This window comes from Chenopodium album, chromosome 3, assembly GCF_948465745.1.
Source record: "Chenopodium album chromosome 3, dcCheAlbu1.1, whole genome shotgun sequence".
Lineage (NCBI taxonomy): Eukaryota > Viridiplantae > Streptophyta > Magnoliopsida > Caryophyllales > Amaranthaceae > Chenopodium > Chenopodium album.
The window spans coordinates 84,687,920-84,821,752 of NC_137836.1; the positions used below are offsets into that span (position 1 = coordinate 84,687,920).

At 34.8% G+C, this 133,833-nt stretch overlaps 15 protein-coding genes and 1 long non-coding RNA gene across 20 annotated transcripts; 7 read left to right on the forward strand and 9 right to left on the reverse strand.

The window, feature by feature from the left end:
- The first annotated feature begins 639 nt into the window (after positions 1–639).
- On the forward strand, positions 640–8,035 carry LOC145624680 (molybdopterin biosynthesis protein CNX1-like). The gene is made up of 13 exons (XM_081677768.1): positions 640–889; positions 1,237–1,363; positions 1,783–1,913; positions 2,121–2,222; positions 2,317–2,400; positions 3,221–3,448; positions 3,694–3,884; positions 4,023–4,127; positions 4,373–4,654; positions 6,011–6,168; positions 6,654–6,760; positions 7,030–7,086; positions 7,657–8,035. The coding sequence occupies exons 1-13, from the start codon at positions 737–739 to the stop codon at positions 7,885–7,887; spliced, it is 1,956 nt and encodes a 651-aa protein (XP_081533894.1). The 5' UTR covers positions 640–736; the 3' UTR covers positions 7,888–8,035.
- Positions 8,036–8,667: 632 nt separating this feature from the next.
- On the reverse strand, positions 8,668–10,419 carry LOC145624682 (putative pectate lyase 4). The gene is made up of 4 exons (XM_081677770.1): positions 9,988–10,419; positions 9,298–9,653; positions 9,073–9,208; positions 8,668–8,955 (listed from the first exon to the last, which is right to left on the reverse strand). Exons 1-4 carry the CDS (start codon positions 10,417–10,419, stop codon positions 8,731–8,733), a joined length of 1,149 nt encoding a protein of 382 aa, XP_081533896.1. The 3' UTR covers positions 8,668–8,730.
- Positions 10,420–16,431: 6,012 nt separating this feature from the next.
- LOC145625554 (uncharacterized) lies at positions 16,432–17,118 on the forward strand. Its single transcript, XM_081678562.1, has one exon. The coding sequence runs from the start codon at positions 16,432–16,434 to the stop codon at positions 17,116–17,118; it is 687 nt and encodes a 228-aa protein (XP_081534688.1).
- On the reverse strand, positions 16,998–22,134 carry LOC145621032 (serine carboxypeptidase 1-like). The gene is made up of 8 exons (XM_081675770.1): positions 21,697–22,134; positions 19,837–19,944; positions 19,451–19,731; positions 19,024–19,278; positions 18,461–18,567; positions 18,229–18,315; positions 17,853–17,961; positions 16,998–17,438 (listed from the first exon to the last, which is right to left on the reverse strand). Exons 1-8 carry the CDS (start codon positions 22,085–22,087, stop codon positions 17,283–17,285), a joined length of 1,494 nt encoding a protein of 497 aa, XP_081531896.1. The 5' UTR covers positions 22,088–22,134; the 3' UTR covers positions 16,998–17,282.
- A 647-nt stretch (positions 22,135–22,781) lies between these two features.
- Positions 22,782–27,361, reverse strand: LOC145624683 (serine carboxypeptidase 1-like). The gene is made up of 8 exons (XM_081677771.1): positions 26,892–27,361; positions 25,592–25,699; positions 25,051–25,325; positions 24,605–24,856; positions 24,016–24,122; positions 23,803–23,889; positions 23,486–23,594; positions 22,782–23,154 (listed from the first exon to the last, which is right to left on the reverse strand). Exons 1-8 carry the CDS (start codon positions 27,286–27,288, stop codon positions 23,008–23,010), a joined length of 1,482 nt encoding a protein of 493 aa, XP_081533897.1. The 5' UTR covers positions 27,289–27,361; the 3' UTR covers positions 22,782–23,007.
- A 4,108-nt stretch (positions 27,362–31,469) lies between these two features.
- On the forward strand, positions 31,470–36,118 carry LOC145624684 (5-methyltetrahydropteroyltriglutamate--homocysteine methyltransferase-like). Its single transcript, XM_081677772.1, has 12 exons — positions 31,470–31,722; positions 32,281–32,640; positions 32,739–32,826; positions 33,056–33,183; positions 33,273–33,664; positions 33,739–33,902; positions 34,156–34,236; positions 34,321–34,487; positions 34,572–34,677; positions 34,761–35,011; positions 35,135–35,336; positions 35,498–36,118. The coding sequence occupies exons 1-12, from the start codon at positions 31,574–31,576 to the stop codon at positions 35,864–35,866; spliced, it is 2,457 nt and encodes an 818-aa protein (XP_081533898.1). The 5' UTR covers positions 31,470–31,573; the 3' UTR covers positions 35,867–36,118.
- Positions 36,119–37,344: 1,226 nt separating this feature from the next.
- On the forward strand, positions 37,345–38,632 carry LOC145621043 (uncharacterized). The gene is made up of 3 exons (XM_081675780.1): positions 37,345–37,501; positions 37,614–37,713; positions 38,280–38,632. Exons 1-3 carry the CDS (start codon positions 37,346–37,348, stop codon positions 38,489–38,491), a joined length of 468 nt encoding a protein of 155 aa, XP_081531906.1. The 5' UTR covers position 37,345; the 3' UTR covers positions 38,492–38,632.
- A 268-nt stretch (positions 38,633–38,900) lies between these two features.
- LOC145621052 (uncharacterized) lies at positions 38,901–40,063 on the reverse strand. Its single transcript, XM_081675790.1, has 2 exons — positions 39,889–40,063; positions 38,901–39,679 (listed from the first exon to the last, which is right to left on the reverse strand). Exons 1-2 carry the CDS (start codon positions 39,986–39,988, stop codon positions 39,096–39,098), a joined length of 684 nt encoding a protein of 227 aa, XP_081531916.1. The 5' UTR covers positions 39,989–40,063; the 3' UTR covers positions 38,901–39,095.
- Positions 40,064–44,606: 4,543 nt separating this feature from the next.
- Positions 44,607–45,452, reverse strand: LOC145621063 (uncharacterized). The gene is made up of 2 exons (XR_014108347.1): positions 45,285–45,452; positions 44,607–44,844 (listed from the first exon to the last, which is right to left on the reverse strand). It is a non-coding gene; the product is annotated as an uncharacterized LOC145621063 (long non-coding RNA).
- Positions 45,453–49,602: 4,150 nt separating this feature from the next.
- On the reverse strand, positions 49,603–50,822 carry LOC145621070 (uncharacterized). The gene is made up of 2 exons (XM_081675808.1): positions 50,601–50,822; positions 49,603–50,510 (listed from the first exon to the last, which is right to left on the reverse strand). Exons 1-2 carry the CDS (start codon positions 50,701–50,703, stop codon positions 49,780–49,782), a joined length of 834 nt encoding a protein of 277 aa, XP_081531934.1. The 5' UTR covers positions 50,704–50,822; the 3' UTR covers positions 49,603–49,779.
- A 402-nt stretch (positions 50,823–51,224) lies between these two features.
- LOC145621080 (uncharacterized) lies at positions 51,225–62,957 on the reverse strand. Of its 2 annotated transcripts, XM_081675819.1 has the most exons (14): positions 62,590–62,957; positions 61,448–62,158; positions 60,669–60,875; positions 60,122–60,430; positions 58,354–58,481; positions 56,680–57,738; positions 56,284–56,425; positions 55,996–56,155; positions 55,697–55,860; positions 55,038–55,117; positions 53,801–53,900; positions 53,030–53,091; positions 52,105–52,264; positions 51,225–51,735 (listed from the first exon to the last, which is right to left on the reverse strand). In XM_081675819.1, the coding sequence occupies exons 1-14, from the start codon at positions 62,761–62,763 to the stop codon at positions 51,562–51,564; spliced, it is 3,630 nt and encodes a 1,209-aa protein (XP_081531945.1). In that variant the 5' UTR covers positions 62,764–62,957; the 3' UTR covers positions 51,225–51,561. The 2 variants fall into 2 exon arrangements, with proteins under 2 accessions (XP_081531945.1, XP_081531953.1); XM_081675827.1 differs by lacking the exons at positions 51,225–51,735; positions 52,105–52,264 and having other exon boundaries at positions 53,052–53,091; positions 53,775–53,900.
- Positions 62,958–66,409: 3,452 nt separating this feature from the next.
- Positions 66,410–75,315, forward strand: LOC145624685 (abscisic-aldehyde oxidase-like). 2 transcript variants are annotated; one of them, XM_081677773.1, is made up of 10 exons: positions 66,410–66,980; positions 67,765–69,432; positions 70,949–71,208; positions 71,317–71,526; positions 71,667–71,885; positions 72,345–73,310; positions 73,642–73,737; positions 73,938–74,036; positions 74,363–74,552; positions 74,636–75,315. In XM_081677773.1, exons 1-10 carry the CDS (start codon positions 66,830–66,832, stop codon positions 74,863–74,865), a joined length of 4,089 nt encoding a protein of 1,362 aa, XP_081533899.1. In that variant the 5' UTR covers positions 66,410–66,829; the 3' UTR covers positions 74,866–75,315. The 2 variants fall into 2 exon arrangements, with proteins under 2 accessions (XP_081533899.1, XP_081533900.1); XM_081677774.1 differs by lacking the exon at positions 66,410–66,980 and having other exon boundaries at positions 67,938–68,069; positions 68,158–69,432.
- Positions 75,316–76,596: 1,281 nt separating this feature from the next.
- LOC145624688 (uncharacterized) lies at positions 76,597–80,744 on the forward strand. The gene is made up of 9 exons (XM_081677776.1): positions 76,597–76,705; positions 76,859–77,098; positions 77,326–77,530; positions 77,863–78,102; positions 78,943–79,186; positions 79,285–79,389; positions 79,474–79,656; positions 79,745–79,949; positions 80,063–80,744. The coding sequence occupies exons 2-9, from the start codon at positions 76,879–76,881 to the stop codon at positions 80,548–80,550; spliced, it is 1,890 nt and encodes a 629-aa protein (XP_081533902.1). The 5' UTR covers positions 76,597–76,705; positions 76,859–76,878; the 3' UTR covers positions 80,551–80,744.
- A 380-nt stretch (positions 80,745–81,124) lies between these two features.
- LOC145624687 (structural maintenance of chromosomes protein 3-like) lies at positions 81,125–96,055 on the reverse strand. The gene is made up of 30 exons (XM_081677775.1): positions 95,906–96,055; positions 95,671–95,715; positions 95,436–95,511; positions 94,121–94,159; positions 93,955–94,022; positions 93,240–93,311; positions 92,882–92,961; positions 92,683–92,761; positions 92,447–92,564; positions 91,471–91,646; positions 90,883–91,128; positions 90,633–90,754; positions 90,318–90,462; positions 88,804–88,976; positions 88,580–88,679; positions 87,777–87,913; positions 87,477–87,678; positions 86,793–86,880; positions 86,559–86,712; positions 85,734–85,881; positions 85,466–85,657; positions 85,178–85,361; positions 85,027–85,097; positions 84,795–84,946; positions 83,939–84,107; positions 83,617–83,763; positions 82,653–82,748; positions 81,887–82,061; positions 81,537–81,731; positions 81,125–81,439 (listed from the first exon to the last, which is right to left on the reverse strand). The coding sequence occupies exons 2-29, from the start codon at positions 95,683–95,685 to the stop codon at positions 81,538–81,540; spliced, it is 3,618 nt and encodes a 1,205-aa protein (XP_081533901.1). The 5' UTR covers positions 95,686–95,715; positions 95,906–96,055; the 3' UTR covers positions 81,125–81,439; position 81,537.
- Positions 96,056–111,411: 15,356 nt separating this feature from the next.
- LOC145624689 (serine/threonine-protein kinase TOUSLED-like) lies at positions 111,412–123,316 on the reverse strand. 3 transcript variants are annotated; one of them, XM_081677777.1, is made up of 17 exons: positions 122,582–123,316; positions 120,940–121,026; positions 120,472–120,507; positions 119,891–120,097; positions 119,631–119,681; positions 119,217–119,324; positions 119,086–119,130; positions 118,836–118,948; positions 115,864–115,930; positions 115,679–115,745; positions 114,485–114,582; positions 114,232–114,411; positions 113,847–114,057; positions 113,478–113,742; positions 112,619–112,673; positions 112,218–112,379; positions 111,412–111,772 (listed from the first exon to the last, which is right to left on the reverse strand). In XM_081677777.1, the coding sequence occupies exons 1-17, from the start codon at positions 122,819–122,821 to the stop codon at positions 111,677–111,679; spliced, it is 2,088 nt and encodes a 695-aa protein (XP_081533903.1). In that variant the 5' UTR covers positions 122,822–123,316; the 3' UTR covers positions 111,412–111,676. The 3 variants fall into 3 exon arrangements, with proteins under 3 accessions (XP_081533903.1, XP_081533905.1, XP_081533906.1); XM_081677779.1 differs by lacking the exon at positions 120,472–120,507; XM_081677780.1 differs by lacking the exon at positions 120,472–120,507 and having other exon boundaries at positions 119,891–120,089; positions 122,582–122,618.
- A 6,435-nt stretch (positions 123,317–129,751) lies between these two features.
- On the forward strand, positions 129,752–132,679 carry LOC145621097 (uncharacterized). Its single transcript, XM_081675834.1, has 4 exons — positions 129,752–129,818; positions 130,102–131,177; positions 131,267–131,301; positions 131,661–132,679. The coding sequence occupies exons 2-4, from the start codon at positions 130,104–130,106 to the stop codon at positions 132,451–132,453; spliced, it is 1,902 nt and encodes a 633-aa protein (XP_081531960.1). The 5' UTR covers positions 129,752–129,818; positions 130,102–130,103; the 3' UTR covers positions 132,454–132,679.
- Positions 132,680–133,833: the final 1,154 nt, after the last annotated feature.

Consider the following 133,833-nt stretch of genomic DNA (forward strand, 5'->3'; position numbering starts at 1 on the left):
ACCGGACCCAAACCCGACCCGTTTACTCGAATTGATGGCTCTAACCCCAACTACACGATATAATACATAGTACAATACATCAAATACTCCGTATACTAATACACTCGAATATACAAACTCAGTTTTGACGGTTCAGTACTCAACAAGTCAGCAGCAACAATGATTCTCATCAGAGACAGTAGTGGGGCAGTTTTAGGAGCTAGCGCTTTCAATCTCAACACCACCAAGGTTTTCATAACAGAGGCCATGGCTCTTCATAAAGGCATTCTTCTAGCTCTTGAGTGTGGGATCAAAAATATCATAATTGAAGGTGATAATCTTTTAGTCATCAACTCCGTAATGACATCTGGTCAACACCATGGCAAATTAATCATATTATTAAAGAAATTTGTTTACTTCTTAGCAATTTCGATAATTGGAGCATGCGTCACATCTTTCAAGAGGCAAATCAAGCAGCGGACTGGATAGCAAATGTTGGTCATTTAGTTAGTGATAGTATGTAATATGTATATAGTTCCTTGTAATAATTCTTCTTTATTTCTCATTCTTTTTTCCGACGCATTAGGAATTCCCCTTGTGAGGAGGGTTTTCTAATATTTATGGAGTATTTTTTTTTCTTACCATTATGGCATGGAATTGGGACATCCAAAATAATACGCATCACTTTGCTCAGCCTCTCTCTCACTAAAAACAAAACAAGACGAAGAGAAGACTAGTTTGGGGAGAAGAAGTGAAGATGATAACCGTTGAAGAAGCACTGAAAATCGTACTTGGAGTTGCTCAACGTCTTCAACCAGTGACGGTCCCACTTCACCAAGCTCTCGGTAAAACCTTGGCCCAAGACATTCAAGCTCCTGATCCTCTTCCTCCTTACCCTGCCTCCATTAAGGTATTTTTCATCTCATTAATTTCTTTTTATTTTTTTATTTTGATTTGATTTCGTTTTTTAGCAGTACCCGTTTGTAATTTAATTGATTTTAGTTTTAGGGTTTTGCTAATTTTTTAATGGGTTGCTTGATTATCATCAAGTTTGTGTAATTATTGACCAAGTTCAATTAAATGTTTATATATTACTAAATGGGGTGTTCTTTAATTGGGATATTTTTATTTAATCTAATATATTGGGTTTGGGTTATAGGGTTGTTTTAGTGTTCTTCAATTAGATGGGTATTTGATTAATGCCTTTTTTTTTTTTGGGAAGATTTTATGGATTTCAAGCGGTTGTAATGTTGACAGGATGGTTATGCAGTGGTTGCTGCGGATGGTCCTGGAGTGTATCCTGTTATTACTGAATCTCGGGCCGGAAGCGATGCTGTTGGTGTGACTGTGACTCCTGGAACTGTTGCATATGTGACTACTGGAGGTAAGAATGTAAGATGAATATGATTCTGCTATCTAAATAGGAACTGTTTATATAAAGAATTAGAAGAGTAGAGTTGCATAAAAGCTTCCATGGAATTTGGACCAGGAAGTAAATGCAGAATGTCATGATAATGGTTTGGCTGACATCTTTGTAATCATATTGTAGGCTTTGTAGCCAAGTCTTTTATTACCTTTATTTTTACTTTTCTGTGTGAGTAATATTTTATAGTGGCTGGATATAGATTACCCATTCAGATCTCTTACGATTGCACTTAGTTAGACCTCCATTTCGTTCATTAACTTCATTTAGCTTATCTTATTTGCTTGCTTTGTGAAAGACAAATATTGAACATTGTGTTTCTCAGACATTGATGGAACTTTAGCAGAAATTTGCTGATTGTTTCTTCTGATGTCGAGCAGGGCCTATCCCTGATGGAGCTGATGCGGTTGTTCAAGTGGAGGACACTGAACGAATTGAAAGTGATCCTAGTCAGCCTAAGCGAGTAAGAATATTGGTGCAAACAAGGCCAGGTGTTGATGTTCGCCCAGTGGTAAATCTTTCCTCGTCAAGATCACACTTTCCTTCTTCCATAAAAAAAAAAAAAAAGATCACACTTTTCTTTGTAAATATCTTTATATATTCTGTTCATTGACATCTTTTAAGATGGCAATTTGTGGAGGTCCTAGTACTTGATAAGCTTTTCCTAGGGTTGATTGATACTCTCTCACTATTTACATCTAACAATCTTTTTCTCAAGGGCTGTGACATTGAGAAAGATGCTGTGGTGTTGAAGTCTGGTCATCTTGTCGGTGCCTCTGAAATTGGACTGCTTGCCACTGTTGGCGTGACAATGGTGAAGGTATATTAGTGACTGCTCCATGCTCATGTCCTTTTGTTTATTAACTTCCTTTTCTTTGAGTTGCAAAAAGTAGATTACATGGTCTTCCTTGCAGGTTTATCGTACTCCTACAATAGGTGTGCTTTCAACTGGAGATGAACTAGTGGAGCCAACAACCAAAAATCTAGGCTGTGGTCAGGTACTTCACGAGGATGGATTGTAGTATATATGTACTTTGGTACCAAAATCTTTATTGTTCCACTTGATTCTAAGTTGCTTGCTATTGTCAGAACTCAATAGTAGTTGCCAGTTTCTTGCTTTCTTTACCTCCCTCTTGGTAGATACATGGATCTTTTCCATCTTTCCTTTGTATTTTAAGTTTTGCCTCTCTGTTTTATGTATTTAAAGATTATATCTAATCAGAGCTTGGGGATTGGGCCTGACTTCGATAGTTAGTTTATACATAGGGTATGCTTGTAAAATAAATAGGTATCATAACTTGACTGTGCTGTTGATCTCTAGATGTGAATGGAATGCCAGAAACTTTATATTAATCTTTGAAGTCTAACTTATAAATATCATTAGTATGCCTTTTAAAGTTTGTTTGTTTTTATTTATTTATTTATTTATTTTATTTTTTTGGAGGGGTGGTGTCCGAATTAGATATTTCATCACATGCAATCAAGCTTCTTCGAATATCTAGGTAGGTGGTTGCGCCTAGGCTTCTAGAGATCTGCATGAACAAACTGAATGTAAAACATTTCTCTTTTCGCATGCTTTCCTTGTCCATGCCTTATTGTCTTATTTTTTTTTTCCCTTTCATGTAGTTCAGCTTATCTTAATGTTCCTTTTTGCTAGAATTAGGATGGTTTTGGAGGGCTGATGGTGTGCTTTGAGCATAAAATAGGTGGGGTGTAACGAGTTCAGTTTACTTGGAATGCCTCCAGGTGTCGTTCATTTGACATATTCTCCTGATCGAATGACTTTTCCACTAAAATATATACTATGTCTCATTGTAGATTAGGGACTCCAACCGTGCTATGCTGCTAGCAGCTGCTGTACAACAGAGTTGCAGTATTGTAGACCTTGGAATTGCTCGTGATGATGAAGTGGAGCTTGAGAAAATCATGGACAAGGCCTTTTCTGATGGAGTGGACATAATTTTAACATCTGGTGGTGTTTCTATGGGAGACCGAGATTATGTGAAACCATTGCTTGAGAAGAAGGGAATAGTGCATTTCAGCAAGGTAAGTAGGTGACTATAGTTGCCTTTGAATCGTATATTCTAAGGTTAATTACTTGTTTTAAGATCCATGAGCTCATGATAAAATGATAAAACAAGTTGCTCTAATGCTGTGTGAATTATGATATATTTATGTTTTTGCACTTCTATCCTGAATAGTAGATTAAAGATCACAGAACATGCTGGCATTTATTAATGTATTTTTGTTTTATTCATACTGATTTTGTAGTATAGCTTTGGATGCTTTAGGTTCTTATGAAGCCAGGGAAGCCATTGACATTTGCTGAGATCAATTTGAAGCCAACTCAAAATGTGAATGTTAATAAAGTTCTGGCCTTTGGTTTGCCTGGAAATCCTGTTAGCTGTTTAGTCTGTTTCCACCTCTTTGTGGTGCCTACCATACGTTTTCTCTCTGGACAGACTAACTCTGATGTTCTGAGGTTACTAATACTCTTTGTTTCTAAATTTGATTTTGCCTTTCTTTATTCTATATCATGTTTTATTTAATCCTTCTTGATATTTTTTTGGGATCACTTGAATGCGCCTCAAGCCATCTGCATGCTTTGTTTCATGTATAGGGTTCATGCCCGCCTTGTGCAGCCCATCAAAACAGACCCTGCCCGTCCTGAATTTCACCGTGCGATTGTTACTTGGAAGGAAAATGATGGATCAGGGAAGCCTGGGTAATATTCGGTCCCTCCCTTAAAGATGATTCCTCTTTCCAATTTACTTTTTTTTTTTTTTTTTTTAATTATTATTATTATTCTTTCCCTTTAGCTACTTCCTTTATTCTCCTTCCCTAAGTTACTGCTCTCCATTTCAAGCCTTTAAAAGTTACAAATGAGAGTCTGTTCATAAAATTGCATTCAGTTTATAGCTTAAGAAATTTCTTAAAAGTTTAATAATGTGTTCTTTCTGTGAATTTTAGTTTTGTTGCTGAGAGCACTGGTCGACAGATGAGCAGTCGTCTTTTAAGTATGAAGTCAGCAAATGCGCTGCTGGAGCTTCCAGTTGGAGGCACCTTGCTTCCTGCTGGAACATCCGTATCTGCAATTGTTATTTCAGAACTGAGCTCTACTATGAAAAAAGATTCATCAGTACAGAGTTCACCTATTGAAACAACTATGAGCAACTCCCCAAATGATGATGTTCGAGTTGCTATTCTGACAGTTAGTGATACAGTCGCATCAGGGGCTGGGCCTGATCGTAGGTAAGCAAGATAAAGGCTCTGTTTCAATTTTGATTTACAAAGGTATTTTGAGTGGAACATTTCCTTGAAAAAAAGGAAGGACAATATGGGTAACCATTGAATGAAAGAGACAATCAATGACTTTAATTTCTAACTACACTCAACTAGAATAGAGTACATGCTTACATACAAGCCTTAGTGAGGTTCTCTTTCAGCCAATTGAATTGGATAGAGTAATTCACAATTCATATGCATGCAAGGTTAGCTAAACATTTAATGCAGGTGGCACTCTTTCAGTCACATTATACATTTCTTCTCATTTTTTTTGGCTCATCCAATGCCTTTAACAGTTGACTCTTGATATGATTGGTGTTACACCATGTTTATTTATTGTACTGGGCCGTAAGAAAGAGCACATATAAATAAAAAAATGAACTTTTATCTCAAAACGTATTGCAATCGGCAGAGTAAATGCTTCCTTGAAAATGAGCATTTTTAGTTTCCATGGTGGAATTGTTGGATGACCTCAGGAAAACATGTTCATGATATGAATATGCTCATAAACTATCTTTTTGTGAAAATGTGGATAAACTATCGTTTATATTCCTTTTTTTTTTTATATTTTATTTTCCAACAGCTACCTTGATATTTTATTACTTGTTTAAACAATTACCTTACAATACTATTTATTTGATTAATGCTACCATTTGACAGCTCTAGTGAGTTTCAAATGTTAATTTTGACCCTCAAACCATGCCAATGAAGATATATAGCTGTTGCATCTGGATACGCCTTCTTGAATCATCATTTCAAAATAGGTCACGTCATTGATGCTACAGAAAGAAAGCAAAAATGATGTTGCTCCTTGTCTGAGTGGGACATGGTAGCACACCTGTTTTGCTACATTGTTTGGGTTTTTGGCACCTATGTAGTACGTACTTGTCTTATAAGGCATTTAGTATGTTAAAGTATAAACTCTGGATACCATTACCTTTGTCCACATGTAATTAAGCCAAATGCTTAATAACTTAATAATAACAACTATTCTAAATATGTAACTGATGACATGGGCACTTCTTATCTATCGAGAAGCAGATGATCATTCTATTATTACCATCTGGATCAAGAGCAAGGATGTGTATTTCCCAGCCTTCTTTACTTCTTACCTTGCCTTGAACAAAAACCTCTTAGGGGCATTGAGGGTAATGTTGAAGTGTTGATGCCCATGTTGTGGAGATATGAATAAGGCCATCAACCCCCTTTATTGGCTTTAGATCATATCCAGTGCTCCCTGATATTATTTTGTTTTGCTTTTCAAATCATAATTACTTATTCTCTTATATGAAGTATCAATGCTCTATTCTCATGTATTTGCAGTGGCCCAAGGGCTATTTCTGTTATTAATTCTTCATCGGAGAGGCTAGGAGGGGCCAAGGTAGTTTCAACTGCTGTTGTTCCAGATGATGTACCCAAGATTAAGGATGCTTTAAAGAGATGGAGTGATGTAGATAAAGTAGACCTCATCATCACACTAGGTAAATGAATTGGTGTCTATAGCTCCGTTTCTTTTAACAAATCTACTAATGCAAAGTCTACCCTGAATTAAACTTGCTGGTGAGTTGGGGCTATGCTTCTTACAAGTGACCAGGCATGCACTGTGGAAGACACACAGAGCACTGTTATTTTTGTCACCTTCGACAATATGAAAGTTAAAGAGTTAACACCTAAACTTGAATGGCGTGAAAAATGTTTCAATTTGTTTCTCTGACTCCAATGATTACTAAAACAATTTCATGCTGCACTACGGTCCTAGGGGTGAGTGGATCAATGATTTTATGTTCAACCTCCAAAAAACTAATGCTAAACTATAACTTGGGTCAGAAACAATGTTGCTGAAAACATTTGTGCTCTCACTGCTCTATGAACTAGCCCGATTTTGTTCTAGAAATCAAATCTTTTGGTGTCTTTGTTTCAAGTTCTTTCTATGTGTTAATATCTTGGTTTAAAACTTGTGATGTAGGTGGCACCGGTTTCACCCCTAGGGATGTTACTCCAGAAGCAACAAAAGATGTAGTGGAAAAGGAAACTCCAGGACTTCTATATGTCATGATGCAAGAGAGTCTCAAGGTAATTCTCTCTCATAATTTGTTTTATAATTCCTACTTCATTCAAAATTGAAGATATCAACGACTAGAGGTGGACAAGAAGTTCAACATATCAATTATCTTGTGTTTATTTATTTATTTATTTATTAGTTTTTAGTCATGTTACTCGAGTATTATTCATAAAAATGATCTTTTACAGAGAACGGTAACTTGGTCTCTGTTTTATTGTTCTTTCTATTGCTACATTTCCAAGTCATAAAGATGTATGCTATTCTGTTTTCCTCCTCATAGGTGACGCCATTTGCCATGCTGTCGCGTTCAGCTGCAGGAATAAGAGGATCTACACTGGTATGTCCAAACTTAATTTTGCATTCCTAAGGAAAAAAGTATTTGCAATATAACAAATTGAATTAAAGCAGTTCTTGGATTAATTTTCTTGACTAAGCTTGTGCTTTTCCTGTCAAGTATGACAACTTCAAATATTGTATAAATAAAGTGAGTGTACCCCTTGTCAAGCTATGTTGTACAAAGGGCACATCTGTGATTGCTTCTCTAGTACCGTTTCTTGCCTATGCTATGCTGAAAGCATTAAACTTAGCTTTAATACAAAGTATAATCTAGTCTAGTACCTTCGTAAACATGTAATACCTTAAAAGTTAGAGATTGCTGCATTTACTCGGTTGGTAATCTATCCACATAAACAATTAAAATTATGATTTACTTAGCTAAGTTGGAAATTGAAATTCACCAATATTTACTTTTGAATAAAATGTTTGATTATCATATTTTATGCCACATCATATGGGTAATCTAACCATATACAGGGTAGACATTTGTCCTGTATAAGTGTATTCTAATATTTCTAAGTTATCACTGCGTAGTTAACAATTTTGCATCTTCATGATTTCACTGAGACAGATTATCAACATGCCGGGCAATCCAAATGCTGTGGCTGAATGTATGGAAGCACTGTTGCCTGCGCTCAAACATGGTTTGAAGCAAATAAAAGGAGACAAGAGAGAGAAACACCCTCGTCATGTTCCGCACTCCCAGGCTGCACCTGTGGATACCTGGGAACAGAGTTACAGAACAGCCACTACCACCTCTGCCAGTATCGAAGAGGAGCATGGCTGTTCGTGTTCACACTGAGATAATGATCAGGCATGTAAACTAGACAGCATGTATCATCTTGAAAAAAAATTATTTTTATTGCTTTCCAATTGTCTCTCTGTTGTACATTTTTTGTTGAGTAATATTTACACTGATTCATAATAGAGAACTACAAGCATTTCGTTTATTTTTGAAGGCCATTATGTTTTTGAATTTAAATCCATTGCAATTACTTTTATGATATGGTCTATAAAAATGTCAGCCATTTTAATATAATGAAGTTTACTAACTGCAGATTATTAATTTACTTTGATAAAAACTTACATTTTTTTTTTGTATTACCTCCATTTCATATTATTTGCAACAATTTGACATAAAGTGGAGAGGAAAAATGTCTAATCGTTGCAAATAATATGAAACGGAGGTAGTAGTATCTACGGAAGTATTTATTAAACAAACACCTTTAAATTATTGATTCACATGATTTTGTAGTATTTTGGTGTACAAGCTTTTTTAGTCTGTCACAGTTTCACTCATTTTGTAAAGCTTTGTTAGAGGACTTCAGGGAACTAGGAAAGACTCTAGTAAGTAGTAACCACAAACTTCTGTTAGCCGGGTTCGGGCTAAGGCCGGTGACGCATTTGTGGATCCGGCCCTTTTACTACCCACCGGGTATCTGTTATTCTTAATTAGAGAAAATATTATGGGATCAAAATTTTATTGATTGAATTAATATTTGATATCTCATACATGTATTGAACACCCATGTTAACATACATTGATAATAAACACCCTCGTATGAATGATTCACATGATTTTGTAGTGAAACTTAAAAGATCTTCATGATCATATAACAAAAATTACATAATCAAGTGAATCCATTTAGCAGATTGATCCTCCTTGGCAACGTAGAGCCCCAGCTGATCTTGTAAGTTGCCTTACAATCCTACCACTTTCGACGGGAAATCTTTCTTCATTGTTGTAGTTTGGTTTTACAAAACCCGAACCGGTTTCGTTGAAAGAAGCTCCATTTTCTAAGACATCTCCCACCGATTTAAAGTTCCATATCCCTTTTCCAGTACTCTTGTCATTCATGTTCATTAAAACCTTTAACCAAAAAAAAAAAAAAAGGTTCTATTGCTTAGGTAATATGTCTAAATTTAATAGCACAATTGATTTTGTATGTCTAAATATAAACTATTCTAATAGAGCAAAAGAGTTTACCTGTTTCGTTCCAGAGTTAGGCGCGACAAAGAGGTTAGACTCGCTCTTGATGCTAGGGCTCATGCTTCCCCCTATGGCGTAAACTTCCCATCCTAGATATAAGTTGTTAGCTACATGAGCATAACCATGACGAACTCTGCAAAACCATACCACAATCTTTTAGAATGTACCTTGAAAGTAACACAATTGCAATGATCACCAAAGAAGAATAAGAATTAACTAGACCTTGGCATACGCTGGTGGCAGTTAGGGCCAAATCGGTTGTAGACAACCGTGACCTTCATGTTCTTGTCGTCCTTGAAATCATCATCATGGCCTAGTAGCATGACCTTGTTGTGGTCGCGAAACCAGTTGTTGGAGATGGTAATGTTGGTTGAGCCAAGGGTTACATCAATGAGGCCATCTTCGCTCCTGTAGAGGGTATTGTGGTCTATCCACACCTTTGTCGAGCCAAGCATTCTTATGGCATCACCGTCCATTTTGCTCATTGGCAACAACTTTGCACCAGGTCCCATAACCGAGCCTGCTGGTTGGGATCGACAATGGTGAATTCGCAACCCGTGGATGATCACATTAGTAACCTAAGCATACCATGAAGAAATAAATTTGATTTAGTCATGATGTATACATGTAAAATTTAAGCTGTTAAATTCCAAATAGTTGGATGATAGCTAAAAAATGATTACCATTTATAGTTATTGTTGAAGTTTAGTTGAATATTAAAATGTGTTCATTTGAATGAATAGAAGATCTTACTTGTTATTTACTTGGAAGTTACTATCTATCAATACATTTTTATCAAACGTCATTTTTTGTAAAATATAAGTAACATTTAACGGAGGTAGTATAATAGAATTGAAGTTTAGCATGCATGTAACAAACAAAAACGCAAAAAGAGTATATACATTAAAGTACCTTGTATAGCATGAGGCATCCATTAGTAATATGAACGATAGCACCTCGACCATCAATGGTTGTATAACTACCAACAACAAGAGTCCTTTCAAGTTTAATCTCCATGTCTTTTTGAAATGAGATCCATACTTTCCCCGGTACCATAGTCACTCCATACCTAAGAGTTCCCGGTTTCGGGCTCATTGCATTATCACTAGGATCAGTGACTACATATTTGTTCACATCTTTGCCAATGTTGTTAAACATTTTACCTGCAAAACCCGCCGAGCATTTTGCAATATCTTCCCTACTATTAATCCAATTAGGGTTTCGTCGCCAACAAACATCAATGGCATTAAACGTTGCAAGGCCGGATTTCTTACCCAAACATGTTTTTGGTACCATGGCTAGTAAAAAAGAGAAAATAAGCAAAGTTACAAATTTACTAGCCATGTTTGTTTGGGTAGGAGTTTAAGAGATTTTTTTTAATATTGTTTTGGGTGATGAAAATTTGTTAAGAGAGCAAGAGAGGTATTTATTAGAAGAGGTAACGCGTTTGAAATAAAGTTTGTTAATTTTTTTGTGCTCTTTTTTTCTGTTAGGTTCTTATTATTGCAATTTAGTAGGTTTTTTTAGCACCAAAATAAGCTATAATTAGTATATAAACAATTAATGTAAAACTGAATAAAATTACAGAGTATTATTTCTTTAAAAAAATAAATAAATTTATAATTATAATACTTGCATAATTATGGAAGGTTGAATGTTGAGTACGTATGTAGTACCTATATTACGCGATCATTGTTTTGTTTTGTTTTGTTTTGTGGCTATATATATTACGTACTCTGTCATTGTTAAAGAATTAGAAAGGTAGTCTATTAAAACGGGTTAGGGTCAATTTCGTTTCAAGTCGGGTTCGATGCAAGTTTATTAAATTGGTCGTTGTAAACCGGTAAATCGGTGCAAGTTGTAAACTGGTAAATTGGCCGTTTAACATTAAATTGGATGGTTCCACACACCCAATTGGACTCCCATAGGGTGTTAAGGACCACGGTAAACATTTCGCCAATTTTTATTTTCGGGCAAAAAAAAGTCAAAAAATTCCAAAATAAGGCTAATATCCACGCTTTTTGAGAAATTTTGGAGGTTTCGGGGCCCGGTGTCAAAAAGTCTTGAAATTATATGGGATACATCTCGGGGTCATATAATGCCGTTTGGAACCATATATGATCATTATTTGTTGTCATAAATGTTCGTGGTAGGCTTGAATTAATGAAATCTGTGCAAGTTGTAAACCGGTAAATTGGTCATTTAAAGGCAAATAGGATGGTTCCACCCACCCAATTGGACTCCCGGAGGATATTAGGGACCATGGTAAACATTTCGGAAATTTTTATTTCCGGGCGAAAAAAAGTCAAAAAATTCCAAAATTGAAGGCAAATATCAACGTTTTTTGAAAAAATTTAGAGGTTTCAGGGCCCGGTGTAGAAAATGCTTGATATTTAAGGGGATACTTCTTGGGGTCATATAATGCCGTTTGGAACCATATATGATCATTATATGTTGTCATAAGTGTTCGTAGTATGCTTGAGTTAATGAAATCCGTGCAAGTTGTAAACTAGTAAATTGGTCGTTGAAAGGCAAATTGGATGGTTCCACCAACCCAACTGGACTCCCGGAGGGTATAAGGGACCATTGTAAACATTTCGGCAATTTTTATTTCCGGGCAAAAAAAAGTCAAAAATTTCCAAAATTGAAGGCTAATTTTTTTTGATAAATTTTAAGGTTTCAGGGGCCCGGTGTCAAAAAGTTTTGAAATTCAAGAGGATACATCTCGGGGTCATATAATGCCGTTTGGAACCATATATGATCATTATTTGTTGTCATAAATGTTCGTGGTAGGCTTGAATTAATGAAATCGGTGAAAGTTGTAATAAACCGAGAAATTAGTCGTTTAAAGGCAAATTGGATGGTTTTATCCACCCAATGGGACTTTTGGACGATATTAGGTATCATGGGATACATTTCAGCTTTATTTTCGGGCGAATAAAAGTAAAGAATCTCAAAATTGAAGGCTAATATCCACGCTTTTTGAGAATTTTTGGAGGATTTAGGGCCCGGTGTCGAAAAGTCTTGAAATTATAGGGGACGGGGTCATGTAATGCCGTTTGGAATCATTTATGATCATTATATGTTGTCATAAATGTTCGTAGTATGCTTGAGTTAATGAAATCCGTGCAAGTTGTAAACCGGTAAATTGGTTGTTTGAAGGCAAATTGGGTGGTTCCACCAACCCAATTGGACTCCCGGAGAGTATTTGGGATCATGGTAAACATTTCGGCAAATTTTATTTTTCGGTTGAAAAAAATTCAAAAATTTTCAAAATTAAAGGTTAATGTCCACGTTTTTTGAGAAATTTTGGAGGTTTCGGGGCCCGGTGTCGCAAAGTTTTGAGATTTTAGGGAATACATTTGGGGGTCATATAATGCCGTTTAGAACCATATATGATCATTATTTGTTGTCATAGATATTTGTGGTAGGCTTGAGTTAATTAAATCCGTGCAAGTTGTAAACCGGTAAATTGGTCGTTTAAAGGCAAATTGAATAGTTCCACCCACCTAATTGGATTCTCGGAGGGTATTAGGGACCATGGTAAACATTTCGTCAATTTTTGTTTCCGGGCAAAAAAAAGTCAAAAAATTCCAAAATTGATGGCAAATATCCTCGTTTTTTGAAAAATTTGGGAGGTTTCGGGGCCTAGTGTAGAAAATTCTTGATATTTTAGGTGATATATCTCGGGTTCATATAATGCCATTTGGAAACATATATGATCATTATATGTTGTCATACTCCCTCCGTCCCAAAAAGAACGACCCATTTGGCCAAAACTTTGTCCCAAAAAGAATGCCCCATTTGCATTAAAACACCACCAATTTGCAACAATATTTGTGCAAAATTAGCTTCCCCATATAAAAATTTCATTTTCCATGTTATTTTATTACTTTCTCTCTCTATTTTTTTTACAAACCCCATGTAAATTTATCTTTCCAATATACTTTTACTTCTTTTTACTTAACTTCCTTAATACCCGCGTAATCAACCCAAATGGGTCGTTCTTTTTGGGACGGAGGGAGTAAATGTTTGTAGTATGCTTGAGATAATGAAATCCGTGTAAGTTATGAACCGGTAAATTGGCCGTTTAAAGACAAATTGGATGGTTCCATCCACCCAATTGGAATTCCAGAGGGTATTAGAGACTATGATAAACATTTCGGCAATTTTTATTTTCAGGTGAAAAAAAGTCAAAAAATTCAAAAATTGAAGGCTAATTATCCACCTTTTTGAGAAATTTTGGAGTTTTCAGAGCCCGATGTCTAGAAGTCTTGAAATTCTAGGGAATACATCCCAGGGTCAAATAATATCGTTTGGAACCATATGTAATCATTATTTGTTGTCATGAATATAATGTTCATGGAGGCTTGCGTTAATGAAATCGGTGCAAGTTGTAAATTGGTAGTTTGAAGGCAAATTGGATGGTTTCACCCACCCAATTGGAATCCCGGATGGTATTTGGGTCAATGGTAAACATTTCGCCAAATTTTATTTTCGGGCAAAAAAGGTCAAAAAAATTCTAAAATTGAAGGCTAATATCCACGCTTTTTGAGAAATTTCAAATGTTTCGGGGCCCGGTGTCGAAAAGCATTGAGATTTTAGTGGATACATCTTAGGGTCATATAATACTGTTTGGAACCATATATGATCATTATATGTTGTCATATATGTTCGTGGTAGGCGTGATTTAATGAAATCGGTGCAAGTTGTAAACTGGTAAATTGGTCGTTTAAAGGCAAATTGGGTGGTTCAACCCAGCCAATTGGACTTCTGGAGGGTATTAGGGACAATGGTAAACATTTCGTCAATTTTTATTTTCGGGTGAAAAAAAGTCAAAAAATTCCAAAATTGAAGGCTAATGTCCACGCTTTTGAGAAATTTTGGAGGTTTCGGATAGAGCTGTCAATCCAGTTAAATGGGTCGGGTTTGGGTCGGTAAGAGTAGGTCGGGTCAATTTGGATTAATTCCATAACCTATGCGGGTCAGGTTTGGGTTGGGTCATGCTTGAGTCGGGTCACGTTGGGTCATACTTCTTATCGGGTTTGGGTCGGGTTAATAACAGGTCAGGTTACATTCGGGTCGGGTGAACAATAGGTTGGGTTTAATTCGGGTTTTCACGGGTTAGGGTGATTCTTGGGTTCGATTCGGGTTTGGTTCAAGTCAATAATTTGCGGGTTAAAATCAGGTCACGCGGGTCATTCTCAGGTTTGAGTCGGGTTCGATTCAAGTAATAATTTGCGGATTATAATCAGGTCGGGTCATTTTCATGTTGGGTCATTTTCAAGTCGGGTCATTCTCGGGTTAAAGTCGGGTTCGGTTCAATTCAATAATTTGCGGGTTATAATCAGGTTGGGTCATTTCCAAGTCGGGTCATTCTCGGATTCAAGTCGGGTTATGTATGTTCAAGTCAATAATTTGCAGGTTCAATTCCAATCAGGTCGGGTTATTTCCAAGTCTGGTCATATTCGGGTTCCACTAATTATAAATAGATAATTATCATTTTTATCAAGCTAATTATTTTCTTTGACTATAATATATATGGCAATATACTAGGGAACTATAGTCTATAATTTAGGAAGATAATTATCTGCTTTGACCATAAAACAAATATATACTATATTTAACTCTTAAATTTGAGGATGATGCTCCTTTCTTTTGTTGGCCTGGATAGACTTGGTCTCCATAGATAAAATGTTTTGATCAACAATAATGAGGTGGTCTAAATTGCATTTAAGGTGATTTGAATTTGAGTCAGGAACAATTTGGGTTGAATTTAGGTCGGGTCAATTAATAACAAGTCTTGTTGATTTTGAGTCGGGTTAGTAACAAATCGGGTTGAACTTTTTGGGTCGGGTTAGTAATAGGTTTGGTAAAATTAGGGTCAGGTCAATAACAAGTCGGGTTGGATTTGGGTCAGGTCAATAACAAGTCGGGTTGATTTTGGGTCGAGTTTGTAATAGGTTGGGTTAAATTCGGGTCGGGTTAGGAACGGGTCAGGTTAGTAACAAGTCGGGTTAAATTCGGGTTTTGACGGGTTAAAACGGGTTTGGGTCAATTTCGGTTCACGTCAGGTTCGGTTCAGGTCAATAATTTACGGGTTACATTCGGGTCGGGTCATCTCCAGGTAAATTCACGTTCGGGTTCGGGTCTCACATACCCGGGTCAACTCGGGTCTAGGGTTGGTTTCAGGTCGGGTCATGCCGGGTTTGGGTCACCATTTTTTCAAGTTCAGATGGGTCGGTTAATAATCGGGTTTGAGTCGGTATTTCGGGTTAGGTCAACTTTTCACAGCTCTACTAATACCCCGATAGGAATAGCCGAATAGACAGTAATCTCCAACTCCTTTCTTTCTCAATTCTTTATTGAAGCGCACTCAACGTTACGTTCTACATCGAAGCACCTTTTGACACTTGAATCTCTCAATTAAGCAGGTTATGATTAATTATGTAATTTGTTGTTTCTTTTTGTAAACGTCATGTCAATTCACTTTTAATTGTCAAGTTTAGGGTTTGAAAATTTGAACTATTGGTTTTAATTACTACGGAATAAGGTTATATGAAAGATCTTAATCAGTTTGATAATCGAATCAAATATCCCTAAAATTATTTACGTAATTTTTTGATAAAAGAAGTGGAATTTTAATGAAGAGATCAATATTGTATTGTCCTTTTTGTTTCTCTTGATTTATTGTAATGTTTTTATTTTATTTTTTATTTTTTATGTATAATCACTTATAGTTGCAAATATATTTATTTTTGGATTCTTATTAGATTTGAGTTGAAGTGTGAATCAAAGATGAGAGATTGGGGTGATATGCCAAAAGAGATTGTGACTAAAATTGTAGAACATGTGGAATTCTACGAAGACTTTGAGACTTTACAAAAAATTTGTAGCCATTGGAGACTAGCGGCAAAGGCAGCAAAGTTTCGAGCTTATCTGAAAGAATCATGCTCGGGTGATGAGCATACGCTTCCATGGTTGATGCTACTTGGAAAGAACGATTCCTCAACGATCCTTCGTTTGTATAGCGTATCTAAGAAAATGGTTTATCACATTAACCTTCCTCTTCATAACATAAGAAAAGACCCGAAAAGGTTGTTATCTTCTCTTGGGTGGTTGCTTGTGCTCTCGAATACGACAGGTGAAGGCTCTCTTTTAAACCCTTACACCAATGCCATAATCAAGCTCCCAAAAATTTACTCTTTTTACATTGGTGCACTTCGTTTTAAGTTCACCTTATCAGCCAACCCTTTAACCACTTCCGATTTCATTGTCTTTTTATACTTCTATGATTTATTGGTCAATTTTGATACGCCGCATTCAAAACTGTTTTACTGGAAGAATGGTGATGTTATGTGGGTTCAAGTAACAAATCCATATCCTAACGTCCTCAACGTCCACGAGATAGGAAGATTTCTTAACTCTACTTTTGTTGATGTAACTTTTTACGAAGGTGAGTTTTATGGGACTAATAGGTATGGTTGGATTGTGAAATTTGAGACAGCACAAGGTAGTCCTCATTTTCGAGTGGTGGCTAACCTATCTTGTCAAAGACATGTGCAAGCGAAGAAGCCGAGTAGCTCCACAACCGTATTTAGTGATACATGCTTCTATTACCTGGTCAAGTCTTTAGGCCAATTGTTGATTATACGTCAAGTGGTTCGATATTTTGAGAGGAAATCTAAAGATCGGCGCTGTTGCACTTCAAGATTTGAGGTACTTGAGTTGAATGTTAATAATGGAAAGGTTAAGGAAGTTTCTAGCTTGGGAAATAGAGCATTTTTCATAGGTTCAAACTCTTCCTTTTCCGTGGAGGTATCTCCTTCTCAATGTCTTGCCAATGGCTTTAAGCCTAATTGCGTTTACTATACTGAGGATTATAGTGTTTGTATTGATAAGTTCAGGGGTCTTGGACGTCATGGTAGAAATGATTCTGTTTACAATTTAGCAACAAGGAAGTTTGAGCGTCTTTTTTACAAGGGTCCTTCATCAGAAGTTGCCAGTTACACACCATTTACCTGGATTGAGTCTCCTAAATAATTAATACATAAGGTATTTTAAGGTTTAGATGCTTGTTTTCCATAATAAATACAAGACAATATTTTCTTGTACGTTATAGTTTTTTACTAAATGATTTTCATCATAAATAAATCCTCTTGTCATATAATCTTACTTGTGTAAGTAATTGTTTTTGCCTTGTATCACTAGCTCACCATCCTCGATTTCGGAGGTAGTTTTCCCTGGAGAAATGATGAGAACATGATCAAAGCTCTTTTAGGTTGGTAACTTGGAACTAGATGTCCAGCCCCTCTTACTGTCACAAACACCATTCCTTCATAACCTACTACGTATCCTCCAACCTGTATGCAAAAATAAACTATTTAAGTTTATCACTTTTCTAACCATATCATAATCAAATTTTCTGCATTTCTTAGCTTAATTGTTTGAAATACTTATTATATAACATATTGGTAACAATTAGGCTAATACAGATTTAGTATGAGATCGTCTTTTGAATAAGATGGTGGATTAAAACGATGCTATATATTGTTATACTATATAACTAATATAAGTCAAAATGAAGTCTTACTTAGGGCCTGTTCTCTTACGTTGAAATTCAGTTCAGTTCAGTGTTCTGTTCAGTTCAGTTCAGCTCCTAATTTCCTTCTCTTATAAAATATTCATTTCAATTCAGTTCAGTTCAGTTCAGCTGAGTTCAGTCAATGAGAACAGACCCTTATTTAGTACTCCGTAGAATTTTTATTTCTACATACCTGGTTGTCTGTGTCGTACCATGGACGCCAAGCATCTTTAACTGGAAGCTTGAGAATGTTAATGGAGTACTTTGATGATGTGACCGGCACACGTCCATCAACATCTCCACTGTTAAAAAAGACCAATAGTCAGTTAAAAATCACGATTTGTCTAGTGTACAACTATATAAGATGTGTTTAAAATCGCGATGTATTTTAATTTTACTTGTGATTTTGTTATACTACTAACCTACTAATGCACACATAGAGACAGTACAATGCTGTAAGATGAAACCAATTTTTTAATACGGATATCATATGTCAAAATAATACTACGTTGAAAGTAAATAAAAGATTAAGAGAAGAGTTCGATCAATAAACTAGTTGAATTGTTTACCTGTACATCCACATACTAATGTTGCTTGCAATGAGCTTCTGAATGATTGGTAACACTGTAAATGAACTATCTTGCCATCTAAATCCACTGGATTTCACACATGAATAATTAATTTACATTTGATTAAGATATTCGATCTACTAATTATTGTAATTGAGGAAAATAAAAAAAACAGGGGAAAATTAAGGATTTGTACATGTAATTACTTGAAACAAAATAAAATTAAAAGTACCTGCAGGATTCCCATCTTTTGGGTTTGGCATGGAGAGCCTTTTGCACTTCTTTAGTGTTTAAATAAGTTGTCACATATTTGGATGAACATGGATCATAAACCTCAACCTGAATATATATATGCAATAATTTATTTTAGCTATCTTATTTTTGAAAGTAAGCGGATTAGTGCATTAATTCAAAATAAGAGAATCCATGAATACATACCAGGAAACCTCACAAGTAACAAGGTTTTCCCAAATTTGTGCTCTATCAAATAGCACTAATCTAGTTAAGTGGCAATAATCCATTATTGATCATTTATTTTAATCATTAGACATGCATAACCCTTTGTAAGTCTAAATGTCTAATCGTATCCTAGCTAGCTAGAACACCCCAGGCAACACCAAACTAGACATACTCATGTTTAATTTGGTCATTTTCAACGCCTGTTAATGAGAATTGAACCCCCAACCTTGCGAGTGGAAGGGTAGGAGACTAATCGAGCATAATGCCCTTCCACTGCTTATTTAAGTTTAGGTAATAAATACTTAATTAGCTTTCAAAAAAGGTGAAGAAACATACTGAATCAAGAATATGAGCTTTGGAATTTCCAGACATTAAGCAAACTGGAGAATAGATGTTGTAAATGTCTATATTCCCTGCTTCTTCCCAAGCTTTATCCTTGTAATCTTCGCATTTTTGGGATGTTGTTGCCTTGGAAAAATTGCAAAATTGCTTGATTTTGGCATGTGTCTCATCCGAGTGTGTAGCGTGATTCCATAAATAATCATACAATCCTGCTGTATTTGTTGCATCATCTACCCAAGCGTTACCTATCTGCATAACACGATTTGTCATTTAGGTTTCGTTCTTTTCACATGGGTTAGTTATCGCTCTTTATCTGAACCTACCTAAACTTATTTATTAGCCTTTTATTTCTAGAACCTCAAGAAAAGAACATATTAACTCGTTAGTATGCAAATTAAAGTGTATGATAAGGAGTAAATACCGCTATGCCTTTGAGATTAATGAAACTGCTGTCATGTTTTGCGTTATTGTTTTTATGCAAGATGGTATAAGCAAGTTGAGGCACATAATGACCAGCATAACTCTCTCCTGCTAAGTAAAATTCGCGGTTTTTGTACTGAGGGAACCTCTCAAACCAATTGACAAGGAACGTGTAAGCGTCTTTAGCCGTGCTCGTATCCCCTGATTGTGCATAGATGGCTGGTTCCTTTCCATATGAAAATCCTACTCCTACCGGAGATTCTAAGAAGATCACATTTGCCACTGCCAATTACACAATTTGATAAATAATAAATTAGTTCATTGTTTCCTACAGTATAATTTAATAACTTCTTGTTATGATAAAGCTTTAAGGCTTAAATTACATACCTTTGTTCCAAGCATAAGGATTTCGAATTAGTGTTTTCCCGTCACTTTTTACCCGGAATGGTCCTAGTTCTAATAATCCTCCGTTGCCAAACGATGAGCATCCTGGCCCTGAAATTTACATTAGCGTAAGTCAAAAAAAAGAGGATGCTCCATTTTTTCATGGTAAGAAACAAATTTTTGTTTCTCACATGGCATTTTCGTTAATAAATCAACAACTTTATTCAATTGTGGAGCCCACAATGATGAAAATGTTGTTGATTTATTCACAAAAAGACCCCCATGAGAAACAGAGAATTTCCCTTTAAAAATGTCAATCTAGGAGACCATTACACAATATATTTTTTTTTTTTTACTCTTTAAGAAGAAATGTTACACAAATCTTCCACAAAACTTAGGAGTTGTCGAATAATTTAATTATGAGGATACATTGTGATGGTTGTAAATTGAAATAATTATTTATTACTCTGTATATGATTAGTTTAGTTTATCAAAACTCGATCAAAAGGTACATTATAGCTGAAAAAAGACGCAACGACTAATTAAGAAGTAAGCATGCATGTTTACACAAAAGGAGCATGGTGACAATGAACTTAGCTTAGTTCATGATGATAATTAATGTAGACATGTAGTGGTAGGCTGGTGGTCCAAATGTCCAATAGCTAATGTTGTTTATTAGCTCATTTGATAATTACTTCTAACTTAAGAGGGACCAGAAGAGGTGCCCAGTTATGAAAAAGAAGTTAAGTAGCAAAAAAACAAAAATCATTATCTATATAATGCTCAATTTGTGCATATTTGTATCACAAAATTAAATTACGTAGTACAAATTTACAGGAAGTTAATCAACCTTTGAAGAATAAAAAGAAGAAAGATGCGCTGCATAACAAGATATTATGGAGTAAAATAGTAAATAATGCAGTAGATTATTTTTAAAGGTGTGATTTATGAGCTAATAAGTTCAATTTACACGCTTTTGACAACAACGAACGACTATTTTTCCACTATGAACGTCTAAGTATTTTTTTTTGTTGTTGAAAAGTCAAAGTATTTTATGGCCCCATTATATTTAAATGAAAAAATTTACGCCACAAATTTTACGTATATATTAAAGCCAATTAAGATACAATTAACTATGTGTCAATATATATTTGATATGTAAGACAATACGTGCACACTTCCATTTACATGTCCGATTGTCCGACACATGGATATATTCATGTGTCACTCAAATAAATTGTTTTAAGTAAACTCGGGATTATGATTGTAGTCAACTAGAAAAAAAAAAAAAAAATAGATGAACGTGAATACTTGTAAGAAAACATGTGATTCCGTTTTGAATTGTAGACGTATATAGAACCTATCAAGTTATTATTCTCTGAGTTAGTGATAATGTGAGTAAGCACTTCTTTCATTATCATGCGGAGGAAAGATATAAGGTGTTAATTTTCAATATTACAATGATGAAGTTCTTTATTTTTACTTTTTTGGATATAGTTGTTGCTCTTACTTACCACTAGAAAGACAGTTTAAATTAACATATGCATGCATAAAATTCCAATATTATTATCACTATCATTGTGGGTCTAAACCCATGTGTCGTGAATTAAATATCAAAATTTTCAATTCACACTACAAAAACTCCCACTTTGTAATGGATTTATTGAAATCATATGGAGCAGTTTAATTAGGAAGAATCACTTTCTTTGTAGTTTAACTACTCATCATATATCATCAATATTTATTGGCCTAATATTGATTTCCTACACCTAAGAAATTAAAGCAAAGGTTTTATTGATATAACTAAACACCTATAAAAGACTAATGAAATAATTAGCTTCTATAATATCATATTAAATTTACCTCCATTTAGCCATAAAACCAAAGGTTTGGAAGAAGCATCCTCAGGGGATTCAACAAAGTAATAGAACAATGCCTTCTCATGAGCCGGATCAACAGCTACATAACCGGCATATTGATCGAAATCAACCCCATTTGGCTGGCCGGGCAAGGTGGTGATCTTGTCGGCCTCCATAAGACCATCTTGAGGTTCAACATGAGCTTGAGTTTCCGTTATTTGGGTTGGCAATGTGACCCAAGAAGCAGCAAGAGAGGGGCTTTTTAACCTCTTAGACTTGAGCAATTTATACAAATTTGTTACTTGATCATTGGCATTACTTGGGGTGAGTATGTTTGAAAGAAAGCAAAAATAGAGGGATAGTAAGAGAAAGTAATAGTGTATGCCTTTGCTCATCTTTCTTGCTATTAAGTTTACAATTTAGAATGGAGTGATAATGATCATAATGAGGAAACTTCCCATATAAATAATGTAAGATTTGGCTTATCATCATCAATTGGAGAATTGGACAAAGATTGGTCATGCTAAAACTCATTGGTCATTTATCATATATAACCAAAAAGAGTTGTCTTACATTGACAATATAGTAGAATGACGTATCTATAAATTTATTTAAACGCTTATTAAATGAAACCTCATGATAATAGTTGTCTTGTATTATTTTATTATTTATTTTTATATAAAAAAATAAATAAATTTCAAATCTAAATATTCAATGGACGTTTTTCTAGTTTTATTTTGGAAAACCTCGAATAGATAAATAGACTCGCTCGTGAATTGTCGTCCTCGAATAGATAAATATCCATTTAGTACATGTGTTTGTCTAGCGTTACGTATGTGCATTTTTCGCCCCATTTTGTATGATTGATGTTAATCTTAGTGTCGTAGTCATTTAGTTATGTAGTATATGCTTCCAAAATCTTGCTAAGAACTGGGAAATGCTAAATTGTGAAATAGCGTTAGTTTGTTGACTCTAGCCAGGCCAGAGGAAAACTAGAATAATCTACCTTCCCATTAGAAAGTCTTTTTTTTTTTGTTATATAAAATATAGCTAGCAAAGGTACATACATGATATAACAAGTAATTAAAGTTAGAGATAATAACATATAAAATATATATAATTATTAGTAATTATGAAAGAAGTGAAAAAAAAAATATGGAGCACAATGTAGGGCAAAGTTTCTTAATCAATGGTTTCCTATTGCTATTGTTTACAATTATCCACCACGCACTTGGATACAATTTAATTTTTTTTTCTTCGAGGAATAAGAAGGCCCTGTCAAGTCAGAACGTCACATAATATGGAGAAATCAATGTCAAGACGACTTTGGAGGCAGAGTTCCTTGGAGAAATGACGAGACCATGGTCAAAGCTCTAGCTGGTTGGTAACTTGGAACTAGGTGCCCAGCTCCTCTAACGGTTACAAACACCAATCCTTCATAACCTACTACATACCCTCCAACCTGTATGCAAAAATAAAAAAAAAAAGAAAAATTGTTGGTTATTTCTCTAGCCAAACATACGTAAGCTGTACTCGTATGCATTTGTTAGGTTATATGAAAACTTATGAAGAACTATCTTTCTCGATTATCACTAGAATAAAGGTTGTGTACATCTAATCCTTTTTTAACCAATGTTTCATTAAAAACATTAGAGAATTAGAAATTAATACTTTGCTTAATTTTTTCCTAATTAATTAACACGCGTATTTTTTCAACCTGGAAATTAACATAGTACGTACAACTCCATTTCCTAAGATCGAGATAATATTAATTAACCAATTTTGTCACGTACCTGATTATCTGATGTGTACCATGGACGCCAAGCATTTTTAATTGGAAGTTTGAGCGCATTAATGGAGTACTTTGATGATGTCACCGGAACACGTCCATCAACGTCACCACTGTAAAATATATATACCAATATACATCGGTGTGTTTAAATTAAAAAAAGCTGGTCACACAGGAGCATATATATGTACATGTAGTAAGTAATAATGAAACACGAAAGTTGTTATCAAATATGGTCAAAGTTATGCGTTAATAAGTGTATACTTTGTATTAATTTAGAAACAGGGTTATTGCGTAAAGAATTATCCAATATTGAATTACCTGTAAATCCACACACTAATGTTGCTTGCCATGAGCTTCTGAATGACTGGTAAAATAGTGGATGGACTATCATGCCATTCAAAACCACTGGATCGGAGTTCATACAAGCAAAAATTCCATTCTTCAAAAATTAATATTCTATTAATTGTAATTAAAGAATTAAATAAAAGTTAAGAAAAAGTCTTGTCAATTTCAAACTAAAATTAAAATTACCTGCAGGATTCCCATTTTGTAGGTTTGACATGAAGAGCTTTTTGCACTTCTTTTTTATTTAGATAATCTTCCACATAAAGTGAAGAACAAGGATCATAAACTTCCACCTAATAGATAATATTATGTATAATTTTAGTACCTAACCAGGGGAAATACAAGTTAATCTGCCATATAAACGCATTTTTGTTAATCTAATGACTTTTTGTAAATATTTTGAAAAAGCAAGGTCATTTATTCAGTACTTTTGGTGAGCTGTTCAATTACTGTTTGCCTTTTGCTTTTACTGTTTGGTGAGAAATTTACACATGTACCCTCAACTAGTACATGAAAAGACGCATATACCCCTCCACTAGTACTTGAAAAGACAATTATAGTCTATCTGGGGAATTGATTGGGCATCCCTCCCTAACGAGAACAGAGAACTAATATAAATGAACCCCCAACCTCATGGGTGGAAGAGCTAGCTTACGGCCCCTCCACATCTTAATTCAAATTCACTAATAAGTTTTATAGTACTTAGCCAACCTAGAAGAAATTGAAGAACGAAGAGAGTATATATATATATATATAAACGAAGTAAAAGACATACTGAATCAAGAATATGAGCTTTGATTCCAAGCTTAACACAAACTGGGGCATAAATGTTGTAGATGTCAATATTCCCCGCTTCTTCCCCTGCTATACTACTATAATTATCACATTCGTCAGAAGTAGATGTCTCCGAAAAATTGCATGATTGTTTGATTTTAGCATGTGTTTCATCTGAAAACAAAGCATGACTCCATAAATAATCATACATCCCTTCCGAGTTTGTAGCATCATCTATCCATGCATTGCCTATCTGCAAAATTTTTAAACAACATAATATTATTACACTTAAAGTTCTTTTTTCACGTGAATTTTTCTTATCTGGACTTATACATCCCTCGTCTTAACTTATATGAGCTTATTTATCCCTCTGTGATTTTTTTTTATTTAATTACCTAGGTAGAAACTTTTTTTTTAAGGGTTAAGAACAATATATATGATACATACCGCGATGCCTTTGAGATTAATGAAGTTGTGGTTTGCATTCTTGTTGTTATGCAAGATGGTATAAGCAAGTTGGGGCACATAATGACCGGCGTAGCTCTCTCCTGCTAAGTAGAAATCGCGGTTTTTATACTGAGGGAACCTCTCAAACCAATTGACAAGGAAAGTATAGGCATCTTTAGCCGTGCTTATATCCCCTGTTTGGTTATAGATGATTGATTCATTTCCGTATGAGAATCCTACTCCTGCTGGCGATTCCAAGAATATCACATTTGCAACTGCCATTTACACCAATTGGTAAATAAATCTATGTTATTTAATCAGGATTATCATTTAAGAACTTGATTGTTAGTTATGATACGTACAAGTATACAATATTTGTTTTAAGTACATACTGGTAGAAATTCTATATACTACCTCCGATATATATTAGTTGCAACTTTAGAATATTTTATGTCTCACAAATAATACCCCAAAGTTGCAACTAATATGTAACGGAGGTAGTAATAAAAGGGATCAGAGTAAAAATGTACGTTTTCCATACCATTATTCCAAGCATATGGATTTCGAATTAGTGTTTTGCTATCGCTTTTGACTCTAAAAGGTCCAAGTTCTAGTAGTCCTCCATTGCCAAATGAGGAGCATCCAGGTCCTGAAATTCACATTAGAGACGTTCATTACACAAAGTCGATATTTATTCTTTAAGGACGTAGTATATGTTACATACGTACACAAATAGATCCTCTTGATCTTTCAAACAATTCAATCTTGGGAAGGAAGTATGGTTGTGATAGAATTGAATTGCATTTGAATTTACTACAGAGTATGGTACATGATTTGATCAAAGGTGATTATGAGTAAAGGTTTAGTTTAGCTAAAGACGTGAATAATGCTAATAAAGAAACATGTTTACACAATTGAAGAATGATGATTAAAGGTGATTATGGAATTCAGCTAAATAATGATAATAATGTGTGTGACAAGAGGGACCACAAAAGGTACCCAAATAAATAAGATGGTGTGATAAGATGGTGTGAATTGTGACATGAATTCATTCCCACTATTACTAGGTAATTTGTACTACGTATTAAAGAGTCCTTATTATCAGTTATTACCCCCATATTCCCGATTAAAAAGTAGAAGATTTGGCTCCATTTAAATTTAATTATAAATTTTATCAATACTAAATTGTAGTGATATAGATGGATTTAATATGTAAGACGTACACACATGCACACCACACCTTGTAGGCTTGTACATGTGTGACGCGTGGCTGCGTAGGTATATATGGCTATTATGCCTCCCGTTTGATCGAATTATGGAGACATAGATTTATCATCTAACTTAGTGATAACGTGACACAATAAGCTAAATCTTTATTATACACGGGGAAAGATAATTAAAGAAGTAATTAACTACATGATTTATTTATTTATTATTATTTTTTAAGTTGTAGTTCTTACTGCTTAGTACTTGAATGATAGGTTAATCTATAAGTAACATGCATAAGATACCATTATCATTGTGGGTCCAAAACCATGTGTGTTGGAACCAAATTTCAAAATTTTCACTTTGTAAAGTATTTGAGCATCTAATTTTTTTGATGCATGTTTGAGCATCTAATTAAACAGGAATAACCCCTTTCTTTATTTTTAGTATAGTTAATTTGTAGTATAGTTTATCTACTCGATCATTAGAAAATATTGGTTTATCTACTGAATAAACGACTAAGAAATTAAAGTAACGGTTAGATCAACTAATTATAAAGGACTATATATATATAAAATGAAAAAAAAAAAAATTACAAAAAATGACTTCTTTAAGATCATAAATACGATGGTTACCTCCATTTAGCCATAATATCAAAGGTTTTGAAGATGAGTTCTTAGGAGATTCAGCAAAGTAATAGAACAGTGCCTTCTCGCTAGTTTGATCAACGGCTACATACCCGGCATAGTGATCGAAATCCACCCCATCCGGTTGGCCGGGTAAGGTGGTGATCTTGTCCGCCTCCATGAGCCCATCTTGAGGTTTAGCATGAACCCGAGTGTTCTTGATTTGGGTTGGCAATGTAACCCAAGAAGCGGCAAGAGAAGGGTTTTTTGACCTCTTAGATTTGAGCAACTTGTACAAGTTAGCAACTTGATCAGTAGCATTAATTGGGGAGAGAGTGTTAGAAATAAGGCAAAAATAGAGGGATAGCAATAGAAAATAATAGTGTTTGTTGCTTTTACTCATCATCTTTCTTGCTTTAGCTTACCAAATGGTGTGGAAAGTAAGGAGGGAAATGTCCATATATATAAATAATTATACTTGAATAAAAGTTGTGTCATCAAAAATAAAAAAAAAATAAAAAAAATAAAAAATAGGAAAAGAAATGAGTTTTACTAAAAGTCATCAATGAATCATGAATCATCTATGTAAATATGAGTAAAAAGGAGTTGCACTATATTCAAAATATAGTAGAGCAGACACTAACTAAAAAAATATAAACTTATTTCACATGTGTTATAGGAAGCGGTAGGTATATATGTTCTATATGAAACCTCATATGAACTTTGGATACGGTAATCTCAGTGTATATGAGAGTTTAGCTCCGACTATATTCGGATTCGACCCGAGTTGCACACTTGGCTTATGGCGGGTGAGTTTCCCAACAAGAGTTTTCTGCATTCGTTGAGGCTCGAAGCTGAGACCTCCCTTAAGCGACATCAAGTTGTTTACTACTTGAGTCAACTCTTGTTATTCTAATGATGTCTGTCTAGTGTTAATGATATAAGACGGATAAATCTTTATATTGTATACTTATGTGGCTCTCGCCCTAAGTCCCTATTCATATACGAATCATTAATTATATGTATATGTCCAAGTGTCCAACTTTAAGTTACGTAAGTGGATTATTCTCCCCACTTTGAACGATTGAGGTTTATCTTGATGTCTTAGTCGTCATGAATATATATGCCTCCAAAACCTTGGTGTGATTGAAATGCTAAATGATTTAATGTGAAAGAATGAAAGACTTGATGGAGTAGCCTACCTTCCGATTGAAAAGGTAAGCTTAGTCTAGCGAATTAAAATCTAAGATCCTTTGAAAGTAATAATGAAAGAAGGACCAAAAAAAACACTTAGTAGGGTAAAGTTTCTTTAATCATTTAGACGACAAGAGAGGCCAACAAAGACCAAAGTCTTAGCCAAAGCCCAAAGGTTCTAACCACTTGTGCATATTTTCAAAGTCAAAGAATAGTATTACGGAGTACTTTTTTTTTTTGAACGGGATATTACAGAGTACTTTGTTGTAATTAAATAAAAGGTGAATATAAATTAGCTTATTTGATTAAAGCATTACAGATGGTATAATTAAAATTGACAATACTAATAAAATAGCTAACTAAAATCATACTTGGACAAAGATCAGAAAGATCTTCAAAATTGACAAAGCTTATACGATGTTAAATCTCGCTTTATTAAATATATTTCAATTATGCTAATGTGTTTAAGTTTTGAGATCAAATCCCATATCAAATGTTAGCTTTCATGTCTCTCTAGTCTCTACACAATTTTATTTTATTTTTTCAGGAAATCAAAGAAAGCTTCATTTTAAATAAAATAATAATAAAAAAAGTATTATTAGTCTTCTTTTTCTTTTTTCCACTACGTAACGGGTATAAGTGCAAAATAATACAGTACAAGTAATTATCTTATCTTCCTCCTTTCACAAAAGCATTATTGGGAGGTAGTGGAGCTTTTCTACTTTTAATTTGCATGCTTAATATATTACTCCAAAATTTTACTTTAGTCCTAGTGCAAAAGCTAATTGCTTTTGGCTACACGTGATATATATCCTATTAATTTTATTTAGGGTTTTGGGTTTTGTGAAATTGAGGTTCGGATATCTGTTAAAAATTTATTTTTGGATAACAATCATATTTTTAAGTGGCATCTTTGTACGTAATATTGCCTTCGTTTTATATTAATTATAATTTTGAAATATTTTATATCTAATAAATAATACTTTAGAGTTGCAGCTAATTAATATGAAACGGAGGTAGTATAAAAAATGACAATTGTTGGTGGTGGCTTGGCTTGGCTTAGATCTAAGGCAATGCAAGGCATGTCAAGGCCAAGGTAGGAGATATTAAAACATGATGATGAGGGGACCAATGCATAAAGAGATAGTTTTAGGTACCAATTAGGTCTCCAAGGCCCCTTGGGAACCTTATGATACAACTAATGTCGACCTTTTCAGGTCTAAAAATATATTTTGTAGGCTAAATTTAAAAGTTATATATATGCACAAAATTAGACCATATTTCAGATTAGAGGTTTTGGTACTAATCAAGGCCGAAAATTAATGTGATGGTTATAGATCTCGAGTTATATATACATATAGTTTAGTGTCGTATACGACTAATAGTCGGTCATATAAAGATCCATGTTTGCCTTGAGTTATTAAGGGGACTAGTGAAGTATATGTACATATCTGACTAAATAATTAAATTAAAGGCAAAGTAGATAGTTTCAACCACTCAATAACTCCCTGATCTTGTGGGAATTTGGTTAGAAAAGTCACAAAGTGTGTATAATAGAAGGTTAATTCACACTTTTACACTAAATAAAAAATTGTTTAAACTTTTGGTATGGTAATTTATACTCCTATGAGAGCAAACAATTGAGTTGGGGACTAAAGGATTAATATATTAGCTTGCCTAAAGGCAAACACAAGGCAAGTCATCAAGGCCAAGGCAAGCCATGATAAGACATCAAACTACATTCAAGTAAAATATGAATATAGATCTTGGGCCAACTCAAAAATTAAGAGGATCCAACAAAATCAAACCATAGCCCACTTAGTGTGATGAAGGATTTTGTCATTACAAAATTTCATTATGACTAAAAGCCCACTATAAATGGTTTTTTTAAAAACAATTATGTGCACAATTTTTGAAAGATTGTTATATATTCAACTATCCAACACACACACACTTATATATTGCCTAACAAAATATTTTAAATTATTGAAAATGCTCTAAATAACTTATTTGTACTTGTAATAAATGTCACAATAATATAATGTAACTAACTAGATATTAATTTTAATTTTGTCAAAAAAAAAAAGGTCTTAATCGAATAATAAAATTGTTGATAAAGTGGTGAATTACTTCTATTTAGCTTAGGTAGGAGAAGATTTCCAATCACTGCAGGTGGGTTGGTCCTCATTAACCTACCCATTCATATAATCCACCCACCAACTATTTTTCATGTATGAGAAGTTTTAGTAAAGAGTCAAGATCAAAATTATAATTAATTAAGCCTAACTATATATATATATATATATATATATATATATATATATATATATATATATATATATATATATATGTTATACAAAATTAATTAAAGCTTAATATACGCATGCATACTCACCAACTCCATCTCAAAAAGTATAATTGCGACATTGTGGTCGGTCATCACCAATTCACCATTGCATTATAATTTCTGATCATAAACCCACACGTTTATTACTATATTATTATTATTATTGATACATATATTGAAGGAAAATTCCACATGTTAATTATTCTAATGTGCTCAATTTCCCTACTCTTTAATTATGAGCATATATGTAGCTTTAATTTATTCAAATAAAATTTTGTGATTTTGAGATGTGTATATAACTATATTACATAGTAAAATGGAAACACAATTTTGAGTACAGTGAGAACCACAAATAACAATTGAACAATATATCCAACTTTAACCTTTCAAACCTCAATACTTAAATTATACACATTCCGTATTCCCGATTACTAGTATAACATATCCCGTGCATTAACATCATCAATGTATTCTATTTATTCCCAATAAATAAAATTGTTCAAAAAAATATCACTTATTCTAAGTGCACCCCATATTAGTACTAGTGGAAGTATTCAAATCAAGATTTAGAGACCATTCCTCAAATGTTTAGCTCCACTAATAATATACTTGGTAATAATACACGCTATATAGTAGAGTGGTAGAAAACGATATGATTGAAAACTAATGTTACATGCTCTCGAAAGTGGAAGAGAGGACAAGAGAATCTCTGTTCCTAAAGTATTCATCAAAAGATATATTCCGCAATTCTTACCACAAGATCATGTACTATTGTATACTATGAAGTATGTGCTTTTTTTTCATAACTCGAGTGAAGTAGGGCCTGTTCTCATTTTCTAATTTCTTTCTTTCATAAACATTTCATTTCAGCTATATTCAGTTCAGTTAATTCAGCTCCAATCAGTTCAGTTCAGTTAATTCAGCTCCAATCAGTTCAATCCAGTTTAGTTCAGCTCATTTCACTTAATTTCAGCTCAATTCAGTAAATCAGCAGAGAGGCCCTATTACTTATAAATATAATTATAGTCGTATGATAAAATAGTAGTAGTATTATAAAATAAGGTGATGAAAAACTAAAATTACACTCAAAAAGGACTTGTGAGTTTCTGACTGCTGTAGCCGTAGTTGGTGGGAGAGGGAGTGAGTATAAATGAGCCAATTCTCTGTATCTTCTTCATTGGCACCCTTCACTTCTTCTCTTTCCTTCATTTCTCTTCGTTCTTTTTCTCTTCGTTCTCCTTTATTTTACTCCAAACCTCGTTTCTCCTACTCATATCTCCGACTTACACTTCGTTCTAGGTACCCTTTATCTCTTTCTCTTAAATTTGCTCTTTTTTTTTTTTTTTTTTTTTTTTTTTTTTTTTTTTTTTTTTTTTGTTTAAATTGGTTGATTATGTTGTAGTTATTTGTTTGAATTAGAGTAACCCAATTTCAATTTGAGTTTATAAACTTGTTGATTTTAGTGGGTATTTGTTAATTTTTGATTTTATTATGTACCCTTTTTAATTTGAGTCATTATGACCCTTCATTTTGATCGAATTATTTGTTGTGGGGTTTGTGTTTGCTGTAAATCAAGTTTGATTTTTGGAAGTTTTAGATAAGTTGGAGTTTGATACTTATTAGGGATCATGTGGTTTGTTTGATACGCCTAGAGAATGTGAAAGGGTGTAAAATTATTTTTGGGGTGTAACGTATTCACCCTGTTGAATGTATGATCAAGAGGTTTGACATTCATTAGAATTCTTGTGGTTAATTTGATATTTGACCCATGTTTTATAATTGTTTTGTTAAGATTACTAGAAATAGAAATGTGATTGAGAAAAATTATATATGACTGTTAATATTTGGTATTTGTAGCACAAGAACAATGGCATCTCACATTGTTGGGTACCCCCGTATGGGACCTAAGAGAGAATTGAAATTTGCATTGGAATCCTTTTGGGATGGGAAGATCAATGCTGAGGAATTGCAAAATGTTGCACGTAGTTTGAGGACGTCGATTTGGAAAGACATGGCTGATGCTGGGATTAAGTATATTCCTAGTAACACCTTCTCATACTATGATCAAATATTGGACGCCACTGCGATGCTTGGTGCCGTTCCCCCAAGATACGGATGGAATGGTGGAGAGATTGGGTTTGATGTTTACTTTTCGATGGCTAGGGGTAATGCCACTGTCCCTGCTATGGAGATGACTAAGTGGTTCGACACCAACTAGTGAGTGATCTTGACATTTGCATTTACTCATTGTTTTTGAATGATGTTCTATGTTCGTCATGGTTGTGAATGTAATATTTATCTGCTTGGTTTTGCAGCCACTACATTGTACCAGAATTGGGTCCTGACATGCAGTTTACATATTCCTCACACAAGGCAGTGGATGAGTATAAGGAGGCCAAGGCTGTAAGTTTTTATTTTTCTCAAGTGTTTGTGGAAATGTTTACTTGGTTTGTGATGAGATTTTGTGGGATAAATGTAATAGATTTCACTTAATGTAATTACAAATTCATAGAAAATGTAATTAAAGCTTGAGAATTACCTCGTATATAAACAACAAATATATATGAGCCTTAAGATAGTACTATAAGATGGCATGCTAAGTTTGTGGCTTTATCTCTATTTTTTCCTGCAGCTTGGAGTTGAGACTGTACCCGTTATAGTTGGCCCAGTGTCTTACCTATTGTCATCAAAGCCAGCTAAGGGAATTGAGAAGTCTTTCCCTCTTCTTTCTCTACTTGACAAAATTCTTCCGGTCTATAAGTAAGATTATCAAAGAGTTACACTTCCTTTTGTTCTGTTGAGTAATTCCAATCTTCCATTTGCTAATACTGATTGTTGCATCGATACAGGGAAGTGATTACTGAACTTAAGGCTGCTGGTGCATCCTGGATTCAGTTTGATGAACCCAAACTCGTTATGGACCTTGATGCTCATCAATTGCAAGCCTTTACACACGCCTACTCAGAGCTAGAGTCTTCTTTATCAGGCTTAAATGTTCTCATTGAAACCTACTTTGCTGATGTTTCAGCAGAGGCCTACAAAACTCTCACCTCGTTGAAGGGTGTAACTGCTTTTGGATTTGATCTTGTTCGTGGCACAAAGACCCTTGAATTGGTCAAGGGTGGATTTCCATCTGGAAAGTATCTTTTTGCTGGAGTTGTGGATGGGAGAAACATTTGGGCTAATGACCTTGCAGGTTCTCTTAGCAACTTGCAGGCTCTTGAGGGCATTGTTGGAAAAGGTTTGTAGCAAACAAGTTCTGATTCAATGCTAAAGTGCTAAAATTTGCTTATGCTAATTTTGCTTGTGCCACAGATAAGGTTGTCGTATCTACCTCATGCTCTCTTCTTCACACTGCTGTTGATCTGGTGAATGAAACTAAGTTAGACTCAGAGATCAAGTCATGGCTTGCGTTTGCTGCTCAAAAAATTGTTGAGGTGAACGCCTTGGCTAAGGCATTGTCTGGTGAGAAAAATGAGGTGAGATCTTATCATTCACTATAATTTGTAGGGCAGTGGTCATTCGTAAAAAAATATATATATATAGTTATAATCTTAATGTTGGTATTATAATCTTAATGTTGGTTTCTTCTTTAAGAATTATTCAATTAAGACATGCAGTACTGTGCCTAAATGTCAAATCTGGATTTTTAAAGTCATGCGGGATCATGAATGTTCTTTGTCAACTCTGTTGTTTAAAGGCCTGGTTCATTAACTATTATCCCCATTGCAGGCCTTTTTTTCATCAAATTCTGCTGCTCAAGCTTCAAGAAAATCCTCCCCTAGAGTGACTAATGAGGCAGTGCAGAAGGCAGTATGTGCATTTAACCTCTCTTTATCCTCTGTTGCAGTTGTAATATTTCTCATTTCTCATGCTGATATTTTCTATGCTGCCTAGGCTGCTGCCTTGAGGGGATCTGATCATCGTCGTGCCACAAATGTAAGTGCCAGGTTGGAGGCTCAACAGAAGAAGTTAAACCTTCCACTCCTACCTACCACCACAATTGGTTCTTTCCCCCAAACCATGGATCTCAGAAGAGTCCGCCGTGAATTCAAGGCTAACAAGTGAGTTAATTTTCTTGGAGGTAAGAAATGTTTTATATTGTTACAGAGTTTGCGTTGCCAACTGTTCTTACCTGAATGTGTTAGGATCTCTGAGGAAGAATATGTGAAGGCTATAAAGGAAGAGATTAGAAAGGTTGTCGAACTCCAAGAAGAGCTTGACATAGATGTTTTGGTCCATGGAGAACCAGAGGTGAGCTCATCCTAGGTTGTAAATTTTGCTGTTTTCCTTGTTTTACGTCTAGAAATCATGTCTAATGCTTATTTTTGATGCAGAGGAATGACATGGTTGAGTACTTTGGGGAACAACTATCTGGTTTTGCTTTCACTGTTAACGGATGGGTCCAATCTTATGGGTCTCGATGTGTCAAGCCCCCCATCATTTATGGTGATGTGAGCCGTCCGAATCCCATGACAGTCTTCTGGTCCACAATGGCCCAGAGCATGACAAAACGGCCCATGAAGGGAATGCTCACGGGCCCTGTTACAATTTTGAACTGGTCTTTTGTCCGAAATGATCAGCCTAGGTAACAATGTGTTCCCGACTCTGACTGAGCTGCTTTGTTGGTGCATTTTTCTTTTAATCCAAACTGAGTGCTGTTGCTGTCTCTAACAATTCTGTAAACACATTTCCTTTCTACCTTCTTCAGGTTTGAGACTTGCTATCAGATTGCCTTGGCCATCAAGGATGAGGTTGAGGATCTTGAGAAGTCTGGAATTAATGTCATCCAGATTGATGAAGCTGCTTTAAGAGAGGGTTTGCCTTTGAGGAAGTCTGAGCAGCCTTTCTACTTGGATTGGGCTGTCCACTCATTTAGGATTACCAATTGTGGGGTTCAAGACACAACTCAGGTTCTCAGTCTTTTTGAATTTTTGGCTACTTTAATTTGATCAATGCTTAAGCAAATTATTCTTTACTTTGGATTGCTATAAACAACTTATCTGATACTTGTATATTGCATTTTTTTTTTGCTTCCCCCCTTTTCGTGGGAATTTGGTTCATGGACCTGCAGATTCATACCCACATGTGCTACTCGAATTTTAACGACATCATCCACTCTATTATCAACATGGACGCTGATGTGATCACCATCGAGAACTCTAGATCAGATGAGAAACTCCTTTCTGTGTTCCGTGAGGGTGTCAAATATGGTGCTGGCATTGGCCCAGGTGTTTACGACATCCACTCCCCAAGAATCCCGTCCACAGAAGAAATTGTGGACCGTGTCTCCAAAATGCTTGCTGTCCTTGAGTCTCACGTTCTTTGGGTTAACCCTGACTGTGGTCTGAAGACAAGGAAGTATGCTGAAGTCAAGCCAGCCCTTAGCAACATGGTTGCTGCTGCCAAGACTGTTCGCACACAGCTTGCCAGCAGTAAGTGAGCAACATCGTCTCTACTAATTGAAAAAAATAAAACGTGAACGGAAGGAATGAAGGTTTTCACTGTAACAACTGAGATCGGTTTGCTTTTCATTTGCAACTTTTTTTAATGTTACCTTATTCTTTTTTTTTCCTTCTCTTTTCTTTTTCTTTCATGTTTTTTCTTTTCTTGTAATCACTTGAAGGCACCTCATGAGCTGTTCAAATTGTGAGCATGAGTTTATAAATACAAAATTCCCTGTTGTATACTTGTATGCTGTTAGCTCCTTGTTCCAATTCATCTATTATTCCCTGGTGTTACCTACTTCTAGCCTCTACTTGGTACTAAGAATTCCAAATGATTACTCATTTGCGCTTTTAGAACGGAAAAAAAAAAAGTCTGCGGGTGTGTTCTAACCTCTTATGTGTTGCAAAGTCATTCAATATCATTATAAGTAAAATTAAAATCAGGCTGCAATAAATCCATTTTTGCTTTAGAAGAAAAATCTCTAAAACTTAGAGGTTATAGCAATATAAAGATATTTGACATTTATGGACATGTGTTATAATTCAGAAATTTTACAGTTGGCAATTAGCCATTTAGTTCAAGTACAAACACACAGGAAGCATTTTGTTCCAGAATTTGTCTCTTCAAAGCCAATAATAGTATCAAAGTGCTTCATATCAGGAGTCCCTGAAGAATTAAGCCCTTTCTGCTCTCATTTCCTGCAAGGCTAACATTCTGAAACACAGAGGTTGACGAATAAGAAAAAACAGCCATGTACAAATCAAAGTTACAGGAAATGTGTGTTGTAAAATCATGGACATATCCTAAGTATTCGGTCATCAAGGATGGTCCTGACCACAATCCGTTCTTCACAGCCTCGGTGTTTGTCAATGGCTCCTCCTTTGACTCGCCTACTTTATGCAAATCGGTGAAAGAGGCTCAAAATAAAGCTGCTGAAGCTGCTTTAATTCATTTCATCTCTCTGTCTTCTGCTCGTCCATATCCAGGTACAAACCTGACACCGGATTATTTTAGTCATTATTCAGTTCAGATTTGTTTTCTGTACTCTGCTTGTTATACTCTTATGCTTTCGATGCATGGAAACTCTTGTCCCTCATGATGGTTTTATATCTTGTTTCTGAAACATGGAAACTCAAAATCTTATACACTTAATTATTAGTCACAAAATTATCTTTTCTTCCAAAATCTCTTAGAAAACATTTTTTTTTGTTAATGCTCTGTAATTCAAAACATTATCCTTTATAGATTTTTATAGGAATGTTATTGATTTATTGCACAAGGCTCTCACATTATTGTTGCACTAGGACATGTAATCTCCAAAGATGGATCAAAGATGAAGGAAACCAATAAGAGTATTCTTCCTGCCAAATCCAAAGAAGGTGAGAAATTTCAGTTTGGTTTTGATGAACTTTTGATGTCTGAAATTCTTGCTATCTAAAAATATGTTAACATAATTAAAGCAGTTACCAAGACAATGCCAGAAGTTAAGCAAGAGCATCAGAACAGTACTTCTGTTTTAGTCGGAAATTGCAGCTTTAAGAATTCAAAGTCTGATGCTAATCAACAAGAAAAAGAGATGGAAGCTGCCAGGCTTGATATGAATTCATTGTCCCTTGAAGAATTTCCACAGGTTACAATAGAACAATCAATCATATAACAAAATTGATCACGTTATACTTTGTTTTGTAATCAACTTTGTGATAAAATATGATTGCATGGTTTGCATTTGTTATTTTAAACAGGACACTGGACCTAAGTTAGCTGAAGGAAGAGAACCCAAATCCAAATCCAAAAAGCACGGAAAGATCAATCCTACAGAAGATGATGGTTTTCTTATCAAGGGTAAGTCCCTTACAGAATTCAGAATTAAACTGTCATTTTTTTTTTTTTTTTTTTTTTGGCTATCAAGAAAAACTTAGCCGTTTGCATCTGTTTCAGTCTGTTTTACTGTTATGTGTTTTAATACATTTGTCTATGCTTCTATGTCATGTAAGCCTACATGTTAAGGATTACAGAAAAGTATCTATATGGGATTATGAGGTAATTTTATTAATATACGGAGTAATGTTCAAATATAGGTAGATTTGTACCTCCTTATACATTCACTTGAAGATATATGTGAAGAAATTAGTCTACTAAAAGTAGCATTTAGATGTAAAAGAAATTAACTAATGCATGTCTCAGTAGAGCACTTTGCACAGTTGTCTAGCATTGGGGCCATTCTCAGGTTTCCTGCACTGAACATAGTTTCCTTTAGGATTTAGTCAGGAAAGTTTTTTGTCTGGATTATTTGTGAATTATGGTAAATTTACTCCAAGCAACCCCTGTAGTTTGCATAGTTTTTAAATCTTGTTATAAACAACTTATTTGTGCTATTAGGTAAAACTGGGGAAATTTCTATTTGTCAGGTGAAAAGGCTTTAGCTTCAGCTGATAAATCTTCGGGTTCAGAGAAGCAGAAAGATCCTGAAGCGACCAGTTTCTTGCTTTGCAACCGGGTCAGAGTCTACTCCTATGTTCCAGAAATAGCTAATCTTCCCAAGGGGGTTACTGTGCTGCAAGTTTGTGAGAACAAATGGGTTGCTGTGAGCCTGGATTTCCCAAATGAGAAAGGCAAGTAATGAAGTAATGATTAATTTATACTGCATAACTTATACTACGTATTTTTTATCTGGGAATCAGTTAGATTCTTAGATAACCTTTCTTTAACAGACATCTGATTGAAAAAAGACATTGAGAGTTGTTTGTAATCTTTAATGGAGGACCAGGTGTGAACCTTATTTTCTCTGATGCAGTTTTCTGCTGTTTCATATCATTATTTTTAATTATCTATGATCAGTCGTCTCTAATTGTCACCTTAATTTGAGGTGAGGAAAGTATAATTTTAAATTTTTAACCAAGAAAATCAAGATGGTGCTCCAAGCCCAGCTCGTGCAATATCCTTGGTTATCCTGTATGCACCACCATTATACTGGTTTGAGAACAGTAATCAGAACTTGAGTTATTATTAATGAGGATAACAAACTGGCATTATCAAGAAAAACATAGCAGTTATTGTTTTATTGCTTGAAATTGCATGTTGGGTAAGAATTGTCAGCGATTTCAGATGAAATCTAGTGTGATATACAGGTCAGAGGATGGCATTTCAGGACTAAATGAACTTTTTTGTGTCCATCTGGAAGTAGTAGTACTCCTGCTGCATCTCGTTTTTTGGGATTTAGAAGCTTAGAGTTCGTGATGATCGTATTCCATAACACTTTTCTCTTCAACCTTGGTGAACGATTTGAACATCTTGATAGCTTGGAAGCCTAGAACCAGAATCAGAATAACATAAACAGCAAGCCTTTTCTGTGTTCCTGACTTCCTTAGCTCCTTAAAAAGCTCACAACGACCCCCAACTTGTTTACGAATCTCATTTAACTCTTGTTTTACTTTGCTTCCCTCGTGATCCTTGGCAGGGGTCTCATCTTTTTCTTTCTTCTCCATATTATCATCTTTGTCTTTCTGCTTCGTCTTTCCCTCTGTAGGAGCTTCGTGTTGAGGCTGTGGTGCAGGATGTTCTGCTTCTGCAGCAGTTTTCCCTTCATCATGTTTCTGTTCAGTTGTTGCTGGTGTGATCAACTTTGGTTGCCTGAGGTAAAGTATGCCTCCTTCAAATTTAGCAGTCATATCCTTCAAATCAATGTTCGATGGCACGTTAAACTCCTTGTGAAAACGCTTCCATTTGTTGTCACCAATTGGACGTTCTCCACTTATTTTTAGGATTCGCGATGTTGTTAATTGAACCTTCAGTTGCTCCTTCCTAAAACCTGCATTTATAGTTTCATTATATGGACATATTAAGCCTTAAGCATTCAAATAGGCTAGCTATACCTGTTTAAACCGATATAACTAACATTAATAAATCGAGCTGAATGACTCAACCAATACTAAATCCAATCCGAAAGATCTATTTGCCACCTCTAGAGCCTATAATAGACGATATACAAAGGTTGAAAGAAGCAAGAAGTTATGTTACCTGGGAGATAAAGAAGTAAGGTGTCACATTCTTTTTCAGATAACAAATCTGAAACAGGCTCGAAATCTTCATACTTGCGCTCAGAAGTGTTGGACATCATCTTGATTTCTTATTGTTGATAAGGATGTTGTTAATAGAATTATTTGTTGTTTGTGATGAATGCTTACATTTGGTTTAATTGGAAATATTTATAGAAATTTATGACTTATGAGAGAGATTCTTGCATGTTAATTTGCTTTCAAATTGGATTATTCCAATGCTTCATGTAGACAAAGAAGGTGACCTCTGTTTTGAGGGAAAGAAAATTCTTTATGTTTCTCATGCTACTTTCCTTTCCTTTCCTTTCATATATACTTTTCTCCTCGACTTTAGTTTCATACTCTTTCCATCTCATAATAATTGATGCCGTTGACTTTTTTTTCAACTTTGACCCTCTTCAACTTATTAATTAGTAATTAATAATTATTAAATTTTATTTATTTTATATATATAGTAATAGCATTAAAAGACGGTTAAAAGTGATAATAAACAAAAAAAAAAAATGAACCTTGTCAATTATTCTGGGATAGAAAGAATAATAATTAATGATGCAGCTATCAATTTGGTAAATAATAGTCCACGTGCAAGTTGTGCATAATTGTCCTACTTGAAGGAAGAGAGGGATGACTAGTGTATAAATCTAGCAAGCAACTCATTGTCACATTAATTGGTTTTATGATACGGAGTAGAATTTTGCTCGTAATAGCTAGAGCTGTCAATTCGGGTAAACGGGTCGGGTTTGGGTCAGGTCAATTCAGATTAATTCCATAACCTATGCGAGTCGGGTTTGGGTTGGGTCATGCTTGAGTCGGATCACGTCTGGTCATATTTCTTATCGGGTTTAGGTCAGGTTAATAACAGATCGGGTTACATTCGGGTCGGGTGAACAATAGATTGAGTTTGATTCGGGTTTTCACCGGTTAAAATGGGTTCGGGTAATTCTCGGGTTCGAGTCGGGTTCGGTTCAAGTCAATAATTTGCGGGTTAGAATCAGGTCGGGTCATTAGTCGAGTTCTGTTCAAGTCAATAATTTGCGGACTATAATCAGGTCGGGTCATTTTCAAGTCGGGTCATTCTCGAGTTCAAGTCGGGTTCGGTTCAAGTCAATAATTTGCGGGTTATAATCAGGTTTAATCATTTCAAGGTCGGGTCATTCTCGGATTCAAGTCGGTTATGTTCAAGTGAATAATTTGCAGGTTACAATCAGGTCGGGTCATTTCCAAGTCAAGTCATATTCGGGTTCAATTAATTATAAATAGATAATTATTATTTTTATCAAGCTAATTATTTCCTTTAATTTGGTTATAATATATATGGCAATATACTAGGGAACTATAGCCTATAATTTAGGAAGATAATTATCTCCTTTGACTATACAAAAAATATATACTATATTTAACTATTAAATTTGAGGATGATGCTCCTTTCTTTTGCTGGCCTGGACCGACTTGGTCTCCCGGGACAAAATGCTTTGATCAACAATAATAAGGTGGTCTAAATTGCATTTAATGTGATTTGAAATCGGATCATAACAATTTGAATCGAATTTAAGTAGGGTCAATAACAAGTCATGTTAATCTCGAATCGGGTTATTAGTAATAGATCGGGTTGAATTTTTGGATTGGGTAAGTAATAGATATGGTAAAATTCTGGTCAGGTCAATAACAAGTCGGGTTGAATTTGCGTCAGGTCAATAACAAGTCGAGTTGATTTCGGATCGGGTTTTTAACAAATTGGGTTAAATTCGGGTCGAGTTAGGAACGGGTCGAGTTGAAGTAAGGTCAGGTTCGTAGCAATTCGGGTTTTGATGGGTTAAAACGGGTTTGAGTCAATTTCGGTTCAAGTCGAGTTCGATGCAAGTTAATTAAATTGGTCGTTGTAAACCGGTAAATCGGTGCAAGTTGTAAACCGGTAAATTGGCCGTTTAAAAGCAAATTGAATGGTTTCACACACCCAATTTGACTCCCAGAGGGTATTAGGTACTATGTTAAACATTTCGGCCATTTTTATTTCCAGACGAAAAAAAGTTAAAAAATTCCGAAATTAAAGGCTAATATCCACGCTTTTTAAGAAATTTCGGAGATTTCAGGGCCAGGTGTCGAAAAGTCTTGAAATTCTATGGGATACATCTCGGGGTCATATAATGCCGTTTAGAACCATATATGATCACTATTTGTTGTCATAAATGTTAATTAGTGGTAGGCTTGAATTAATGAAATTGTTGCAAGTTGTAAATCGGTAATTTGGTCGTTAAAAGGCAAATTAGATGGTTCCACCCACCCAATAGGACTCCCGAAGGGTATTAATGAACATGGTAAACATTTCGCCAATTTTTATTTCCGGGCGAAAAAAAATCAAAAAATTTCAAAATTAAAGGCTAATATCCACGCTTTTTGAAAATTTTGAAGGTTTCGGGGCCTGGTGTAGAAAAGTATTAATATTTTAGGGGATACATCTTAGGGTCATATAATGTCGTTTGGAACCATATATGATCATTATATGTTATCATAAATTTTCGTAGTAGACTTAAGTTAATGAAATTCGTGCAAGTTGTAAACCGGCAACTAAATTGGCCATTAAAAGTCAAATTGGATGGTTCCATTAACCCAATTGGACTCTCGGAGGGTATTAGGGACCATGAAAAACATTTCAGCAATTTTTATTTTTAGGCGAAAAAAAAGTCAAAAATTCCAAAATTAAAGGCTAATATCCACACTTTTTGAGAAATTTTGAAGGTTTCAGAACTCGGTGTCGAAAAATATTGAAATTTTAAGGGATACATATCGGGGTCATATAATGCTATTTGGAACCATATATGATCATTATTTGTTGTCATAAATGTTCGTGGTAGGCTTGAGATAATGAAATCGGTGCAAGTTGTAAACCGTTAAATTGGTCGTTTAAAGGCAAATTGGATGGTTCCAACAACCAAATTGGACTCCCGGAGGGTATTTGGGACCACGGTAAAAATTTCGGCAATTTTTATATCCAGGCGAAAAAAAGTCAAAATTTTCAAAATTGAAGGCTAATTCCACGCTTTTGAAGAAATTTTGGAGGATTTGGGCCCAGTATCGAAAAGTCTTGAAATTCTAGGGAAACATCTCGGGGTCATTTTATGACGTTTGGAACCATATGTGATCATTAATTGTTGTCATAAATGTTCGTGGTAGGCTTGAGTTAATGAAATCGGTGCAAGTTATAAACCGGTTAATAGACAGTTTAAAGGCAAATTGGATGGTTCCACCCATCTAATTGGACTTCCGAAGGGTATTAAGGACCATAGTAAACATTTCGGCATTTATTATTTTCAGGCGAAAAAAAGTCTAAAAATTCCAATATTAAAGGCTAATTTCCACGCATTTTGAGAAATTTTACAGGTTTCGGGGCCCAGTATCAAAAGGTTTTGAGATTCTAGGGAATACAACTCAGGGTCATATAATGTCGTTTGGAACCATATATGATCATTATTTGTTGTCATAAATGTTCATAGTAGGCTTGAGTTAATTTAATCGGTGCAATAAGTTGTAAACCGGTAAATTGGCCATTTAAAGTCAAAAAGGATGGTTCCACCCACCCAATTGAACTTTCGGAGGTTATTAAGGACCATGGTAAACATTTCGGGAATTTTTATTTTCGGGCTAAAAAAAAAGTAAAAAAATTCCAAAATTGAAGGCTGATATCCACGCTTTTTGAGAAATTTTGGAGGTTTCGGGGCCCGGGCTCAAATAGCCTTTAAATTTTAGGGGATACATTTCGGGGTCATATATTTCCATTTGGAACCATATATGATCATTATATGTTGTCATAAATGTTTGTGGTAGGCTTGAGTTAATGAAATCGTTGCTAGTTGTAAACCGGTAAATTGGTCGTTTAAAGGCAAATTGGATGGTTCCACCCACCCAAATGGACTCCCGGGGAGAATTAGGGACCATGGTAAACATTTCGGCATTTTTTATTTCCATGCGAAAAAATGTCAAAAAATTCCAAAATTAAAGGATCCATGCTTTTTTAGAAAGAAGGAAGATTTTGGGTCCTGCTGTCGAAAAGAAATGAGATTTTATGGGATACATCTAGGGGTCATATAATGTCGTTTGGAACCATAAATGATCATTATATGTTGTCATAAATGTTTGTGGTAAGCTTGAGTTAATGAAATTGATGAAAGTTGTAAATCGGTAAATTGGCCTTTTAAAGCAAATTGGATGCTTCCACCCACCCAATTGGACTCTCGGAGTGTATTAGGCACCATAGTAAACATTTCGGCAATTTTTATTTTTGAGAGAAAAAATGTCAAAAAAATTCCAAAAGTGAAGGCTATATCCACGCTTTTTGAGAAATTTTTGAGGTTTCGGGGTCCGGTGTCAAAAAGCTTCGAGATTGTAGGGGATATAGGGCTGGCAATCGGATCAGGTCGGGTCGGGTTCGTGTTCGGGTCAGCTGATTTCGGGTCAGCTACCCCCTGACCTGAACCTGATCCGTTTAACATTTCGGGTTGAAAACCTCAACCTGAACCTGATTTTTTCGGGTTCGGGTCAACCTGAAAATGACCTTATTTGACCTGATTTTTTTTCTTTGGGTTTAAATAAGGTTATTTCAACCTGAATATGACCTGAAAGTCTGAAACTAACCTAAACAAGTGAACTGCCAAAATTTTCAAAGTTTCAAACCAACTTAACAGATAGTCCAAAATCAAATAGCATAATCTAATTATGGTACCTAATTATCAATTACAAACCAAGAGTGTACTAACAAATTACAAACCAAACAAGTTCAAATATTTAAGTTCTCAAATAACATTAACATTAATTAGAGGATTGTATGTGGCGTATCCATTCTTGTTCTGCATCTCAAGCTTCATGATTGATCCACAAAGCATTTCCAATTGAGGATCCATAGAGTGGTGGACATAATTACTTCCTGCCAACACTCAACAGTCACAAATTGGCAAATTATTAATTTATTAGCAAAATAAACAACAAAAATACATAAACTAGCAAAAAATCGATACTATGTATCTTAAACAACAAAAATCCATAAACTAGCAACATCAAGTCGTAAACTTGTATATAAACAACAAAAATCAACACAAAAATTCACATAAAACATAAACTAGCATGAATTATTCGCATAAATCCATAAATTAGCAAGATCTATCCGTATACTTGTAAATAAACAACAAAAATCAACACAAATTAGCAAGATAAATTCACATAATTACTTAAAGTAGCCTGAAATTTCGCATAAATTTATAAATTAGCAAGATCTATTCGTATACTAACAAAATAACAAAATCAATTCGCATAAATTCATAAATTATGAACAAAAAGCATGAAAAGAATAGTACAACTGTACAATACCACATGAGAGTGAGAAGATAGTGAAGTAGTCGAATTCAACAATGGTAAAGAACTTTGATTCAACAATGGTGAAGGGATTTAGGGTTTTTGAGGAGAGAGAAAATTAAGAGAGATTGAGAGAAGTGAAGCCAAGGAACGGCTGATGAAAAAATGAGGGGAACAATCAGATTTTAGGGTTTTGTCATTAGAAGCCTCTTTAGGAATTGGGCTGGGCTGGGGGTTTTATAAGCCTTTTTACGTTTTTTTTTTTTTTTAACTTTAACTAGTTCGGGTTATCAGGTCGGGTTCGGGTTGACCCGACCTGATTTTGACCTGAATTTTTTTTTCGGGTTAAGTGGGTCGTTTTCGGGTTGAGATTTTCAACCTTAACCTAACCCATTTAATTTCGGGTTCGGGTTCGTGTCGACCCATTTAAGTTTTCGGGTCGAAAAACTCAACCCTAACCCGCTTTTTTCGTGTCGGGTTCGGGTCGGGTTTTCGGGTCGGGTCAGTTTTTGCCAGCCCTAAGGGGATACATCTCGAGGTCATATAATACTGTTTTAAATCATAAATGATCATTATATGTTGTCATAAATGTTCGTAGAAGGCTTGATTTAATGAAATCGGTGCAAGTTGTAAACTCGTAAATTCACCATTTAAAGGCAAATTGGATGGTTCCACCAACCCAATTGGACTCCCGAAGGGTATTAGGGACCATGGTAAACATTTCGACAATTTTTATTTCTGGGTGAAAAAAAGTAAAAAAAATTCCAAAATTGAAGACTAATATCCACGCTTTTTGAGAAATTTTAGAGGTTTCGGGGCCCGGTGTCGAAAAGTCTTGAAATTCTAGGGGATACATCTCGGGGTCATATAATGCCGTTTGGAACCATATATGATCATTATATGTTGTCATAAATGTTCGTAGTAGGCTTGAGTTAATGAAATCCGTGCAAGTTGTAAATCAGTAATTAAATTGGTCGTTTAAAGGCAAATTGGATGGTTCCACCAACCCAATTGGACTCCCGGAGAGTATTAGGGACCATGGTAAACATCTCGGAAATTTTTATTTTCGGGCGAAAAAAAGGCAAAAAATTCCAAAATTGAAGACTAATATCCATGCTTTTTGAGAAATTTTGGAGGTTTCGCGGCCCGATGTCGAATAGTCTTGAAATTCTAGGGGATACATCTCGGGGTCTTATAATGCCGTTGGAACCATATATGATCATTATTTGTTGTCATAAATGTTCGCGGTAGGCTTGAATTAATGAAATCGATGCAATTTAAAAATTGGTAAATTGGCCGTTTAAAGGCAAATTGGATGGTTCCACCCACCCAATTGGATTCCCAGAGAGTAATAGGGATCATGGTAAACATTTCGTTAATTTTTATTTCCGGCGGAAAAAAGTCAAAAAATTCCAAAGTGGAAGGCTAATATCAACGCTTTTTGAGAAATTTTGAAGGTTTCGGGGCCCGGTGTTGAAAAGGCATGAGATTTTAGGGGATACATCTATGAATCATATAATTCCGTTTGGAACCATATATGATCATTATATGTTGTCATAAATGTTTCTAGTAGGCTTGAATTAATGAAATCGGTGCAAGTTTTAATCGGTAAATTGGTTGTTTAAAGGCAAATTAGATTATTCCACCCAACCAATTGGATTCCCATAGGGTATTAGGGACCACGGTAAACATTTCGGCAATTTTTATTTTCAGGCAAAAAAAAGTCAAAAAATTCCGAAATTGAAGGCTAATATCCACACTTTTTGAGAAATTTCGGAGGTTTCGGGGCCTGGTATCGAAAAGTCTTCAAATTCTAGAAGATATATTTTAGGGTCATATAATGTCGTTTGGAACCATATATGATCATTATTTGTTGTTATAAATGTTCGTGGTAAGCTTAAGTTAATGAAATTGGTGCAAGTTGTAAACTGGTAAGTTGGTCGTTTAAAGCCAAATTGGATGGTTCCACCCACCCAATTGGACTCCCGGCGAGTATTAGGGACCATGGTAAACATTTCGGAAATTTTAATTTCTTAGCAAAAAAAGTCAAAAAATTCCAAAATTGAAGGCTTATATCCACGCTTTTTGATAAATTTGGGATATTTCGAGGCACGGTGTCGAAAAGTTTTGACATTTTGGGGATACATATCGGGGTCATATAATGGGGTTCGGAACCATATATGATCATTATATGTTTTCATAAATGTTCGTAGTAGGCTTGAGTTAATTAAATTGGTGCAAGTTGTAAACTGGTAAACTGGTCGTTTAAAGGCAAATAAGATGGTTACAACCACCAAATTGGTCTCCCTAATGGTATTATGGATCATGGTAAACATTTCGGTAATTTTTATTTTCAAGCATAAAAAAGTAAAATAATTCCAAAATTGAAGGCTAATATCCATGCTTTTTGAGAAATTTCGAATGTTTTGAGGCTGGTGTCGAAATGAAATGAGATTTTAGAGGATACATCTCGGGGTCATATAATGTCGTTTGGAACCATATATGATCATTATATGTTGTCATAAATGTTCGTAGTAGGCTGGTGTTAATTTAATCGGTGCAAGTTGTAAACCGGTAAATTGGCCGTTTAAAGGCAAATAGGATGGTCCCGCCAACTCAATTGAACTTCCGGAGGGTATTAGGGAATATGGTAAACATTTTGGAAATTTTTATTTTCAGGCAAAGAAAAGTAAAAAAATTCCAAAATTGAAGGCTAATATCCACGTTTTTTAAGAAATTTTGGAGGTTTCAGGGCTCAGTGTTGAAAAGCCTTTAGATTTTAGGGGATACATTTCGAGGTCATATAATGAAATTTGTAACCTTATATGATCATTATATGTTGTCATAAATGTTTGTGGTAGGCTTGAGTTAATTAAATCGGCGCAAGTTGTAAACCGGTAAATTGGTCGTATAAAGGCAAATTAGATGGTTCTACCCACCCAATTGGACTCCCGTAGGGTATAAGAGACCATGGTAAACATTTAGCCAATTTTTATTTCTGGGTGAAAAAAGTAAAAAAAAATTCAAAAATTGAAGGCTATATCCACGCGTTTTGAGAATTTTTGGAGTCTTCGGGGTCCGCTGTCGAAAAGTCTTGAAATTCTAGGGAATACATCTCGGGGTCATATAATGTCGTTTGGAACCATATATATATGATCATTATATGATGTCATAAATATTTGTAGTAGACTTTAATTAATGAAATCGGTGTAAGTTGTAAACTGGTAAATTGGTCGTTTAAAGGCAAATTGGATGGTTACCACCTCCAAGTTGGACTCCCGGAGGGTATTTGGGAACCTTGGTAAACATTTCGGCAATTTTTATATCCGGGCGAAAAAAAGTAAAAAAATTCCAAAATTAAAGGCTAATATCCACGCTTTTTGAGAAATTTCGAATGTTTCGTGGCCCGGTGTCAAAAAGTATTGAGATTTTGGGGGATACATCTCGCGGTCATATAATGTATATGTATAATTCTTTTCTTTAATCGTGTAATAGAATATATAAGAATCGCAAAATACATCTCGGGGTCATATAATCGTGTAATACATGACCAAAAGCTTTTTCCATATCATAAAAGGTACGTTCATTGTTGGACTATCAATGTATGCTTGGGTGTAGTATTGTAGCTTGACTCGAGCTATCCAAGCTGAGCTGAGCTCGTGGCTCGACTCAAGGGTTATGTAAGGTTGACAAGCTCTAGCTTGAGTCGAGCATGAGTGGAAGCTATTATGAGCCAAATTGAAGCATGATTCTGTTCACGTTCACCCCTCAAAAAAACGCTTCTGCATTATACTCTCACAGAAATGAGCTTTCGAAGTAAATAATTAGTTCCTTATTCTAATAATGATCCTAAATCTTAATCACATCAAGGCATGTCATATAGAGTGCTAATAAAATAAATAAATAAATAAAAAATGCCAGGTAGTTGTATCATGGTTGAAAATAATATTATTCGCTCATTATTTAGAAAATATTAGCTATTTTACCAACTAATGATAAAGTAAAAATAAAAAATAAAAAAAAATAAAAAGTAGTAAAAAAGTATCCTGTTCTAAAGCATAGCAGTAGTATACTTGTATGCTGCAAAAGAAAATATACAAACGTTTATGTATGTATTTCTTGTGTCTTTTTAAATCATGTGTTACCTTTTTGATACTTCTATATACTTCATGTTAAGGCCTAGGGGACATTTTCTCGTATTTGCACATTTTGTCCATTGATTAATAATTCCTTATTGTTGAAGTGAAGCTTGAAATGAATCTGAATCAAATATCAGATTTGGATTAACATGAGTTTGAAAAGCTTCAAAATCGAAGAATAAACCAAGTTATTGAACTGAAATTTCTATATTTGCTTGTTGAATAAGAATAACTCTGTATATATCCATGACGAAGCAAAGCTATTTACATTTTATGTCAGATTGATATGCATCTGAACCTTACATCTTATTTGTATCTTGATCATATTTACATGTATTTCGACACAATGTTAATGGGTATTTCCGTGGAGATTACAGTTCCTTGTCATCCCTCGTGATTGATTTGAACATGTAGGTAGTATAGAATCCAATGCTTAGCACTAGTAAAACAGAAACAACCAGCCTCTTGAGATTTTCTGGCTTCCTCAGCTCGCTGAAAAGTCCTCTTGTACCAACAACTTGCTTTGGCCTTGGTGTGTATTTACATTGATCTTGTACTTCTTCGTCCTTCTTAGGAGATTTGCCTATTTCCTCCTTTGAACTTGCATCTTCTGCATTATCCTTTTTCTCCATCTTCTCATACAAACCCTTTTGAGGCTCTGACAGAGGAGCCTGTTGCTGCGACTGAGGTAGTGGCAAAGGAGCCTGTGGTTGAGGCTGAGGCTGATCACGAGCTGGAAGTTGCAGTTTAGGCTGTGGTAGATCATAAGTTTGTCGCTGGGGTTGGGGTTGAGGTTGAGGTTGAGGTTGAGGTTGAGGTTGTGGTAGATGAGGAGGCCTGGAAGGCATGGGAGCCTCTACTGCTGCTTTCCCTTTGTCTGCAAGCTGTTCAGGTGCTCCTGCAGGGGTGATTATTTTCGGCTGCCTGATGTAAAGTATACCACCCTCAAACTTAGCCGTGATCTCTTTCGTGTCACAATTAGTAGGGACCTGAAATTCTTTGTTGAAACGCCTCCATCTGTTATCACCAATTAGACGTTCTCCACTTATCTTAAGAACACGCGATGTTGTTAATTGAACTCGCAGTTGCTCCTTCTTATACCCTGCACGTAGAAAATGTATTCAGTACAGAAGTGTTTCTTCGTATATTGATTAAACAAACCACAGGAAAAATATAAGAAATTTTTAAGTACCAGGGAGATAAATGAGGATGGTGTCACATCCTTCTTCGGTCACCATATCAAATGGAGGATCGTAATCTTCATAGAGGCGGTTAGGATTAGCAACTTTGGCCATCTTTACTTGTTTCTAAATCTTGTTTGGTTTTGTTTGAGATGAAAAATTATGAGGGATGCAGTTGTCTATATATATGCATTCTCTCATTTGCCTTTCAAAGAGGATATTCCTATGCTTAATCAAAACCAGGATGTGACTTCTATGACGAAGGAAAGGAAAACAAATTCCTTGTCTTTCTCATACTCCTTTTCAATCACAACTTTGATGGAAGAATCTTTCATTATCAAGTCCCTTGACTTAAGCAACGTTCACATTGGATGAAGTATTCCCTCTGCTCGGAATTAATAATACAAGTATTACTTTTGCTTTATATTGCTCGTGTTTAATGATAATAATACTCCGTAATAAAAATAAATAAAGAAAATTAAAAAAAAAAAAAAAAAAAAACTACTGTATACTCTGTATAATTAATCAATTTTACATTTCCTGATTAGGTTATTTGGTATAGGTGGTAATGAAATCTTACAAAGATTCTATCAGAGAAAAACATATATTTACATTAAAATAAAATAGACATTCACTACAAAATACAAATAAACTCATTACCATTATGAATTGAATGGTCTAACAGGAAGAGAAGCTATTGAAATTACATGGTATAGCAAGTGGTTTTAATAATACAAAGTAGACTACACTGTACACAAAATTGGCTATTTACGCATAGTAAACCACACAACTAGAAATGGCTCCCAGTGATACCGAGCCATGGTGATATATTCAAGGCCTCTGGAACCAGTGAAAGGAGAGTTTAACAATGCAAGAAAGGATACAGAAAACACACTGCACTATCAGATTCCACAATCAAACTCACAACACAACCAATTATGATTAGCATGGCAGCTCTTTCATGTCATTTATTTACCGAGAGAATGTCGTGCACATATCATTACCAAGGGCATCTGAGTAATACCCATTGTAATTCAGGCAAGTCCAAAACCGAGCAAGGCCGAACTCCCCGTGCTTGGGAGACTTGAGATAAGATGAATGCAGTTCTTTAAGATTTTCATCGAAATTTTTCTTTATCAAACTTACCTGCCGATGAAATACAGAAGAATAGGATCAATCAGCTATTTACTTATTCCATCATCCTTAAATTTAAAACCTAAAGAGACATTCTTAAGAATAAAGTCAAACAAAAATGAACAATCATCATTATATTAGTTTCTTGAAGAAACTTAGCCAAATCAAACAAGAATGCAGATCCAAAATGAGGACAAAAGGTATGAAACTCCTTCCCCCCCCCCCCCCCCCCCCCCATTAACAGACAAGGAGTACACTAACGATCAGTAACATCTGTCACGTGAATGGAAGTTGTTTTGCAGGAACCTCAAATAAATTAGAGTTATGTCAAACAGCAAAGCTTAATACAGGCAGAGAAATAATGCTCTGTAAGTCTTTTACCTGAGAAATATTGATCTGTGAAATATGGTCTATCAAACCCTGGTTGTAAGACTGAAAATCTCCCACTCCATTGACAAGGCATGATCGAAAATCTAAGGCACATTGCAAAATTCTCTCAATGTTGTTTGATATGGATAGAGTTTCACCAGATAGGAAGCATCTGAAAAAGAGAAATTCACTTGTCATCTAAAGGTTGCTCGCCAAATGTACCAAATATAGAGCAGGAAGATAACATTAATTAAGCAGCAACCTGTATCATCAACTTGAACAGTTCATATACGATAACTACGTGCACGACTCCAAAACTGTGGCTTCCTTCAGTTCTTTACTGGTAAAAATTTACCTCTTCAAAATGACTATGTACTTTATCATAGAACAGTCATTTTAAGATCCTTTTGTATGTCACATAGTCACATAATCCTCATCCCACAAAGTTAGAATTTACCATAATCTTAACAGGAGTATACTTAATTCTTTTACATTAAACTCTTCTCTAATCGTTGTAACACATGTGCATCTTCTTTTCCCTAATTTTTAATGTTCAATAAGGGGTGTCCAGACAAGCACCAACAAGGGTCTTACACTAAGAGCTTAATTCATCTATTACTGCATTACTGCTCTCATCTAGTTTTGCTTTCATAACTACTTCATTCATCCCACAAAAGTTGTCCACTTTTGACATTTCACAAAAATTTAAGTTCATTAGACATAACCCAAAAATTTAGTTGTCCAAGTTTTCCTTACTATTATGGATTATGGTGGAATCCACTATATTCATATACATGTATTCAAGCAATGACAAAGATGACATAGTATAGATGGTATGTCAGTTAAGAAGGGGAACATCTTCAAAATGGCTAAGTTGTTGCACTAATAGAGCAATAATCGACACATAAACTACTAGAAGCACGCAATCTTTGCTTACATGCGCTTTGAATCTGTTAGGTACGCCATATGCACAGATTCTAGATCCATCATATCTTTGACCTGCAGTAAAACAACTCAGAGGTGAGGCAGAGATCACAGACATCCAGAAAAGTGCATATACTACAAGAAATGGAAAAAGAAAAGGATAACACTTCAGAGAGAGAGAGAGAGAGAGAGAGAGAGAGAGAGTAAACAAGAGCAAAATGCTTAAAGTCAAGCCTTAGGAAGTCCTGTCATCAGATGTGAAGAAGGCTTACTAGTCTAGCACCAACTATGTCAACTCCCAAACCCCTTGATAAGCAACGGGTCACTTTCCAATGTTCAGATTTCTGAACCACTAAAAACTCTAAATGATCATACAGTGGGGCCATTATGAATAAGAATACAATGCAGGGGGTTAAAGCAGTAGAATTGGTATAGATAATGTATTCAGAGCTCTTGATTTTTAATTTTCAACCTATATTAGTTTTATTTAAAATAAAGCACTCTAGTCGAGTAAATCTGATAGGAACGCTTCAATAATTTCCTCTTTAAATGCCTGACTGATTCATCTGATGCACCTCATGTGGCCATGCAAACTAAGGAGAGAAGAAAGGGACAGACCGACAAACAAGGGTTTTATTTATTTATTATTATTTTTTTTTTTTTTTTTTTTTTGAAGGGTGTTGAGAGAAATCAAATAGATAGAAATATGATATTATAGAGAACCAAGAGACATGAGACAGAAAAAGAAACAGGTATACTTATAGGTTATAGCACTGGCTCAAACCTCATGCTTGAGGGAGAAGCAAAATCTACTCCAGGATACATCCGATAACTGCGATAGCACATATTGCTGCAACGTGGAGACAAAATGATTAACCTGATGCCTGAAACACAACAGTAAACTACGTCATCAACCTGTGATTATGTGGAGTCACTTGAGATTGTACATAAATGTGGAAATCTATTGTAAGTTGGATTATAAATATATTGATCAAGAACATGAATAAAAAAGAGGATATAGTAGGGATTAGTTACAGAACAGAATTACATAAGGCTATTGCTTTGTCATTTATATCAAAGAAGAGCCACTTCAAAACAATTGATTGTTGTTTTCCATTTACATATTAAAACTAAGTAGAAAGCATTGTCACATCAAAGGCCTTGTTTAGCTACTGCTTACTGGTAAGGGAATAAATGGAAGGCCCAGAAATCTATACTATTTGCCTAGAAAATTTCCAAAACATCAAGTTCTTTATGTAACAACTTATCTTGGAGCTCCATGTAGATTGTTGTCTTCTTTAGTTCAACAAATTTCAAACTCTCTTAAAAGTTACAGTAGTCAAACGTCCACCCATGGCATTGCAACCAAGAATACAGTTTTATAGATTCAACTTCTTGGGTGTTTCTACCACCACCCCCCCCCCCCCCCCCCAAAAAAAAAAAAAAAAAAAAAAAAAAATACTCCCAGGCCCTCTCCAAGCCACAGGTAAGCAATTTTCTATGTCTCGTAGGAAGTTCTATACAAAAGATAGGTGAAGCTTCTTGTAATTTAACTAGCCAAACAATGGCCATACATATGTTCCAAGGAAGTTTGACTTTCATATATTTGGAGTACTAAAGTATACCACAAGAGAAAGCTTTGGTTTTTCAAGTAATAATGAAACCACATTTTGGTCCCTTCCCAGTTCCCACACTAACACCAAATGGCAAATGCACCCCACCCCTTCCCAGACACACACATAAAAGCAAGATCAAAATTGGAACTCACCCTCTTGGCCCATATAATCCAGTGACAATGGGCAGTTGGGCCCTGTGGAAATAATTCTGAACTATCAACTACTAGTAGCTACACCAAACCAATAGGTGGCGCCTACATGCAGAAATGCAGATGATAAAACATAATTCTAGGGTTCCTACTTTGGACACAGATTTGAGTTTTCTTCTGAAGAAGATGGTTAATAGAACCAACAGCAAAATAAGGCAAACAGAAGCTTTCAGGACATTTCAATCGGTTAAAATACCTCAATTTTACGATGCAATTAAATTTTGTCCTTGCCTGCTGATGCTGTTCATCAGTCTCACTGATTAGGTGCTTAAAAACCTGCAGAAACAAGCAACAAAAAGCCGTTATCCAAGGTTGGTAATGTAATCAGATCATTAATAGCGTTTTTTCAACACATCTACAACCATATATCATAAGCAAGAGCACCAAATAAACCAATGCTGCATATAAGTATATAACAGTGGTCATTCACAATTTAGGTGATACATGTATTTTGGACGTTTTGTCTCTATATTCTCACTTCCATTCAATCACGTGTCAAAAGTGTTTGTAGCAACTATATTGGGACAGAGGGAGTGCAATTAAGTATAAACAATAAATGCCCCAATTACCCAACAGAATAAGGATCATCAGAACAGATGTGACGAAATGGTGATTTGGAGGGAACACAAGAATTCACATATTCGAAGGAAAAAAAAATGTGTATATGGGGAAATAACCTACTCTTTGATAATTGGGTTCTTGAGTTTTGATTTCATGAGTTCATGACAGGTATAAAGATCAAAGTCAACACATAATTAATATCTTTTACAAATATATATATGATATGCTCTACCTACAAAGGATCATTTACTTTAAACCATCCAATATTCTATAAGCAGCTCAATAAATCAATACCTTCAAAGAGCACCATACATCAGCCAAAGAGAGAACAGCAAGCTTGAGCTGTATGAGATAAGTGAATATCTCAGCATATATTTTCAATGCACTTGAGGTCAGCACGATAGTGACCGGCCAATCGACTCTGTAACCAAGTCCTATAAAATCAAATGAATGGAGCCCTGCAATTCACATGATTACTAAGCACTTCAGAAACTAAAGAGCAAACGGCAGCCACAGATGAGATATGCAGATCAAATAATGATAACACTGAGATGAAGGGATAATCCCAAAAGATTTGAAAGTAAGAAAATTACCAAGCGCAGCAGCTGAAAAAGGAGTTGTATTTTGATTTTTCACAAAAACGTACAAGCGACCCTTATTATGATCTCTCTCGCATGAAGACCTCTGGATTGATGACTCAAGTAACCCTTGAATTTCTGGAATTTTTTGATCCGCCTCAGTAAAGCACCATTTCTGCATCATATAAAAAATTTAATAAGATGTAGCATAAAAAGAACAATAAATCTGTCCATTTTGCTGGTTCCAATATATGATGATAAATTATTTCTGTAGACAGGAATGAAAGGAAAAATTAGCCGTACATGATGACAAAGAGAAGTGACAAATATATCTGCCCAGTCTGCTGTTTCCATAAAAAGATACCGTCGCAGAGCGTGAAAATGCTCCTGAAGATCAAAACCTCCTTCCAGTAACTTGATACTCAGCCTGCTTACATAGATATATCTGATACAGTGAAGGAAAAGCACCACTTGAGTACAAAGATTTCTAATTAATTGATGCAGTATTTCTAGCATTTTCCAGTGGGGTTTTTTTTTTATTTTATTTTTTTTTGGGGTGGGGGGGGGGGGGGGGTAGGGGGTGCACGTGTGGCTTGAGGTAATCACAAGATTATACAGAACAATATCAGATGTACAGAAAATTCCTTAAGAATAAAAAAAATAATACTAATATTTCCAAAACCAAATTATATAGGATACTGCAACATAATCTCTTGCATGAGGCATTTGTCAATGATAAAATCAAGTGGAATTTCAAACATAGCCTCTTTGCCATGCTCGTGCTCTCTATTTGAATCATGATCAACTCTGAAAGAACCACGGAGCAAGACCTGCCAGCTACTCCCTCCACAGGCATTTTTCAGACCCTCTAGACTGTTCTCTGAGTTCAAAGATGCAGCAGAACAGTCCAAATAATCCTTATCCAGTTGAAGATTCACTGCCTTCTGTCCCCTTCCAGAGATGTCCACATTCCTAACTGCTGTAGTTTTTGTATCAGTGGAGGGGAAAAGTCCATGCCCAATACGGTGCCTTTGGTCAACAGATAACCTTCTTTCATAGGCCTTCATAGGATCAGTGGCAGATGAAAAGTCGAAGCAAGGGAAACGTTTGCTAAATTTAGAAGAGTTCTCTTTAGGCTTATTTACATCTTGAATGAAAGCATTTTTTGTCAGCATGGGGTTCATACTAAGAACATTGCTGGTGTATTTTGCATTCCATGTCTGGACAAGAAACGAATTTGAAGAGGAAAGTTCATTCCCATGACATTCATTATGCATCAATGTACCCTCAGTTGTAAATTGCTTACTTACACTCGGCATGATCTTAGGCTGATCACTGTCACTAATTTGCGAAATTTTGTCATCTTTGTATGTTTGGGCGATGCTAAAAGGATTTCCGTGGAGACCTCCTAAAGGCCAATCCAGAGAAGGAACTTCACCTGAATATTGAATTTCAGAAATCCAAGGTTTAGAGATCTCAGTTAGCTCTGTGCATGAAGCATCATGTTTCCTGATGATAAGTTTCCTAGAACAAGAATCTATTAAGTCATTATGCATAACCTCTTCCACAGGTTTGCCAGAAGAGAGGTTAGAGAAACACAGAGAAGATAAATAACTTGGTTCAGTGCATGCCAAACTATCTTGACAATCAAATGACTGTGCAGCATCAACTTGCTCATCTGACGATGAACATTCAGAAAGCTCTAGAGGATCCAATGTGTAATTGAAATCCTCTTCCATGCTAGAGACCTCTGAATCCCTGCATTGGAAAGATCCAAATATTAAGGGAGATTGAAGAGAAAGGTTATTTTGTAAAACAATCAATAATAATTAACTAGTTAAGATGTTGTGCTACTATACAAGCACCCCAAATAAATGCACTCCATACAGAAAAAACTAGTCACATACTCTTTTAGGAAGTCTAGAAAATGTTACCACATTTTGTAAATATGTAATGGTTGGTGAGTATTAGTGTATTATCATACCTTTACTTAAATGATTAGTACGAGATGGCCAAACTATTATTTAGAGTCGTGATTAAATTTGACTCATTTTGAATCATTAAGGATTGGGACAATGTGACAATATTATTTAATTAATTATAGTTTTTCTTTAATTTTACTAAGAAGTTACACTCCCGTTCAGCCATTCAACTTCCCTCTTAATTCATTATTCTTGTTTTTTTTTTTTTTTTTATTTGGGGGTGGGGGGTTAGAACCATCAAAATTAGGTCAGCAGGCTCATCTAAATAAAACCAGATAATAACTTCCCTGTTGTTGCCACGATAACATGCAGCAGTGGACTCGTCAACATATCTGACTGTGAAAGAGAGATGTAAAATAGGAGAGGCAAGAGAAAAGGATAAGGTATATACTGATTTAGATCTCTATTATCTGAAGATGAAGGGAGAAGTGGTGTCTTGTCCAGATTAGAGAAATATTGAGCATCTATGTTTCCTCCAACATAGCTGGTACCAACAGAGAATTCATCATACAAAACTACCTGCAAAAACAATTACCAGAAACTTGACTAAGAATGATTGTGACCACTTCAAAAAGGTTATATCTCATAAAGCAACACAAAGTGAAAAGGGAGTGCTTTGGAAAATCATGTAGCAACGTCATAGAAATATGTGAAGAAATAGAATAAGAAAATTGACTACTAAGTGGATAAAAAGTTGTCCAAGTATAATTCAAGTGAGGATGTAGGTAACCTCTACAGTTCCTCATCCCCAGATTTATGTTCACATTTTGCAATGCCTCCTCAACCACCACCCGTGACTATGGTGTACAGCAGAAGACAGAAGAGGCAGCAACACACCAACAACAACAACTTGCCAGCAGCAGATGCAAGGGAAAAATCCGTTAGAAAGCACAGGGGACAAGATGCTTTTACCTTTTGTTTGTAATAGACTAAAGTAGTTAAATGCCAAGATGGTAGTACTTGTAGTAATTAAGGCTTGATTGCCATATTGATGCTTGTATTGTTAGTATAAGTAGTGTTGGTCTAGCATTTGGGAAGTTATTCAGAAATTTGTAAGCAAACACTTGGAGAGTTATGGCCTAAAGCCATATTTACCATCCGCAAGCTTTGAGCTTTATCAATCAAACTTACAACCTTTCGGCCTAATTTTGTTGAGTCACGCTAGTCCGTTGCACATTTCTTGATTCATCAAGCAACTATGGAAAAGGCTATTATAAGATGATAGATGTATGGTAAGAATCAGTGTGCCTAGTACAGGAGACGTGCATTTATTTACAAGATGAAAGAGTTCTAAATGGATGCTTCTATTTTATTTTTTATACAGTACTTAGTTTCTCAAGGCGGGCATCTACAGCAGCTGGAATTTTAGAGGGCTTACATTGGTGGTGGTGGTCTTAGCAGTAATGGCAAACCATACAGTAGGTGTGTTAGTTTAAAAAAACCAATGTTGGTTAAGCACAGCATCATAGGAGACTCTATAAGCATTAATCCCCTAACTGAAATCGCACAAAGACAACAAAATCTTCTGTTAAAGGAAAAGAGAAGGCATTAGAATTTCCTACAAGGCTACAAACACTCAGTATAAGATTAAACTAGCTGCATTTTGCAAGAACCTTAGGAATCTAAAGTCAAATGGTAAAACGATGATTTTGGGAGGGGGGGAAAAAAAATAAAAAAATTAAAAAAAAAACAGCTTCATCTCAAGCTAAAACCACCAACCCCTCAGATGAAACCTCTAAAATCACGAACAAAAGATGATATCCTCACAAATCGAGAAATTTGATAAATGAAGCTACAGTAGATGAAATAAAACCAAAATTTATCTCAAACTAATCCAACTAATTTCAGTCATTTCACAATATCTTAACAGAACCATAGCAAGCCCCTATATCACCCTCCCTGTAGTTCACACTTAGCTGGACCTACTAGACAATATGAAAAAAAGTAGCCTCATGAAAGGAATCAAGCACCATGCAACAAATTCTAAATTCTAAGAAACTATTGCTATGGAGCAAGTCAAAAGAAAGAAATAAATAACATAAATTACTTAAATCTAATACAACTCTTAATGTTTGACTCAAGGAAAATGTAATTCATAAATGATGAAAATGAAACTATTTTGGCCATGATAATAACTTAAATCTAGCAAAGAAGATTACCTGACGATATTTGATGTCTAAATTATCCATAAATTTATCAAGTTTTTTATGCATCTTGTAGTAGAAATTCTTCCTTAAGAGTACAGTGGCTTCTATTTCTCCTTTATTAAAACTTAAAGGAGAACCAGAAAGTTCACCGCTGCAAAAGTCACTTGAGCATGGAAGGATGTCATCAAAAGTATCTTCTCCACCATGAACATAATTGCACAATCGGAGCAATTTCATCACCATTTGCAGTTGTTGGCCTGCTCTCAGCAATGGAACTAAAACATCTCTAAGAAAACAAGGAATGGAAGCTCCATCTTGTTCCTGGAAGTATTTCCAAAAGAGCATCAATAGCACAAAACCAAAATATCCCAATCAGATAGCATAGTGTGCATGTTTAATATACATTTTGAAAATCATGGGAAGTAGGACTTATTTGGTTTCTACTTCCCATGATCAGCTAAATAAAATTTTACACATTCTAAGAAATGAAACTACATGGGAAAAACAACTTCTTATGCACAACGAAACAACTACATATTACAATTTCAGAGATTATTACCCTAACTGATGCCAATGGGAAGTCAACAGGGGTGCCAGCTTTACCATGTGAGTAAGGTGGAGGATCTGCAGAATGTTTTACTACAAATTCGTCATAAGGATCACTAATCTTGGCCTCATAAATCCATGATCTGATGAATCTACAATATGGCTCAAGTGACCGAATAAAAAGGAACTTGAGCAGACTGCAGTGAGCTGGATCAACAGCCTGTGGGGATAAATCAAAATTAATATAAATTACAGGATCATACACTTTTTTTTCCTTGAAAAATTAAGTACCAAGTTTAAGAAGGGGGATCAGAAGGCACAATTCACCAATGACAAAACTACACTTCAGAATTCAAACTGCTATTTCATCCGGACAAAGAAACAAAGAGAACCGAGGTAGAAGTGAGGCAAGCAGGATAGACAACTTCGTCTCAATGAGTAAAAATCTTATTTTGTCGAATGGTTTAAATAAGGGTAGCAGCACAACTATTTCAGTTAAATTGTCAATTACTTAATATAAATAAATTCCTAACAAGGCAGCAAGTAAATTTCTATAACTGTTGACCAAATAAGGCACAAACTTTGGAGCACAAAGGGTGTAATAAGTACATGTTGACGTGAATGCATGAAAGTAGAGTAAAAAGACTCCATATTTTTCTATCTTATACTATGAGCCTCATGACATGTCATGCACTTCTCCAACCTCCCCACTCTTCTAACAATCCATATAATCAATTATTCCTTCTTAAAGCAGAAAATGCAAGAACATGGAGACAAGATATCCAGGCTTACCTGCAGCTGTCTATACAAAAAAGTGAGCAAATCTCCTCCTCTAGGGAAGTTACGAAATTCCACACTAGCTTTGACAATCACATCCTCAAAGGAGATTGATGAGAAGCAGAGAGCCGAATCATTTAAATGGCAAAGATGCCCAAGCACCTCAATTTGAACTCTCAATTCTTTTGTATGCAGATAAGTCTCCAATAAGGTAACTTCAGAATGTGAGATGCTTGTGAGACTACCTTGTTGTGAAGCCTTAGATACTGATTTGACTTCATTGCAAGAACGCCTCATATTCACAGAAGCACTTAATGTATCCAATGCACATAAATATCCTTCCAATACTGTTCGAACAGCAACAGCAAATGCCTGATTTACAAGGCTTTGTGAACGATGCCTCACATCAATACCTTCATCCATAATTTCCCCTGCTGGACCAGGCTTTGCTTGTTCTATCTCTGTCACACCATCAGCAAAACTTGTATTCATAAAATAATCCACAAACTTATGAAGAAGAATAACCACGGAACCAGAAAAGCCAATAGATTTTAGTATCTTTCCCAGTGCACATGTGCTTAAAGATCTATTCCACAGAGTTGGAAGACGATGACCAGATCTGTCGGCAGGATCCGCACATAATAACGTTGAAATGTGTTCAATACTAACAACTGCTGACTTAACACCTTGCAATGCATTCAGCACCAAGCGCACCAAGCTTGCCTCCTGACAAAACATAGCTCTGAACATTAATCCGAGGATGCAACCGTAATAAATCTCTAACAGCATAAATGCTGTAGCTTATTAGAAATGTGAACTCCAAACTTACATACATCATACAGCATCAACCAGTACACAACTTTTATAACAACGCAAACTACGGAGTACAATACATGGATACAATCCACAAATTAAACCGATTTATAATCATATGATTCTAGATTTTTGCGTCCAATAATTCTCCTAAATTGACCTAAAATAGCATAATTCAACTAAGGAAATTCACTAAAACCTACACTCAAAAGCAAAACTGTTTGAAACTGAAAATTGTACTAAATTATGTCACCAATATCTTAAAATTAGAGCTTAGAATATGATTAATAAAGAATCTCATACAATTCATCAAATTCAAACCTCAAGAGAGAAGAATCGCTTACTGAAACGGAGGAAATGTCGTAAAGAGAGCCATGAAAGGGAGCATTATGTGAGGAGAGAGAAACAGACGCGCCATTTTCAGAAGGAATAGACTCCCAAGGTTTAGGAGGAAGCCATGGATCTTCTAGCTTCAATTGTCGAAGCAACGATTCTTCAAAATGTAATTCTACCGCCATTTTCAACCTCAAAAACACGATCAAATGACTCAAAATTAGGGTTTTACAACATTTCAATTCTGCTCAGGATCATACATTTTGCAGCAAATCAATTAACCTAAAAAATTTGATTGATTTCGAGGAAGAGTGAGCTTCAATAGTGAACTGGAAACGATTCAGAGGAGAGAGAATACAGTCGCCGGCAAATTTGTGAAGCTCAGTGTTCGGAGAGAGAAAAAGGCGGGGGAAAAGAGAGTGTTTGTTTTTAAAAGGTTGAGTAGAGTGGTCCGGTGGTGGATGATGGGTCAGACTAGAGGCTTCGAGCCATGGTCATATACTTACTTCGTATAATTAGGGGGCGGGCAGGCAGATGTTGGTTTTTCCATCCCCATCTCAGCTTAACATTTTATACCCATCTTATCTAGAGTTGTTAAAAGTTGACCCAATCCGAAATACAGACTCAAACCCGATTATTAACCAACCCATTTAAACCCAAAAAAAACAGTGACCCAAACCAGACCTAACCCGACCTGAACCAACCGTAGACCCGAGTATGTGAGACCCGAACCCGAACATGAATTGACCTGGAGATGACCTGACCCGAACGTAACCCGTAAATTATTGACCTGAACTCAACCCGACTTGAACCGAAATTGACCCAAACCCATTTTAACCCGCCAAAACCTCAATTTAACCTGACTTGTTACTAACCTGACCTGAATTCAACCCGACCCGAATTTAACCCAACCTGCTACAAACCCAACCCGAAATCAACCCGACTTGTTATTGAATTGACCCAAATTCAACCCGACTAGTTATTGACCCGACCCGAATTTTACCAGACTTATTACTAACCCGACCCAAAAATTCAACCTGATCTGTTATTAACCCGACTCGAAATCAACACGGCTTGTTATTGAACCGACCTAAGTTCAACCCAAATTGTTCCCGGCACAATTTCAAATCACCTTAAATGCAATTTAGACCACCTTATTATTGTTGATCAAAGCATTTTGTCTAGGGAGACCAAGTCGGTCCAGGCCAGCAAAAGAAAGGAGCATCATTCTCAAATTTAAGAGTTAAATATACTATATATTTGTTGTATGGTCAAAGGAGATAATTATCTTCCTAAATTATAAACTATAGTTCCCTAGTATATTGTCATATATATTATAGTCAAAGGAAATAATTAGCTTGATAAAAATAGTAATTATCTATTTATAGTTAGTTGAACTCGAAAATGACCTGGCTTAGAAATGACCCCACCTGATTGTAACCAGCAAAGTATTGACTTGAACATAACCCGACTAGACTCCGAGAATGACCCGACATGGAAATGACCGAACCCGATTATAACCCGTAAATTATTGACTTGAACCGAACTCGACTTGAACCTGAGAATGACCTACCCGATTTGAAAATGACCCGACCTGATTATAACCTGCAAATTATTGACTTGAACCGAACCTGACTCAAGCCCGAGAATGACCGGACCTGATTCTAACCAGCAAAATATTGACTTGAACCGAACCCGACTCGAACCCGAGAATTACCCAAATCGGTGAAAACTCGAATTAAACCCGGACTATTGTTCACCCGACCCAAATGTAACCCGACCTGTTATTAACCGACCCAAACCCGATAAGAAGTATGACCCGACGTGACCTAACTCAACTCAACCCAAACCCGACCCGCATAGGTTATGGAATTAATCCGAATTGACCCGACCCACTCTTATCGACCCAAACCCGACCCGTTTACCCGAATTGACAGTTCTACCCGAAACCTCCAAAATTTCTCAAAAAGCGTAGATATTAGCCTTCAATTTTGGAAATTTTGGACTTTTTTTCACCCGGAAATAAAAATTGCCGAAATGTTTACCATGGTCCCTAATACCCTTTTGAAGTCCAGTTGGGTGGGTGGAAAAATCCAGTTTGCCTTTAAACAACAAATTTACTGGTTTACAACTTGCACCGATTTCATTAAATCAAGCTTACCACGAACATTTATGCCAACATATAATGATCATATATGGTTCCAAAAGACATTATATGGCCCATAGATATATCCCCTAAAATTTCAAGACTTTTCGACATCAGGCCCCGAAACCTCCAAAATTTCTCAAAAAGTATGGATATTAGCCTTCAATTTTGGAATTTTTTTACGTTTTTTTGCTTGGATATAAAAATTGCCGAAATGTTTACCATGGTCCCTAATACCCTCCGGGAGTCCAATTGGGTGGGTGGAACCAACCAATTTGCCTTTAAATATCCAATTTACCGGTTTACAACTTGCACCGATTACATTAACTCAATCCTACCACGAACATTAATGACAACATATAATTATCATATATGGTTCCAAACGGGGTTATATGGCTCCGAGAAGTATCCCCTAAAATCTCAAGCCTTTTCGACACCAGGCCCCGAAAAATTTCTTAAAAAGCGTGGATATTAGCCTTTAATTTTGGAATTTTTTTAACTTTTTTCGCCCGAAAATAAAAATTGCCGAAATGTTTACCATGGTACCTAATACCCTTTGGGAGTCAAATTGGGTGGGTGGAATCATCTAATTTGCCTTTAAACGGCCAATTAATCGATTTAGAACTTGAACCAATTTCAGTTATTCAAGTCTACCAGGAACATTTATGACAACATATAATGATCATATATGGTTCCAAACAACATTATATGACCCCGAGATGTATCTCCTAAAATCTCAAGCCCTTTCGACACCTGTCCCCGAAACCTCAAAAATTTCTCAAAAAGCCTTTAATTTTTGAAGTTGTTGACTTTTTTCGCCTGGAAATAAAAATTTCCGAAATGTTTACCATGGTCCCTAATACCTTTCGAGAGTCCAATTGTGTGGGTGGAAACATCCAATTTGCCTTTAAACGACCAATTTACCGGTTTACAACTTGCACCGATTTCATTAACTCAAGCCTACCACGAACATTTATGACAAGATATAATGATCATCTATGGTTCCAAACGGCATTATATAACCCCGAGATGTATCCCCTAAAAATGATAATCATCTATTTATAGTTAGTTGAACCCGAATATGACCTGACTTGGAAATGATCCGACCTGATTGTAACCTGCAAATTATTGACTTGAACATAACCCGACTAGAATCCGAGAATGACCCTACTTGGAAATGACCCAACCTGATTATAACCCGCAAATTATTGACTTGAACCGAACTCGACTTGAACCCGAGAATGACCCGACTTGAAAATGATCCGACCTGATTATAACCCGCAAATTATTGACTTGAACCGAACCTGACTCAAGCTCGAGAATGACTCGACCTGATTCTAACCAGCAAATTATTGATTTGAACCGAACCCGACTCGAACCCGAGAATTACCATAACCCGTTTTAACCCGTGAAAACTCGAATTAAACCTGACCTATTTTTCACCCGACCCGAATGTAACCCGATCTGTTATTAACCCGACCTAAACTTGACCCAAATCCGATAAAAAGTATGACCTGACGTGACCTGACTCAAGCATGACCCAACCCAAACCCGACCCGCATACATTATGGAATTTAGCTGAATTGACCCGACCCAAACACGACTCGCTTGCCCATTTACCCGACCCGCATATATTATGGAATTACCGGCAATCGTATCCTATTTTAGATAACTTTTAGAAACCGCCCTTAAAAGAAAAACACACACATAAACACTTCCCTTTTTCTTTGATTCTCACACTTACAACGATGCAGGATACTTCAACACTCCACTGCCACCGCTCCTTTCACTGTTATGTTACAGATTGTATTTAGAAAAATTATTAATAAAAAAGATGTTTTTTTGTTTCTTGAATTTTCAAATAATAACACCCTTTTAAGTTCTTTGTATACATTTCAGTGATTATGACATAATTATGATGATGGGTTAATTTAATATATTTTAATAATATTTAATTTATTCATTTATGTTTTGCAGATCTTGTTACGTGAGTCAAAATATTTGTCATTTATTTAGGACTTGTAGTTGGAGCAGGTGTACTTGATTAAGTGATTAATATCTCAACTTAATTTGCTGCTCAAAAAAAAAAAAAAAAAAAAAAATCAATGGAGAAGATAATTGAAGGAGGGAATTTGTTGTTTGCTGTTAATGGTGAAAGATTTGAGATACCCACTAGTGTTCATCCATCAACTACTTTGCTTGAGTTTCTGAGAACTCAAACTCGTTTTAAAAGTGTCAAGCTTGGGTGTGGAGAAGGTTAGCTTTACTTAATTCTATTTTATATCCTTTCAATTTTATGTATATGGAAACCCGATGAGTTTAATCATCGGGTTTGCTTTTCATGTGTGTGAGATTGATCAATATCGGATGTTAATATTGGGTGTGAATTACTGTTTCTTATCATTTATTTTACTATGGTAGGTGCTATTTGCATGGAATTTGAGACTTGTATATTATGCAATTTCTATTGGGTTTTTGTTGGAATTAATTATGGTTTGATCTGTTTATAGATAAGGATTATGTGTGATTGAGTGAGTATGTGTGTGTTGTTGGGAGTTATTTTTCTCTGAACTTCAGGTGTTTTTTTTTGCTTTCTGCAGCATTTATGTTGAATTTCAGATGAAATATTAATTGATATCTAGAAATTCTGCTTTGGGCAAGTGAGGAATAATTTTTGTATCATTATTGTAATATAAGACTTCACTTGGTGTTCTAAAAGAACATAACTTTGATTGAAATGATACTACCTCCGTCCCACTGAAATTTCCCCATATGACCATTTTCGGGTCAATCCCAGCAATCTAGTGGGGATGGAAGGAAAAACAATGGTTTGCATGTGTAGAAGGAATGGATTGAAGCGATTGTCAAATGGAATTTGAATCAGATTATTAATGGATAACCAGTTCTAGAATTTGGTTGTGTAATTGTGTTTAGTGCATCTTTTGAATCTTTGTGAAAAGTTGTGTTGTCATTCGCTTAGGGTACGATGATATATTGGAGTTAAAATTGTGACATAATTGTTCAATGTCAACAATTGCAGGTGGTTGTGGGGCTTGTGTTGTGCTGCTATCCAAATATGATCCTGTACATGATAAGGTGGAAGATTATACAGTTAATTCATGCCTTACGCTGCTTTTTAGTATACATGGTTGTTCCATTACCACGACTGAAGGCCTTGGAAGTCAAAAGGAAGGTTTTCATTCAATACACCAAAGACTTGCTGGATTCCATGCCTCTCAGTGTGGCTTCTGTACGCCTGGAATGTGTGTTTCTCTTTTCTCGGCTCTTGTCAATGCTGAGAAGAGTGACAGGGAAGAATCCCCACCTGGGTTTTCAAAGCTTAAGGTTAGTGAGGCAGAGAAAGCCATTGCCGGAAACCTCTGTAGGTGTACTGGTTACCGGCCTATTGCTGATGCTTGCAAAAGCTTTGCAGGAGATGTGGATATTGAAGATCTAGGATTCAATACTTATTGGCAAAAGGAGGAGGGCAAGGAACTTAAGGTGAGCAGGTTACCTGTTTATGATAGCAGTTGTCAGATATCAACATTTCCTGATTTTTTGAAGAGTGAATTAAAGCTTAGAATGTTATTGGATTCGGGAAAATATTCTTGGCATACCCCTGTTAGTATTGAGGAACTCCAAAATAAGCTGGAATTGAGTGAGGCCAACTACGTAAATCGTGTCAAATTAGTTGTTAGTAATACAGGTACAGGGTATTATAAAGAACTAGAAGGCTATGACACATACATAGACTTGAGGTACATTCCTGAGCTCTCTATGGTTAAAAGAGATTCTGAAAGTGTCCAAATTGGGGCAGCTGTGTCAATCTCTAAGGCTATTGTTACACTGGATGAAGGTGGTGAAGATAGACTGAGTGAGGGCAGTGTAGCAATGCTTAAGAAAATTGCTGCCCATTTTGAGAAAATTGCTTCTGGGTCGATCAGAAACTCAGCAAGTATAGGTGGAAATTTAGTTATGGCACAGAGGTCTGGATTTCCTTCTGACATTGCTACTGTTCTCCTAGCTGTAGATTCTAGTGTAGAGATTATAAGATGCTCAAAAAGAGAGACCATAAAATTGGAGGAATTCTTGGTAAGGCCACCTTTAGATTCAAAAAGTATAGTTGTGAGTGTCAAGATTCCGATTTGGGAACCTTCCTCAAAATCAAATTGTAAAGTTATGTTTGATAGCTATAGAGCAGCACCTCGCCCTCTGGGAAATGCATTGGCATATCTAAACGCTGCTTTCCTGGCTGAAGTTTCTCCCAGCAAGTCTTCTGATGGCATCACGGTGAACAAGATTCACTTGGCTTTTGGTGCTTATGGGACTAGGCATGCAGTGCGGGCTAGAAAGGCTGAAGAGTTTTTAGCTGGCAGAGATATTGACCATGAATCCCTCCGCAAAACAATGAATTTAGTTCGGGCTGCTGTTGTGCCTGAAAATGGCATTTCACATCCTTCCTACAGGATAAGCTTAGCTGAGGCCTTTGTTTTTGAGTTTCTGCACAGTTTGGTTGAGCCTAATTTTTGGTTTACAAGTTTAGGCTTGGATCAATACATTAGTTCTCAGTCTACAACAAACTGTAGTGTGAACGAGTACAATAAGAAACCTTTATTATTACCTGCAAAGCAGGTAATTGTACCCGGTACAGAATATCATCCTGTCGGGAAGCCCATTGGCAAAACTGGAGCTGCTCTTCAGGCATCTGGTTTGTTTTCTGTTAGTATACTAGCTGCTTTAAAGTTTAATTTACCAATTTGCTTTCATGTAAAAATAGATCCACACTATGTTGATTTGCTCTAGAATCTAAATGCCCATCTAGTTTGCAGGGTTAGTATAGAGAGTAATCTGGATAAATTGTTTTCATTGATTTAAATTTATGAGTTAATTCAAAGTGGACAGACAATAAAATAAGGATAGTCTTGAATTATACATGGTGCTCGGCCTCAATAAAGCATGTTCTCTTTATCACTCTTCAATGATAATAATAATAAGGAAATTTTGTCAAATAACAACTTTTAAAACCAAATTGTTGTGAAAAAACACCTTATAAAATTTTTCTTGTTAAAACACACCTAATACCAGAATTTTTTTGCGAGAACACACCTTAGGGCGGTTTTAGGGGAATTGACTTGGTTTTCCGGCGTTGACCATCACGTGAAGGTCACGTGCCGACAACCTTCCTTTCTTTTCCCCCTTTTTTCTCCAATTATTTTCTCTCTCCTCAAGACCACCAACCACAACCTAGCCAACCCAGCCGCCAACACCGACACCACCGCCTAGCCAACCCGACCGCTAACACCACCACCCACCAACCTAGCCACCATCACCAGCCACCCAAATCATTCTAAACCCACCACGTATACCATACAACACCCACCAAAACCACAAGATCCACCATGAAAACTACCCAAAAAAACCCTAAGCATCTCCATAAACACCCTTAACCACCTCATAAACAACCTCAAACATCTTGACAAAAACCCTTAACACCCTAAAACAAAATAATAGAGAGAGAAGAGGGTTGGTAGTGGTTTTTCCCCCTTTCATACCTCCAATTGAAAACCCTAAACTAAGGTAAATAAAAAAACGACGAAATTAACAATTAATTTTATTAAATTTAACAACTTACCTGCCTCACAATTAGGTTAATTAAGTTTCTTTGCAGCAATTTGAGCAAAAAATGGAGTTTACCCATTCAATTGATAGAATTTGAAGGTTTGTTGCTAGGAAGAAAAGAGGAGAGAGAAAGTAGTCTAATTAGAGGGGAAAGGGGAAAAAAAGAGAGGAAGGGGTTTTCTCAAGTGGCTTGTGATCAGGTGTTGGCGGCTAGCTTGGTAGGTGGTGGTGTTGGCGGTAGGGTTGGCTAGGCGGTGGTGGTGTTGGCGGCGGCTAGGTTGTGATTTGGTGGTTTTGAGGAGAGAGAAAGTAATTGAAGAAAAAAGGGGGAAAAAGAAAGGAAGGTTGTCGGCACATGACCTTCACGTGATGGTCAACGTCGGAAAACCGAGTCAATCCCCCTAAAACCGCCCTAAGGTGTGTTCTCGCAAAAAAATTCTTGTTTTAGGTGTGTTTTAACAAAAAAAAATTTTATAAGGTGTTTTTTCACAACAAAAGGGTTATAAAAGGTGTTATCTGACAAAATTTCCTAATAATAATGCTATGTTACTTAGATCAGCAAGTTTTGTGCTATATTCTTAAACGTTTTGAGTTACTTTCTGCAGGCGAGGCAACATATGTTGATGATATTCCTTCTCCAAAAGACTGTCTTCATGGAGCATTTGTGTATAGCACAAAGCCATTGGCAAGGGTTAATTGTGTGAGATATGAGTCTGAATCACATCCTGATGGAGTTGTTTCCATTGTTTCCTATAAAGATATCCCACATGGTGGGAAGAACGTAGGAGCCCAAACAATATTTGGCCAAGATTTATTATTTGCTGATGATCTCACAAGATCTGCTGGTGAACGTATTGCACTAGTTGTAAGTCGATTTTCCTTTTAAAGCCTTTTTAGGTGGCTTTTTTTCTCACAGCCTTGGTTATCTTTGATTTGAAGTATCGAGGAATACTCAGTTCTGAGAGCATTACAGGTTGCAGATACGCAGAGGCATGCAGACATTGCAGCTACTAAAGCAGTTGTTGACTATGACTTAGAAAATTTAGAGCCGCCAATTCTGACAGTTGAACAAGCAGTTGAGAGGTGTAGCTTTTTCGAAATCCCTCCTTTCTTGTGCCCTAAACCAGTTGGCGACTTTGCCAAGGGAATGGCTGAAGCTGATCAGAAAATTCTTTCAGCTGAGGTACCACTCGCACATTCTATGTGTATTCTTAAGTTTGTTTAAGTAGATTTACTGTCTGAAATTCTGAATGTGACGGTATTCTGACTTCAACAATTCTAATTCTTATGATTTTTATGTTGGTTGTATACTTGTATCTGTAGATTAGACTCCCATCACAATACTATTTCTATATGGAGACTCAAACTGCCTTGGCTATTCCAGATGAAGATAACTGCATGGTGGTTTATAGTTCTGCTCAAGTTCCAGAATTTACACAATCTGTGATTGCAAGATGTCTTGGGGTTCCTGAAAATAACATCCGTGTCCTTACAAGGCGGGTTGGAGGCGGTTTTGGAGGAAAGGCCATAAAAGCTATGCCTGTGAGTATTATTGGTTTCATAATTCAGGATTAAATTTTCCTTTCATTAAGCATGTGCTCTGAATATATGTTTCAACTTTCAAGTTGTTTATATCTTGCTTCTTTGACCACCACAGATGTATGGGGGTTATTTTATTCTGTAAGCTCTTTAATACATATTTGATGACTGATCAGAATATACTGACCTAGACTTGCTCATTGCATGACTGTACTTGAATATAATATACTACTGAATGAGAGATAGGAAAAATCATATGATACTTAAATATGATGTCTTGCATCATCAGTAGCTGGATATATATTATATGCAGAAAATCACTTTGAAATGCTCGGTTATTATAAATCCAATTCTGAAAAAGCAGAAAACCTGGCCTTTCAATTAAGAAATATATGTAGATTACTTCTAGTTTTCCACCTCCACCTTTTTTTAATTAACAACACAATATTGAACATCTTATAGGTTGCATCAGCTTGTGCATTAGCTGCATACAAGCTTCGTCGCCCTGTGAGGATGTATCTCAATCGCAAGACTGATATGATAACAACTGGAGGAAGACATCCAATGAAAATAACTTATAGTGTGGGATTCAAATTGAATGGGAAGATCACAGCTTTACATCTTGAGATTTTGGTTAATGCTGGTATATCCGAAGATATTAGCCCAATAATGCCAGCAAACATAGTAAATGGACTTAAGAAGTATGATTGGGGTGCTTTATCACTTGATATTAAATTATGCAAGACTAATCATACAAGTAAATCGGCAATGCGAGCTCCTGGTGAAGTTCAAGGAACATTTATAGCTGAAGTCGTGATTGAACATGTAGCTTCTGCCCTTTCGATAGATGTTGATGTTGTTAGAGACCAAAACTTCCACACCTTCGATAGCTTAACTTTGTTCTGTCAGGTTGCTGCTGGAGAGCCGAGTGAATATACTTTACGTTCAATTTGGGATAAGATAGCTTCATCTTCAAGCTTTAACCATAGAAAAGAGATGGTTAAGCAGTTTAACAAGACTAATATCTGGCGTAAAAAGGGAATTTCCAGGTTACCCGCTGTGCATGGTGTTTCACTGAGACCAACCCCTGGTAAAGTCAGCATACTCCGGGATGGGTCAATTGCTGTGGAAGTAGGAGGGATTGAGCTTGGTCAAGGTCTATGGACCAAAGTAAAACAGATGGCGGCATTTGGTCTGAGTATGATCAACTGTACTGGAAGTAATGAGCTTTTGGATAAGGTACGAGTAATACAAGCAGATACATTGAGCATGGTACAAGGAGGGTTTACTGCAGGAAGTACTACTTCAGAGTCTAGCTGTGAAGCTGTAAGAATCTGCTGCAATACTTTGGTTGAAAGATTAACCCCTCTCAAGGAGAGCCTACAAGAAAAAATGGGCTCCATTAACTGGGAGACACTTATTTTTCAGGTAAGTACTTGTTCACACTTATTAACTGGGACAAACTATTCTTTTTTATTCTGGCTGACTAAGCATATGTACTTTAGGCCATATGATTTTCCAGTAAAAGTGTGTTAGTCTCTCTGCTTATTTCTTTACTGTATACTGTCAGCGCAAAATAAATTGAAGTTTCTTTGATGAATTGCAATTATTATTACTTCTTAAATCTTGCTTGGGAGTAAATAAGTTTTTCACACTAATCAGATAATGAGCAACATGGATTCTCCAACCTAGAATAAAATGTGAAGTCAATTTATTTATCTGATGTAGAAAGTGTTGAATAACAGTTTTTTAATTGCAGGCAGGCATACAAGCAGTGAATTTGTCGGCTAGCACCCTTTACAAACCCGATATGACTTCCATGCAATATCTGAATTACGGAGCTGTTGTTAGTGAGGTAAAACTTGTTTGATTAGCCATGTTTAAGTCTCCCCTTTATTGAATGCATTTGTTGTATTAATGGAGTAATTGTTATACAATGGCCCTAGTCAAGCTAGCATCATGCTGTCTGAAAAGAAGTAATAAGAAATTAAGCCAAGAGTTACTTGTTCCATTTTTCCAAGTACTATTTCTTATGATACTACTTTCCTTCTACAGGTAGAAGTGAATCTCCTCACGGGAGAAACTACTATTTTGCGGTCAGACATCATATATGACTGTGGACAGAGTTTAAATCCTGCTGTTGATTTGGGACAGGTTGATTTTATTAGCATTTTTACAGTATTACTTACTTCGTACAATATAATGCGTAAGATATAATGACTTATGATACATTTTTAATCCAAGTGTAAGATTTAGCCTTCGTTCCGCTGACAGTACTGCTTAAATATAATGCTTATGAACTAATTAATTCTAAAATCTATTTTCTTAAGGTGAGAAGACTAAACCTTGTGCACTGATATATTATTTTTTAATGATGCCAGGGTGAATTTTTTTTTATATTTTGGATTGGTTGTGAACCTACTTGACTCCCCTTCTTTAGTTGATAGTTAAAGCATCCAATTTGTGGCATTTTTTTACAGATAGAAGGGGCTTTTGTTCAAGGTATCGGCTTTTTCATGCAAGAAGAGTACCTATCTGATCCTGATGGTTTGGTTGTTTCTGATAGCACATGGACATATAAGATCCCAACCATTGATACCATACCAAAACAATTAAATGTTGAAATTCTGAACAGTGGACATCATAAGAATCGTGTTCTTTCATCTAAAGGTATAATTATACAACAGTGTGCCTTCTGTACTTTGATCGCGTAAGAAAAACTGTCACTTTACTTCTGTTTGATTTGCTTGCAGCATCTGGAGAGCCACCATTGCTTCTAGCAGCATCAGTTCACTGTGCAACTAGAGCAGCCATAAAAGAAGCGAGGAGGCAGCTTGCTTCTTGGAGTGGCTGTGCTGATGATTCCTTATTCCAATTACCTGTCCCTGCCACCATGCCTGTTGTCAAGGAGCTCTGCGGCCTTGACATTGTTGAGAGGTACCTGAGTAGTTCGCCTGCTAACAAAGTGACTGATAAGCGATGACCTTTGTGCAGGTTTGCACACTGAACCTTCAGTTATATGTGAAACATCTGTAACTGTAAGATAAAGCCGTGTATAAAATTACATCCATTATGCTACACATCAAATTCTACCGTACACTATCAATTTGATCATAACGAACTTAAGATGCAAATAAAGAGGGGCGTCTAATCGTCTATGGTGTTTCCTGAGAGGCCGATAAGGTGGAATACACCAAAAATTGAAAGATAAGAAAACGTGAAGCTGAGGTTGATTGATCAGCAGCACACTACTAATAAAGCTTGCAATTGTAATGTACAAAATGTGTAGTTTGAGGTTATTTATGTTGTTTAAGGGCATCTCAACATTTTGTTGGTTTCTGAATTCTCATCAGTGTATCACATGTCATACATCCTCTATTTATAGAGAAACATCGCGTGTTATGTCATACATGATACATCTTCTGTTTATAGAGACTAACGTGAAATATGTCATTTCTCCAAGAGACAAATACTCTAGTTAATCATGAAAAAAACCTCACCAAGGACCATTCAACCAAAAGATGCCTTCTAAATTCTAATTGATGAGATATATTGCATTATAGCAAGTATAAAGTACTTCGTACATACTACGTATCAGTTGACATGTAATCTTGTCATGTATTCATTCATTTATAGAATGTGTCAAATTGTTAATTTACTTTGACATGTATGGTTAAACCTTAGTCACCTCTTATCCATCCACTCACTTCTAAATTAAGATCTACACTCACGTAATCAAATACAAATACTCCTTACTTTTTGTATATGTCATTATTATTTTTTCGGAAAGCATAAAGTGTTATATATCGATCATCAATAATTTCACTTCTTCTAATGCGCTACTATTTTAATCACACTTTTTTTAGGTTTAATAAGTTCGAATAAAATAAAATATAATAAGTCAAGATAAGTTTAAATAAGATGATGTAAGTATACAAGGACTATTAAATTTTAATAAGATTAATTTTAAGGTTAGTAATCTTGCTAAAAAAATAAATTGATAAGATCTTTAATATTAGGAAAATATATTGTTCGTGATATATTTTCCATATGGATATTAGGATTGACTTAGTAAATCATAGTCCGCATCATTGTAATTAAGTTTTTATAGAAAATATCCGAGTTTTCTAATTGTCTTGATTTTTTTGAAAGAATCCTAATTGTCTTGATTGACTATAATAAGTTTTTTTTTTTAACAACTTGACTAGGATAAGATAACTAATTTGGTGACTATTTCGTAAAATAAAATAAATAAAATTCAGATAAATAGAACATCGGCTAAAACATCTAGATGTAAATCAATCCTCGAACCACGGTCCATCGTCCACGGAAGCCTTTACGTGCAGGGAAGGTTCTTATTAGTTATTATTCATTTATACTTTCCACAAAAAAGCACAAAACTTTGGAATGCGACCGTTCATGCACAAACACAACGGTAACATTATTGTACACCTTCATTTGAATCTTAGGTTTATTATTTTTGTACTAGTGTCCTTTTTTTAACATGCGACAACGTTCCAAATCTAAAATACACCCCCCAATAAAAGGATAATATTTAAAGTACAAATTTACAACTAAGCTAATTTATATTTACTTTTAGATAATTTTTTTAAAAATAAAAATATCCAATTTTAGGTAAAAATTGAGGGCAGTTTTTCCTTATAAAAAGCAGCTGATAGTCAGCCAATTTTTCCCACCAACCCCTGTTTCTCTCTCCCACCTCCCCTCAATTGCATTGCAGATTTTTCTTCCTATTTTTGTTTTAATCTTCTTATTTATATATTTCAACAATTTTCTGGGAAATACCCAAAAATTAAATAAATGTAAGTTCTTGAGCAAATTTACTCTGTTTTTATCAATTTTTTCTTGTAAAGCTCAAATCTTTTTTGATTAATTGCTCAATTTGTTCAAGATTATAGCTTTATTTGTTCTACATTATAATCACTAATTTGTTTGGGGTTTTGTTTATATTTCAGATATTATTGGAGAAAAAAAAATGGGAAAAATGTTGATACCCCAAGTGGGAATTCTGGTATTATTGATGATGGTAAGCTTAGGAGAAGCAGAATACATGAAATATAAAGACCCTAAAGTTCCAGTTAATAAAAGGGTTAGAGATCTTTTGTCTCGGATGACATTGGATGAAAAGATTGGTCAAATGACCCAAATTGAACGCAAAGTTGCTTCTGCTGATGTTATGAAGAACTATTTCATTGGTATATACACTAAAACTTTATCCTACAATCGTCAATTAGTTTAGCCGGTTAAAGTCTCATGTGATTATTTTTACGTTTAATACATAAAATTGATCACATTATTCTTTGTCAATAGACAATAGTCATGATTGTCGATTAGTTTAGTTGGTTAAAGTATTGCGGGAATAGTCCTGGGATCGAATCCTATCTACATTATTGAGGCATAATTTTTTTTTTTGGGTGAATAGGTAGTGTGTTGAGTGGAGGAGGAAGTGTGCCAGCACCAAAGGCATCTTCAGAAGTGTGGGTAAAGATGGTGAATGAATTCCAGAAGGGTGCCATGGCTACGCGGCTCGGCATACCGATGATTTATGGTATTGATGCTGTTCATGGCAACAACAATGCCTACAATGCCACCATTTTTCCTCACAATGTGGGTCTTGGTGTCACAAGGCAAGTACTATATATTGCTCCTTACAAATAATCCTATTTATTGCTTGTTTTGTTGTTGTATATAGGCCTGTTTTTTATTTATGTGATTGAGATGTTATGTTTAATGAATATAAATAACCAACTAGTATTATTTATATTTGTAAAATAAATACTTTTTACCAAAATTTTAATTTCCTAGCAAAAACAACTCTAATTAATCAATTAGGCCTTATATTTTGCAAGAAATCAAATTAAAATTGTAATGATTAGTACTAGTTTAAATTAATGTGGTAGAGAAAATTTGTGATTAAAAATTTTGTTGTAATTGTGGATTTGTAACTGCCCTTCATCAGAGATCCTGAACTTGTTAAGAAGATTGGAGCAGCCACAGCACTAGAAGTTAGAGCAGCCGGGATCCCCTATGCTTTCGCCCCGTGTATCGCGGTGTGTAGGGATCCGAGATGGGGACGATGCTACGAGAGCTACAGTGAAGACCATACCATCGTACAAAAGATGACTGAAATCATTCCTGGTTTACAAGGAGATATTCCTGCCAACTATCCTAAGGATTTCCCTTATGTTAGCAAAGGAAAGTAAGTATTCTTTACCATTGATAGTCTTTACTTGGGCCTTTTCTTTTCACCTTACGAGTTTAATAAATTCTGATAAGTGTTAATAAATTTAAGTAGTCATTGAGGCTAACAGTACAAAGTCATATCATAATGTGTAAGTTTGAAATGATCTTTCCTTAAAATAGGCGTGAATTATGACATTTGATGACGCGTTAATCCTTTGATTAATAGATATGACAAGGAGGACGGTGTAATTAACACGTGATTAGGTGATGGAATTAAAAAAGTATTAGCATAATGCATGATTGCATGTCTGGTATGATGGTAGTCTATTTTGGTTACATGTAACGTGTGAACAACTAATTATTAGTTTGAAGCACGTTGTAGACTTGTAGTACTTGGTCTTCTTACTGAATCACTGGTCATAACACTCATATTATTTATTCTAAAAGGTTGTGAATGTTGATTTTATATATTCACATAAACAGGTTTTACTTGATCACTGAAATTTAAATTGTGCAAATCTGAAACTTAATAATGCTCAATCTATGATGGTTATAATTAGATATTGTAATCGAGTATAGACTAATCGTATATTAAGATTGTAACATTTGCTTTAACTTTTGGATTAGAATCATTTTGGTCATAATGTCCTTAAGTACCAATGTTCGTCATAAAAATTGTTACACCTTGCCCAAAAAGTTCACGTTTTTAGTCCAAGTGTAGCAATTTCTTTTGAAACGGAGTAAATAAGTGTAAAACTAAAAGGGTAGCGGGTTTTGCCAAGCATATTGTGGATTGTAAGCGTCTCCCTGTGTGATCTATTGGCATTAATGGATGGTTGTTTGTTACTTTTGTTAGGACTAAGGTAGCGGGTTGTGCCAAGCATTTCGTGGGTGACGGTGGCACGACAAAAGGAATCAATGAAAACAACACTGTGATCTCTTACAAGGGACTTCTTGACATTCACATGCCAGCATACCTTAACTCCATTAGGCATGGTGTTGCAACCGTTATGGTGTCGTACTCTAGCTGGAACGGTGTTAAGATGCATGCTAATCGCAAACTTGTCACTGGTTTCCTCAAGAATAAACTTAAGTTCAGGGTAAACAAACATAGTTTAATGATCAAACATTACTGTATTTAGCCAAAATTTGAGAGTTTGGAAAACAATGTGCTGATTTTTTGTCGATTTTTCAATAGGGATTTGTGATATCAGATTGGGAAGGAATTGACAGGATCACTACTCCTCCTCATGCTAACTATACTTACTCTGTACAAGCTGGAGTTCAAGCCGGGATTGATATGGTCAGTATGAATTTTGATTTAAAATGCTCTGCAAGTCTGAAGTCACTATCTGTTCTTATGTTGTAAAGAAAAAATGTAATGCAGGTGATGGTTCCAAACAACTACACAGAGTTTATCGACGATCTCAAGTCACTGGTGAACAAGAATGTAATCTCCATGAAGAGGATTGATGATGCTGTCAGGAGGATCCTAAGGGTGAAATTCATCATGGGATTGTTTGAAAACCCGATGGCAGACAACAGCCTTGCCAATGAAGTTGGCAGTCAGGTCTCTACTTTTTTTCAGTTCTGTTTTTTCCTGTGTTTTCTTGATACTATCTTTTTCTGTACTGATAATTTTTACTACTTGCGAGCAGAAGCACAGGGATTTGGCACGAGAAGCAGTGAGAAAGACCCTTGTTCTTTTGAAGAACGGCAAATCTGCTCACAAGCCGTTACTTCCACTTCCTAAAAAGGCACCAAAGATACTTGTAGCCGGAACCCATGCTGATAACTTGGGTTACCAATGTGGTGGATGGACAATCGAATGGCAAGGTGCAAGCGGCAATGACCTTACTAGAGGTATTCATCCAACTCAGACTATAACATCAGGGCATTTAAAACTTCAGCTCTCATTAGTCAAAACTTGTTTTCAAAATTCTCAATAGTTTTTAACTCTATATTGTTATATATAGGTACAACAATATTGACTTCTGTGAAGAGTGCTGTTGATCCATCTACCCAAGTAGTCTTCAATGAAAACCCAGACGCAAACTTTGTCAAGTCAGGTGGATTCTCATATGCCATTGTAGTCGTAGGAGAGCCACCCTATGCCGAAACAAATGGTGACAGCCTGAACTTGACAATTCCCGAGCCAGGGCCAAGCACAATAAAGAATGTTTGTGGAAGTATCAAATGTGTGGTGGTTGTCATCTCAGGCAGGCCTGTTGTTATTAAACCTTACTTGGAAACTATTGATGCCCTCGTTGCAGCGTGGTTGCCAGGAACTGAAGGGCAGGGTGTCACTGATGTGCTCTTTGGTGACTATGGATTCACTGGCAAGCTTGCACGAACATGGTTCAAGTCAGTTGATCAGTTGCCCATGAATGTGGGTGACCGACATTACGACCCACTGTTTCCATTTGGTTTCGGGCTTACTACGAAAGCTACCAAAGGATACTAAAATTTAAATATGTAATTAGTAGTGGTAGTTGCATTCATTTGACATCTTAGTGCGAAAAAAACCCATATTCATGGTTGAGCATACAACTGATACAAGTGATCAGTCGGAATTCGTGTAATCATGATATTATTGAATTGTTAATTCATCAAAATTATAAATTCATTTATGTTCACTGTCTTAATACATACTCTATAGTCTATACATTAATTAATACTCTTTTTAATTGCCCTGTTATCCAATAAATGTTCTCATTTGATCACGCAGGTGTAAATCTCAAATACAGAATTTCTTATAAAAAATAATAATAATAAAAAAAAAACCCCAATGAATTTATAAAGTAACACTATCTTACAGCTATACACTAGAAGTCCGCCAGTTTGCCAAGTCCATGTTCAAGTCCTGCAACCTCGAGTTCTAGCGAAGCTTTTGATAGTTCAAGATGAGAAATCGAGCTTATTACACCACAACAAATCCAACAATTATTGTCTGATCTTAAGATTTACCAAATGATCCTGGTTAGTTATTTGTGCGTGACATGAAAATAAGATCATTATCGGGAGGGAAAAAACAGCTGTTTGGACAATTAATTTTGACGAGATGATGAGGATGTTAGCAAAATATAAAAAAATATTTTGGTTCCAAAATGACCAAATAACAGAGTTGATCAACAAGAATATAAATAAATAAAACTACATACGAGTATGTGCAACACTATATGATGTCAATACTTAAAAAAGTAATCAGAATGTCCGTTATCCATCCTACTACCATCTATGTACAACATAGGCCTCTGATATAAACTAATGTACAGGCTCAGTAATAGATGGGTCAACTCAAGTTGTCAACCATAAGATCATCTCACAACGGGCGAATCCAGCACTATTGATCCCTAAATTAAAGCAAAGCAAGCAGCATACAATTTCAGAGCAGATGATTGTGAAGCACCAAAGCTAACAAATTGGAACAACTCAGAAGGTGGAGCTAACCTCACTGATCGGCATTGGTAGTCTGGTCTCGCTCAATGAACTGTAACGCTTCATCTTTAGAGACAACATTTACTCGGCTGACACGTTTATGGTGTGTCACTCCATAAATCTTGTCAGCAACTTTCACAAGCTCTGGTCGAAAAGTTGTAGTAATGAATTGTGTATTTGCTTGGTCAGCCAACCTACGGATCATATCTAACAAAAGAACAGGTAAGGATCCTCAGGTGATCAAAATAAAATACAAAGCCACAAATAATTTCAGAAAATTATTGCAGATATATAACTAGATTATGAAATTGGTCAGTTTTTTCACATTAAGAAAGAAGACTATAAGGAAAAGTTAAGCATACTTCCAACAGCTGTTCTGTACTGAGGATCTAGTGCTGCATCTATTTCATCAAAAAGATAAAATGGGGCTGGATCACATCTCTGTATGGCAAAGATCAATGCCAATGCTACAACGGTTTTCTGACCACCAGATAATTGCTTCATAGACTGTGTCTCCCCTTGCCCAGTAAAAGATACCTGTTATGTAAATCATCACTTAGAATATTTTCAGATCAATAATGGTTGAGCCGAGAAGAATTATTCAATTATTTCTAGGAGTAAATAATATTATAAAAATAAGCTCTCATACAGATACAAGTGTCTTGATCAGATAAGAAACTCGAAGCTTTGAGTAGCTTCAGCAACAATATATACCTCATACATATTACTTAATTTTGTTAAATGATGTACACTTTCAGCAAAATACCTGAGATAACTGAATGGATATCATCCATAACTTATTATTCCCTCAAACTATACCATTACTTCACACATATTCTCTTCACCCCATATTCTACTGCAGGTCAACTTACACAAAAACCTTGCATTATCTTTGCAAAATTTCCATGAAAACCTTTTCTCAAAGTGTAAAACCATGAACTATTTGGTAGGACAGTTTCCTTTTTAAACTAATCTAACAGTCAAATTCAATTAACTATATCAATGGGTTAAAATAAAAAATCCCTTGTTTGCAGATACAAATGTAAAAGACATTCCAGACAAAACAATGAATATTTCTGTGGATAGAAAGATAACTCATGCAAAACAACCCTGCTATAGTATACTTGCCTTCACTTTCACTCCAATATATTTCTCTACTCTTCCCTCAGTATCTGCTGTACGGGGCCCATCTTCATCCATATCATCATCTCCATTGTCTCCATCCTGTTAAAAATTACAATGTTATAAGTTCAAGGCTTCAAGCATGAAGTGCTGAAGTAAAGTGAAGAAAACCGCAACTAAACAGAACAAACAAACAAGATCCACCTTCCTTCCTGGCTACGTGATTCAGAGTTTCAGACTGAAAGCACAGAGATTGTATATAGGGATTGTTATAAGTTCAAGGCTTCAAGCATGAAGTACTGAAGTAAAGTAAAGAAAACAGCAACTAAACAGAACAAACAAACAAGATCCACCTTCCTTCCTGGCTACGTGATTCAGAGTTTCAGACAGAAAGCAAAGAGATAGTATATAGGGATTGGAAGTGTCAGACCCAGCTAGTTGCCTAATCTAAGGGACTTCCACATGTATTGGCTAAATTTAAGTGCCATTAGTATATCTAAGGTTGAGCAAGAGTGGTTGAATAACTTGATTTAATAAAGTATGATTTACATAGCACCCCATCAACCATCCATCCAACAAAAAATTCATACATGCCAGCGGAATAAGTAGCACCAGCATTGCCCAGTAGCAGAGCCTGCCAATTTGCCAAACACCTTTCATGGTTTATAAGAACTGGGTGTCACTATCAGGCAAACTGTATGCTTTTGATCTCTATTTGTGTGAAGTAACAGGCAGCTGGTGTCTTGTCAATAAATCCAACAATAACTACCGGTCAATGACTACATAGTAACTAGTAATCACTCAAGAAATGTAATGGTAGGTCTTTATGCACTGAATAAAGTGAACAAGAGCCCGAGAAGATAAGGACTGAAGAATCTCAAGGAATTGAATAGACTAATATTCACGATAAAATAACATCAGTAAACAGACTAAACTTCAAGAAGCTGGGTAAATTTATAATTTTACTAACCTTTTTCTTCATCATAACCAAGAATCCGTGACCTCCTTGCACAAGTTCAGAGAATACCTCTCGAAAGTTCCTAGCAACACCCTTGAAAGTACGCTCTATAGACTCATCTTTTCGTTGGTCCAGAACTTCTATTAATTCTTTAATTTTCTGCAGCAAAAGGTAATAGCGCGCGCACACACACATATTTTACATACATCAGAGTACAAACAATGGAGAGAGAGAGAGAGAGAGAGAGAGAGAGAGAGAGCCAAACGAATGTGATAAAATCAGAGACAATTATGTCTCTTGAGCATATTTAAACAGTCAACAAGCTGAAATTTACCTCATCACCTGCATCCAGCTCAGCTTGCCTTTTCTGGAGCTCTTCCCTTTGCTCTGTAAAATTTACATACTGATCCAAAGCTTTTTTGTTCACATGACTAAACTGTTGAAGTTGTTCATTACACTTATGAAGCATCTTATGCAATTCTTTTGCGCCTTTCCGCCTATACCTGTTTATACAAGCATATTATCAAAAAAGAGTTCTTAAGAAGAACAATTAAAATAAGTATGATCACGAATAAGATGAGTTACATGACTTTGCTTTCAAATTTGAACAAAAAAAAAATCTATGGAACATTTCCCACATCTTATAACACAAACCAGTCATGGCTCTTGGGAACAAAACCAGAGGCTTACCATCTCTCTAACAGCATTGGATTCCATAGAAACAAAATTCCAAATTATGCAACTGCTTAGTTCCTCACCAAATCATCAGAATCCCCATACGAAAGATGACCCTAATAACTGAAATTACGTTCCTAATTCTTATTTGCACTTAGAGACATTTTTATAAACCATCAAAACTACCTTGCTACCAGATCCTCAACATATACAGAAAATTAAAACACGCTGATCACGCCAGCTTGTCGCAATTTCACCCATTTTCAAAAGTAATACTTGTATTAAGCAGATAAGTTCTGCATGCTAAATTTTGCTTATCTATCTAATACTCATGTAAAAACAGGTAAGAGTGTAAGACATTCACTCAAATTGAAAGAGGACCCTCATTGATGATAATTAAACATTAAAACTATCTGAATTGATCAGCATACATCAAACAGTTGTCAACTAAGCAAAAAAAAACTACAGCTATACTATCAGATAAATATATTAGTTGAGTGCAGAAATCACATTACGTGTCAAAAGCATCTGAAGACAACGGACCCAAGTCTCTGATTTTTTTTGAGTACTCTTCCTGCCTAGCAAGAAGCATATTCTTGTTGCTTATTAACTGCTCTAGTTCTTCTGCTTCCTCCTGAAGCCTTTTCTCATAATCGACTCTTAATTTCTGCATTGACAGTAGTTAAATCAACAACAATAAATCAAAAGACATTAACTGCTGCATAAATGTGTGAAATTGATCATCACCTGCAATCTATCATCTTCAATTTTAATTTCCTTTAGTTTCTTCGTTATATTGTTCATTGACGCAGAAACTCCTGCACAACAGACATTAGAGGATTAGAAGAACCATTCAGGCGAATAAGGTAGGAAAAAACAGATCTGACTCAAGACTCGCTTTTTAGCTCCTCTGTTGCCTCATCCACTAAAGATTTGGCCTCATCCATTTCCTTCTGATTTGATTCAGCCTCAGCAGACAACATTTCATCATCTGCAGATGACATAATGTCAACCAACTCCTGTTGGCGACGCAACAGATTTGTGGAAAGATTTGTCTCAAGCTCCAATTTTTTTGTTTCAATCTGTAAATGGAAAAGAAAAACATGAAGAGATTGAAGACTATACACAAAGTAACACATTCTTGACAAAAAATATAGTTAACTCTTCAAATAACATTTGTGCCAACCTCCATAAGCTTTGACCTGCATTCCATTAGTTTCTCCTTCATTTCCTTGATCTCTGGGTTCAATCGAGTCAGAAGAACCCTCTCCTCTGGATTCAAATGATCAACAAGGTCTGTACCCATCTCAGCCTGTTTCTGGGCTACACTGGCATTAAGTTGCTCAATTTGTGTACGTACATTAGAAAGCAATTTTTCCTACAAAAAAGCAACAAGCTAGATGTAAAAATCAAATTAATCACATTTTAATTTGTAAACACCATTTGGTGCATACCTTCTTTTCTAGAGCAGTAGATGTTGATCGCTTTTGCTTGTTAGCATCTGCAATATCCTGACGAAGCTGCTCCACTTCTGATCTATGATGAGCACGATCAGCATCTATTTTTTGCTGCTCTGTAATCTTCTCAGTAATTTTCTGATCTATATGTGATGATTGTTAAGACATAACAAATGATAGACATATTGTCAAAGTCCTCGGTATCAAAATGTCTCCCTCTCTCTGTACAAACTCCAAGACCAGTATGGGATTAAACTTTTAGAATCCTCTTTACCCAACTTAAGCAAAATTTGTACTTACAAATAGATGGCTTAACGATTCACATCATAGTACCAACTAAGCCAAACAGTGGTATTAAAGGCATTGTTAAGGATGAGGTTAACAACATTAGGATCACGAAGATTGACAGATTTGGTAACATTCCCAAGAAATCATGAATTTGAAATTCAGAATTATTTTAAGCAGTAAAATATATCTATATACCAGCACAAAAAATTTAACATACAATTTAAATACCTATCACAGGTTAAAAAATTAATGGAGTGAACTTTACTTTATATATAAAAGAAATTAATAATAAGAAACAAAAAAAAGCAGTCTTACTTTAGGTGGATTGGTGGTACTATATGTTGAGCCAGAAGCAACAAAAAAACCTCAAATCCTTAAGCATAAAAATTGTTAACCAAACATCCTACCGGTTTCTTGAGAATTTTTTTTGTTTTTTCTAAACCATGTACACTCCTAATATTTGCCAGAGAGAGAGAGAGAGAGAGAGAGAGAGGGTTAGCATTTAAGTTTTGATTATAAAGCCTTAGGAGAAGGATATCTTGAAGTTGGAGCCTTACTTCCTCTAGCTCTTTCTTCTTCATATTAATTACCCGTGTATTCTGCTTAATTATATTCATAAACTTCAATTTCGAGCGTCTATAATCATAGAATCCTCCCGTCATCCCACCTTTCTTGCTTACTTGGTCACCTGCTCCAGTATAAAACAAAATCAAAAAGGTGATCAACAGAAGCAATATCAATTAGCAAGAAAAGGGAAAATTTGGGGACCTTCCAGAGTAATGCAATCTAAACCATCAGTCCGAGCAACTCTGGCAGCAACATCCAAATTTCGACAGACCACAGTTCTTCCAAATACCTTGGTCAAGTTAATACAGCTTCATAAGCTTAAAAATGTTACAGAATAAAGGAAATGAAATGAGACTGAAGTCGAAAGCACATCTATACATAATGAGACTGAAGTCAAAAGCACATCTATACAAAATAATAAACAAAATAAAATAAAATAACCAAAGAGATAACCAACAGCTTTGGACATAGCCACAGAAAGAAGTATTTACAATAACTATATCCCAGTTCCAAAGCTCTTAGAACTTGGGAAAAGGTAGCTAATATGATACGGAAAAAAAAAGGACAAATATCAATCCTTTAATAAGCCCAACATCATTTACAATGGAGAGACATTTTGACAAGCACAACGGCCTTCCACCCTGCCTTCATACAAAGTATTTGGTGTCGTAATTTTAAGACTAAAGCAAAAAGAGCCATCATGCTGCTAAGCAGATAAGAGATAACTCAAAATAAATCAAACATCCCTCTAATGCAGTAGTCTTTAGAAACGTCAGGTTACTAAAATGGTCGATGGTGAAGGTATGAACATTTCATAGATAAAAATATACAAACTTTCTAACAACCAAAGTATCATATTAAGGGAAAAAAAAAAGGGATGCTCACCTGGGAAAATGCTTTAGAGTAGTTATCTTGAAATTTTAATTTCTTCACCAAAGGTACTACATCGTCGTTTTGTGGACAAGTGACATGTGGAGGCCTGACCTTGTTCAGAGGTATAAATGTCACTCGTCCACCCTTTGAGGCATTGAGATGCCTAATAATCTTAGTTGCGGTTTCATCTGAATCAACCACCACATGGAATAAGCTGCACATAGCAATAACAATGACACATGAAAAAATTAGTCTCTGAGAGATTAGACATAGCTTTCCAAGGCTAAGTTTCATCATGGGAACAGCATATACCTGTTTCCAGCAGTAACTTCAACTGCAGTAAAGAACCTCTCATCACATTCCAACAACTCAATGAGTGACCCAAAGACACCCTCAATCCGGTACTGGTCGCAAATTCTCCTAACAGAAGTCAGTCCCCTCCTAATATCCTACAAAATAGAGTAGAGAAAATAAAGATCAAGTAATACACATTGCTGATACATGGTAAAGGAAGATGGAAAACTACTTTTTCCCTTCTATTATACTTGAATTATGGATGGCCATGCAGGGAAGGTAGTCTAAGCCAAGTTGATCATCAAACTATAGATTAAATACTAAAAGAAGAGGTGAGTAATACTGTAGTACATTGCTAGTGAAATTTTTCATTTACACAAAGAGTGTGGAGCCAGGAAGGCAGTTTGCTGTTTTAAATTCCAGATTACAAGAAACTTTTATCTAATATTTAAGTGTTAACAGATATAAAAAGGCACAGGCCATAATTTAAGCTAACAACCCAAAGTTCCATTATTCAAAAACCTAATTGACTGATCAAGCAGAAAGATGGATCTCAGCAAGCACCTTCACTATAAAGCATAAATCAAGTCTTCTTTTAAAATGCCTCTTTATGTACTACACTAAAGCTTTACCAGCACAAGCTCAGGAAAGTGAGAGAATCAATCATTCAAAAAGATAATTTTGCTCAAACATTTGGTCAAAAGAAAAAAGATAAACACCAAGACATCACACTCCCACATCAGGTTCCATAGAGCATATAACAGTTGTCGTGCAACTCCTACACGAATACAATACCAAATGGATAGTTCAAAAGCACTTACACCAGGAGTGGCATGGTCAAGATTCTTTTCTGCCTTCACCACCTCAGACGTTAATTTTTCGATCTCAGAAGACAGCTCATTTTCTCTTTCCCACAACACCCTGGCATGTACAACATTAAAATTAGAAAACAGTGCAACAATCCAGATAGACAAAGGTGAAAATTAAAAATTGAACAAACAACCAAACAAACAAGGAGACTTAAGGACAAGGGAACAGAACTCACTTCCGCTCATCTTGTAGCTTGTCTCTTTGCCCCTTGGATGTAATAAACCCATCGTTTGACTGATTAATATTGCTTTCAAGTGCTGACAAATTAGCTTTTCGGGATTTAATAAAATCATCTATATCCCTGAGCTGAGCATTGAGGTTATCAAATTCATCCTGGAGCTTCTGTTCCTGTAGAAACAGAAGCCAAGACAGCAGAAAAAATTAACTCTAAATTCAAAAGAAGCTGATGATAGAGCAAAAAAAAAAAGTAAATTCAGCACATTAAACGTCTACAGCTCACAATGCAACAGCACACCATAAACCTCAAGGCTAATCAAGAATTCAAGACAAAGTAGCACGTTCCAGCAATGTAGTGCTTGTTAAGATACAAGGTAAAATCTCAAGGCTAATGAAGACAAAGTAGCACGTTCTAGCAATGTAGTGCTTTGTAAAAATCATTGAGAATAGTAGTCAGGAACAAGGAATTATCTGCCCACTCCATCTCTTTTCTCTAACAACAGAGAAGCACAAAATCCAAATAATACTCGACTTCAACAATCAATATGTGAGAAAATTAGTTATTGGATTGGACAGACAAAAGGATACACTCCAACAAACAGATGCATAATATTATACTCAATCACAATTGAACAGTCAAAATAAAGTGTGTTATCCACAAGATAATCCAAACCCCCACCCCTTTTTCTATCCTTATATAATTGCTAACCATTCCACTGCCAGACAATTGCCACTGCTTGCTGCCAATCTGGAAATGAACCAACAGTAAAGCAAGTTCCAGACCCAGCATCCACTGGTACAAAGCTGCAAGACACCATTCTTTTTCAATCTTATTTTTTCCTCCCCACCAGTACCCAGTATTGTCATTCCTACAGTGTATCCCTATCCCTTATTCAATCCATTAGCATTACTCCCAATCTGGACAGATCAGAGAAACCGTGAAAGCTTGCTTGAAATTTTAGTGATGTACAAAGGCACACCAGTTCCATTTAACAGAAAATTCTTCTCATCAACAAGAATTATGTCAATTACTCCCTCTATCCTAAATTAGTTCGAACACTTACCACTGCAAATACTCCCTTGGTCCCAAATTAGTTCGGAAACTTATCACAACAAAGAGCTATAAAAGATAACTTGTCATTGAACAATCTATTGTAATAATAGAAAAGTAAAGTGTATAAGAGAAGATGGAGATGCAATCAAGACAAAATCATTGTAAAGCAGAAAATACGTTAAAGATTTTTTTTTTTTTTTTTTTTGAAAGAACGTTCAAGATTAGTATAAAGTAAAGACAATAAGGAAAACTTTCCAAACTAGAGGTCATGCAATGGGATAGGTGACCGAGCCTTATAAATAATGAATAGCAATCATTGCAAGTACCAAGGATTTTCCAAATTACCCCTTGCGGTTAAATCTGAGCAGTGCATTAAAATAATGGATGGCTAAGATTACTATATATTAATATTAGTTTTCTTTATAAAGCCCATTAGCATAAAATCTGCAATGTATTACCTGTAACTGGTTTGAAGAAAGAACTCGCTCAAGTTCATCTATTTCCTTTTGAAGCCACTTATCACGAGCTGCTTTACTAGGAAACTGAGTGGCCCGACCTTGCTTCTGATAAAGGATACTGAGCTTCTTTTCACGCTCCATTATTCTGCAAGTTACAAAAGGGAGAAAAGTAATCCAATCAGTTAAATTATAGTGCCTTTCATCCCCGGCATGAGAACCAAAAAGCAATCTCTAAACTCAAGGAAAAGGCAGGCCATCAAATATTAGCAGGCACATGCCAGAAATATACATATCCAAGGCTTCTCCCAGTCATACCCTTTAGTCATCTCATTCTCCTGCATCTTTAAGGCATCATATGAAGGCTTAATTACTTCAATCTCATTAGTTGACTCCAAGATTTCCCGTTTCACAAACTCAAGCTGTTTGGCAGCATCATTCTACAGCAACCCATAAAAAAAGGAAAGAAATGTTTTCTATCTTCAATAAATTGCATCTTCAATAAATTGCTACTCCATAGACAAAGAACTTAAATTTTTAAGCAATAATACAGTCAACCCTCTACAACCTTAACACGTGAACTTCTGGAAATCCTCTCTTTCAAGTCTCTGCAATCAAGCTCAAGTTGTGTCTTCCTTTTTATTGCTTCTGTACGACGACTCTCAACTGCCACTTTCTCCTTGCTCAACACTTGAAGCTCTTTGGAAAGCCTTTTCGAATCCTTGTCCAAGACCTTGCATTTTTCTTCAGACTCCAGAACAGTGTTGTACATTGTAGTTGACTTATCAGAAACTTTGTCCCGCTCTTCTTCAACCTGAAAAAAAGCATACATTTAACAAACCCGGCAACAACCAAATTTGGATATGAGAAACAACCAAACAATAATAGAAGGATTAGGTGAGTAAAGGCTTTTGTATTCAAACCCATACAAAAACCGTGTATTGACGACAATAGTTCATCATCACACATCAATAAATCATCAAATAGCTACATTGAAGTGAATTATTATCTCAGTTTTAACAGGATTATATACTATCCATACCATTAACAACAACAAATTTCTCAAATATTAATTACATCCATTATGTGTTTAGAGTGTTGATCAAATTAAAATTGTGTATCCATGTCATATATCTACTTCAGGCAAAATGCTGACCTTAGCTAACTTCTGTCGAGCATCTTGGAGTTCCTTATCATAGATGGTGTACTCCAGGGATTTTCTCTGTCTGTCAAGCTGCTGATATTTTCTCAGATCCTCCTTCTCTTCATCCAGCTCCTTCAACCGCTCATCCAAGTATTTAACTACTTCAATAATCTGTTTTCGTTTATTACCTGGTAACCAGAGGAAAAATCACAAGGAAATAGCAAAATGGACAAATCAAATCAAAAGAGACACGACGCATACAAAAGCAATAGACTTCCTCGAGCCTAAACCTGAGATGAGAAACAAGGGCACATGCTTATGCAAATTACACACATATCATATATGGAAAATAGAGCCACAATTTTGAATCACAGAAGATTTAAAAGCCACAATTTTGTTAGGTGCTTCTAAATATTCTCAGAGCTTAGGGTGCCCCAATTGCACAATTAATCGAGGTCCATGAAGATGATAATGCTAGAGATTAGTATGAGTAGCAGTAAGCTAGCAAGCTAGAGAGACAGAGTAATGGCAGCCAAGGGAATGATAAATGTATTACTGAACAGAGTATCCAATAATACAATCCTTCTTTCGAGAGGAAGGAGCTCTCCCAAAACAAAACACTCAATTAATTTTCTGATGCATTCCCCTTACACCAATCATCTATTAATACCCCAAAATTAATTCACAAAAACAGACTTAACACACCTTAAGCATGCCAGCCTAGAAATAACAAACTCATAACAAACTTATCTAGAGATTACTATTTTACCCTTCTTCCCAAACTGAATTTAACAACCTGACAACTCAGCATTCTTCCCTCTAATTCTTGGGCCTTCTAGCATAAGTAAAACGGATATCAGGAGGTTTAGACTGATTCCTTGCAGATAATTTCTGCTTCTAGCACCTAATGCCTCAGGCACCACCTCATGCCATCTTTATCATACAATGGACAGTAATGCTAAAGGTAATTCATTTAGTTGTGACTAACCAGTTTCATGCATGATTTTCAAACTCTCACGCCGCCTCTCCTCATAAACTCGAGTACCTCCAATTTCCTTGAGCAGATCTAGTCGTTCTGCGTCCTTCATAAGTGTCAATGATGCAATCTACAAAACATCCCAGTTCAGAAAAATAATATCAAGCCACTGAGAAGAGATAAAAGTTTCTGGCATGATTTAACCTACATATAAACATATTAGCACAGACAAGCAAGTCGATAGTCACCTTTCCTTGCTGTACAACATAGTAAGGATTTGAGCGAGAAAATCCCGCACTTTCTAGAAGGTTCATGACCTCTGTCTTCCTATACAAAACAGTATAACATTTAATTCAACAAGGGCAAATTTAATCAAAGGGCAATGAAACTGATGAAATATATAAGGAAATGAAATCAGGAGATACAGTAAATAGGATGTGTTCTCACGTGATATGTTTCCCATCCAAAAAGTATTCATCCTTTTTGAGCCCAATTGTGCGCCGCAAGCGGACTTCATCTTTATCAACCTGAAAAAGGTAAAACAATGGACAAGTTCATGAACCAACACCCACCAATGAGCTAAAGTATATGACGTAATAATTCATTAAATATGTTCGTGGATGATAAATTTCAATTCACGCCCCTGGCCAAAAAAAAGTGCAGGAGCCAAGTGAGGAAGAGTTGGAAGATATGCAGATCATTTGAATGTAGGAAGTTTATGACAGAGATCAGCGAGCAGAAAAATACCCTTATAGATGAGAGGATGAATAAGGGGAAACAGAAACAAGTGTAAAGAATATATTACCGGAATTCGATTGTCAGTATTATCAAACACGATCTCCACAAATGCAGACAAAACTTGATTTCCTGCTCCTTCCTGTTAAAAGTTATCCACAAGTGAGAGAAGCAATAGTAGTCAAGTTTTTTACGAAAATTTGGGAAATTTAACATTTAACACCATCCAAAGGTTCAGCATATATCCATAATAGTAACCTCAATTAGGCATCTCTTTAGAGAAAAGCTCCAAATACCCTCACATAGAGACTAATATTGAATAAGTGGATAGGAAGCAATATCTTTTCTTTTTTAAAAGATTTCAATACACCCAAACAAATAAATATCCTACAATAGGCAAACAAAGAAAGAGACAGCATAGATGCATTGGTAGTTAGTAATGCCAAGGCAGGGTTGATTATATTGGTCCAAAATATGAGGATTGGGTCTGAAATGGCCACACTGCTAGCAATACAGAGATGTTGCAAGAACGCCCAAAATTAGGAATTCATCAACCACATATCAAATCTGAGAGCATTAATGTGAATATACACTGACCCAGAATGACATTAAAAGAAGCTAAAAAAGAAAGAGTAAACATTCTTTAAGCATTTTTAACACCAATCTAAATGTGATTTCATAATAAAAATTCCTAAAAAATACCATGTGAAGAAATATAATCAAAGTTTATAGTCAACCCCTAGGGATGCATACATCAAAATTGAATGAATAACAGAAAAACTTACATGAAGTAACGCATGCCTGTCCTCGCTACGAAGATTTTGGAAAAGATCACTGAGGACAAAACGGATTGCTGCATAGGGGAAATTTGTTAAATGGAGAATCTAACATACAAATATAAAAACATATAAAGGTAGATAAGTAGGTAAATAATATATGTAAATAACCTACCATGAAAAAAGTTTGACTTTCCAGAACCATTAGCACCAACTGCATGCAGCAACAAACTCCAAGTTTTAGACAAGAGGCATTGTTGCATACACCCACAATAGCATATACATAATCAGTATTAACATGCAAGCATGTACGTAACAAAACACCAGCAAATACTACATATTTCCACTGCCAAAATACCTACACTGAGACGCACAACATGCTGCTAGGCAAGTTCAACCAACAGCAACATTCCAACTAGTCATCCAAAGATTGTATTTTCCACCAGAAATACAATACCATAAAACCAACTCTTACCCAACTAAAATAATTGCATTCCAAAAATGAGATCATAACCTCAAATGTCAAATTCGCGCACAGATAGTATTCACTCATCTTTTATTTCACTCGAAGGTTTATTTTATTTAAAATATATATATATAATAAAAAGAATTTACAGCCTCAAATGTCAAAAATTCAAAAAGCATATCACTTCAAGCTTTAATTACTGATGTAATAGCTAAGCAAACATATGCTTTTTTTCTCTGAGTCATAAGCTGAAAATTTTGTTGCAAAAAACCCTATGTGGAGATAAATAGCAGAAATTAGGAGAAAGGGCAAAGGGGTACATGAGCAAAGCTCTATCTAGAAGTAACAGTAATCACAATGTTTGTATATGAGTGAGAAACTAAGAATGTATTAATTGTGAATAAATGCTTCTTATAAACCCCCCAACATCCCAATTAAAACAAAAATAATAAAATTCCTTGGACTTTCATATTTAATGGCTTGGGAAAAGAAAAAAAGAAAAAAAAAAAAAAAAAAAGAGCAGACTAATATATTCCCTTAGCAATGCAAATTTAGTAAACAAAAAAAAGTGTCCAGAAGCAAACATTATCTGGATATAAACATGTGTCATAAGCTCACCTTAATAATAGGAAAAGTCACTATGTGTAATTTTTCGGTTATTTGTCTTAGTAACAGTCAAATGCAAGCACGTAATATAGTAACCAGATCATCAGATAACTATGTATCGCATCCAAAAAAAAAATACTTCAAATAATCCCAAACCTCGATCACAGTTCCATGATCACCCATTATGTTGGAGGATCATCATTCCCTCACTTTCTACATCTATATCACATAATTGTATAAACAATGTTCCTGGATTCCGATTTTTCTGACTACTTGAAAGATACAACATCTGTTTCCTTTTATGGCCCATATTTTCGGACGGTGGATGTCACGAGTAGTACAATATAAGTAAATTCGCAGCAGGAGAATCAAAGAGAAAGACAAACAACAGTGAAGATAATCAGGAAGAAAACCATACCTACACAATTAACCTTTGAACTAAATGCTTCAGTGGCCACTTGTTCTTTATAACTCTTAAAACCTTCAATAATAACCTTCACATAAAATCGAGACGAATTGCAACAAAAAACACAAACTAATTAGACTTACAACCAAAATAATCACCAAAAACACACTCAATTATCCAATATTCAAACCCAAGTGTCTTCAATTAGGGTTTTAAACTAGTAAAAAATCATAAAATTAGGGATTACCTGCTTTATATGCATGATTACAGCAGATACACTATGCCGCAACCTCTGCAAATGAAATCAAACCGAAATCAAAACTTTATGTAACTGCATCATAAATCAAAAATGAGAACTAAAATGATAAATGGAAGTAAGCAGAAGATGATTAAGTATAAATTAGCCCTAAAATTGAAGAGAAAATCAGCGAAATTGAAGAAAAGAAGCATGAATTTAAGTTCTAGGGTTTGAAAAAACTTACGAGTTGCAGCAATCAGTGAGAATTGATTGGGAAAAATAGAAGAGAGAGAGATGGAGTAACGAAGGCGGGAGAGTAGGAGAGAGAAAGAAAATGCGAATTGCGTGAAAAATGAGTTGTACGATGAAAGTTTTGGGGAATTTTTGGGTCGCCAAAATAAAATTGCAAATCTTAAAATTCCCGGGTTACTGAAGCTGGGTGTAAATTCCCCATTTTAAAATTTCTATTTTATTTTTTTCTACATTAAAAAAAAATGGACAATATTTTTTTGGTAAATATACGAAGTAATATTTCTTTCAAAAAAAAAATGAGCTTATTTGAATTACAAAAATTTTTGTATACATCCGATTTACACTAATATTAGTGTACATCGAGTAGTATAATGGTAACTTTTAGCTAATTTTAGAGTAACATTTTGTCTGTTTTTGGGTAACTTTAAACATAATACAATCTTTATATAAATAGACAACAAGAAAAGTTTTTTAAAGGTAATTTAATTACATTCAATCATTAATAATTGATTTTTAGTCATTTAAAATGTGAATCTTTACTAATAAAGTGTAGATACTTTTTATTTGAATTAGGTTACTTTTACGCATATTGGGGTAACTTTTATTCATTTCAGAGATAACTTTTAATCACTTTAAGCTATCTTTATAATGGATGTACAATAATTATTGTACACCCGATTTTTTAAAAAGTTTGTGTCTGAATTATTGTGTTTTGTGTATATAAAATTATAAATTAAGATAAAATAAATAATAATGGAGAATTATTTCAAAGGCAAAAGCTAACGAGCGGATAAGCTAACTAAAAGTAGATTAGTTAAATTAACATTAACATTAATTACACCGATCGACGCGTGATTTTGTCATGTTTTACCAGATTAATACCACTTTAGGTAATATTTAAATCCTTGTCCAACTAAATTGTAAATACCCTTAATGGTAGCAAAATTAGCAAGAATTTATGTACCAAATCAATAATAGCAAGAGTGTGCAACAATCTTCTCTACTTTCTATAATAGACTTAGGCTGAATTATTGTTGCTCATATTTCAAATCTTTTTCATTATTTCTTATTTAAAAATAATAATAATTGACAGAAGAAATAAATACATTCGAAATATTTACAGCAAAAAAAAAAAAAAAAAAAAAAAAAAAACACTCAAATAATCATAAAACGTTTTCCATTCAATTTTAATTGTACTCCAATATTTTTTTAAAACAAAATATTATGTATATTTTAAATAATTTCTAAGTACAAATTACAAAAACTCTTTTAACGGCAACTTTAATGACTTAAATATTGTGTTAAACTAATGTTCGTTAAATAATGAAGATTACCGTGCATGGCACGAGACTTAACCTAGTAAAAAATAAAAATGGAGTACATAAAGTCCTGGATGTTAATTGTGAATAATGGTAAGGAACAATGGTAAAAAAAAATGAGTACATGCTTTTGGGTGGATGAGGGATGAAAAGGGTGATATTCTAAATAACACTAGTTTATTTCTGCGCAATGTACGTCTTTAATAACAAAAAAAATTACTTGATTGTAAACAACTAAACGTGTAATATAAATATATACTTATACTAGCTTAGATTCCGTGCAACACATGATATTACAAAAAAAAAAATTATATTTCAACGATTTCATAGTTAAACAGCTTATAAAAAATATAAATGTTTTTTTTTTTTTAAACAAAAAAAAAATGTAATTTATCTATACTTTTTTTTTTCTTTTTTGACGGATGATTTAATCTATACTTAATGCAAACACAAATTGGCACAAACCTATAACAATAGTAATAAATTTTAAATCTTCAATTATAAAAAAAAATATTATAATTGAAACAATCACAAAAGAACTAATAGGAAATAATTATATCCTAACCAGACATAATAGAAACTAACCTAAAAAATAAATAAAATGAAGGTAAATTTTTTTTTTTAAAAAAAATAGCTAAATAAAAAAGTAAAAAATAATTAAAAAAAATATTTAGAGTGAAAATTTAGCACCATCCAAAAATTGAAATGTGTTATTCTAGGTGTCTATTTTAGTATTATTTATTTATATTGATTGATTGATTAATTAATTAAGCAAAATATAATAAATCATGATACCTTCCATGAGATTAATTGAGCAAAAATGAAAGGTATGATGTTAAATATTTTAATTAAATTCATAGGTATAATGAATTTTTAAAAATGTTACCAATTGTTTCTCATTTATTAAATTTAAAAATTAATAAAGAGTGACTACAATCACTAATAAATTATAAAAAAAATATGTAGAGGAACAAAAGAATGCGAAAGATATTAACCATAAATTATTTTATCTCTATAGGAATATAAATCAATTATATATTTCTATGTAATTTGTTAATATATATATAATTTTAATATAATTTTTTTTCATGTTTACTGTACACACTACTAAAAATAATAGATTCGTTACAAATGGATTTGCTAATTTTCATATGGATTTTTTCGTTTTGTTTTGTTGGGATATGAGAATAATCTTTATTTTTTTTTCATATTTTATATTAAACATAAATATTTGAATCTTACATTGTTGCATTTATATATAATTTGTCCATCACTCATAACTACCTATATGGCTATATGTCATCCATGCAAAATGTATTTGTTGGGAAACTAAAGGGACAAAAATATCAATAGAAGATACAACATTACTTAGAGCATTGCCACTAATGGGCATTTTTTTGGTTGCCCAATCTCTCTCTAACCACTCTCTCACTCCTCCTCCCCATGGGCATTTTCTTGGTCATTTTTATTCTACACCAATGGTCAAAAATTATAATCCCCACCATTCTCTCTCCTATTTTTAACCCTATACCCCACCAATATTTATCTCTCCTACACATCATTAAATTTGTAATTTAGTATTTCTTAATTTTATTGTTAACAAAATTTTGTATTGATTAAATTATTTATGAGTAGTACAATATTAATTATTTTTAATATTAATTTTTGCAAAATGTATTTTTTAATAAAATAATAATATTTATTCTTAACTAAATTTTTTTATCGATTAAATTATTTATGAGTACAATATTAATTATTTGTGTCATTATTTTATGCGAAATTTCATTTTTCATTAGTACAACATTAACGATTACAACATTGGAACATAATGATCGTACACCAATCATACAAACCAAATAAATTAACGATTACAAAACTATTTATTCATTACGACCGTATTTTTGCCAAATATGCTCAACTAAATCATCTTTCAAAGAAAAATGGGTTTGGCTATCACGCAGGGTAATTCTTCTTTGAATATACGCGTCAAAATCAACGTTTGGTGGTCGGCCAACGTCAAATTCGAAAGGCTCGTTGTTATTCACTGTGTCACTTGTACTCAGACCGGACCTTGCTCTATGAAGCTGAGGGCGATCTTCTTCGTAATACCTTCTCAAAACTTCGGCACGAGTGTAATTGTGTCGTTCATCCTCGACAATCATGTTGTGCATAATGATACAAGCTTTCATTATGTCGCTCAAAATGTCTTCGTCGAAAGCAAGTGAGGGTTGTCGTAATATGGCAAACCTAGCCTGTAGAACTCCAAACGCACGTTCAACGTCTTTCCGAGCTGCAGCTTGTTTATATGCAAATAACTTGTCCTTCTGGAGTTGAGGATATGTGATACCTTGTATAAATGTTGCCCAGTTCGGATATATACCATCTGTTAAGTAGTATCCCATGTTGTACTCATGGTCGTTTACCATAAAACTAATTGGTGGTGCCCGACCTTTCAAAACATCGTCAAACACCGGAGAGCGGTATAGGACGTTAAGATCATTACAAGAGCCGGGTATTCCAAAAAATGCATGCCAAATCCATAAATCTTGATCCGCAACAGCTTCGAGGATAAGGGTTGCATTCTTGCTACGACCTGCGTATTGTGCTTTCCAAGCCATAGGACAGTTCTTCCACTCCCAGTGCATGCAGTCGATGCTACCGATCATGCCCGGGAATCCATGCATTTCATTTTGGTGAAGGATTCTCCTTAAATCTTCATCTGTTGGACTTCTTAAGTACTCGGCCTCAAAATGCTTGATCACCCCTAGAGTAAAATGTTGCATTGATTTTCTAGATGTTGTTTGACCCATGCGTATGTATTCATCTACGGCATCCGGAGCAACACCGTACGCTAACATTCTTATTGCAGCGGTGCATTTCTGCAGAGGTGATAAGCCAAGCCTACCAGCTGCATTCCTACGCTGCTGGAAGAACGAATCGCCCTCAACCACTTTATTCATAATCCAACAGAATAAAGGTTTGTGCATTCGAAATCGACGACGAAACTGATTTTCGGAATACACAGGATTTATTGCAAAGTAATCATTGTACAATTGCAAATGCCTTTTCTCCCTTTATCTATCTCCCCTATGCTGCGGGACTGTTTCATCTTCATTTACAATTTCGGTCTCGGATGGAGGTGGTTGAGGAAGCATTATGTTAGGTAAGTGATTTGTGACAAATTCGTCAACTAGATTATCAAATTCCGCATATTGATCTGAATCAGAAGAATTTGAGCTTGAGGTTGAGCTTATGGAAAACATTTTTTGTGTTTGGTTTTTGAATGTTTTGGTGTTGTGGATCAATTTATGGATTTCACACCTTTAAATAGGAAATGTTATCAGTGCATGTCCTTCAACTGAGTGTGAACTGACTACTCAATGTATAGTAAAAACAAAATACATGACTACTCAATTCTTAATAATCAATACCAATGCTTGTCATACGGTTGAAGTTATGTATGAAATGACTACTCAATGGTTGTATAAAACAAAAACTACAATTGGACTTGACTACTTTTTGGGATTTGACAGTTCAATGGTTGATAAAACCAACCACTTGACTCATAATTGTATAAGACAAAATCTACACACAGTAGCTAGTACTTCACTCATAATTGAACAAAATATATGAAAATGTAATATAATTTGATAAATTTTTGGAACATAATTAATAATAAAAATTAATTCATTGCAACATAAAATAAACAAAATACTTGAAATCATAATGCATAATAAACTACTCTACTTTCCACCATACACTTCTTGAATTAGTTCCTCCTTCCACGCTTCTTCAGTTGGTGTAAGTGGCGTCGTTTTGGACATAATTGCTTGCAACATATCAAATTTCATCTTCTTCTCTTGTAATTCGACCTGTTTGTTTTTCCTCTTTTCCTTTTCCCTTTCAAGCTCCAACCTTTGCTGCCGTAAATTTGCCTCAAAGCTTCTAACTTCAGTACAAGCCTGTATCTGTTCACCAATACTTAAAATTGCACTATCATGAGCAATAGCTTTTCCCTTACGCTTAGCCTTTGCTTTTTTTACCCCGTCGGGTCTGGGTATACCTCCTGATGAAAACCCACCAACGGGAACATCTCCTTCAGCTTCACTGTCAGTTCTCGATCTCTTTCCACTTCCACTGCTATCCTCGGTGTCCCCTTCCGGACGCAGTTGACAATCCTGTCGTTCTTTTAGTGACAATGCCCATCTGAGTTTCGGCCTCCACTTTGGGTCATTCTTTATCATTTCCCAAGCGTGGGGAAAAACAAAATTGTGTGGTGGTTTGGCTGATATATGGAACAACTTCGAGGCCTTTTGAATTCGATCAACTTCGTTGAATCCACTTCCAGTTAACGGACCCGCTTCATCATAACAACTTGTCCATAACAGTACATCTGCCGCCATCCTTCTCCAACGGTTCTCTAAACTCTTCGCATTTCTGGGTGGTAGTATTTCTGGCTTCTTAGCTTGAACCATGTCGTACGCCGCAGATATTTGTCGCCAAAGTTCAGCTGCTTTCATGCCCGTACCCACTATCGCATTTCCACTGTATTTTAAATATAGCCCAATAAGAGCTTCATCTTCTGCGATTGACCAAATACGACTAGCTTTAGCGAGTTGTTGGTTGGAACCCACCCGCATTCTTTGAGTCGACGGAGGGTATTGAGGTGTCTCAGGCACATTTTCTTCTTGGCTATCATCGTACTGAGAGTTACTTCCTTGGTAGACAGGAGGTGATTGCTCGTAATCAGTGTTTTCAATTGGAATTTGTGGAGGTATTTCAAGTTGTGGAGGTATTTGTTGTTGTGGAGGATTTTGCAGAGAGGTGTTGCTCAATCTTTGTAGGAAAAGTTGAAATTGAGGTTGATTCATGAAATTCTCATCAAAATCATTACAATTTTGAGAAAGTATTGAGTAAAAGGGGTTATTGGGATCCATATCTATTTTTTTTGATTAATTTCAAAAACTAACACAATAATAACAATAATAATAATAACTATTATAAAAATAATAATAATAATATTAATAACAAAAATAATAACGAACAACAATAATAATATTAATAAGCTAAAATAATAACAATAATAATTATACTTCCAATAATAATAATAATAATAATAATAATAATATTAATACTAATATTAAAAGGATGACTAATTATGAGGGAGAAATTGAGAGAAAATGTAAATACAACAAATTTATGTGAATTTTGAAAATATGAAAATATAGGCAAAATGGGTCTCTATTTGTAGAGAATTTTTTTTTCTAGCCGTTGGTAATTTTTATTTTTTTTTTATTTTATAAGCACAAAATACCCGTTACAAAATTGTTACCGTTGCAATAATCAGGAATTTCCTGATTGGTCCAACTCGCCTGACAGGACGCGTGTCAGCAACTGATTGGCTATGCTGATGCGCCTGTCAGGGCTGCTCTTATAATTTTTTTTTGCTTTTCCTACCCTCAAAACGCAGCGTTTTGAGGTGAAGCAAAGCAGACGCTTCCTCAAAACGCTGCGTTTTGAGGTAAGCTTAGCAAAAAAAAATTTAAATGCAGCTAGCACGTGGGGCCCAGTTACTCTTGGTCAGTTTTTTAATTTTGCCCAAACTTTGATCGAAAATTGATTTGCCCATGGGCATTTTTAATTTAGACCATTGATGGGGAGTAATTTTTTTATATTTAGACCCCAAAAACTACCCATGGGCATTTTTCTCCCCATTGGTGGCAATGCTCTTAATGGCAAATTTGATAAATCTTATACGCGTCTTCCGGATTTGGGTGGGTCAAACATTAGATTTGGGTTTAGTGTATGCATTGATAGGTTTGTAAAGGAAGGTAAATGACATTTCAAAATCCACCAGTATTTGTGTAAACGTTTTTGAGTCTATTAAATATACGTAATATAGCGGTTGGATATTTTTTTATTTATAGGATGTCTAGAGATAATTTTGTATGCGCAAGATGTGGTATATTTTATCCAAAAGCGTTTGGCGGGTTTTTGGAGAAGTTTAGCAAGTGTGTTACAGTTTATTGTACAACAAATATAATTAGAAAATAGCGGAAAATTTTAAAACATGCTTGAACAAACTTTGGTTCAAAAAAAGAACTATTATTACTAATATACTATGATATCATGACCAACTAAGCTAAAGAGAAATACATTTATAATGTATTGTTGCTAAATAAAACTATTTTCTTTATATGAAAAATAATATGAGCCAACTTAAAAACCTAGCAACCCAAGCTTGATAGAAATTGAGAAAATATAGTTGGATTCAAGCATGTAGCTACACACTAATAATTTCTTTCTGGTTAAAGCAAAGGCTTATGCATCTTTTACACATTTTACGATTGAGATAATATGAATTGATCCAACTTATGTAATTGCAGCACCAAAAAAAATGAGGTTCAAATAATGTTATGAGAAAATTCAAGTTTATAACAACGAGTCTCAAATGGCAATTTGTGTAAATAAGTTGCCTTGAAAATCGAAAAATACAATTGAAGTAAACACTCCTAATTTTTTAATTTGTTAAGTTAAGATTGATTAAGATGAAGAGAATGCACCTTAATTAAGTTATCGTGTATATATATGAAGTAAGAGAAAATAATTTAATTAAAAAAAAAGGAATTGATGGATGTAAATTGTGGATAATGGGTAAGGAAGAGTGGTAAAAAAATGTGTACTAGTACATGTTTTGGGCGTAGGAGAGATAAAGAGGTTGATATTACATTACTAAGGCTTTATTTGGTTCACTATTAGTAAAGGAAAAGATGAGAAAGCATGAGAAGGGAAAAGAAAGGAAAAGAAGGAAAAGGAATGTGATTTTATTTTCCAATATTTGGTTAATGAAAGGAAATGAAGAGAAGAGAAAGAAAATTACTTTTATTTTTCTCTTTCCAATCAAATTCCTCCAATTTTAGGAGGAAAGGAAAGCTAAAATTTTGTTAAGAGAGTTTCCTCCAATTTCCCTTCCTTTCTTTTAGATTTTTATGTCGTCGTTTATTCAACCAAACATGGGAATATGATTAAAACAATTTCCTTTATTTTCTTTTCCATCCAACTTCCTTCAACCAAAAAGGGCTTAAAAGTGTACGAAAGATAAACTAAGGTTGAGTCAAAATTACTAAAATATCTAACTAATAACAAAAAGTTGAACATTTAAAAACAAAGAGTGTGTAGTGATTTTTTTACCTAAAATTTAATTTACCTTGTGCAGCTAATCAAAGTCCTTAAGCTTTATTAGCTACTCCGTATTAGCTAATTAAATTTGGATATCACGAATTATGTACTCTACATATAGAGTTGCATCCCTTTTTACAAATGATCATTTGTATGAAATACATCGGAGTTATTGCTAGATGATGAGTACATGAGTTATTATATATTTATGGATATCCTATTGAAACATGATAGCTTATAATAGGGGTGAAATCTCAAAATCACTGAATTGTTACGTCATATTTCCATACACAATGCAATATCTAAAGAATATACAAGTAGAATTTTATCTAAGCTACTTCTACAGTTGTACATAGTACCTTTTTATTAATAACGGTACATCTTACATACAAGTTATAAGTACCTTTTCAATAGTGCATAATACTTCAATTCATATAATGAAATTCACTATAATATAACATGATGTGCAAGAAAGTATGAAGCAAATTAGTGAATTATAACATTTTTTTCATTATTATCGGATGTTTACATCATATTGATGAGTAATGACCATAAGTCGCTTGAATAAGACTATATAAGAAACCTCGGCAGGCTTGTAAACATGAAACCACGAAGGACAAAAGCTCCATGCATCATTCATCTAATTCGAGAGGCTTGAAATATTTCCTGTCGATAAGATATGTTCCAATGCTCAAACGTATAGCCCATACATCCATAGGTTTCCTAGAAATAATCCTGTCATATAACATAATTTTTTTTTGCATGATTATTTCATATTGGAATTATATCAAGAAACTACAAAAAGAATACATTAACTAATAATACACGTCCATTCAAAAAAAAAAAACTAATAATACACGTAAATTTCAGTCAAGTGTTATGTCAAAGTGGCAAATAGGCCACAATTTTCACAATAAATCCCGATTAATAAAAAATAAAAATAAAAATTTGAATTTTTAAAGTATAGAAATCATATTTCACAAAATTCCTAGCAATATACTAGTATTTTTGTGCCTTTTATTATATCATTGTGTTAATAAACACGAATAACTACCAATCACTACTATCCGTATAATTTTTTTAAGGGACTCTAATAAGTATCAAAATTTCACTTTGTATTGTTTTGCTTCGCATCATCGTGTATAATATATATCCCGTACATTAACATAGGTATGCTTTAGTTTCACAAAATTCGTAGCAATATAATTTTGTGCTTTTTATTAAAGACGGAGTAGGAATTTTTACCTTCCAACATCGCCGGTGTTAACTAAGCCAGTATTGAGTCTAAGGCAAGGAACAGAAGCAGCAGTTTTGATCATTTGAGGAGCCTCAGTAATGATAACTGGAGAACCTACGCTCAATTTAGACGCATCTTTCTTTGTAGTCTCTTTAGGGAATGATTGTTCATTCAGCTCACACTTGGACGCAAAGCCATCGGTTCGGGTTCGGGTTCGGGTTCGAGTTTGAATTCTGATTATAGGTTGTAGATAAGTCACCGTTGAAGATATTTGAGGACATGGGAGTGGCTTACATTTGATGGAGGATAAAGAGAGTGACATTGGTGAGCACAAATTTTACTCTTAGAAGAATAGTTTACGGAGAGAAGGAAAGAAATAACAAAAAGTTTTGTGTGGCTCTTGTGAAATTTTGATGATGTTGGGACCTTTTGTCTTATTAGAAAATGTCAAAATCATGGATTGATTCAAAGTAATTCATAAAAGTTTAGGATAGGAATATGATATTTATTTGTTAGTTAGAAATCCTAGAATCCATTTCCTAAGAGCAACTACAATGATTGACTAATTCATATAATAGCTTGTTAAGTTGTTATGTCAAATCATCTTTGTAAGCTACAACAATTCTAGCTATTTGTTGCTCCAATGGTTAACCTAGTTATAAATTAATTTATTTTTAAATTTAAAATATTTTTTATCTAATAAATATCTACCAAGCTAATTAGCTCTACAAAGCTAATTTGCTTGCCAAAGCTAATCAGTAAGATGTGCAACAATGGTATAGCTATTAGTTTAAGAGTTTTAATATTTGCAAGTTAGTCCCTTTTTTCAACAATTGGAGTTGCTCTAAGTATTAGCACAGTAAGAGCAACTCCAATGGCAAGCTAATTGTCAAATTAGCTTGCCATGCCACCTAAGATTGCAAAGCTATTATTCCTGCCAGCTAATTCATACCACAATAGTTAGGCTAATTAATATTTAGATTTTTCAGCTTTATTTTTTAAATAATTAGTATTTAATTAGTGACAATTAATTTCTAAGCTAATTAGCTTAGCTAAGCTAATTTGCTTGACATTAGCTTGACCTATTGAATATACTCCAATGGTTGGGCTATTAGCTTGAAAATTATTAAAATTGCAAGCTAGTCCTTGAAAGCAACCATTGGAGTTGCTCTAAGCATGTTTAGTGGACCATGATCCCATTAGTATTTCCTTTATTTTAGCTTGAGTTGGTTTGTTTGTTGTCTATATTAATGCTTCTTTCATACTTATATTGAATTAGTGCAATATAATGAAATATCTTTTTTCTTACGAAATTCTATAGAATACAATTCCTCAATGTGATTAAGCAAAATCAATGTTGGCAAATTTTCTTTTTTGGTGTACAAACAAGAAGTGATTAAAAAAAAAAAAAAAAAAAAAAGTAATTAATTTTTCCATACTTGTATGTTAAGGCATCACAAAAAAAATTGCAATTTTTTTTTAAAAAATATATACATAGGAACATTGATTTAATAATATCAATTTTAGTCGATTTTATTTTAATAACCCCAATTTTTTTTTGTTATTCAACAAATATTATTATTGTAAATAAATTATTTTAGATGCACTGAAACTAATTTTAGTGATTCCTAAAAAAAAAAAAAAAAAAAAAAAAAAAAAAAAAAAAAAAAAAACTAATTTTAGTGACAATTGGTCTGGTATGGACCCGGTCTACAATAAATTATTGTATACCCAAAATTTGACACTTTCAAATAATATAATCCCATTCTGGATGATATAATCACTTTTTTAGACAATATAGTTATCTTTTTGTGAGTCATATTTTGAATTATATAATCTCATATTAAACCATTTAATGGGATTATATAATTATCTTTAGGATGATAAATTTAAAAATCATCTTTTGAATGATGTAATTTACCATTCCATACTTTTTATAATGATAAATTTACTTTTTGAGTGATACATTTACATAACAGTTTCAGAATGATATAATCACTTTTGTACTAATATAATCACATTTCGTATGATATAATTACATTCGTATGGTATACTAGAAGGTTGGGTCTACAATAAGTTATTGTAGACCGGGTCTATTCTAGTCTTTACCCGAAACCTCCTATTATATCCGTTCATTAAATTTATTGATTTTTATTGATTAAAACTTTACATATTTTAATAAGCTTAACTTAGTTTCAATATCTTGTCAAAAAAGAAAAACCTAGTTTTAATAAAATGAAATTAATATTAATGAACTTAAATTATTTTGACGGAATATTATTTGAATGGTGAAAAGATAAATTGAACAAGGCCTAATTCTTCAAAAAAATTGAGAAAATGCATGAGACCTAAACTAAAGCTAGTTAATTTCATCTCATTATACAGCCCAAATATAAACTTATTACTTTTATATTTTTAGAGTTGCTAAACAATGCTCACATTTTACGTACTAACGTCTTATTTTAAATGAATTACAATATTGTTACGTCTCACATTTAACTTTAATCAAAACCCGCCAACATTAAATTATTTCTAAAAAAAAAAAAAAAACCAATAGAATAGTAATCTCTCTGTTTTTACATACTTGTTCCATTTCTCCATGCGCGGAATATTAGGAGAAATTGGATAAGTAATAAACGGAGGTAATGACTTATGAGGTAGGTGGAAGAATAAAAAAATGTAACAAAATAAAAGTAGTTGAGAGATTTGAAGGAGTGAATATGAAATTAATAAAGTATGGTTTATGTTGGGTCTACTAGTTGAGAAAAACGAATTAAATATTGTAAAAAAATTTCTAAATAAGGAAATTGAGCAAGTATTTAAAAACGGCCAAAAACGTAAAGTGGAGCAAGTATTTAAAATTGTAGAGAGTAAGCACTAGACATACCTTAAAAAAAAAAAACATATAAACAATGAACATACATTAAATGGTAAACCACAACCTTTAATAAAACCCGACGAACATAATAATCAAAATCAGAGTAAGCACTAGACATACCTTTTACAAAAATTAAAATAACTCATGTAAACTTTGAACATACATAACAAATTTAAACCACGACCATTTATTTATCAAAATTAAACCTGCCAAAAAAAAAAAAAAAAATTAAAATGAAACAAATAGAGTAATAAGGAGTAAGTACTAGACATGCTTTAAAAAAGAGTCATGTAAACTAGTGTATGATGTAGAACAAGTTCCTATTAAAAGTTATTGGTCAACGATTTATCGAATCCAAAAATTGTGTGCTGCTAAAGGTGAGGTAGATATTGAAAACGATACTACACATACCATATCAGTTACAGTGGTGGGCCACTGTCAGGTATTCACCATTCATTTTACAAGTAGTTATAATGGTTTTAATTAAATCTTATGTTATTGAGTTGTGAGATAGACAATTACTTGTATGAGCCAAGGAGTAGTAATAGATGGAAACAAAAGAAAGAGGCGAAATATGTCGTCGAAGGTGTAACAGGTTTGGAAAAAGGTTTTACCGGAATATATACTAATTAACCTAAAAAACGGATTGTTTGGGGCGAAAATTAAGTTTGGATATCACGTATTATTTTGCGCAGTATTATTCATGTTTTAGACAATGTTATATAAAATCTTTTTTATTATATACTAACTTAAGCCTCGTACCCTGTACGGTAAGTTCAATTTTATTTTTAAAAAATTAATTCTATTTAGTAAATAAAGTTTGATACAATATACACATCAATATATTGAAAAATATGTTGTAATAATCTATATTAAAAGGCAAAGAAAAATATATATATATATATATATATAACATTTAGTGTTATAAGGGTTAGTGACACTATGTTAAAATCATTTATAATCAAATTTTTTTTTTTTTTTTTTGAAAAAATCTAATAATTATTTGTTTAAAAGAAAAATAAAAAGAGTTAGAATAATATTTAAAATGTGTATGGAAAAATTAAGAACACTATATATATACAAAATATTTACGATTTTCATTAAAATGGAATATAAATTTAGAGGGAAAACACAACACCAAAATGTTTTATTATTAATTTATTGATTGTTTACGCATTATTTTTTTTAATTTTTGATAAAACTAATAATAATACACAATATAAAAAACTTTATATGGTATTGTCTAAAATAAGAAATAGTTGGTGTTATTTTTCAAATTTTCCATAAATTAAACTTGTATGATAATGAGTCAATTGTATATTTCTACGTAATTTGTTAATACATAAATAATTTAAATATAATTTTTTTTCATGTTGATTGATTTACTTATTATCACGTGGTTGTCCTTCGTTTTGTTTTGTCGGAATATAATAAACTATTCTGATCACGATGGTAGAAAATATACCCTTGTATATTATTTACATGTTTGGAAACTTTGAGAGTTTTGAATTGGATATTTTGTTATTGACGTCCAAGGTAGATAATTATCTATATGCAATCAACTCAAAAAATATTTGGCAGGAAATTAAATGGGCTAAAATATTGAAGGCGCATTATTACTTGAATGATAATTTGATGGATCTTATAGACGTGTTCCGGAAGAGTTTACTGGGTCAAACATTAGTTCTGAACTCAGTAAATTAATGTATGCAATGATCGGGTTGCATAAGAATATAAATAAAATCTCGAATTTCACATGTAATCGTGTAAACGTGTTTTGGAATATTCTTTTATTTATAAGATGTTTAGAGAAACCATTTTATATGCACGAAATGTGTATTTTATCCAAACCTAAACATGTTTGGGGTGTAGTTCACAAAGAGTGTTATAATTTGTAGAAAATAATTAGAAAAGAGTAAAAAGGTTTACAATATATTTAAACAAAATACCAACTAAACTAAGGAGAAATAACTAAATATATTGTATCTGAGAAAATTTATATGAAAATAATAGGTTCTAACTTAAACAAAATAACAAATCAAACTATATTGAAACGGAGAGAATGTGAATGGATGTAGGCATGTAGCTATATTCTAATCATTTCTTTCCGATTAAAGCAAAGTCTTATGCATTTTTCATGCAATTCACGACCGAGGTAGTATGGATTGATCCATACTAGTTAATTGCAGCACTTAACAAACATGATTTAGCACAGAAGTTTAGTAATAATTATCTAGTGCCAATAAAAATTAAAGCTTCAAATAATAGAGGTAGTATATCTTATATATCAAGAAAATACAAATTTATTTTCATGATAAATTTGTAGCCTTTATCTAAGAGTATAATTGTCCATTCGCATAGAGAAGTATGGATACGTTTGTAATTTTAATAATTAACACTATTAAGCTTGAGGAAAACCGTTAATGGCGAAAATTTACTTCGATAGCTTCACTAGGAATTTCATAAAATTCAATTATAGAAATTTAAGCTTAGGGGGAACCTTCAATGGAGGAAAATGTCACCCCTATCCTTTGGAATTGACCTTGCCCTTATTTCTCCATTTTTCCTTAAGGTTTTCTTTTGGTTCGACAACAAAGCCGTTGGAAATGGTGGTCGGCATTTAGGTGTAGGGTGAGTGATCGAGGATGAAGAAGGTGGGAGGTGAAGGAAAGCTTTGAATCCTTCAATGGCAGACCGGTGTGAATTGGGGGAGGAAGAAGATGAAGGAGTTAACGCAGTCCATTTAATTTTAAAGCTTATAAAAAAAAAATTAACACTTTAGCACACTTTCCAACTCGATATATTTACTGTAATGCCACTAGATAAATGCCCCATGTTTATCATCAAGATAAATGAGAGCTCCCCAAACTTGCTATAGACAAACATAAAGCCACCAACATCATTAGAAATAAACAGACTTCCACTGTTCCACATTTACAAATATCAATATAAGTTTCACTTTAGGTAACTATTACTAAACATCTTTTGAAGTACCAAAAAATATGCTAAATAATGAAGGCTTGCGCATTCTCAACTTCTATGCACAATCTATACAAAAAAGCCTTCAGCCGTTTAGATGTCTGAAATATAGTATTCGACAGAAAAACTCTCTTTTGGCCACATCCTCCACAACTTTCTTGGTTATAACAATTACTTCTTTGCATATGTTAAATACGGATCCAAAGCGATACTCAATACATCGGGCCTCTCAGCTTGATTGTAGGTTAAACAACGACGTATCAATTCCTACAGATCAAGAGAAAGAGACAGCGGTTATGCTCATTGTTCAAAACAGAAATATTTTCACAGATCAGTAAATAACACCCCTAATAACTAAAGAAAGTAGGATGAAATTATCTCACGCTAAGATTAATCAAAGCCACTAAAAGTTACCCTTCTATAAGTAAGAAACCACTCCAAAAATAGAAAAAGTCACTCCAGTCTCGCAATATGTAGTTAGACTGTTATATAACCACTTTGCCTAATGACCCACCCACAGAAGGGAAGGGAAATTAACAGCCCACACTAACGTAAACATTTTACTGGTAACTTGGAATGTCAGAAATAGACTTGACTGCTTGAGAATAAGACAGAAATAAAAAGATCTATGACAGACATGGAATGGCAGGTTGTTACACACACAACATTTCAAATCCAATGGGATCATTGCTTGAAAAAGATGTGGCCTTACTTTTGCCTCGCTCGAGACACTAGGTCTAGTAGGGAAGTCCACCTTTCTTGCTTTAATAATGGTATCCTCCCGTAAAATTCGTTCCTGACTTTGATCATGGCCAAAAGGACGTCTTCCAAAAAGCATTTGGTAAAACAGAACACCGGCTGACCAAACATCTACCTGTTTCAAAGCATTGGAGTCAGAAAATGGCCAGATGAACATTTTCCCAAAAAAAAAAAAAAAAAAGGACAATTGAGTATTTAGTGCAGACGACCATAGTAACACCCATAATTTGCACCCAATGAGCAGCAGTTAAGAAGCAAGCCGCAAAAGTCCAATAGTCCATGATACCATATGGATTTGACTAAAGAGATTATATAGCTTAAATCTACAATTGAACACATCAAAGACAGGCATACCTTTGAGGATATGAGTGGTATCTTGTTAAGCTCAAAGCACTCAGGCGGCAGATACCTGAGCAAATAATAAATAAAATAAAAGTATAAAAATTTTGCTTCCTGACAAATGAAAGTTACCTTAATTAAAAATTAAAAAATGAAATACTACCCTCTGCATTTAGAGATCAGCACCGATTCCCTAGTTGCATGTATATATGCTACTCATGGGTATCACTGCTTTCAGACCATGAGACCATTGGACTGACCAAATTCTAGCAACAATGTAGACACTCACATACCAGGGAATGGGAATATCATGCACAAGTTAAATACCATTTGAAGAGCCTCAATAAGTTCAAGTTTAGTAAACATAAAACATTTAATAACTTGATTTTTGTAATTTATTTAAGATCAAGAAGAGTTCACAACTATACAAAAGCCAATTTAAAAAATCATTAATGTTGAAAATTATTACAGTTACAGATCATTTTTGTAGGGGATTTTTTTTTTTTTTTTTTTTTGACAAAGATTTCATAACGAAAGGCATAAATTACTTTTTATAAGAGCTAAACAAACCTACATTACAACCAAAAACATCAAACCACACGCATAATTTTGTAGTTAAAATAATGCAATTGCAATTCATAGATGCTAGATCAGTATAAACTACTGTTAACCTATGTAGCAAACTCACATACAATCAATTTGAAAGCTTAAACATAGCAAAGAAGAAGATTGTCATAACTCCATAAACACGAGAAGAGAAAAGCACTTAGAACACACATTTCATTACGTCAGTTGTATTATTGTTCAATCTTATTATAGAGAACCCACATCCATGATATTTTAGACAAAATGTATTATATCCAACATGGCTCACCAATAGGTACCCGCTCCTTGGGAAGTAAGCTCCATGCCCTGCGATCCAACATCATTTTCAACTATTTTACTCAGACCAAAGTCTGTCAATTTGGCAACTCCAAGCTCATCAAAAAGAACATTGCCAGGCTTCAAATCATAATGAATGATCTTTTGTGCTCTCTTGTTCAAGTAAACAAGACCTTGGAATATCTGCACGATGATTATTCTTGCTTCCTTTTCTGGTAATACTGGTGTTATCTTAAGAATAGCATCTAGATCTTTGCCTGAAAAAAGGTGTGTCATTTTTAAAAAGAAAATAAAGATTTAAAGCTTGAATTGAAGAAAAGAATACTTGTACTAATTCAAAGCAGAAGTCACATTAGTTTACCAGAACAAAACTCCAAGACAGTGCAGAATGTATTCTGATCAATCTCAAAGGTATCCCAAAGACGAACAATGTTATTATGTACCAAAGTCTTGTGAATGTTGTACTCCCGAATAGCATGCCTGATGTAGCTTTGCTTCTTTTCTTCACTCCATTGGGCATTCAGACCATGAAGCTTACAAGCCACGTACCGATGATCTACCAAATCAAAAGCCTGCCGGAAATTTCTTACTTCAAATCACTGCAAAAAGTTATATGCTCACATTGCCCATAGAGGCAAAGAATGAAAAACAAAAGAAAGAAATTTCCGTATTTTTCCCTTAGAAGACTATCATGAAATGCAATGCAGGTGACAATTCTGTACTTCTGTTATTATCAAGATACAAACCTTGTAAACCTCACTGAATCCCCCTTTGCCTAAGAGATTCAAAAGGGCATATCGACGATTTAGGATCGGAAAATTGTTGAAACGAGAACCATCCTCATCTCTTATGCGCTTCATCTCACGTATAAGCCTACCCTTATCCAACTCATAACGGTCCCTCTCCCGCAATACCACTTCTTCCTCCTTCAGACAAACATAGAGTAAGCTGCAACTGTAAAATCCAGAAACTTTAAAGATTAAAATGTAGGAGAAGTACCCTCTTGATACTTGCTAGACGAGATTTATAGATTTCATCCTGAATAAAATAGTCTTCCTCTTGGGTACCCGACTCCAAGTCACCTCCGTCACTCTTATCTGCACGAAACATTAGACACCCAAAAGACTGATAAGCAATTAAAAAAAAAAAAAAAAACGTGACAGTTATAAATTTTGTTTCATCATTAAACTTTACATTCACAAATTTCGATGTGTAGGAATACTGTCAGAGCAGGAATGTGGGAAGGGAAAAATAAAGCTAAGACCCAGGGGCTTGACCACGTGGAAATTTGACATTAATGCCTAAGCGGTAAGTACACCATATAATTCAACCATGGTTAACAATGAAATAACAAGAATTAACTATTTATACAAAAGCCTGCTGATGAACATTATAGCAACAAATTCTCAAAATGAGTAACTGGAAGACAGGAAGAGTTGTCAGCGGAAGCAGCAATTCTTTTTTATTTTATTTTTTTAAAAAGCACTTCAAACCGATAAAAGCCTCCCATTTAATTTCACGTGAAGTTACAAAAAGTCAACTAATGTTAAGTCTAGGACAACAGGCCTATCAGGCAGATCAATTCATCTGATAGACCAACTGAAGTCTTGCTTGAGTGACAGAAGTTGACATCAAGCGACTAAAGTCACATTATTGATTAACTAGTACATCTAACTGAGTGACAATAGGTCATCCAATTGAGTTCTGATATCAATTAATTGCAGATTTTTTTAAGTATAAAAAGTTACTGGCCCAGCTATTTATTGCAGTAAATATTTCTTCCACGGACACCTAGACCTAATTGTCACACGTGCCATTTTTAGATAAAATTTTATAAAGAAGGGTAATTACGTATGCAGCCCTCGAGGCTGTATAACCACTTGGCCTGTATATAAGCATCTAACTTCCAGTTTTGCTAGAAGTAAATAATATGTGATTTAACCTAAATATATGTTACTTCTGACTTCTTAATTGCATCCTTAAGGGCTGTATATATTATTTTCCTATACATAAAATTCCACTTTGGACCAATCCAAATTGCCATTTACTAAACAAAAAGACAAAGAGATTGCATATCATATTGTTTTGACATATATACAAAAGCTTTATTACTCTTAGACTATCATTATGGAACCCATTATTGAGCGGGATAAAGGACTAAAAAATCATTACTCGAATAAAATAAATCTATACCAGATTGCCGTTTTCTCAATAATTTCCGTTGCCTCTCAACTGTTTCCTTTGCCTCCAACAATTGTTTCTAAAAGAAATTCAGCATTAGTATATTGTGAAAAAAAAAATGGAGCAAACAATATTCCAGCCAAAATGAGGCACGGCGAAATAAAGGTTGCCAATGGAAGAACTTTCACAGCACTTACAAGGTGAGAAGTGATGTCCTTTAGTGCCTGCCCATCCTCCCATGTCTCAGATATTACAGTTCCTGCCCTGTAAAGATAAAGAACGAACAAAATTACTAATAGTTGAGGACACTGTATACTGCCTTTGAAGTTAAAGGGAAAGTTTTATCAGCCAGCTTTGTTATATGGGTCATAAATTTTAGAAGGATCATATTAAAAAAGATGGAAATAGCAGAGGCACATATGTTGGAATGGAAGTGTGGGAACGAGGGATGAGCATAATAATAAGGCACCTGATATCCGACCCAAAACCAATTAGGAACCGGCGGGTCCAGAGTCCAGACCCGGAATTGGACCCGTGAGAACCAGTTCCAAATCCTTCAAAATCCAAAACTTGGGACTCGGTTTTATCTAGCACCAATTCCAAATCTTGGAATTTTGGATCCGGTACCCTCTACTCCGCTAGGTACCGGTACTAATGTGAAAAACTAGAAATAATATATTAAAGTTGCATCTACACACAGCCCACATATCAAACTATAATTAAACCTACCCCGCCTACAATAATACACACCCGTAAACAACCTCACAATTCATTCATTTTTACTTGAATACCAACTCACAAGTCAGATATAAGCATCTCATTTTCAATATAGGCTTACAGCTTACTATTTTTTTTCTTTGCATTTTCGTCTTTACTCATTTATTTGTATGGAGATTTGTATTTTAGTTTTTACCTTTTTCGTTTAGATCCAGACCGGGCTCTCGAAAGCTCATGTGACCGGAGGTGAGAAGATATGGGATTGAAAAGCGCATGTTAATAATCACCACGTGGCCCTTATGCCCCGAGTGCTCAGCTTCGCTCCAGAAGTGGAACTAACTGGAAGGTCAGTATGGGAAGTCTCTTCGGCTACCTTTCTTCTTGATAAGCCAATAATGTTTTATTTAGTTTATCATTTCTTTTAAACTAAGGGAGCTAACACGCGCGATGCGCGCACATAGCTAGTCTTATCTAGAAGCTTTTTTGGCTTGGTCTAATCACAAATTTAGTTGTTGGCAGAATTAATGACAAAAAATATGTAAACAACTATGTTTATGGGTATGAATGTCCAAGACAACTAAAATTAATGCATGAGAGCAAATAAGTACATAATTAAATATTTTAGAGGGTATAATTGTCCAAACACTATTCATTAAAAAACTTGTACATATTAATGAGGGTATATATGTAAATACACATTTTAAACGGTATAATTGGCATTACCCTATAAGAGTGCTAATCTTGAGCTGATTTGAACTTTGGAGAATTAAGGGTATTCTTTTTTAGTATTCATCCATGGTGGTGGTGCGCTTTGTGTCGTTTAGAAGGGAGTGTGGAAAGAGGATGATATGACAGGTTTTCAGTGGGAGGGTGAGAGAGGTGGTGTGATGAAAATCGGTGGTGGAGCAGGTGTTTATTTAATAACTTGGTCAATGAAATTGAACTGGGTACCAGTTTACCCGAACCGGTTCCAATTCCCAAAAACCGGTTTTGACCAATTCATGGTGCTTGATTCTGCTCACCCCTGGTGGGAACACATCAAAAAACAGAATTTGAAATGAAGATAACAGGAGGAATGTTGAGCAGCATACATAGAGGATAAGTAAAGGAAAACCGATTGTTAGTTTGGGCAGACAATCAGAAGATCAGAAGGCGCACCAGTAAAGTAAGTAGAGGGCTAGGATCAAGGGGATTTCAAAAGCGGCAGAGGAAGACCAAAGGTAACTTGGAAGGAGGGAGTTAAGAAGGAAATGAAAAACTTGGGTTAGCAAAAGCATACAACATTGGCTAGAAAGGAATGGAAGGAGAGAATCATGATTGACAAGTATAGAAGATAATATCTTGGTTCAGTTAACCAACCCTATCTTTGGAATTAACGCTCGGATTGGTGTTCTATGATGCTGTATGCAAGCATCCCTATAACCAACACAGAGCTAGGCCGCTAGCATCATCCACACAAGAATAGAACAAGTTCAAGCATGTATAAGATATTCAATGGATAAAATTTTCCATATCCTATTCCAGCAAGACGTCTATGCACTGCCATTAATTTAGTCAAAGTACATTTTCCCATAACAAACTGTCAGAGCCGATCTCTTCCTTAATCTAATGCATGAGTGTGATTAAATCCCAGACAAAGTCTATAATGCATCGGGAATTTACTGTACAGTCTAGTTCTTCCAGGGATTCATCCACTGCGAGCAATCTTAATGGTGCAAATATCACTCCTCTTACTTTATGGGAAGAGGTTAGGACTTAGGACCAGAAGACATCAGTAATTACAAAATTTTACTATTGCATAAGGTCAATCAATATTCTTGAACTTTATAGAGCATTTGGAGTCCCTTATCATTACATACAAGTCAAGCAGTGAAAAAAATAATAAATGCCAGCAGGCCATAAAAAACAAAGCATACCCACTATAGTTCCATCCCTAAAAGGCCTAAATTATAAAGGCTTTGACAGGTTATACCTTTTCAATAGGAGATCATGTCAACAAATGCATGTACTTAATGCTCTACAGAACCATAATTAATAAAACCTCAGCTATGGACTCCAACACATTGAATGGAAGGAGCGAAGGACTAGTTTTCAAGGAAATCTATTAAGTAGATCAAACACCTAAAGGAAGAATCAGACACTATTCTTTTAATAACAATATCATTTGCCCTGATCCCAACATGTTAATGGACGAGAGAACATCTCAGTGATAGAGATCTCATTACATGTATCCTAGGCAACTTAACAAGCCAGTTACCCACCAGAATTCATGAACATGATTCAATTTTCATTCTCAAGAACTACATTCAACACTGAACAAATTGCCCTTTAAGAACACAATCATCTTAAACAACAATTGATCAAAAGTGCACACTCATCTACTGATCACTATTCTTCTTGGCACACAGGAGAGGAAATGACATAAGAAAATCTCTTGAAGGTAATTACATACCTTATCACTCCGACATTGCCGAGTCTCAATGAATCTTGGCGCACTTTCATCCTTGCTTCTTCTCTCTCAGCTTTTGAAACAGATATAAGCAAATCTGATATGATTTTTGTCCGCTGCATGAGTAAGCTCATAATATCAAACAAGTAAAGCGACATATTTTAGTTACTCTCAAGTCTTAACTATGTCACAAGAACAAACAGCAAGAAAGCACAATTTAGGCACCAAGGAATGAAGCGTAGGAAGAACAAACCTTTGGCTTCATTATTTCTTCACAGTCTTTGTGCTCTTTGAGCTCCTAATAAATAATGAAAATAAAGCATAAGTTCCTCGCACATAGAAGCAATTTTTTTTAAACTAACATCCATAAACACTATGATTCACCTTTCCTAATTGATGGCATTGATTCTGGTAATTAGAAACCTCTTCGCGTGATTTGCGCAGCTCCTCTTCCAAAGAGGCAACCTTACTTTGCAAGCAAGCTAGATCATCCTATATTTAAAGAACAAAGAATACAAATGAGATACTTCAATGTAAACATCATACCCACAACGCCACAAGGCCACAAGAAATATTATCTTCTCCATAAGGGTTGCCCATGGAAATATGCAGCTCTAATAGTCACATGTTTCTTTCTTCATTTAGTCTCCTATAGGCTATGATTTCTCTGTTTACCTAATTCCTACTCCATTAACTCCCCACCCCCCAATTTTGTTTGCAAGAAATGAGTGCAACGAAGTGGAAGCTGGAAGAGTATAAATAGTTGTCTTCTAGACACAAGTGACCATAAAAACATACCTTGGACTGAGGGCGGTTGCCATTTGCAAAAAACTCTTGACTTCTCATATCCTGCAAATTGACTCAAATTTAGTAGTGAAAAGTGATATAATCCAACACTAAGGTTCAAACATTGAATAAATTAATTAAACCTGATATTAGTAGAATGTTCAAACATTGAAATACTTAATTAAACCATTAGCAGAATGTTCAAACATTGGATTACTTAGTGAAACCTGATATTAGTAGAATGAAGCTATGTGTATGAAGATGTGCCAAACCTTATAATTTGAATTATCCATCTGGCCATTTGCAGATGACACAGCTGATGGTGATGTCTGGGTTTTAGGATGATCATTTGATCTAGAACCACGGCCACGGCCAGTCGGTCCTTGAGGTCTACCGCGACCTTGTTTTTTCTTGTTAGTATCAGCACCAGATTTGTGGGGCATATCTTCCACAGCCTTTGGCTTTCCATTACTGTCAACCTTACACATTCATCAAAGATCTGGTTACACTAAAATACTTCCTTTGTTTTGTTTTAGTTGCAACATTTTCACTTTTCACATTTGCCAATATAATACTTTAATTGTTAACATTTCTAGTTATGCATTTGTAAAAATAAGATTTTAGTAAAGTATGAATTGCAACAAATCTAACAAGATTCTACAAATATAAATCATGAAATGTGATTAAAGTGGAGTATGTGAATAGAACACAATATAGAAGCATTAAATTACATTAGTAATTAGTAATCCCATGACAAGCAATTAATCAACCTAGGTTACAGATTGGTAACAAACAGAAATTTATCATGTTTCAAGAAAAGGTCAATCTAGCACTAAGGCCTAAACATATATACCTTATCTACAGTCAAGAGCCAAACTTGATGCAAAACCTGAAAGTTCATGGCCAAGGAGAAATGAAGATCATAACTTGGCAGAGTATAACCTATAGTGGCATCAACCAAGACTTGGAATTAAAGATTTGGGCTGCATGCAGTTTAAATGTTCTATGATGCAAACTTTTAGAATTTATTTAGTTTTCAAACCAGCTATACAGGGCCCCCAAGCTTTATCACAGACTGATTTGGCCCTACCCCTTTTTAAATCAAGGTGGAAAAGTTCCCAAAATTTTTAACAAATAAATAGCAATCTTTCATCTACATGTCTACTTAATTAACCTAGTTTGTTTCAAGTTTGAAATGCCCACATATAAAAAACAAAAACTATACGTATTACAGGTCTCCTCTTTATCAAATCATTTTTTTTTTAATCTTTTATACAAGACTTCTTAATCAAATCTAAGTACAGTGTAGGAAAAGAACTACCTCGGCATGATCCAAAATAGATTTATTGTCCTCCTGAAGTTTTTGGCGCTTCCGAATGTTTGCCTGTATGAGAAATTCTCCACCACTCTGTAACATAAGAAGGCAAGAATATCCTCCATGAGAAGAGCATAATTTAAATATGTAAGGCAATAAGGCATCGTTTGATGAAAAATAAGTAAGTTAAGCGTTCAAGATTCATGCAACATGCCAACAAGTATCATAACTCAAACAACCCCTACGCAGTCCCGTTCCTACAATCACCACCACCCCCCCCCCCCCCCTCAAAAAAAAAAAAGGAAACAGGTAATAACTTTGGATACAAAAAACTATTGTAGACTTGTAGATCACGTCTTTGACCTAGTTTAGCATCATATTATCCTCACAATTAAAATTATCATAGAGGTGCTCTATCCATCTTTTTCAAGATTAAGAACACAAAACAGCCTTCTATTTCCATCGTTTTTACATTATTCTCTTAAAACACAAAACAGCCTTCTATTTCCATCTTTTTTTATATAAAAGTATCCAACATAAAACATTAGATAAATTAAAGATTGCAGTAAGAAAGCTTACATCTACCAATACCATGGGAAAGCTTTCCTACCGTTTGTTTGACTCATTTTCTATATCGGGGTGTTGCATTAGAGTATGAACCACTTTTATTGTATTCCAATTTGGCAACTGCATATTATCTTACCTCTCAAAATTTACACATTTCCACTTACTGACTCTTTCTTTGATTATATTCACCTACCTTTTTACTCAAATCTCTTATACTTTATATACGATTTTCTTACATCTGTTCACTTTTACCAAAAATTCCTGGGAGCAAATATCAAGGGTCAAAATTTTAGATATATAGGAACTACAAGTAATTTTTATTAAAGGAAGTTTCGGAGTAGTTAGTAAGATGTTGCCAAGGTAACTTCCAGAAGAAAGTTCAGGATCAAGACCAAACATAAGGGAATTGGTTGAGTACTTGAATAGCACAATACGATCACACGAATTCATAACGTTATAGGAATAATCCTATTGTTTTCCCACTAAACAAGCTAACATCCATCAAATTTACAAAGAACCCTCGAAGTATATGACAATTGGTTGGTTGGTTACTTAAATAGTTCTCGAATAAGCAGAAAGTTTCTGAACATCAACAACACCTCAATAAAGCACTTGGCGCATATATATTTCCAGATACTTGTAACTCTTCTACTGGCATGCCCTACAAAACTCATTTCGACAAAACATTTTGACCAACATACATCCCAATTGTATGTACTATGGTTATTTTATACAAACCTTAGTTCTTTATTTTAAAACTCTTTCTCTGATTGGTTAAGCAACAAAGAATACTCCTCATACTTTCAAACTTTCATATTCATATTCATTCAATATAATTACAGATTACTACTAGCAAGAATTGCAACTATCATCAATCCTGCTTATTCCTGTTTCTACATGACAGCACTACCTAATACCTATCCTAACCATAACTCAAAGAACATTTCGTATTTGAGTAAATCACAATTGCATCAAATTAAACTGGCATAAATTCAACTTCGAAACATATATTCATATACAAAACTTTAATATTTCAATCCGATATAATCAACAAAATAACCAGCCAACAATATACACTTACATCTTCATCGGAGTCACTAGAAGTCGATGCCTCAGGTACATTATCAACAGCATCGAACTTCGACGAACCAGCAGAAGGCCAAACAGTTTGGGCAGGTAAGGGCATTGAGCTGGGTCCCGAACCCGAAATCGATCCCTTGCCCACTAAACGAGCTTCAAGCTTAGCAATCTTAGTGGGCAGGGATTGATCAGACTGATTAGATGAGTTTGAAGAGAAATGGATCAACATATCATCTGACATTTTCGATCCAAACAACTCAGAAAGCACCAAGTAAAGTACCAAACAAATTCGACAAAGAATAATGACTAGTAATAATTCAAAGGAGAGAGAAAAACCCTAAAAAAGAGGGTTAACTTCTGCTTATCCTGAGCATAATAAGCAGAAGGAAATTATCCCCAAATAAAATTGGAATTGCAATAGAATCTCAGCATTTATTGAAACCCTAACTCCAGCAATTTGGGGAAATTGTGAAATTGCGAGAAAGCTTAAGCTAGGAGAAACAGTGAAAGGAATTTCACACAGAGTAAAGTATATTATGTAGAAATCAATGAAGAATAAATCGTAATTAGAGAGTGTAGTGAAAGGAAGAAGAAATTGAGCAAATTAGGGTATAATTATAAGAGAAAATTAGGGTTCTAGATGAATTGAAGAAGGGGAGAATCGGAAGAATTTGGGGAAACAAATGAAATGAGGAATTGAGATGCGCTGTGTTTTGGTATTGGAGGGAAAACTGAGAATTATTTTTATTTTCCCTTTTTTTTTTTTTTTTTTTTTTTTTTTTTTTTTTGTTGCGGAAATTGGACTATTGGAGAAAATTTAGGTCTTAAGTCAAATTAAAGGAGGCATGAAATTTTGTAGACGTACACTGGTACACGTACAAGCTTCAAATTTTTCTTTTTTTTTAAAAAAAATGAAAATTTGTCAATAAATTACAACAATTAAAAAAAATTATAATTGCGATCCAAGAGTAATACTAACCTCCTTTTTTTTTTTTTTTTTTTTTTTTTAAAGGGTACTACTAATAACTTGTTAATTGTCATCCGATCGATCATTGGTAGAAAATTGCTATTTTACTTTGTATATTCTTAAGCGAGACAATTATTAACATGGTTTTTCTAGCCTACTTTGATAATTATGCCCTATGTTACTCGGACTCTTCATTTCATCTCACGTACCCGTGTCGGACTCTTGACACACGGACATGGGTATGACACCCGGACACTTCACTTTTAGTTCAAAATCATGATATTTTTTCACAAAATAGCCGAGTCGAACGCTTGGACACGTACTTGTGTCGGACATGGGTACTAGAGTCCAAGTAACATAGATTATGCCATATTTGGTTCCAAATGTGTCAATTGGATTATGAAATTTGATTGTTTGATACTTTGATTAATACCTTGTAATTCATGTCAAACTACTTTTTGGCTTAATATTCAATAACACATATGGACCTAGATAACAAAACTGGTAAATACCAGTGACACCCCTACTCAAGGTGTACTCTGTCAGCGTAAATAACTAAATACCAGCAATCCCTGGTATGTTTTTGGGTGATTGTGATTGTTGTGAAATCTATTGCACTATTAAGGCCACTAATGGATTAGGTCATGTGTTTGATCTTTACAACCGCAAACGCGACAACCCTGAGTTTATTCAACTGAATAGGGCTGGCTAGCTACACTCGTTATTTGTCACTAACTGGATTTAAAGATGGTCGTTGTGGAGAACAAACTTGATGAACTGGTTAAAAGGCAGCAAGTAATGATATTTTTTTTTTTTTTTTTTTTTTGTTCTCCGTTTTTTTATTGGTATACTGTTTTATTGTCTTAGCTTACATTTGATGTTTTATGTTTATCTCTGCCGTTTCCTGCTCATCCACAACCTCCAACATTGTTGAATGATGATTGGTAGGTTGATCTCTCTTAGTTGACGCCACTAGTAGATTAGTCAGGGAAAATACAAGTTGATCTTCGTGATAAACCACAATTGTATGTAAATTTACTAACAACATTGAAGTAACGGGTTTTATCCCCTAGATAAACATACGTTTACCAAAAAAAGAACAAGGGGGCTCCCTCATGACAAAATGAAACATACATTGACAAATACATACAATCAAAAATGAGAAAAAAAAAATAGGAACGGAGGGTGTAGATGACAACAATCGTATTACAATTTATCAATAAAAAGATTAATAGAGATGATTATTATTTTGACCAGAAAGTGGCCTCTAATTATAAAAGCAGATTTAATAGTTGATTATCAAATCACTTGTTTCATTATTTGAGTGCCAAAATTTCTTGTTTGTGTGCCAAGTAATGCTCTAATTTTGTTATACATGGAGTACTTGTGATTTGATCTTTAGATTGTTTCCAAAAAAAAAGTTGATTTATAAATTATTATAATTTCTTAACTATAATTATATCTTAGGGCCTGTTCTCATTGACTGAACTCAGCTGAACTGAACTGAACTGAACTGAACTCGGCTGAACTGAACTGAACTGAAATGAACTGAACTGAAATTAGGAGCTGAACTGAACTGAACTGAACTGAACTGAACTGAATTCAGCTGAACTGAACTGAACTGAATTTCAACGTAAGAGAACAGACCTTTAATGGCTTAACTTGCTTTCCTATTAAGTAGTACTCTAGTTTTTTAATACCTAACAAGACCCGATCCATGTCTGATTAAACCTGACTCATATTTTAGGTTTCGGGTCCTAAAATTTTATACCCTATGGATTTGGGTTGGATATGGGTCTAAGTGCTCTTAAAAAACCTAGCTCTAAACTACTGTCGCCACTCCTCTCATTAAGTCAATGGCGGAATGTTTTTTTTTTTTTTTAAAAAAAAAGTTATCTTATTTATTTATGAAGTTTATTTTGACTAGGGCAGCCAAAGCGTGCGGGGTGGCCAGCCCTTTTGGCTTAATTTTTCTTGGCTTTTGTTTGCACTTGACAATGAGTTAATGGACTAATAGAGGAATATCTCTCTACTGCTTAGCCTTAATTTTTCTTGGCTTGTGTTTGCACTTCACATGGAGTTAATCGTCCACTGTCGAAGGCTCTTGTCTTTAATGTTGTATAATATTCTCGGAAATGTGATACAACATGATGCACCCTTATTTAAGTAGTGAAAAAACACAATGTGCTACTTTATATAGGAATTTATGATATTAATACATCTTTTGCGCTCATTGGCCTAATTGGAAACAAAAAGGTACATCATATAATAGTACATGGTACATCAGAATACATATATAGTAGTGGCATTAATACATAATAGTATTCAAATACACATGATTTCATAATGTTCAAAAGTTAACAGATAATTAGAAAATGAACTCGGACAAAATGCTTCTAACAATTTCATTGAAGTATTATCTCTCCGACTCCCTCATTTACTTGAAATTAGAATTTTCACATTGGGTTTTTCAGCCGAATCTTCGTAAAATTTTAGAGTTGTCAGATTAGATTTTTGAGCCACATCATGAATTCGAATAAGGTTTGATTTAAGTCACACTTGATATGGACTCAAGTTGATTTCCTAGAAATCTAAACAAAGTAGTCAGTAGAACCAAATCGCCCATTGGACTTTTTATTCCAACAATTGAGGGTTCCACCCCAATTTCATCGTGTTTTGGTCCATAAGAAAATATGCAAGGAAGAAACTCAAAGGTGGACCAACACCTGTTTTGGATTAAAATGCCCAAAGCCCTATATGACCTAATGATCCATTATCCCTCCTTAACAACAAGGCAGCAAACTATCCCAGTACAGTAGATAATGTATTTAATCACATTTACAAATACTTGTTTTTCCTGAGAATGAGTAAAGGAATTAGACAACATAAAACATGCTCATCTTGTACAAAAGTTGTCCAATCTGGCACTGTTCAAGTTTAATAATTCAACCTTTCACTGGTCTTTTTCTATTAATCTTACCTTCTAATTATACATAAATAATCCCACCTTTACACAATTACACCCCATTCTATTTCATTAGGCCAAGGTGACCGATAACCTGTTCTTTAGGTAATTTTTTTTTTTTCTTTTACAACTTTTAACAAAGATAATGGATTAAAAAAATAAAAAGCATCCCCTACCACCCCCTTCTCCGACCACCCTCGACCGTCCCTCCCCCTGCCACCCTTACTCATCCAGTTTACAACCACTCCCTCTTCTTCCCGCGCCCTTCCCCTTCTATGGTAGAATCGCACTTCCCCTCCTATTTTGGTTTAATTTATTTCGAGAGGGGGTGGGGGGTTTCTTGGTTAGGGATCGGGCTGGGGGTTTCTTTGGGTTATGGGTTGGGAATTCAAGAAGAGGGAAGGTGGTTGGAGAAATGGAGAGGGATAAGAAGGGGGAGGAGTGGTCAAAAATTCGATCTAAAGGTGGTCGAAAAATGTTGGGGACGGGGGAGGGGAAGAGGGAGGAGGACGGGCAGTCGGGAAGGGAGGGGGACTGCCGGGAAAGGGTGGTAAGGGGAGGGGGGCCTGCTGGAAAAAGGGAGGGAATAGCTGCTAGGATAAGGGAGGGAAGGGGGAGGTGGTGGTGGAGGGGAAGAGAGCAGCCATTGATGAAGGTGAAGGAAAAGGATGGAGGTGGAAGGAAGGGGGAAAACTAAAAAAAAATAAAAAATAATTATTGATTGAAAATAATTTGAAAAATAAAAATTAAATCCTAATATTTGGACGAATCATGGTATGACACATGGCAAGGTAACTTGCTATTGGAGGTAGGTGACCGGTTTGGGCCTAATGAAATAGAATGAGGTGTAAAGGTGGGATTAATCATATATAATCAAAAGTGGGATTAAAAGAATAAGATCGGTGAAAGGTTGGATTATTAAAATCAAATTTTCCTAAAAAAAAAAACCTTTTAAATGCCTCAATTTGCTAGAAAAAACCTTTTAAACAATTCTTCGTTAAAAAAAACAACCACGATAATTTTTTTGACTAAAGAAACCTCACACCTCTTTTCCGGCATTGACTACAACTTTCTGGCGTTGACCTCTTAATTTTCCTATTTGCACCCTACTGTTTGGTGATATATATATATATATACTAGGTTAGATCCCGTGCCATGCACGATGATCAATAGTTATATTTATACTTATAGATTATTGGTTAATAAGTATTATTATAAATTAGTCGATGAATAACAAATTATGTGATAGATTGATTTGATATTTGCATTTTTTAATTGAAACATCTAATATACCACTAAAAAAAGTAGACAAAAAAAAAAAAAAAAATCTTTTTCTTATTTTAAAATAGATCACAAATTATTTTAAGAGTGTAATTTTTTGTTTATAATTGCCTAAATTTTTTTTAGAAAGAGTTGTGAAATCTTTTTATTTTAAATGATTTGTTTCCTTAATTAATTAATTTTTTTAATTTTTTTTTTAAAAAAAAAATAGTTAAGGACACACCAGGAGATGACATGTGTCATCGCTGGTGTGTCTTTTAGTATATAGTATTGATGATTGATACACCGGTTAAAAAGCCACCAAACGTTTGGTGAACTCCCAAACGTTTAATACAATAAAGTTTAGAATAACTATACCGGTTAAACGTTTGGTGGGTTTTTGGGAGTTCACCAAAAGGGTTATAGTTTATCGTAAAACAATAACTTAGAAATTGGTTTGGAATGCATTAGGTAAATAATGATGAAGATTTTGACATAATCAAACCAAATTTTGAGTTGAGATACAAAGTAATAATTCAGTTGGTGTCCAAGAATTATTAGCTTATTAAAGGAGCAGAATAACAAATTTTAATGAGCTTGGAGTTTCATTGAAGAACATTGTATCAACCTGACGTTGTTAATGCTACTGATTTGTAACTACTCGATATTACCGATGAATTATAAACACATTATATAACCGTTGTCATTCAAAAAGGTAGATTCTATTATAGTAAATAACTAGGTGCTTATATAAAACCTATTTTTAATTTGTACTATATTTTGTAATTTAAAATTTTGATATTTTCATCAAAATTATGATATAATATCTGTTCAACGTTGTCTAATTCATAGTTCAATGTAGGAGGTCATTTATTAGTGTTCTATTTAAAATTGTTTCAATTTCCTAAGATGAATTGATATGTTTTAGTTGTAATGGAGAAGATTCTAATATATAAATTTCAAAAATGTTAAATATATAACTCTTCCAAAAAAAAAAAAAGAGAGAGATGACATCATCATTGCATTCAGGCGGGAAAATTTTCATTGAGAGAGGGACACGTGGGCCATAGTGACGTCAGCAACTTCTGTTTTAGTAATAGTTAATAGACTAGATGAAAGCCAAGGTCGGTTGTGGACTATTCTTTTTTTTTTAAAAAAATGTTTATCTTTAAAATGTTTTATATTAATCACACGGTGAGACGTGTCTATTTAAAAAAAAAAAAAAAAAAACCTCTTGAAGAGCAATTCCAATGTAAGCTAATTAGCAAATCAGTTTGTTATTCCACATAAAATTTAAGCTAATTTCTTTTGTATCTAATTTGTGCTTCAATGGTTAGACTCAGGTTTGTGATTTAATTGAGCCTTAATTTGTTATTCAACCTATCTTTTTGGCAAGCTTATTTAATTTTTTAGATTTTTTTTTTGATCCAATAATTTTTTTAGATTTAATTTAATGGTCAAGCTAATATCTATAATATTTTCTAAATTGCAAGCAAGTCTCTAGTTACAACCATTGGAGTTGCTCTAACAGGTTAACGATTACTTGGGAGTTAGGACTATTAAAAGCAAATACCCAAAAAATTTTGAATTATTAAATAATAATCCAAATTTAGATATTAAAAGCAAATGCTTCAAAATTGAGATTATTAAATCTAATTTTTTCTAATTTAAATGTTTTTTTTTGAAGATTCATAATTTAAATGTTAAATTCAATTATTAATATCTATAATTTTTTTTTTGAGAAAAATTAATATCTTTAATTACTGATAAGCAAGAATTATGAAAATTTGATATTTTAAAAATATATATTGTGAAGAATCTAACAAGATATCACACAAATATATTTTTTATTAGTTATAAAGTACAAAACACGGTCAAATAGAATTATGTTTTCAAAAGAAAAGGGGAACAATCGAACAGAGTAATATACAGAGTATAGACCTATTGTCCTCCTTATTTGTCCTCAGTTTCCTAACGAAGCGGACTCCAGTTTTTCCACTGAAGCGATTTCTGAAAGTTCTATCATCCATTGTAGCAGCGTACGAGGTAAGATGGTTTTTATTAATTTTTGGTTTTTGTTTATTATTCTAGGGTTTTTTCGCTAATTTGATTGTCAGGATGGGTCTATTAAATTACAACTTTTTCTCTCTTAATTCATATGCTTTTTTCGTGCGTAATTTGAAAAATTGAATCAAATTTGGTTGCTAATGTGTTGCAGAACCCTATTACTAAATTAGTTTTGTTGTCGTATCTAAAATTTAAGCAAAACCCTTGTTCTTGCTTTCAATTAGATAAGATTAGTATTTTCATAGTGCTACTAAATTTACAGATATGGAGGTGAATAACAAAACAGATAAGAAGTATGTACAGAGGGGCTTATCCAAATATCAATTGTTTGGTGATGATGGTATGCCTAATTATGCTATGAATACTACTCCCTTATTCGAGGTGTTCTCTGTTAGCGTGAATACTAAGCGCTCTGATTGTGATTCTTGTGAAATATATGGTACTATTAAGGCTACTAATGGATTAGGTCATGTTGTATATCTTTACAATCGAAAACACTACGACCCTGAGTTAATTAAGCCGAATAGTGCTGGCTACAGTCGTTATTTGTCCTTAATTGGACTTAAGGATGGTTGTGTCATTATACCCCATGAATATGTCACTATTGAGGTGGATCTAAGGGACAGGGCGCGAAACAATGCTGCCATTGCGATTGGAAATTTGAGTTTCAACTATAAGGAAACCTTTTACTCAGGACATGGGGCTAAAGATGTTGTAGGTCAGGCCGGGTTTGTGACCATACATTATGCCACTTTCCCGTATGCATTGACAGCTTCTGTGGATGTGGTATTTTTCAGCAAGAATGATGATTATGATACAATAGACTATGATCCCGATGAATATAGTGTTGATCTTGCAGATTATGATAGTTCTGGATATGAAAATAGCGATGATGTTGCTGATATTTATGGAACTGTTGCTGCACACACCGATTTTCCTGGCAGTGGCTCCTATGGAGACAATACTACTATTTCAAGTATACTTTTAAATAAGCCACATAGTCAATGTGTACGGGTGAAGTCTAGAAATTTTATCGAGTTATCAAGATGTATGGTTGCTGTGCCAGCTTCTTCGAACTTTCCCCTTAAAATCCATGTGGATTTCAAGTTTAACGATGGAAGCAGATTAGTTGATGGGGTCTTAGGATTTTCATCTGACGACTGCAGCCAAATAAAGAAGGATATAGTGGGAGAAAATGGGCGTATTCGAGTGCGAGTAAAATGGGGTGATGCATATGAGCAACGTTATAGAGGAAGTGATCTGAAACGAAATTTGAATCAAGTGTTAACCCCTGGGAATGAAGAGAGCAAGCTCGAGGAACTGGTTAAAAGGCAGCGGGTATTTGTTTTTTGTTTTGTTTTTGTTCTTTTACTTGGTTATTAGTAGTTTTATACTCAATTGACTTTCGATGTTTGTTCTCTCTGCAGTTTCCTGATGATCCACAACCCTCATCAGTCTTTAGGTAGGTTGCTCTCTCTTTTGTTGGTTTCTTAGGTTCTCATGCCACTAGTGTTTTGTTTAGAGATTAGTCATATATGTTTTAAGGACTGTTATTACCCTTATCTATTATATTTGGTGACAAAATAAAGAGAAGGAAGAGGGGGAGAGGAGATGGTGATTGAGGGAGGACCGAAGGAGGAAGGGGTGGTGGATTACTATTTTTAAAATTCAAATAACAAAACCATGACTATAGCTCTCCACACCCACACCTCCCTTTTCAGCATGCCAGCAACTCATACCGCTTCTTATAACCACCTCTTATTTTATACTCTATTGCCTTTAAAATTTTCTCTATAAGAGGGACTGATTTTTTACTACCAGGTTGCCGCAGACACCTATGTACATTAGCCCCACGCCGCTAGTGGAGGTGTTTTCAGTTGGTGTTGGTAGCAATGATTTGAAGCCTCCCTTCAAGCTATATGGAAGTATCAGTGTTGAAGGTCATGGCCGCTGTAATTTGTTCAAAAGAGATCAGTGTTCCCCTCAGATTTGTTTTGACAAAATCGAGGTCCAATTTTGTCGTGGTCATGGATTTTCAGCTCTGGACGATTTTGGCATTTTTGTTGACCTCAAAGATGTTGAGGGTAATGTGTTTATTGAAGGACATACCCGGTGGGTAGTCCACTTGTCCGACTCATGGTATAACAAACGGATATGTTCTCTTATTCGAGGGAATCATGGATTTGTAGCAGCGCATTATATAGTTATTTATGGTGGAGTACAAGCTAAAGTGAAGGTTTTGGTTAAAGGTAATGATAATGCTTTGAACTTACCCACCAAGTTTTATGGAACTATTGTTGCTCGTTATAGCAACCATGAATACTCAACTAATTATGATATGAAATATTATCAAAGTGTTCTATTTGAGAAAGGTTTAGATGATCCTATAAACTACCTTGAAAAAGATGGTTCATTGCCGTTGTCAAAATCTTTGGTTTGTGTGCCTCAGAATTCCTCGCTGATTGTAAAAGTAAACTTAATAGTTGATGGTGTTGGTGTTGATTTACTGCAAGACAACTTGGAATTCAAGACTGATGGTCTTATGTCTTCTAAAGCGATTTTGGGACAGAACTACTCGATTTACATTTCGGCAAAATGGCCTGAGGTAAATTAGAATGATTTTGGGACAGGAGTACTCAGTGAAGTCAAATAGTTTGGTTGTAATAGTGCACTTCTGAAATAAGAGCTTATATAAGTTGAAAAATGGGTTGAGGTCAGATAGTTTGGTTGCAAGTGTACTGTGCCTATGAAATACGGAGTAACTTTAATTTTTATTTTCTACTCCATTCGTTTCTAAAATTAGTTTCTATATTCCGTTATGTGAAATTATATTTTATCCATTTCTTTATATTTTTTTTTACAAACTTTCTCTAAATACCTTTTATAGTTGGTGTCCATATATACTCCCTCTATATAAAGTAATACGTAGTATAATACTCCTATAAAGCAAGTAATTATGGATTTACGTTTGGTGGAAACATAAAGTATGAGTTGAGATTTCTCTATTCTCAAGTTGAGAATAGAGAAAATATGGAAATATTAAAGTATGATAGTTTATGGTTCATTAGGAGAGCAGAAATTAGTATATGGTATCCTTTAGTTATTAGAAAGAGGAATCATCTGCAGTGGAGAGACCAAATATTACCCAGGCTTCCCTGATCCATCATTTTCCTTTATTTATTTATTTTTAATATACTGCATAATGTTCCGACTAACTCAGGTTTTATCATTACACATAGATGAAGCTGTTAAAATCTTTACTCATTTAGACTCATGAACCATGACGACTACTAACACAGCAATGGAGTACCCCTTAAGGATACCAGAGTCCGCCCATGCAAATAGAATTATATCTCAAAATCACCCTAATTGTAGATTTTTACAGGCTTCTCGAATGTATGACGGTTCTGCAATTTCCAACCACAAAAATTAATTGAAGAACACTTCCAAATTTTTTCAGCACTAAGTGCATCAAGAACTTGCAAGATCTGATAGTGAGAGAAAGTAACAATGTATGCTAAATGATTCAGCAGTGTTATAACTCATATAAATGTATTCATAGTTGAATCCAGTTCAGTTTTGCAATACATCATAGTTAAATCCAATTCATTATCATGTTAAAAATAGAACCAAATGTTTCAAACTAACAGTCGGTGTCACAGCTCAACTTTGATCATGCAATACATGAAATTAGATTACTTTATAGATCTCATTGTTCATATGACATATCAATCTAGACTAAATAAATTTTAGGCATGGTATGCTGACAAGACAAACCAGAAAATAAAACACTTTTACCTGATTTGCTGTGTAAGTTCTTTTAGGAGCTGTATCAGCATGTTCTAATCCAAGGTACTGTTCCCACGCACCATAAACATCTCTTCTCTGAATGGCAGAGACAGAAGGACCAGTTCAATAATAACAATCAACTTATAAAAAATGCATAGCGAGCAAGATAATTGTATGACGATTCTATTAATATATATGCTATATG

What these genes read in the sequence shown, in the direction of transcription:
- LOC145624683 (XM_081677771.1), bottom strand. Translation starts at nt 27,288, where the DNA reads ATGATGAGTAAAAGCAACAAACACTATTATTTTCTATTGCTATCCCTC. An exon ending in TCCATATGCTTGGAATAATG is followed by an intron (nt 25,326 to 25,591) that starts GTATGGAAAACG and finishes TGTAAATGGCAG; the next exon opens with TTGCAAATGTGATATTCTTG. An exon ending in GGTACACATCAGATAATCAG is followed by an intron (nt 23,155 to 23,485) that starts GTACGTGACAAA and finishes TTTTGCATACAG; the next exon opens with GTTGGAGGGTATGTAGTAGG.
- LOC145624688 (XM_081677776.1), top strand. Translation starts at nt 76,879, where the DNA reads ATGGGAAAAATGTTGATACCCCAAGTGGGAATTCTGGTATTATTGATG. An exon ending in GTGGGTCTTGGTGTCACAAG is followed by an intron (nt 77,531 to 77,862) that starts GCAAGTACTATA and finishes GCCCTTCATCAG; the next exon opens with AGATCCTGAACTTGTTAAGA. An exon ending in CCAATGAAGTTGGCAGTCAG is followed by an intron (nt 79,657 to 79,744) that starts GTCTCTACTTTT and finishes ACTTGCGAGCAG; the next exon opens with AAGCACAGGGATTTGGCACG.
- LOC145621032 (XM_081675770.1), bottom strand. Translation starts at nt 22,087, where the DNA reads ATGAGCAAAGGCATACACTATTACTTTCTCTTACTATCCCTCTATTTT. An exon ending in TTAATCTCAAAGGCATAGCG is followed by an intron (nt 19,279 to 19,450) that starts GTATTTACTCCT and finishes CGTGTTATGCAG; the next exon opens with ATAGGTAACGCTTGGGTAGA. An exon ending in ATTAGTATGTGGATGTACAG is followed by an intron (nt 17,962 to 18,228) that starts GTAAACAATTCA and finishes CTTTTTTAACAG; the next exon opens with TGGAGATGTTGATGGACGTG.
- LOC145624687 (XM_081677775.1), bottom strand. An exon ending in GAGAATGAGATGACTAAAGG is followed by an intron (nt 90,463 to 90,632) that starts GTATGACTGGGA and finishes TGTAACTTGCAG; the next exon opens with AATAATGGAGCGTGAAAAGA. An exon ending in GAAGTTACTGCTGGAAACAG is followed by an intron (nt 87,679 to 87,776) that starts GTATATGCTGTT and finishes TGCTATGTGCAG; the next exon opens with CTTATTCCATGTGGTGGTTG.
- LOC145624685 (XM_081677773.1), top strand. Translation starts at nt 66,830, where the DNA reads ATGGAGAAGATAATTGAAGGAGGGAATTTGTTGTTTGCTGTTAATGGT. An exon ending in CAAGCTTGGGTGTGGAGAAG is followed by an intron (nt 66,981 to 67,764) that starts GTTAGCTTTACT and finishes CAACAATTGCAG; the next exon opens with GTGGTTGTGGGGCTTGTGTT. An exon ending in AGCTGCTCTTCAGGCATCTG is followed by an intron (nt 69,433 to 70,948) that starts GTTTGTTTTCTG and finishes TACTTTCTGCAG; the next exon opens with GCGAGGCAACATATGTTGAT.
- LOC145624689 (XM_081677777.1), bottom strand. Translation starts at nt 122,821, where the DNA reads ATGTCAGATGATATGTTGATCCATTTCTCTTCAAACTCATCTAATCAG. An exon ending in GCAACCGCCCTCAGTCCAAG is followed by an intron (nt 119,325 to 119,630) that starts GTATGTTTTTAT and finishes CTTTAAATATAG; the next exon opens with GATGATCTAGCTTGCTTGCA. An exon ending in TGTCTTGGAGTTTTGTTCTG is followed by an intron (nt 113,743 to 113,846) that starts GTAAACTAATGT and finishes ACCTTTTTTCAG; the next exon opens with GCAAAGATCTAGATGCTATT.
- LOC145621070 (XM_081675808.1), bottom strand. Translation starts at nt 50,703, where the DNA reads ATGGCCAAAGTTGCTAATCCTAACCGCCTCTATGAAGATTACGATCCT. An exon ending in CATCCTCATTTATCTCCCTG is followed by an intron (nt 50,511 to 50,600) that starts GTACTTAAAAAT and finishes TTCTACGTGCAG; the next exon opens with GGTATAAGAAGGAGCAACTG.
- LOC145621080 (XM_081675819.1), bottom strand. Translation starts at nt 62,763, where the DNA reads ATGGCGGTAGAATTACATTTTGAAGAATCGTTGCTTCGACAATTGAAG. An exon ending in ATGCAAGAGATTATGTTGCA is followed by an intron (nt 56,426 to 56,679) that starts GTATCCTATATA and finishes TCACTGTATCAG; the next exon opens with ATATATCTATGTAAGCAGGC. An exon ending in GCTTCTCCCTCAAGCATGAG is followed by an intron (nt 53,092 to 53,800) that starts GTTTGAGCCAGT and finishes GTTTTACTGCAG; the next exon opens with GTCAAAGATATGATGGATCT.
- LOC145624682 (XM_081677770.1), bottom strand. Translation starts at nt 10,419, where the DNA reads ATGGCTAGTAAATTTGTAACTTTGCTTATTTTCTCTTTTTTACTAGCC. An exon ending in GATGCCTCATGCTATACAAG is followed by an intron (nt 9,654 to 9,987) that starts GTACTTTAATGT and finishes TGGTATGCTTAG; the next exon opens with GTTACTAATGTGATCATCCA. An exon ending in TGCCACCAGCGTATGCCAAG is followed by an intron (nt 9,209 to 9,297) that starts GTCTAGTTAATT and finishes ATGGTTTTGCAG; the next exon opens with AGTTCGTCATGGTTATGCTC.
- LOC145625554 (XM_081678562.1), top strand. Translation starts at nt 16,432, where the DNA reads ATGTGGGTTCAAGTAACAAATCCATATCCTAACGTCCTCAACGTCCAC.
- LOC145621097 (XM_081675834.1), top strand. Translation starts at nt 130,104, where the DNA reads ATGGAGGTGAATAACAAAACAGATAAGAAGTATGTACAGAGGGGCTTA. An exon ending in AACTGGTTAAAAGGCAGCGG is followed by an intron (nt 131,178 to 131,266) that starts GTATTTGTTTTT and finishes TTCTCTCTGCAG; the next exon opens with TTTCCTGATGATCCACAACC. An exon ending in CAACCCTCATCAGTCTTTAG is followed by an intron (nt 131,302 to 131,660) that starts GTAGGTTGCTCT and finishes TTTTACTACCAG; the next exon opens with GTTGCCGCAGACACCTATGT.
- LOC145621052 (XM_081675790.1), bottom strand. Translation starts at nt 39,988, where the DNA reads ATGATGTCCAACACTTCTGAGCGCAAGTATGAAGATTTCGAGCCTGTT. An exon ending in CTTACTTCTTTATCTCCCAG is followed by an intron (nt 39,680 to 39,888) that starts GTAACATAACTT and finishes CTATAAATGCAG; the next exon opens with GTTTTAGGAAGGAGCAACTG.
- LOC145624680 (XM_081677768.1), top strand. Translation starts at nt 737, where the DNA reads ATGATAACCGTTGAAGAAGCACTGAAAATCGTACTTGGAGTTGCTCAA. An exon ending in GTGTTGATGTTCGCCCAGTG is followed by an intron (nt 1,914 to 2,120) that starts GTAAATCTTTCC and finishes CTTTTTCTCAAG; the next exon opens with GGCTGTGACATTGAGAAAGA. An exon ending in TTGGCGTGACAATGGTGAAG is followed by an intron (nt 2,223 to 2,316) that starts GTATATTAGTGA and finishes TCTTCCTTGCAG; the next exon opens with GTTTATCGTACTCCTACAAT.
- LOC145624684 (XM_081677772.1), top strand. Translation starts at nt 31,574, where the DNA reads ATGAGCCAATTCTCTGTATCTTCTTCATTGGCACCCTTCACTTCTTCT. An exon ending in AAGTGGTTCGACACCAACTA is followed by an intron (nt 32,641 to 32,738) that starts GTGAGTGATCTT and finishes TTGGTTTTGCAG; the next exon opens with CCACTACATTGTACCAGAAT. An exon ending in ATGAGGCAGTGCAGAAGGCA is followed by an intron (nt 34,237 to 34,320) that starts GTATGTGCATTT and finishes TATGCTGCCTAG; the next exon opens with GCTGCTGCCTTGAGGGGATC.
- LOC145621043 (XM_081675780.1), top strand. Translation starts at nt 37,346, where the DNA reads ATGCCAGAAGTTAAGCAAGAGCATCAGAACAGTACTTCTGTTTTAGTC. An exon ending in CCCTTGAAGAATTTCCACAG is followed by an intron (nt 37,502 to 37,613) that starts GTTACAATAGAA and finishes TATTTTAAACAG; the next exon opens with GACACTGGACCTAAGTTAGC. An exon ending in TGATGGTTTTCTTATCAAGG is followed by an intron (nt 37,714 to 38,279) that starts GTAAGTCCCTTA and finishes TCTATTTGTCAG; the next exon opens with GTGAAAAGGCTTTAGCTTCA.